The sequence below is a fragment of the Cornus florida genome, unplaced genomic scaffold, assembly GCF_030987335.1.
Source record: "Cornus florida cultivar Cherokee Brave unplaced genomic scaffold, ASM3098733v1 CherokeeBrave_3.0.0_Hap2_Chr05, whole genome shotgun sequence".
Lineage (NCBI taxonomy): Eukaryota > Viridiplantae > Streptophyta > Magnoliopsida > Cornales > Cornaceae > Cornus > Cornus florida.
The window spans coordinates 95717243-95861421 of record NW_026775575.1 but is presented as its reverse complement, the minus strand read 5'-3'; the positions used below and the strand labels follow the sequence as shown (position 1 = coordinate 95861421).

Here is a 144179-nt window from a genome sequence, read left to right as displayed (position 1 = left end):
TATACATATACACATACGGACATGGATGAGGTGGAGAAGATAGAGAGAATGGGTGGTGGAGATGATAGGCAGCACATCAGTGGAGAAGAGAGAAGAGGGGTGGTGGTGATGCCGTAATGGTGGGTGGCGTAAGGCTCAGTTTAGTAAGGTGGAAATGGGAGGAAAGGGAAGGGAAGGTGATTGAGGGTGATTAAAAAGTTGTGTTTGGGTGACATGGGTGGATGAAAAGAGAAGGAGAGGGAAGACTAAGGAGGGTTAAGTATTGCTTTGCACAGTAATTTACTTATCCTCCCAAAAATGGGAGGAAATGGAAGGAAAGGGAAGGCAATGGCACATGTGATACTTGTGATGCCAATTTTACCCACACAAAATCAAGGATTTAGTTAGCAAAACAAGAATTACAGACTTTGATTGGTTGATTTAGCAAAACAAAACCCATACATATAAGTTAGCCGTTACAGAGAGAAAGAAAAAGGGGGAAGCTTACAGCGGGTCAGCGACTGAAACTTGCATACGGCGAACCCAAACTGGAACAGCCGGTGATGGAAACGGCGAACCTGAACTAGAACAGCGGGCAATGGAAACTGAAAGATATGGGTTTTAATTTTTGGAACAATCTGAAACAATATGCCGATATGGGTTTTGAACCTTTGATTCTTGCAGACAGATAGATAAACATATGGGTTTGGAACTTGGATTCTTGTAGTTTTGTAGTTTGCACTTGTAGAAGAGAGAAAGAGAGTTACAGAGAGAGAACGAGAATAGAGATGGAGGCGGGGATGAATAGATTAGCCCTAAAAAATATTATATTTATATTACATACTTTTCTTCTTCTTCCTCTTCTTTTTTTTTTTTATTACAAATATTGCATACTTAAGTTTTGAAATTTTTATTTTAAAATATAAAAGGGTATAATAGTAAATTTACTGAAATACTTTCCTTTCCTTTCTTTCCCCAAACATGATTATTATCCTTCCCTTTCTTTTCCTTCCTTAATCAACCAAACACAATACCAAATTAAAATTATCCTTCCCTTCCCTTTCCTTTCCTTTCCCTCATATCTAATCTTATCATTCCCCTTCAAACCCACCCTACCAAACATAGCCTAAGTGAAAGAGAGCACAGAGATGAAAAAAAAAAAACAGAGAAAAAAAATTAATGGGGAAAGAGATGGGGCAAAGTGGTCATTTCATGATAGCAAATATTTTGATTTATTATAATAAAGGGTAAAGTGCATTAAACTCCCCTAAACTATCAACAAAAAGCACAAAACCCCCCTAAACTAAGTAATGCCCCCTAAACTTTGTAAAAAGTATAATTTAAGGACAAAATTCGAACTTCCGGTTTTTGGGATCACCAAAAATGTTAGATTACCATATTGTCCTTTAATAAAATGACATTGTTTGATTGTTTGAATAAATGTTGTTGCTGATGTGTCAAGTGCAATCTCAACAACCAATAGCATTGCACCACCACATCACCTTATCACAATTTCACCTAGTTTTTAAGCCAAACACCTCCTTATTTTAGCACTGGTCACCACCTCCGCCTCTTACCCCAAACAACTCAGATCACCACCTCCATCGGCCATGACTACCACCTCCTCTCTTTTTTCTTTTCACTTGTTGAAACACTAGGCCTAGCTTATTCCATCGCAACATAGCAACTGTAAGGTCGAAATCTACTCCTCTAATCCTGACTCTCATCCACCTACAGTGCGAAGTGACTTGGGCTCTCTGGCAACATTGCGTATAGGTGTGTGTGTGTGTGTACATATTTGGAGGTGAGAATATTAACCCCTGAACTCCATTAAATCTAGTAAGAAAACACCAAACACCACCCAAAAATCTGGCCACCAATCACCACCGGTGCTTGTTCTGCTGGTTTTCAGCCATTAAATCCGGCCACCAAACACACCCAAAAAAAAAAAAAAAAAAAAAACATTTATTTAAAAATCAAAATTAAAGCATGGAAACAGACCAAAAGAATATTTAATTGTGAGTACTTTAGTTGTTTGGGGAGAAGTTTTTGGATGTGGAGTCCACAGAGCAAGCGAGTGAAATATATACTTTTCTCTTCCCACCGCCATCCCACCCTACCACCACCATTTCTGCCTCCATCTTGCCCCACCACCACCATCTTTAGCTTTGTTCTAATTTGTAATGGGTTCCAATAACGAATCTGTTAGATTGCCAACTAGAGCAAGAGAGAGAAATAGACGATGATGATGGTTGGCTTTCACAACCAAGAGAGAGAAGATTGGGTTCCAGCAACCGAATCGCATAAGTGGTTTTATAACACATGGCTTTCTGTGTATAACTTTGATTTGTGATTGGGTTTGCAAAAGTCAGGTTTGTGATTGTTGACAGGGTTGCAAAGAATGAGATAAGAGAGATGCAATTTGGTAGAGATGAAAGCCAATGAGATTTAGGGTTAGTTAACAAAATTGGGGTTTAATTGATTTAATTCTAATATTTTAATAAGGGCAATATTGTCATTTTAAAATTATAGTGCATGTTTCACCGGAAAAATCAATCTGAATAGTGACGAATAGTGACATAGTGTGTTTTTTGCAAAAAATAAAATAGTTCGGGGGTTTATTGTGAAAATGAAAGTTCAGGGGGGTTTTTTTGGGAGAGAGAGTAAAGATCAAGGGGGTTTATTGCATTTTACCCTATACTAAATTAATAAGTAAGGGTAAATTAGTAATTGTACTCTTCTGTTGGTTAGAAATTAGCTTCCGGTGACCTTTAAGGAGGCATTTTGCTTGCTTTTGATAGTTATAGGGGGCAACTTGCTTCAAAAAATAATTTAAAGGGACATTATGCAACATAGGTATAATATAGGGAGTAGGGTATTTTGCTCTTTTGTCTATATAATATATATATTTTTTTTTTTCGGTAGTTAATAATTTTTTCTTATTTCTCATCAATAAATATCCAAATTTGGATACCTAATACCCTAAGAAGATATTATATGTCTCATGATCACCACTCTTGTCATACCCGTGCTAGGACCTACACGTTGAATATCTTCCCCACCCAGTTTATTTATGGCCATTAATTGACGGGGTATCACAAAATTAATAGATGCAAGTCTTCATATGGGTCGTTGTTGATGGTTTTTTTTTTTTTTTCAACACCATCCACTTTGAGCTGGGCAGAACTAGAAATTAAATTTAAAGGGGCACAGTATCAAAAATAAAAAAATAAAAAAATTAATAAATATGATAATAAATATAAATAGAAAAAAATTAGTTGTAAAATACATAGTAATATATAGTATAAGAAAGATAAATAGTTGACAAAAATTGAAAAAAAGAAAGAAAGATGAGAGAAACTTTGAAAGAGAAAAAAAAAAATTATAATTGGTTTCAAAAATGAAACTTTTTTAAAAGAAATTATACGAATTTAAAGACTAAAATAGAAAAGAAATAAAAACTCAAAACAGAATTTTAGAAAATAAAATTTTTAAATATTTAGTGTATATATATATATATATAATAGGTATGTCGCTGAGCATTAACTGGCTCTGTCTTGATTTTGAGAGGTAGAGAAAATATCATTGGGTCACAAGATCCCTGATAGCCTTCATATAGGTTGCACATGTAATGCCCCTAATTTTAAAAGGATAGTCTCGGTATTTAATTAATTGTTTAAGTGCATTTTACTTTCATTATTTCATTATTTGGCTATTTGTTTAATTATTTAATTGTTTAATTGAATTATTTGTTTTAATTTAAATTGTTTGCTTATGTGATAATTGAAGTAATTTTTTATTTGATTTTTTTTAAATAAGTATATTTGCTTACATGAAATTATTTGTTGATTAAATGTGTTTAGTTTTATTTTTATTTTTAAAAATGATTTTGACATGGATAGTAGTAATAGACCAATAATTAGGTCACATGAACTACTTGAATAGGGGTTGATTATGGGTACGGATAATTACCCATATATGGTTGGGTTTTTTTTTTTTTTTCCTAGTTGGGTACTCACACATACATGCCTCCACGGAGACTCGAACCCCTGACCTCTTTTTGAGAAGTAGGGGCTTGGTACCGCTAAGCCACGGCCTGTTGGTCATATATGGTTGGTTGTATATATACTTGAGTATATACGTATAAGAGAATAGAGTGTTATTATTATTAATTATTAATAATTAATATTAATAATAGTAATATTATGTTAGTAGGTTATATATATATATATAATTATAAATTATATGTATATATTTGGTTATCACGTATAGGACATTATGTATATGTAATTATATTTTATTTTTTTTATTTTTTTTCTTTATTATGTTTTTTCTTTAAGTTCACAGACTTGGAGTGAAAGAAGTATTAGGGTTTGTATAAACCTATATATATATAAGTTTAGTCTGTCGAGGGGTTAGAATCATTTTCACGTACGCATAGAGGCCGAAAATTATACAAAGTGGTTTAAGAGAAAATTGAGAGAACAAGTTAGGGTTTGGCCATAGATTGAAGCTTGTTCGTAGGTTGAACCAAGGGCAATAGAGGAGTTGAGAATAGTTAAGGTTTGCCGGAAAATCTTTGAAGACGACGTTGAGATTTTAATACGAAATCTCAAAGGCAAGTTTTTTCTTTTACTCCTTCCCTTAGACTTGTGTTCTGTGCATACTTAAATAATCTCTAGGATTTAATCGGACATTAAAACTGATCTTATATGCATATTAATTTAGAGTTTTAACTAAATTATATGTTGTTAACTGAAAATTGATGTATCGTATCAATTATTTCATATTATGTATTTTAAATTGTTGTTAATGATGCATACTGTATTTTTATGAGTTTCTGGGATAACTTGGGACATAGATTGAACCCCTAGGAACCTTATCAGACCATTACAGAGGGTTCTGCACATCGCTGGGGGCGAAAAAGATGAAGGATTTCAGTATACGGCTCTTTAGGAGAGAGAGAGCCGGCTCTAGAAGAGAGAAGGGAGAGCCGACTCCACAAAGGGTAGAGCAGGCTTTCCATGAGGGAGAGCCGGCTCCACAAAGGGGAGAGCTGACTCCCTCCTTAAGGGGGCAGCTCCCCTGCTGGCAATACACCTACGAGTGTATTTTTTTGGATTTTTAGAACTTCAGGGGCTAGAATGTGGTTCTGGACTTTAATGTGGGGTTTTTAAATGATTTATATTAACATGTTAAAATCCCGGAATTATTAATATATGCTATTATGCTAGAATATTGAACAACATGAAATTTAAATACTAATTTACATGCTGTCAATGTTTATGGAGGATTTAATTGTTTGTTGTTGTATTAGCAAGTTAAATGGATTAACATGGATATACTCTTAAATATTTCAATATAATGTGCTCAATTATTTATCTGATTTTCATTATATTATTCTCTGGACTTTAATTGATGAACTATTTTATTTTATTCTATTAATTTTATGGATTTTGTGGATTGTATGCACCGGTATAGGACGGTGGCATATTAGGGACAGATTAGTTCAAAACACTAAGTCCTACTTATTCTGGAATAAGGGAATGGATTAACTATAAAAGTTAAATCCTACTGATAATTGTGTCAGGTCAATGAACAGTTGAATGACATTACCTTAGTTTTGGATGGATTTATATATATATATATATATATGATTATGGTACCACGATATGAGCTTGAACCTCAGGATCGATGGTTAAGGAGTGTTTATGCATTGGGATGCATAGCTGGCTATGATGGTTAGTGGTGTACCCTGTTAGGTCTAGGTACTTATACCCACTTCAGGTGCGTTTTACATATTGCCTACTAGTAGGTTGAGATCGCCTTGTAGTCCAGTGAGAGTCCCTTAGTGTGGATATATATATTTATGGATTATTTAGTTATTGTTGAATTGTCTAGGATGTATCTGCGTATCGGGTCTTTGTTTGGATTGTACTATAGTAAAACTTGTTCGTGGGCCTGACCCACTATTATTTTTCAAGTGTTCGACAGTTTCAGGCTTAGAGCTTGTTCATGCTGAGCAGAGACAGTCACTCACTCCTCCGACTACGTAGGACTATTATTTATATTTTAGTTTTGATTTTCCGTTTTAGTTCAGTTATTTATTTTCCAGCTGGAATATTATCAGGGGTTCACTAGATGGATTCCTGAGTTGTATTAATATTTAAGGTTTTGGTATTATTGGGTTATTTATTTAGTAATTCAAGGTTCATTATTTAGATTCTTTTTAGCTTAATTATTTATTCTTTAATTCTTTTGTACTTGTGTTTGTTTATATACTTAGTTATTTGGTTTCCCTCGGATCTGTGCTTGGACTTGATCAACCGTGACTCTAGAATCGAAGGGTATCACAGCACATGATTAGGGATGGCAATGGGGTGGGTTGGGATGGGTTTCTCATTCCCCATCCCTGTCCCCATTTAAATTTGGCACCCCCAAAATCGCCGTATAACCGATTATTTTTTTTTATCCCTAATCCCTATAATCGCCCCCGCCCCCGCCCCCGCCCCATCCCCGCTTGCCCCGCCCCCGCCCTACCACTGCCCCGCCCCAATTAAATTTGAGGGTTTTTTTCGGATTCTTATTGCTACAAAATCAAATTGTGAAAGAGAATCAAAGTAAAAATTAGATGATCAAATCAAATTGTGAAAACAAAACCCAACTGTGAAAAGGTATAACTAATTACTTCAATGTATGTGTGTGTGTGTGACTAGGGTCTTAGCATTGATTGGAGATATGTGGCCGGAAAAGAAGAGAGAGAATGTGGTAAAGGACTGAAAGAGGTCGTATGATGGTGAGGGACTGAGAAGTGTAGATTCGCTTCATCACTCGGCTAAGGCTATGGAGATCTGTGGCCAGAGAAGAAGAAGAGAGAAAATCTGAAAATGGTGAAAGAATTCACTTCATCGCTCAGCTAAGGCAGTGGAGATCTGTGGCCAGAGAAGAAAAGAGATAAGATTTGATAATGGTGAAGGTCTGAAGGAGGCCATAGGACGTTCGCTTTGTTGTGTCACTTACAGCTTAGTTCTCACTTCTCAGGCTCTCGTCTCTCGGTTGTTGCTTTAGAAGATAGGAATTAGTAGGCTTTATTTAGAAGTGTATATATAATATAATATGATATATAATATGTTAAATTGGTAAGTACAATAATATGGCAGGGGCTAATAGGAGTAATTCTATATGTAATTTATATATGTAATCAGGGCGGGGGGCCCCGCCCCTGCCCCGGCCGATTTTTTTTTTTTTTTTCCCAACCCCCATTCCCACTCCATTTAAATAAACAATTCTCTACGTTTTAAACGGGGCCGGGGCTGGTTAGTTCCCCACCGGGTTAGGGTAAATTGCCATCCCTACACATAATTTATATTTATCGTGTTATGAAACAAGTCACAATAATTTCTCAAAGTATTAGAACGTGTCAATCATAAAATATGGAAATTAATGTAAGATAAGTGCCAAAATGCCTATCAAAACCATGAATGCTATGCCATTTTAAGCTATTTTGAACATAATCTTTTAAAAGTCAAATGTGGGATGTTGAGAAGTGTCTATAAAGTGTCATGTTTGACATGGTCACAAAATCTTCATAAGAGTGTTCGTTCCTAAGTCACACAATTCTTCTTAACAAGTGTTATTCTCACGCTCCAAGCGCACTCTCGCTTAAATTTTCATTACTTATGACTTAATTTTACCGTTCTCACGCTCCCGCTCTTGAATTTGCTCTCACTCTCACTCCCACTTTATATGACTGAGGTCCGTTCTACTTAATTCAAATAGTAAACAAAGAAAAACAGAAATATATATATATATATATGATTTAATTATGCTACTCTCACGCTCAGGCTCACGCTCTCGAATTCACTCTCGCTCCCACTTTATATGACTTACGTTCGTTCTAATTAATTCAAATAGCAAACAAAGAAAAACAGAAAATAAAAAATAAAATATATATATATATATATATATATATATATATATATATATATGGGTCAAGTGCAAAAAACACCCTTATACTATGTTTACAATGCATATTGCACCCCTCCCGTGCAAAAAAATCCCTAAACTATGACATTTGTGCAAATATGTCCTATTTATTCAAATTGGACTAAAATGCCCTTAGCAACACATTTTATTATATATATATATATATATATATATAATTGTGAAATGACTAAAAAGGGTTAGGCCATTCTTCTTCTTTATTAGCCGTCCATTGCCGTCGCCGGAATATGCAACTTTCCACCTCCACCATCAAAGCCCTCTGTTTTCTCTTATACTCCTCAAATTGGGTCTATGCTAGAGAACTCTGCAAAATCAGAGGATTAGTTCCTCAACACCCTTAATTGGAATTTGGGTTTAGGTGGTAAGGGAGGGGTGAAGCGAGGGCTTGACTTTTGGAAAGGAGGACTTGACTGTGATGAGTCGACGCGGCATCGGTGGGCAAGGAGAAGACGGGCTTGGCTGTGGGGAGGGATAACTAGTGAGGCGAAGCTCGGCTGTGATGGAGGTGGTTGTGAGCAAGAGAGAGCTTGGCGATGTGGCTTGGCCGTGATGGAGGCGACGACGAGCAAGAGATGGAGAACGTCAAGGAGAGCTCGGACGGTGAAGGAATAAATTGAACTCGCGGCGGTGAACTGCAGTCGGCTATGAATAGGACTTGGGCACGGTGATGGCGGCGTGCATGATATTAAGCCGTGGTACGTCGCATCCGTGTGATATTTCAAAGTTAAGGCAAGGGGACCAAAGCCCAGCTATAAACGTCGGATCCCTCTCCGCCCTCAACATAAAGAATCGTAAAATATAAGGCCGAAGAGGCAGTTTACTATTGTAGGTGAATGTGACCCAAGCCCGGTACCGGAGACCAATGCAGAGGTGAGTAAGAAGAAGATGGGACGCTGGTTCTGGTCAAAATCTACCAGTTCCTTAGTCGTCGCGTGTGATACCCCTCAGATCCGAGACACGAGTTGATCAGGCCCAGACCCAAACCCGAGGGAATATCAGACAATTAAATATTTTAAAGCAAACACAGAATATTAAATGAAATAAGAAATAGAATAACGCTAACAAAAATATCCATTATCAAATCCTCCAAATGGTAATGAATAAAGTGAATCCAAACATCCAAAACCTCCAAGAGTACAACTTGGGAATCCATCTAGTAGACCTAAATAAAAATGTCAACTGAACTAGAAAATAAAACTACGCTAGATCATAAAGAGAAGTCCTACGTAATCCGATGAATGAGAAACTGTCCTCAACCAGCACGATCAAGCTCTAAGGCTGGAACCGTCCTGTACCTGAAAAGAATAAAGGAGTGGGTCAAGCCTACGAACAAGTTCTAATCTAACTGCAATCCATACAGTAACCCGATACGCAGATACACCCTAGATATCTCACAATATCTATTTAGTCTATACATATATATATCCACACTAAGGGATATTCACTAGACTATAATAGAAGTCTCAACCTGAATAGAAGGTAACATGCGAAAACGCACCCGAAGGTGGGCCTGAGTACCTAGACCTAATAGGGTACATCTACCTACTATATCCAGTTACGCATACACTGCATATACACACCCTAACCAACGAGCCTGAGACTCAAGCTCATCTCGTGGTACCATAACCATATATCTAAAGTCCGTCCAAATCCAGAGTATGTCATTCAATTATTCATTGAGGTGACATACAAAACACAGTCCAGTTAGTCACTCAACTTATTCATTTGATATGATTAACACAATTTAGGAATCAATATTTTATAATCCATTCCTTTAATCCAATAGGTTAGGTCTTAGCGTTTTGAGGTAAACCATCCCTAGTATGCCACCGTCCCATACCGGTACATACAATCCTCTATATCCATATAAATTACAGAACCAAGATAACAGTTCAGCAACTTAAATCCAAATTCATAATCTAGTTACCAACTATAACTCAAGTAATTGCAGAATATGGTACAACATTTCAGCAAGTTCAATTAAAAACAAACTCCAGTTAATTGCAAAATAAGATTTAATATTTCAACAATTAAATTTCACAACCATTATCTAGTCCAAATCTGAAGTCCCGTTAATTGCAAAGTAGAGTGTGACATTACAGCAATTAAATCCAAAGTATAATCCAGTTTAAAGGAAACCAAGTAAACTACAGAATTATGAACAGTAGCTTAGCAACCAAAGTCTAAAACATGCATAGACCAAAACTAATAAATACCTGACCCTATCATGCATTTAAAACAATTTTATAAACATATTAGATCCCACTGGAATGCCCAAAAATAAGCTTAAGCAATTAAGTCTTCATCCATCCAATAACCGTATACAATGTGCATAAATTTTATACAGTTTATTCCATTAATTTAGAGGTAAACTTTAACCAATTAAAAGTCTTATTAACACCCAAAATTAACTTCTTAATCACTCTGGAGAGTCCCATAATTTTTCAAAACAGTTCAGACACTCAACAGCTTCAAAAAGTGCGTTAAAAACTCATTCAGGAAGCAATTTGAGAGGGAGCCTGCTCCAAAACTTTGGGAGCAGGCTCCAATCAGCCTGGAGCCGGCTCCAATAACCTTGGAGCTGGCTCTACATGTGTGAGAGCCGGCTCCCACTTCTATGGAGCTGGCTCTCACCTCCTCTGAGAGCCGTCTTCAACCGCTGCAACTTCTGCGACCTTCTGCTTCGTCTCTGGTCGCTCCCAACCTGTCTATTTGGTTTTAAACTGTTCCTAAGGGTCCTAACTATGTCCAGTATAATCCCCATGGTGTTTTTACAGCAGTTGAAATTAAATTCAAAAACCACAAGTTTTACAGACTAAGCATGCTTTAAGAATACAACTGAAATCAAACATGCCCAAACTATAATTTAACATATTTCAACACATATATATCATCAATATAGCATCTAATATACATGTAAAACTCTGCTAATGATTAATTAAACTCTAGAGACTATCTAGGTGCACAGAACACAAGCCAGAGGGAAGGTGGAAGAAAAGAACTTGCCTGTGATTTCAGTTTTGAAAACTCGGAGTCGTGTCCACTGTTCCGGTAACACTGAACTACTGTCTATCCTCCTCTTACTTCTGTTCTTCCCTTCTTCTAGGTCCGACCTTGAAGCCCTAGTCGAATCCCACACCAAACGTGCTCTATTCTCTCAAAACCTCACTCTGTAACTCTCTGTTTCTTTCACTACGTGAATAAGGGTTCTATGCTTGTGGTTCATAGAATTAAGTTTTTTGTTCTCAAACCCTTAATCGACATGTCCTATAATATTTTATAGGCTTCAATTAACCAAAACCCTATTCCAAGTCTAACTATAAGTCAGCCATGCTGAATCTTAAAACCCTAAGTTACGATAAACAAAATAAATAAACAGTGAACTAATTAAATAAATCAATGAAATAATTAAATTAATTAAAACCAGTTAAGGCAGCACAATTAAATAATTAAATAACTAAAAACACTTAAACAAGTAATTCCAATTAACAAAATTAAAAATAAATCAATCAAGTCAATTAAATCACCACAATAGAAAATAATTAAACAACTAATCCAATAAAATGACACATAATCAAATAAAATGAGATTAAATAATAAATGAAATAAAAATTAAATACCAGGAATATCCTTTTAAAATTAGGGGTATTACATTCTTCCCCCCTAACAAAAGGAATTCCGTTCTCGGAATTCGCTCTTACCTTCTTCCAATATTTCAGGAAACTGCGAGCGAATGACATCCTCCCGTTCCCTAGTGGACTCAGCCTCATTGTGATGACTCCACTGAACACGAACTAATGGAATAACCTTGTTATGAAGGATTTGATCCCGCCGGTCGACAATACGACACGGTGGCTCCAAATAAGTTGCATCCGGCTGCAACTCAATCTCCCCAACATCGATATGCTGATACCGATCCTCATCTCGCAGAAATTTTCGCAACATGGAAACATGGAATACGTTGTGTACGTGATCTAAATTATTCGGAAGTGCCAACCGATAAGCAACAGCTCCAACTCGATCCGTAATCAGAAATGAACCGACAAACCACGGATACAACTTCCCTTTCTTGTCAAAGCGCATGACTCCTTTCATTGGAAACACTTAGAGTAGAACCTGATCCCCAACCTGAAACTCCAAAGCACGAGTACGCCGATCAGCATAACTCTTCTGCCTACTCTAGGCAGTGCGCATGCGATCCCTAATAAGAGCTATCTTCTCATAAGTATCCTTGATGAACTCAGGACCCAAAAATCTGCTTTCGCCAACCTCCATCCAACAAACAGGCGATCGACACGGTCGGCCGTATAACGCCTCAAATGGTGCCATCCCAATAGACTTCTAGAAACTATTGTTATAAGTAAATTCCACAAGCGGTAAGTAATCCTCCCAGTGGCCCTTGAAATCAAGAACACAAGACCGAAGCATATCCTCCATAATCTGATTCACCCTCTCAATCTGTCCATCAGTCTGAGAATGATAAGCAGTACTAAGGTGTAATTTTGTACCCAAAGCCTGCTAAAAACTCTTCCAAAACCCTGACACAAAGCTCGAATCCCTGTCCAATATAATAGACAATGGAATTCCATGCAGCTTTACAATCTCAGAAACGTAAAGTCTCGCCAACTGCTTCGAAGTGAAGTCAGTGCGAATAGGCAAGAAATGAGCTGATTTCGTCAATCTGTCCATGATGACTCAAATGGAATTGTGATCCTTAAAGGAATTAGGCAATCCCTCCACCAAATCCATAGAAATGCTCTCCCATTTCCACTCTGGTATCGGTAGTGGCTGTAGAGCTCCTGGCGACCTCTGATGATCAATCTTGACCATCTGACAAGTACTACACTGAGACAAAAAGAGCAATGTCCCTCTTCATACCTGCCCACTAAAACTACCGCTTCATATCCTAATATATCTTGTCCCCTCCTAGATGAACAAAGAACTCAGAGTGAAGAGTCTCAGTCATCACATCCTTCATCAAATCATCAGCAGAAGGTACCACTAATCGTCCCTTGTAGCGCAAACCTCCATCAGCCCCAACATGGTAGAATAGAACCTCTCCGGAAGCTATCTCTGCAACTTTGTCAATGCACTGCTGATCCATTAGTTGTGCCTTCAAAACCTTGTGAATGATAGAAGGTGTAACTACCATGAAAGCATCTGACAATTCATCAACCTTCTTCAATGCATTCCACTCAGTAGGGAATAGAGCAGAAAGACTACCAACAGGTCAGCGACTGAGTGCTTCCGCCACCACATTCGCTTTGTATAGACAAGTGATAGTCTTTCACAAACTCCAACCATCTGCGCTATCTTATATTCAGCTCCCGCTAAGTGAACAAATATTGCAGACTCTTGTGATCGCTGAATAATCTGAAGGACTCACCCAACAAATAATGCCTCCAAATACGTAAGGCAAAGACCACAGCTGTCAACTCTAAATCATGTGTTGGATAATTAAGCTTATGAGGCTTAAGCTTCCGAGATCCATACGAAATCGGTCGCTCCTCCTGCATTAAAACACATCCAAGACCCTGCAAAGAAGCATATGTGTAGACAAGATACTCTATTTCGCTCTATGGGGTTGACAAAACCGGTGCAGAAGTCAACTTAGTCTTCAGCTCATCAAAAGCTTTTTGACAATGTTCATCCCACACGAACCGTACACCCTTCTTAGTCAGATAAGTGAGTGGTCCCGCTATCTTTGAGAACACCTGGATGAACCTCCTGTAATATCTTGCCAAACTGAGAAAACTCCGAATCTTTATAAGTGAAGTAGGTTGTCCCCACTACACCACTGCTGAAACCTTGGCTGGATCTACTGATATTCCCCTTTCTGACACCGCGTAACCTAGAAACTTCAACTCCTGCTGCCAAAATTCACATTTCTCGAACTTGGCATACAACTGGTGCTCACGAAGCATCTGCAAGACTATCTGAAGATGTCTAGCATGATTATCCTCTGACCTCAAGTAAATCAAAATGTCATCTATGAAGACAATGACAAATTGATCTAAGTAAGCCCTAAAGACTCTGTTCATTAAATCCATGAAAACCGCTAGTGCGTTAATCAACCCAAACGGCATCTGTAATACCCTTAATTTTAAAAGGATAGTCTCGGTATTTATTTATTTATTTTTATTGTATTTTTTTAGTTGTTTAATTGATTATTTGACTAATTATTTATGTGTTTAATTGAATTAAGTGTTACTTGATTAATTGGCTACTTATCTATGTGTTATTTGTATTTTGTCTAGGTGTTATTTGTATTATTTGTTTAATTAGATTGTGTGCTTAAATGATGTATTTGATTAATTGTAATTAATTGTAAATTAAATGATTAAATGTTTTATTTTATTTTATGGTTATAGTTATGGTTAGTGATAATGGGCTAACTAATTGGGTCCCATGAACTACTTGGATAGAAGGTTAGATGGGTATGGATAATTACCCATGGATAGTTGTATATGTATATATATAGATATATATGTATATACATATATATATAAAGGAAAGTAATTTATTAATATTATAGTAACTTTAGTATTAATAAATAATCTGATGTATATATTTTATATATTTATATAATAAGGATATACATATATTTTATACGTAACATGCTTTAAGTTACCTTTTTAATATTTTGGTAACTTTAGTATAAATAAATAATCTGATGTATATATTTTATTTATTTAATGAGGATACAGATAGATTATATACGTAACATATTTTAAGTTACTTTTTAATATTATGGTAACTTTAGTATAAATAAATAATCTGATGTATATATTTTATTTATTTAATGAGGATATAGATAGATTATATACGTAACATGTTTTAAGTTACCTTTTAATATTATGGTAACTTTAGTATTAATAAATAATCTAATGTATATATTTTATTTAATTAATAAGGATATACATAGATTATATACGTAACATATTTTAAGTTATCTTTTTAATATTTTTATTTTTTTATTTTTCTTTATTAAGTTGACTTGGATTGGAAAAAGGAATAGGGTTATTATTTAACCTATAAATACACAACTATAGGTTGAAAAAGGAGTGAAAATATATCATGTAATATATTCTAGAGAGAGAGAGTTAGAGAGAGAAGGAGAAAGAGGAAGGAATGAGGAGAAAACCCTTTAGAGAGAAGATCAAGGAAGAAGAAGTTTAACTTTCAGTCCGAAAGTTTAAGGCAAGTTCTTCTTCTATCTCTTTCCCTTTGATTCGTGTTTCTATACATGCCTAGGAAATTTCAGGATTTATTAAACACATAAAATTAAATAATTATGCATGTTTAATTGGATTGGAACATAGGTTTTATGAATTTGGTTCATATCTGTTCTTGTGTTATGAATTGATAAATGCATGATTTTGATTTGATTTTCGGTGTGAATTTTTACATGTTTAAATTATGTATATTTCATATCTGTGGAATGATGGAACGTAGAAACATGCCTAGGATTCCTGAATATTAAATAGGAACTAGGTTTGGGTTTAAATAAATTTAAATAGACTCAATCATAATGATGCTTGCTATTTAAATGTTTTAAACAAACGAATGAATTTAATCTTTTAATATGTTTTAACAATTGAGATTAAATGTGTAGGATGAATTGGATATGGAGAATGCTTATTTGACGGTATAATAAAATATCATCATATGTGTAAGATTCAGTTTATGTAAGATATATGATATAGGAAACTTAAATAAATAATAAGTCATTCCTATTTTGTGATAACTTGATATCATATTATCATAGTTATTTTTGGATTATTTGATGTATTTCCTTAATCGTTACATCAATTGTTGAATTGTGTAATTTAATGCACCGGTATGGGACGGTGGCATTCTAGGAATGGATTAACTTATCAGTTAAGTCCTACCTATTTTATATAAGAGAATGGATTAACTAAAATGTTAAGTCCTACTTATATTCAAGTCAGGTTAGCTAAACAAGTTGAATGACTTATGGATGATTAATTTATTATATAAGGGAATGGATTAACTAAAATGTTAAGTCCTACTTATATTCAAGTCAGGTCAGCTGAACAAGTTGAATGACTTATGGAGGATTAATTTATACCGGATAGGATGGTTACTAGATTATATATATATAAGTATGGTGCCATGATATGAGCTTGAGTCTCAGGATCAGTGGTTAGGGTGCGTATATCGCCAGGGATGTGTAACTAGATATAGTGTAGTTGTGTACCCTGGTAGGTCTAGGTATTCATACCCACTATATGTGCGTTTTGCATGTTGCCTACTATTCAGGTTGAGACAACCCTATAGTCTAGTGAGGTTCCTTTAGTGTGTGTATATATATATATACGGACTACTAGTTACTGTTGGATTGACTAGAATGTATACGTGTATCGGATCTCTGCTTGGACTGTAGTAGAGTAGAACTTGTTTGTGGGCCTGACCCACCATTATTTTTCAGGTGTTCGTCAGGAGTAGAGGTTGTTCATACTGAGCAGGGATCAGTCTACTTCATTCTTCCGATGCTACATAGGAGTTCCTTTATGATTCAGTTTCCTGATTTAGACAGTTATTGCTATCATTTGTTTAGTTTGGATTTTCTAGGGGTCCACACAGTATGGATTCCCGAGTTATATTTTGGAGGATCAGTTGTATCAGAAGAGTTTATTATTTAATGGAAATATATTCTGAGGTTTATTATTAGATTATCATTTTAGTTTCTTGTCAGCATTTTATTTATTCTTCTTTATTCTTTTGTACTCTGGGTTCGTTTATTATCAATTTATTTTGATATCCTCGGGTATTCGAGCGTGGGCCTGGCCAACCCGCATTCGGAAATCCGGGGGGTATCACAACATCACACGAAACTCATAAGATCCATATCTAATGAGAAACGCTGTCCTCGGAACATCCTGCTCCCGAACCCGAAGTTGATGATACCCAGACCGCAGATCAATCTTAGAGAAGTACGTAGCTCCTTTCAACTGATCAAAAAGATCATCAATCCTAGGTAACGGATACTTATTACGAATAGTAACCTTGTTCAATTCCCTGTAATCTATACACAGGCGGAGCGAACCATCCTTCTTCTTCACAAACAGAATTAGTGTTCCCCAGGGTGATGTACTCTTGCGTATAAAACCCCGATTGAGTAGCTACTGAATCTGATCCCTCAGCTCTCATATCTCTACTGGTGCCATTTTATACGATGCCCTAGCAATAGGCGAAGTGCCTGGAGCTAAGTCTATCATAAAGTCAATCTCTCGACTAGGCGACAACCCTGGAATATCCTGAAATACATCTGGGAAATCCTGTATAATTGGTAAGTTATCCAATGATACAGTAGTCCCCTCCTCCGTTTCCTCCTCCATATGAAACAAATAGGTGTTAGTGACCCCGCTAAAACGTGGCATAAAAACGACGTACATGTCCTGACCAGGTATGGTGAAAATAACTGACCTATCATAACAATCAACTTGGGCATGGTAATGCGATAACCAATCCATCCCAAGTATCACATCATAAGTGTGCATGTCAAGGACCAAAAGATTGGCTAGAAATCTGAGTCTACTAATATCTAGTGTCATAGGCCCATCACTCTCATAAAGAATGGTTATATTGCCTAACGGTATAGAAATACCATAAGGTCTACTACATACCCGAGTCGTCATCCCAAACAAAACAACAAAAGATCTAGCTACAAATGAGTATGTAGCACCCATATAAAATAAAACACGTCCAAGTAAACCATAAATAGGAAACTTACCCTCAACAGCCTGAGGTGCCTGCATATCCTGGGAGCATGGGGTTATACACCCTGCCATAATGTAACTACTGCGATGCCTGTCTTGAGGCTGCGGCGGTGCCGGTAAATCCGGATATGTCTGTCCCTGAATCCGTGGAACCTATGGAGCTGGTAAAGGCACTGGCGCCCTCTGCCCCTACTGCACATGCTGTCCCTATCCCTGTCTCTATCTTGTTTTAGGACACTGCCTGGAAGTATGACCAAACTCTCCACAAGTGTAGCAACTACCCTGGAAAATACCAAACGGCCTCCTCTGTCAGTTAGCCTGTGGCTAACCCTGTCCTACCTGTGGTCCCCCATTCTGCTATCGCTGAACAGGTGCCACATCTCTGTGAGCATCTGAACTACCCTTGTGCTTCTTCCAAGGTTGCTGTCCCTGAAACTTGCCCTTGTTATTTTGTCGATGTCCATTCCTATTCCCTTTCTCAGCTGACTGATTAGCAGAGTCTATGTTACCCCGCTTCTCACCCTTGGCCTGTCTGAAGTCCACAATTAACTGATATTGCTGTAGAGCAGCGTCTACCGCCTGAGCATAGGTAGTATAAGCTGGACTACCTGTAATAGCTCTCTTGATAGACCACATCAGTCCCTTGACGAAACTGTTGCGCTTCTTCTCTTCTGTATCCACTTCCTCATGTGCAAAGAGAGACAAGCGTGTGAACTGCTGCTCATACTCCGCTACTGTCATGTTCCCTTGTTGCAGATTAAGAAACTCAGTCTTCATGGCTACCCTGACTGCATAAGGGAAGTACTTCTCTTCAAAGCATGCACTAAACTCATCATAAGTCAATATCATCCTCTCTTCTATAGTGGTAACTGACTCTCACCATTACAGTGCATCCCCAACTAGCTTGAAGGTAGCAAGCATCTACTTCTGAACCTCCGTGCACTGAACCAAGTGAAGATGTCGCTAGATGTCTTGTTTCCACTGGTGAGCTGCTCTCGTATCGGTAGAGCCTGTGAACTCAGGTAGGCTCCCCTTTATGAAAGAACTCTTGGCCTTCTCCCAAGTATCAGTCTGAACAACCGGTGCTGCTAACAGTGTCGGTAACGGTGCCGGCTGTACCTGAGGCTGATTCTAAAGTGCAGCTGTTACCCCTGCTTCTATAGCTTGAGCAATGAGGTCATTGATGTGAGGAGGAAACTCTGGATCTCCTCCCTGATCCCGATTCTGCTGAACGTCCTCCTGCTATTCATGGAACTGACCATCATCCTGAAACTTTGGCAAATGCTGCTCTTCCTGACGCCGCAGGCGTTTCTATTGCCTACTTGACACTCTCCTCTGTCGACTGTTAATCTGTCATCTTCTAGTGTTAACCATTCTGTTAACAAAGTAAGACAGACATTAGTACGAGTTTAAACGAACCGTAAAGGAATACAATGAATCCTAAACTTAAGCTCTAATCAAGAGAAAACGCTACGCGGAAGTCTTAATATGAAACATCCTAGAGACACTTGAACCTGGAGTGCTCTGATACCAACTATGATACCCCTCAGATCCGAGATATGAGTTGATCAGGCTCAGGCCCAAACCCGAGGGAATATAAGACAATTAAGTATTTTAAAGCGAACACAGAATATTAAATGAAATAAGAAATAGAATAACGCTAAACAAAAATATCCATTATCAAATCCTCCAAATGGTAATGAATAAAGTGAATCCAAACATCCAAAACCTCCAAGAGTACAACTTGTGAATCCATCTAAGGGACCCCTAAATAAAAATGTCAACTGAACTGGAAAATAAAACTACGCTAGATCATAAAGAGAAGTCCTACGTAATCCGATGAATGAGAAACTGTCCTCAACCAGCACGATCAAGCTCTAAGGCTGGAATCGTCCTGTACCTGAAAAGAATAAAGGAGTGGGTCAGGCCCACGAATAAGTTCTAATCTAACTGCAATCCATACAGTGACCCGATACGCAGATACACCCTAGATATCTCACAATATCTATTTAGTCCATACATATATATATATCCAAACTAAGGGATATTCACTAGACTATAATAGAGGTCTCAACCTGAATAGAAGGCAACATGCGAAAATGCACCCGAAGGTGGGCATGAGTACCTAGACCTAACAGGGTACACCTACCTACTATATCCAGCTACGCATCCACTACATTTACGCACCCTAACCAACGAGCCTGAGACTCAAGCTCATCTCGTGGTACCATAACCAAATATCTAAAGTCCGTCCAAATCCAGAGTATGTCATTCAATTATTCATTGAGGTGACATACAAAACACAGTCCAGTTAGTCACTCAACTTATTTATTTGATATGACTTAACACAATTTAGGATTCAATATTTTACAATCCATTCCTTTAATCCGATAGGTTAGGTCTTAGCGTTTTGAGCTAAACCATCCCTAGTATGCCACCGTCCCAAACCGGTGCATACAATCCTCTATATCCATATAAATTACAGAACCAAGATAACAGTTTAGCAACTTAAATCCAAATTCATAATCCAGTTACCAACTATAACTCAAGTAATTGCAGAATGTGGTATAACATTTCAGCAAGTTCAATTAAAAACAAACTCCAGTTAATTACAAAATAAGATTTAATATTTCAACAATTAAATTTCACAACCATTATCCAGTCCAAATCCAAAGTCCCGTTAATTGCAAAGTAGAGTGTGACATTACAGCAATTAAATCCAAAGTATAATCCAGTTTAAAGGAAACCAAGTAAACTACAGAATTATGAACAGTAACTTAGCAACCAAAGTCCAAAACATGCATAGACCAAAACTAATAAATACCTGACCCTATCATGCATTTAAAACAGTTTTATAAACATATTAGATCCACTGGAATGCCCAAAAATAAGCTTAAGCAAATAAGTCTTCATTCATCCATTAACCGTATACAATGTGCATAAATTTTATACGGTTTATTCCATTAATTTAGAGGTAAACTTTAATCAATTAAAAGTCTTATTAACACCCAAAATTAACTTCTTAATCACTCTGGAGAGTCCCATAATTTTTTAAAATAATTCAGACACTCAACAGCTTCAAAAAGTGCGCTAAAAACTCATTCAGGAAGCAATTTAAGAGGGAGCCTGCTCCAAAACTTTGGGAGCAAGCTCCAATCAGCCTAGAGCTGGCTCCAATAACCTTGGAGCCGGCTCTACATGTGTGGGAGCCGGCTCCCACTTCTATAGAGCCGGCTCTCACCTCCTCTGAGAGTTGTCTTCAACCGCTGCAACTTCTGCGACCTTCTGCTTCGTCTCCGGTCGCTCCCAACCTGTCTATTTGGTTTTAAACTGTTCCTAAGGGTCCTAACTATGTCCAGTATAATCCCCATGGTGTGTTTACAACAGTTGAAATTAAATTCAAAAACCACAAGTTTTACAGACTAAGCATGCTTTAAGAATACAACTGAAATCAAACATGCCCAACCTATAATTTAACATATTTCAACACATATATATATCATCAATATAGCATCTAATATACATGTAAAACTCCGTTAATGATTAATTAAACTCTAGAGACTATCTAGGTGCACAGAACACAAGCCAGAGGGAAGGAGGAAGAAAAGAACTTGTCTGTGATTTCAGTTTTGAAATCTCGGCGTCGTGTCCACTGTTCTGGCAACACTGAACTACTGTATATCCTTCTCTTACTTCTTCTCTTCCCTTCTCTTAGGTCCGACCTTGAAGCCCTAGTCGAATCCCACACCGAACATGCTTTGTTCTCTCAAAACCTCACTATGTAACTCTCTGTTTCTTTCACTACGTGAATAGGGGTTCTATGCTTGTGGTTCACAAAATTAAGTTTTCTGTTCTCAGACCCTAAGTCGACATGTCATATAATATTTATAGGCATCAATTAACCAAAACCCTATTCCAAGTCTAACTATAAGTCGGCCATGCTGAATCCTAAAACCCTAAGTTACGATAAACAAAATAAATAAACAGTGAACTGATTAAATAAATTAATTAAAAACAGTTAAGGCAACCCAATTAAATAATTAAATAACTAAAAACACTTAAATGAGTAATTCCAATTAACAAAATTAAAAATAAATCAATCAAGTCAATTAAATCACCACAATAGAAAATAATTAAACAACTAATCCAATAAAATGACACATAATCAAATAAAATGCGATTAAATAATAAATGAAATAAAAATTAAATAACAGGAATATCCTTTTAAAATTAGGGGTATTACATCGTGTGCTGAAGCCGTGGTCATTTCCAACGAGTCTTCGGTGAAACAATGTCCTGAATCATCGAGGGCGGCAGGGGAAACGTCGCGGTCGACAGTGTTGGACTGCCAGACGATGGCACCAGAGCCGTGTCATTTGGTGAGTTCTAATTACTATTTTGGTTTGAGGTGTAGAGGGTTGATCCTAATTGGATGTCTGTAAATTTGGTGGTGATGATGAAGAAGAAAAGTGAAAATAAAATTGGGTGTAGTATAGATTGGGGTTTCATTTATCTCTCTACTCTCTCTAGTCTCTGTGTTAGGGATTCAAATGATTTAATTATGTGTGCATATCTTTCAACTTGTAATTCTCTATGTATATCTTTCACCACTTGTCGCCATAGCCGAGCATAAAGATCGATGTACTCGTTTTGCCCGGCGGTTGCTGTAATACCCCCACATTTTCCACGCATAAGTTGATCAGGATTATACACGAAAAATGAGAGGTATCAAAAACCATTGATAATATACAAGCATGGAATACAAAATGATAACAATAGAAGAACTTTAGACAGGAAAGGAAAACTAAATGATAAAACATCCATCCATCCTTTATTAAATACAACACTCCTTTATACAACTTGGAAATCCTTTATCAAGGATCCCTAGATAAAACTTAAAAGTTCAACGTCGGAAGTAAATAAAACTGGAATCAAAATGATACATAAAACTTCTACCCTGAACAAGACCGTAAGAGTAGATGAGTTCGGATGGTGGTCCCACATTACTAAGCCTCAACCTTGAAACGGGTACTGACCATGTCCTGAAATAACAACAATGGTGGGTCAACCCCACGAGCAAGTCCTCTCTACTATGACCCAAATCAGAGAATCAAATAAATTACTCATTACTATTCGGAGGTATACTATATCTGTATACACCCTAATGAAACTACACAATGTACAATATGACCTCAACCAGAATAGACGGTGATCACTTAGACTCACACGAGGTGGTTAAGTGTCTCCTTTCCCTACCTGGGATATCAACTATTAATACAAGGTGCACGGTACTGATAACACAGACTATAAGTCCTACACAGTGGTAACATATCTCAAGGTACTAATGAAGATACTGAGCATATCACTTAGGCAACACATGCCAATAATATTAAACCACATACCCCGACAGCCACACATCTGTCTATGGCAACGAATACATAAGGTATAAATGAGTCTCAACTTATTAGTCAGCTTATATGGTTCTATATGGCAACACATCTATATAATATAAATGCGACATAATTTATTAAGTAGTCCATTTACCACCTGAAATGCACACAGCATAATAATAATGATTTATATTTCATTAACAGCATAAATAATCCCATAATGTATAATGGACAATTTATATGAAGAAAATCATGCAATCATTTAATTTAACATTAATGATTAATACCATATAAAATAATAACACAATTAATATTTCAATATGTCATTAAATTAATTATATCCGTTAATAGCGATCCGTACTGTAAACGATACCATTAATGACTAGAAATATTAATCGGACATAATAATAATTAACGGGTAATAAAAATAATAATTTAATGTCCCGTTAAACCCGTAACTACCAACCCTAAGCCCAAAAATGCAAGTTGAAGGTTCTGGAAATTACAAAACAATCCCTAGGGGTATTCTGGACTTTTCCAGTAGCTGTATGGGTCTCACACGCGCCCTCACGTGCCTCCCAAAGCTTCCCACACGCGCCGCCACCTTCTTTACACGCGCCCCCACGTGCGTCTGGCATCAGCAACGCACGCGTTGATGCGTCCTGCTGACGTGGGCTTTCTGGTTCGTTGGTTGCATCAAGTTTCCGTGGGCGTGCTGCACTGGATTAATCTACTGATCCTAACTGATTTAGTGATCAACAACCCATCTATGGTGTACTGTACTACACCGAATTGATCCAGTGATCAACAACCCGTCTAACGGCCGCTGATCTGTACTCACACTAACCCCAATGCGCCGCATCACACCGGATTATTCCAGTTGTCTTCCCCACTGCCGGTGACCGGAATCTCGCCGAAAAATTCCAAAAAATTCCAGAAAATTCTAAAAACATTCCTGAAGCCTTAAATAATTATTTTTAGCCATATTTAATTACATAGGCTAATAAAATAATATCTACCACCTTAAATAATTAATATTTCACTAATTTAATAAACAAAAATAATAATTTATTAAAATCCTAGAATGCTCTTTATGCTCCAAAATAATCTAAATAAATTAAATAACTAATTTATGGATTCAAAGGGGAAAAGTAGATAATAACTTGCCTTATGGATTTGAAACAAATTCGCCGGTTACGGGTAGTCGGGTAAAATCACCTACACCAGCCCAAGCTTCTTTTTCTCTCTTTTCCTTTTACTCTTCTAAAATGGCTCACTGTTATTTTTTCTTTCTCTTCTACTTACGTGACTTGCTTCAAATTGTAGCTAGCTAACTAATATATACTAACTTATATAATATAAATATTACAAATATCTAAATTTACATTAACTATCAAAACCTCCCACCTAATTTAATTCAAGGCAATTAAATCTAAGTCAAATAATTGGCATAAAATTCTACCCTAGTAAATGAAATTCTATCCTAAGATTAAATTGACATCATGACATTGTTTTAATATTATTTTTATGGTTATTATTATTATACTACAAGACAAATGTAATACTTTAATTAATTAATATTAATTAATCTAAAACATAACCAATAAAATATATAAATTAACATTATAATAAAAAAAACATACAAATAATATTACATGCACAAATAAAGAATATTAATTTAATAATTTAGCATACATAATTAAAAGGTGAATAAATCTATACATTAAATAATTAACCTAATACAAAATTAATTTAAATAAACTCTTTAAAAATACGGGGTATTACAATTACCATTTTGAGGGTGGAAAGTAAGGTTTAGTAGGGATATTTTTGGAACAGTAAAAAGGTAAAATAGACATTATATTAATTGATGGGCGTTTTTTGCACACTTTTTTAAATAGGGGACAAAAGTGCTATAGAAATTTCCACCAAAAAATACAGGTCTATCTCTATCTCTATCTCTATCTCTCTTCCTATATATATATATATATATATTATGTAATCAATAATGTCCTCAAACAGTGTTGTACAGGTCTTTTGGATGGTCTAACAACACGACAATCTGATACACGGGATTGGCGGCGAATATCACTGTCCGCGATGTTAAAGAAGGTTGGTAACTGTCATTAATGTCTGTATTCACTCCATCATTTTTTTCAAGTCTTCGCATACAACTTCAATAAGTGCTAAATCAAAAGAGTTGTCATCTAGTGAGAAACAGATTGAAAAAACAGTTTGATTCTAAGAACCTTAAAATAAAATAATCCTAAGACTAAAATATTATAAAAATAAGAATAAATAGAATTGCTTAACCCTAATTTGCAAAACTTCTTAATTTGATTTATCTTATCCCCGCGGGTCATATACGTTCTAACTCTTGGGTCGTGACTTGGTCGTTGCATGCAAGTCAACGGCCACCAACAATTTGAAGAAATTACGCCATTCATAGGTGGTGTTAGTATTCAAAAGAAATGATTGATTGTTATACTCAATGTCTTCGGTCAAAAAAAAAAAGTACTCTCTTGGGTTATAAACAATTCCTTCGGGGGAAAGTGTTGAGTATCAATTAAGAGAAAAAAAATATATATATATATATAGTTATAGTCAATGTCATGCATACAATATATACTTCAAGAGTCAGACTCTTGGAAATAAAGGAACAAAAAAAAAAAAATACAGAATAAGATTACTCTGCACTAACAGTGAGTCCTATATTCTCTGTCAAACGTCTGCATCCCACCGATCAAGTCAAGTGATTCGAACCATTAATATACATACACCAAGATTATTCTGCATAATAATATACATAACCAAGATTATTACATGAACCATGTAATAATTTCTCCTGGGGAAAGGGAGGAAGAGAGTGTGTGGGTTAACCACAATTCTTATGGGAAGCATGAGTGAATCATCAAAGAATTATGGCTTTATCATATTTCTTTCTTTTTATTCTATGTTTTCCATGTTAACAATAACCTCCGATGCAGTAGAGTTGGACACTATAACTTCAACTCAATCTCTTTCAGATGGGCAAACCATGGTCACTCCAGACAGAACTTTTGAACTGGGATTTTTCACCCCCTCAGGTAGTACTTCCAGGAATCGATATTTGGGAATATGGTACAAGAAAATATCTCATGGGACTGTGGTTTGGGTTGCAAACAGAGATACTCCACTTACCGATACCTCAGGAGGAGGTGTCTTAAAGCTCACCGACCGAGGAATTCTCGTGCTTGTCAATAGTACAAACACAATCTTCTGGTCTTCTTCAAACTCATCATCATCAAATAACAACGCAGTGAACCCAGTTGCACAGCTTTTGGATTCGGGTAATCTTGTTGTCAAAGGTGCAAATGATGCTGCAAATGATGAGAATCTGCTATGGCAGAGTTTTGATTATCCGTTTGACACTTTGTTGCCAGGCATGAAGTTTGGAAAGAACCTAGTAACTGGAATTGATAGGCATATATGGTCATGGAAGTCCAGTGATGACCCTTCTAAAGGTGACTATTCTTTTGGACTTGATCTTCATGGATTTCCACAATTTTTCCTCCTGAAAGGTTTGGTTGAGCGGTATCGTGTTGGACCATGGAATGGTCTCCGCTTTAGTGGCGGAGTGGGTTTAAAACCAAACAGCATCTTCACGTACCATTTTGTTTTTGATCAGCAGGAGGTGTATTATGAATATGAGCTTGTTAATAGCTCAGTTCTCTCACGGCGGGTTTTCAATCAGAATGGAATTGTACAGCGCTTGATATGGAATTATAAAACGCAGGATTGGACAGTCTACGGGAATAATCCATCAGATGACTGCGATTTTTATGGGCGGTGTCAGGCGTATGGTAGCTGCAACATTGGCAACTTCCCAGTATGTAGGTGTCTTGATAAGTTTGTGCCAAGGTACCCAAAAGATTGGGACGCAGCAGATTGGTCAGGTGGGTGTGTTCGCAGAACACCCTTGAATTGCCACAATGGATCATCAAATGGATTTCTCAAGTATTCTGGTGTTAAATTGCCTGACACGCGGTATTCCTGGTTTAATAGGAGCATGTCCCTCAAGGAATGTGAGGTTGTATGCTTGAATAACTGTACTTGTATGGCTTATGCAAATATAGAAGTAACAGCAGGAGGAAGTGGCTGCTTGCTTTGGTTTGATGACCTGATTGATATTAGGGACCTCAGTGAAAAAGGGCAAGATATTTACATAAGAATGGCCTCCTCTGAGTTAGGTAAGATATATATTCCCTAACATGTAGTTGAGAGCTTTTACATTCTCTGTGGAAATAAAATGAAAGTTGCCCTCTTTTTAACAACTTTTCTAGCGGAGTTGTAGAAAGGAGGCATAATTTTTTATTTATTTTTTTATAAGTGAAAGGAGGCATAAATGAAGAGTTATAGGAAGCTCTAACAAAATTTCTTGCACTTCATACAGTACCTAGGCATGGATTATCTTATCAGTTTTGGGGTGAGTCCTAAACTGAAAAAAGAACATGCTTTACAGTATTTAAGATTAGTCAAATTGGAATGTCCGCTTCATGGTTGTGCCTTCTTTTACTGCTGTTTAGTTCATATTTTTCCTGCCTTAAATTATAGTTGCTTTACAGTACGGTAAATTTTAACTGTGAATTACCTATCAAAATTTTTTTTTTGACTGTGCAGATACACATAGAAGCACCCATTTAAATGGACGAGTGAGGATTATAATCATTCCTATATTACTTATAGCAGTGTTACTCATGGGCCTATTCCTGGTCTTGCATTTCTTGAAGAAGAGGAAACTGAAGAGAGAAGGTAGCATATCTAGAACACTTAAATTACTTTTCCTTCCTATTTAGCAAAGAAAACTTCAAATTCTTACCAAGGCAAATCCGACCCGAAGTTTTCTATTTTATGTCTTTCTCGTGTCTTGTCAGCATTAAATGTCAAGATTTTCAAATTTATTTCCTTTGCTACTTTATCTTGGATTCACTCTGTGCCTCCTGATATTAATGAGCCACTCTAGCCTTACAAAAAGGGCAGGTTGCTATAATCTGATGGCTCACGTACAGTGAAGAGAACCAAAATTAAGCTTTCTGAATGCTATTAACTTTGTGATTTTCATTTTCCGTATTCTTAGTGAAACTTATTGATAAAGTCATCCAACCAAAGTTATTAATTTTTTTATTTCTGGCAAATAATCTACTAAAATGTCTTTCAGATTGTGGGTCTCAATCCTAATCCTCTCTATTAGGAACCAATATGGTTTTTGTACGGGGAGTTACAGCAACACCACGATAGATGACATTTACGGAAGTAGGTAAATGATTAAAGAAACAAATAAATACTGCTAAAAGTACATCTAGGGTGTCTGTCGTAACTTAAGTTTGACATCATTTCACTTTATTTTCTGTTGATATAACAAAGGACAACAGTGGGGCATCTCTTGTTCTACCCACTGATGTTGCTTACTAGTTTCTTTTTATTTCTTCTTAATCAAATGATTTTCATGATGCCACTGAAATTAAGCGTGCCGCACCATACCATTCTGGAAATGGAGTTAGTGTGATCCATTAGGAAGAATAATTTAACGAATTTAGTTTGGGGTGTTATTGAATGGTTTATCCAATTTATGGATCCATGCCATATTCTCATACATGTTAGTTCAAGGAATGTGTACAACTTGGTTTATTCATATGAAGTTCATTTCTTACTCTGCAGGACTGATTAGACTCAGTCAAGATAGAGATTACGCCAGTGAAAACGAGAGGACATATTTAGAGTTGCCATTATTTGACTTTGAAACAATAGCAAATGCCACAAATAACTTTTTGATTGACAATAAGCTTGGAGAGGGCGGCTTTGGACCTGTCTACAAGGTAATGATATTCATATAAAGCTATGGAGCAATTAGGAAAAATAGATTTTTGCTAGCAACTCTGTTATGATACCATCTCTAGGCACCAAACCAGTATTTGCATAAATAATTTTCAGTCACTAATATCTCTGAAACTTTCTCAAACTTAAAATTCTTCAATCTGAATGATTTACAGTGTCAATAAGTACTATTCTTTTCAAGGATTCAATCTAGACTTTTCTGGTCAAAGGCCTGTGTATGCCTCTTTGGATGGTAAGAGTGTTGGCCCAGTGCACGAGGGCACATAGCATATTACTAAAAAAATTTGTCGAACTGCACAAATGATTTGCCTTGCTGGTCATAGACAAACAGTACTGCAAAGACACCACTTTGATCTCAAAGTTGGGGTGTTCCACATCTGTGACTCTGTACTACGAAGTACGAACTAATTGTCTTAATATACCTATTGGAGAAAATCTCCACGTAGAATAGCACACTGAGTGCCAGGGAAACAAAAAAGGGAAAATGGAATTCTCAGAATGATAATTTTCAGGGTGTGTTAGGAGAGGGACAAGAAATAGCTGTGAAGAGACTTTCAAAGATTTCAAGACAGGGACTCGATGAATTCAAGAATGAAGTTCTATGTATTTCCAAACTTCAGCACCGTAACCTCGTCAAGCTTCTAGGTTGTTGCATTCAAGATGACGAAAGGATGTTGATCTATGAATACTTACCCAACAAAAGCATGGATTACTTCATTTTCGGTTTGTATCACTTGAAAACTTGCTTTATTTAGTCTTTTGTAATTTTTGATAGTCTTCAATATCTAAACTTAGTCCTGCCAAGTTACTTTCATTATGCATTATCCAAATTCCCCACTTCTTGTGGAGTGATGTTTAGGAGGATGCTATTATCAAAAGCCTTGGGAGAAAGGTCAAGTGCCACATCCCTCCCAATTGAAGATGGGAAATGGGATACTCTGATTTCATTGTAACAAGTGCAGCTGCTTGAACTTGCTCCCAAGGATTATCCATAGATTTGAATTTATTAAAGTACTTTTCATTTAGCCTCATGAATCCTACTAAATAGCATCATGAATTAATTGGATGGAAAAATTGGGCAGATAAAAAACATAGCATGTTATTGGATTGGCCTAAGCGGTACAACATTATCAACGGGATTGCTCGGGGACTTAATTATCTTCATCAAGATTCCAGACTGAGAATTATCCACAGAGATCTCAAGGCTGGCAATATTTTACTGGATAACAATATGAACCCCAAAATTTCAGACTTTGGCATGGCTAGAAGTTTTGGAGGTGATGAAATGGAAGCAAATACAAATAGAGTGGTTGGAACACAGTAAGAACTTTAAATATGTTGAATATACTTATAAAAAAAATTAAAAAAAAAAAGAAATTTAAATATGTTGAATATGCTACTTGTGTTGCTCCGAAATTGATTTCTTTTTTATTGACTTCCTACAGTGGTTACATGTCACCTGAGTATGTAATGAATGGATTCTTCTCGGTAAAATCGGATGTCTATAGCTTTGGTGTATTGGTGCTTGAGATAGTTAGTGGGAGCAAAAACAGAGGATTTTCGCATCCAGACCATAACCTCAACCTCATAGGACATGTAAGTGTCAAGAGCTATTATGTATTATTTCAATGCTTTGATTCATCGGTCACTGACAAAAATGGGGTCGCAATTGTATAGGCATGGAAACTTTATAAAGAAGGCAAGCTTTTGGAACTGTTTGATGCATCGATATTGCATTCATTTGATCTTACTGAAGCATATAGGTCAATCCATATCGGTCTATTGTGCGTGCAAGAAAGTCCTGAAGACAGGCCAAACATGTCATCTGTGGTTCTGATGTTGGGTAGTGAGAGTGCATTGCCTCAACCAAAAGAGCCTGGGTTTTACAATGGAAGAAGGTTTCCTAGGGTAGATTCATCATCAAGCAAGCCTGAATCGTGTTCAGTCAATCAATTAACTGTAACAATTTTGGCTCCTCGCTAGAAGATGTTTCAGGTCAATATTTTGGTCCTCCACACCTGGGAAAAAAAATCCGTGCAAGGCTCTTTTTCAACAGAAAAAGAAAAAAGAAAAGGAAGAGGAATGGAAAATGAAGTTTTTGCCAATGTAGAATAATTGGCTGAGGCATATTTTGAGAAAAAGAGAACATCTTTAGTCCAAGAAGGCCTCCAGTAACTTGCAGTATTGCTGGGAGGACGAGTCATGTAATTAATATTTGTTAATTTTTGTGGCCAGTTCCAATATATATTGTCTCGACTTGAATTGTTATTTCATTTGTAATTGATAAGTTTGCTAGAAACCTTACAACTTGGTAATGTAGAACCATCCTATGGTTACTTTCGCAATTTAATTTTTATTTTTATCTAGCAAGAAACATCCTTATTTTAAATATTAGAAACCCTGTTGGCTGAAGACTTATTTCAGGTTGAAACTTTGGTTTCCTTGTTGCCTCTAAATCAATCGTCTTGGAGATAATAGGGCAGGGGTGGAGCCCGAATTTAAATTTAGGGGGGCACGGTGTCCAAAAAAAAAAAAATCAATTAGAAGGAAAATGATGTAGGACAGGACTGGCAAGGAAGTCAAAATAGTGATGGAAGCAAAATTGACTATGGGGTGTGGTAATAGTGTGATAAATATGTAGTATGGTAATGGTGCTAGAAATAATGTAGTAATAAATGAGAATAGCGTGTGGACTGTGTAGCAGTGTGATTTGTGTGCTATTTGTGTCTGGGTGTTGTAAGACTTGAGGGAGAATAAAAGTGAGGGTAGTAAGTGAGGTATGAAAAAAGAAAAAGAAAGGCAATATGTGTGTTTTATGTGTTGTGTAATAGTTGCGCAGAATATATGGGCCTATAACTATAAATGTGAGGGAAGAAAATGAGTGATGTCCTGGGTGTGTGAAGATATATATATATACACACACACACATCATATGTATGTGGTTGAAGATGCAAGAAATTTTCACTCTCAATTTAGAAAGAGTAATACTATACTTCAAAGATTTTCCAACCTCTTTTCCCTCTATTTTCAATCTATATATAGGTTGTCACAGATCTTTTAGAAGCTTCCCAACTAACTCCTTACACTGGGCCGTTCTTCTGGGCTCTTCTTGGTTATGGGCTCAATTCATTTTATCTGAAATCAGGCTTCCAACATGACCAGTGAAGACTTGGTCCAGAGCGGTTACTCTTGCCCAACCTGTTATTAGCAATCTGGATCATACCTGGCCCAGGTCATTTTTTGGTATCCTCATTCGCCCCCATAATCTCTCCCTAATTAATTAGGGTGAGATTATCGAAAGGACATAATCATGAAATGACGGCTCGAAGCGGTGACGTGGGGAAACGAATGGTCGGCTCAGAGATTCACGCTTTGAGATCTATTGCACCATTATTACCATAGCTTCTTGGACATTGAATCACTTTCACTTTAAAAACCCCAACTTCTCACTTTTTGCCTTTCTTCCACCTTTCTCACCTTCATCCTCCAACGTCATCTTCTTCGATTATCTCTATCACCTACCTGTATTCTCCGGCGAGTTTCCTGGGTTTTCTTCGACGAGTTTTTCCCTTTACGATTCAACTTTTGCTTTGTTATAGGGTACTTTTGCGAACTCCTTTTCCAAGGTTAGTTCCATTCTCTTGCTACTATCTTTAGAAGAAAGGAATTTTATACTTAAAAATTTCTTCCCCTTTTTTAATGGTTCCCTTTGATTTAGATGTTATCCGTTCAAGGAACAACATCCCAAACGATGTCTCCCTCAGGGTTAAAAGATCTGGTGAAGGTCTCCTTCCAGGGGAGGTTCTCTTCTCTGCTCTTCACTTGAACATAATTAGATTCCTTTTATACTCGTTCTTTTGTTATGTCTTCAATAAATTAGGGTTTTCTCCTCTTCAGGTTAACCCTAATTTCCTTAGGGTAATATCAGTCCTCTTGATTTTAAATTGTGATAGGGGTCTTGACTTAGATATCATTGACCTTCTCCTTTGCTATCGAGTTACCAAAATCAGAACCAACGAAATGTATTTTCACTTCTTTCCCATCGAGAAACGATCTATCTGTACGGACAACCTCTTATTTGAAAAGGGTTGGAGGCAAAACCTAATTGGGGTCAGTGGAAATTAGGGAACTCCACTCGCTCAGACCTTCCCTATCCCAACCACTTTTAAAGAGTGCTCTGTCCTTCAATATAAGAAATTTAAGAATCATCTCACCGACTGCCACTGTGAATCATTTCTTCCTCGTTTCTGTACTTTTCTTTGTAAATGCCTTCGAATAAATCATGGCGAATTGGTTTACAGCGTTTGCAGGCCAGGCTTGACATTCTGAAGGAGAGAGTTCTGAGTAACATCCCCTCAGTCACTGACCTGCTCACCCTCGACAATCTCTCTGACATATCCGTCATTGGATCCACCATGGAGAATATCCAAATTCCTTCTTTCAGCAGGAGGAGACGTTCTGCCCACACTCCTTCAACTGCACCAGCCATCACTGCGGCTACCTCACCCATCCTAGTTATGGCCCAAACTACCGAGCATCTGATCGTTGGGCCTTCTACATCAACCTCAGTTGAAGTTCAGCCTATCGTACCGAATAATGAACCTTCTGACATTTTGACTGAAACTTCCCCACATGGTGCTCAAAATGTTGGGGGTTCTTCTCACAGCGCTGAAAGATCTCCTCCCGCCCGAGCTGGCGTTTCAAAAAAAATCCTGGGAAAAAGACCCATGCCTGAGGGTGGTTCTGATCAAAGTGACCTCCATCCAGCCCGAAGGGCCCAGACTTCTTTTAGGGTCACCAATCATGTCCCCTCTCCTCAGCTATCCATTCCGAAGGGTGAGTCAGCCAGAACCTCCGGCTCTTTACCAACAGTGACCCCATGGCGTCCTTTGCTTAGTCGTGAGGATGGGTCAGTTATTGCCCCCATAGATTCTTTGTTCAAAGACCCGGTCACATCATTTACCTTCTACCACTACAAGAAATTTGGTTTTTAGGGACAGTCAAATCTATCCCTAAAAACCCCAAAACCGTCCCTAATGATCAAAATCGTCCGTCCCTAATTATTGCGTGCCAAAAAATCTTTAGGGACGGTAAAAAATGACCGTCCCCAAAAAACTCGACCTTTAGGGACGATACCTACTGTCCCAAATAATACTGTCCCTAACAGGTATTAGGAACTGTAGAAACGGTCACTAATCATTTATATAGTAGGGACAATTTTGGTGACTGTCCCCAATACATATAGTATTAGGTACATAATTCTTTTATTTATTTCTAAATTTGCGACAGCTAAAAACTGTCCCTAATACTCATTTGATTTTTTATTTTTATTATTATGCTTTTATTTTGGGCTCGGTTTGATTTGTGTGATTAAAATATTCTATGTTGCAAGTCCAAAAAAAAAAAAAAAAAAAAAGGGAGATTGTGTATGCAACTTTTCTGAATCAAATGGGACAAATCCTGAATAAAAAGAACACAATTAATATGTTCTATACCAATATCAAATTCAGAAAAAGAATTATCACAATAGCGTTATAAAATCTATAAAAACTTCAAGCTCTTAATTTCATAATGAAACTATAAAATCTCCAATTTTTTAAACAAAAACTACAAAATATTCGCTTGTAGCTTTAACATCAAATGGTTTCAACATCCTCATAGTCAGGCATCATTGCTCCAGCCGTTCCAAGTAGCTTCTTCCATGCATCTCCCATATGTTTGAATCCAAGAGAAGTGAGAGAAATTAGGAAAGTGAGCAAAAAAAATAGTGAAAAATAAGAAATAAGAAAGGCTAAATGTGATATCTTTATGTTATACACATGATTAAATAAAAGAGAATTATATTTTTTTTTCCTAAGCCAATTTTATTATTCATCAACAATACAAAATTTTTACTGAACCTCAGGTCATTCAGAATGAAAATTTGTGAGGGTAAATATGGTAAATACATTCACATAAACAAGTGGAAACCAAAAATTATATAGGAAAAAAAAAAATTCCTTTAGTTATCATTAGCAGGGTTGGCAAATGACCATATACTAAGATACATCCACCATCCATGCCTGTCCAAACTACATTTTAAGATTCAATCTATATTTGACAAAATTAAGCAGCAGATGCTAAATGTTGTTCTAGTGCACATGGGCTTTTAGATGAGAAGCGCTACTGCCAATTTTCATATAGGGAACTACTTGGTAGATGATAAAAGCTCAGGCTAACTAACACAAGTACACAGGCTTTTGTTTGAGAATAGCCACTTCATATAAAAAAAAATAATGACAAAGGTTTGATCTGCCACCAATCACTCTCTCAGTCGCAACAATAACATAGGTGGATCTTAGCACCAAGTAGTTGCCTTCTTTTAGTATTTAAACATTTTGCCATCACAAGAAAATGCAATTCAATGCAATGAAGAATACAGAGAAGCATCATCTTACATTAATTTTAAGATATAAAGTACTACCTAGTTTATGTCATGCCTAATGAATAATCCAATTTCTAGAAAACAATTTGGAACCAAGATCCCACATGTTACGGAAAAAAGTTCAAGAGATAGTTGAGGCATTAAAACTTACACCAGTTGCCAGATAGCATGAAAGGCTCGTTTAGCAATGTTGGCTACAGATGCAAGAAGCAAGAAGTATTGGGGAAACGCCGGAGTCAGCAACTCAACTCCAATGCTCAAACTGAACAGCACGAATGTCCAGAACCTAACTCTCTTTAAAGGAGATAACAGATAGTGATTAGTTAAAAAAGCTTTAGACATCACATTCTAGGGCACATACTCTGCCATGTCTTTCCATTCAATTCTTCTGCAGTTATCATTTTCACCATTCACATGGGTTCTTTCAAATATTTTCTGACATAACAAGATTATCGTCCAAACAGAACAACGAGTTGCTAGTGATTGCCAATTGCAACATGAGCAAGTAAACAGTAATACCATAATATGCGGCCCAGATTTTTGTGGGAATAGAAGCCATACCTTTAAATTGGTATCAAAAGCAGACGCTAGGCTGGCAGTATAGATGCACCTACTTAGCCGTCCGAGTCCATCCTTCAAGACCCAATTCAGGGCAGCAGCTGATGGAAGTGAACGGGAGTACCCAATTCCAATTGCTTGAAACAATGCCTAGCAATAGACCATTTTTTTACATCAGAAGGACTACTGAAAGGATAAAAAATAAAAAACACAAAGAGCATAACCCTAAAATCAATAAATTTATCTGCTTTTGTTTGTATGACTTGTACATTATGAGGGGAAAAATAAAAATAAAAATCAAACCTGATAGCCACATATGTACAGTGCAATTACATGTGATGAACAATTATACAATCAGCTTTCCAATTGAAATAATTATTTTGGCATGAGAATGACAATGCTTGCCCTTTGGCAATATACCTACAGAATCAACAATTCATCAAAAGAACAGAGAAGTGATGTTCACATAAAGTCCATACTATCAAACATTTGTGGAAAAGTATCTTCAAATTACACATAATCATTAACCTTTCACAAATTGTTAAGCCATCAAAAACACCAAAACTGTTATTTAACTCAAAAATGAGTACCCCACAAACACACACACTTACAGCACTGAAATTTAATCTCAATCATGAACAAAATATTACCTGAGTAGCAAGAACTTGAAGTGCAGAACTGAAGACTCTATGGAAGAATTTCCACTTCACATACTCCAGATAATTCCCACTAATTTCCCTCTGCAAAGAGATTGGCTGCCGCATTTATCCCTTCTGGTGGAAGTAATATATTTTGACGAGTAGTACACAACGGCTGCGGATGAATGGCAAAACTTTGAGCCCTGAAGCAAAGCTTAGTTCCCTGCTTAATAGCATTGTAGCATAGAAACTCTATAGCAATCCCACTTCCCTGCTCACACCCAAAGGTCCTAAGCCTTAACAATCCTTTACTTCTCTACTCCCCATTTTTATCCCGTCTCTCCCTCACATCTCTATAAACCTTCAGAAACCCTCACATTTCTCTTTCACGCTGATGTTTGCATAATGTACGATAATATGATTTGGCTACAAGTTTTTCCTTTTACTAATGCTACCATATTTTTTCTATGCTGCTAGTGTAGTCGGCTTCACTATCAGTACACTCAAAAGTCCTAGTAGTGGTTTTAAATCAGCACATACAAGTCATAGTACTACAGTAGCAACATGATAATCAGCAACAAGACTCATAATCTTACAAAGTACCACTACCAAAACTAAAGTGACAATGCAAATATGATTTCTACTACTACTGTAAAAGTAGGAGAATGAATTTCAACTCTGAAATCAGATTTTTTTTCTAATGGCTACAATTTTGCATGATATAGGTTTTTATATCTTTTTTATTTTTATATCTTTTGGATCGGATGGCAAGTGGCCAGCCCATTACACCTAACCTTGGCATTATCTACACAAAGTTGCATTATCATGTATGATAGGTACCAAGCAATTAATATAAAAAATGAACATGTATTTTCGAATAATAAACTGGAACATGTTCCACAAGATTTATTCAAGTTCAAAACTTATAAAAAAATAATAATAATAAAAAAAATATAAAAATAAAAATAAAAATAAAAATTTATTCAGGGTCAAAGTAATTTGACAATTATATGATGTTAGGAAAACCAATAATTACATTACTTTGTTGAACCCTAATAATTACAACTTTCAGCATCTATTTGAGCCAACAAAAGTCAAGCATTTCATAGTCCAAGATATTAAAAAATAAAAAATGCATGAATGGATGTACATTATAAGTCAAGAGATAAAACAATTCTACTATGTTCGGCAAATTGAAAAAAAAAATACAAAATTTTAATTAAACTTCTTGCAATCCCAAATGGCTCCTACAACCTCTTCTAGATCAAGGAAAATTTTTAATTAAACTTCTTGCAACGAAAATCTGAAACTATGTCTAAAGTCCCTCGTTATCTTTAACATCCCTGTGACTGTCTATAAAGCTCCCTAACCTCATCTAAATCTCTGACGCCCAACAAATGGCTCTTACAACCTCTTCTAGATTAAGGAAAAATGATGATGTTGACCTTGTGTGGACAATGAATTAGGATTTGTAAAAGATCGCGCCATTAGCAGGTATGGTAATTTGCAATAACTTTCAGATGTAGCAAAGGAATTATGCTAATTTTTTTTTTTTTTTTTTTTTTTTTTTTTTTTTTTGGGTAAATAAGGAATTATGTTATCTAGTTGAACTGTTAAGTCATCATGCTGGCAAATTTATACCAAGATGGAAACTCTCTGTTTCCCTCCTTTTCTCAATACCTTTCACCATATGCCACCCAATACATTCAACTAGCTGGAACTTTCTCAGGGAATATATCAATTGTATTTGTAAAATCAATTGTTTTCATTTTGGGGTTGAGAGTACATGAATATGGTGGGATGTTTACCATGCTTATGGTCCATCCAATAGGCTCAAACATGTGCAGGTGTCATCCTATTTGGAATTTGTGTATCATTCACCTTATATTGGACTTACCATCCATTCTTCTATAATGAATCCCTTAGGAAGTATGTTGAAATGGCAGTGTGTGAGAGAGTATTTGTCCATCCTGATAATTCTCTCTATGTAGAACTCTGTCAGCACTGAGTCTATGAGTAAGTAAAAGGCTAATGCCTGGTGTGGTCTCTATCAATCAAAGTTGCTGAAATAGAGAACTCACGTCCTCGGCTTTGCATCTTGGGGCTTCACCAAGTGACTGCACCTACTATTGATGATTTTTTTGAAATTGATATTATTACAACAAAACACATGCTCTAACTTTTAAAAATGAACACTTGTCTTATTATGTAACTTCAGAAAGTTTAATTCTGCTGTTGCCCTCGACCCCTTTTAGTAGATATAAGAAATCAACAATGCTAGAGTTGTTCTAAAATTTTCAGTTCTTGTACATCCAGAAGATTGTGTTTCAGGTTGGAAGAAACTAGAGCTGCCCTTAAAAGTAAAAGGAGCTTCTCAAGATTGGTTTGCTAAAATGCATGGACATTGACAGAGGACATGGACACAGACACAGACAAAAAAAAAAAAAAAAAACATGTAGACACTAGAGGACATAACCATAAAATATATAAATTTTTATATAGAAGTTATTTTATACTACAGTATGCAACTACAGAGCTATGATTGTTCCAGTATCATGGACAATTTCTATTGATTGGTAATAGATCTTCTCAATTATGGTGCTAACAATTATTTTAACAAAAGCAAATAAGTTTCTCTAATGACTTGACTCTTCCATAACCATTTTTATTATTAGATCTCCATTGCCCAGAACAAGGCACCTAAGTTTAAAATATTTTTAACAAGAACAGGATCACCAGAGACAAAACACTAAATCAAGTTGATGTCCACTTGGGTGAACGGCACCCCACTGACAATTTTAGCTTAAAATACAACATATTGAAGAGCACCAGAGACAAAACACTAAACCAAATTGACGATCACTTGGGTGAACAGCATTAATGATCAAATGGAGATTCCTAGAGAAGTGAAATTGCTATAATATCAGCTCTGAAGCCAGGTCAACTCAATCCAACAAAAGCCTAATCCAACTACATTATATTCGCTATTCACCAAAAGGCAAAGGCCAGTTATAACAGAGATGGTTGAGATATGAAATTAGAGAGAACTGTAAACAAAAATAAACTTTTAAGCTGATGTCAAAGAGAAGCACAAAAGGTTTCCAACAGTATATCTAGATAATATTGAAATTATAAAAGGGCAAGATTTGGTGCCAATTTTCATCTCAAGAACAAGAAGGGGAAATTAGGGTTTAAAGTACTTACAACTTACAGGAGCCCAACCCTTCAACCACCACTGTCCAAACCTCCGATACATCACCAATCGACCACTAGCGCACCACCCGCAACACCAATCGACCACAGCCGCCGTGCTCTTCCCTGAGTTACACCACCAAGCCCTGATGTCGTGGATAAGAGAAAAGAAAGGAATGACGATATGAAACCTAACCCAAATGTGCTATATTAGGGAAAAATAATAATAAATAAAATAAAAATAATTAAATTATTAAGGCACAATGTTTGTAATTGCCGGAAATAATTTCTATTTTACGGCGCTATTTTACGGTCACGTAGGCTGCGTCCGACGTCACTCGTTTGCTGTGGTGTACAATCAGCGACCGCGAGACGGTGGTCGAAACCCTAGATACGATCCCTTCGCCATCACTGGTGAGAGAGAATCGTCTGCCCCCTGAGGTGCCATGAGAGAGAGAGAGAGTTAGGGCATTGTAGATCTTCGACTTGAGAGAGAGCAGAGATATATATACTTAATAGTCAAAAACTACGTCATTTATGAAGGTAGCATTTACTATTAGCGAATCATGGACGGTAAATTTACCATCCCCAAAAGCATTTTCAATTTTTTTTTATTACAAAAAATTCACATTACCAGAAAATCACTTAGCACCATATTTCCCGCGAGCAGATTTATTTGGGAGAATTTTTTTGGGCTTTAGAGACGGACCTAGGAACTGTCCCCAAAAAGTAGTGTCTTTAGGGACAGTTTACCGTCCCAAAAGGCTATTTCTGATAATTTTTTTATTAAAACAAATATAATTTCACTAAATATGGCACTAAATTTTGGCGCCACTGGCTTATTTCATTTTTTTTTTTGTCTTTTAGGGACGGAAAGGCTAGGACTGTCCCCAAAAAGGGTCTTTTAGGGACGGAACTTTTAGGACTATCCCTAAAAGGGGTGTCTTTAGGGACAGTTTTTTTATTGTCCTTAAAGGACTATCACCAATACCCTTAATTCTTGTAGTGTACAAGGGCTTATGGACCCCCAAAGATATTGAGGTTCAAAACAAAATGACCTTCAATGAAATGTACCAACGCTTCCAACAGCTGCTGTTGAAGTAATTCTTCTTTTCCTTTTTTACTTTTTTTTTTCCCGTTCTGATTATTTGACATTTGTACTTATCATAACACCTTTGCCTTTGTGTAGACTCTATTTGGGATGTTCACTTTCCAGAAAAGTATTGAAACTTTAAACAAGAAGATCAAATCCTTCTCTGCTGGTCTTAAAAGATCTGTTGAATCAAAAAGGGTAACCGAAGCCAAAAACACATAGCTGCTGGTTAAGCTGAACGAATCAGAGAATGAGAGAAATGCTCTGAGGGCTGAGAGAAACGCTCTGAGGGCTGAGAGGAATGCTCTGAGGGCTGAGAGGGACGCTCTAAAGGCTGAGCGGGATTCCCTCCAAGACGAGGCTGACGTTCTAAAGACAGAAGAATGTCGCACAGACAGAAAATAATATACTGAGGGCAGAAAAGGGGGACCTTCAGCTCACTCTGATTACTGAACGGTTGACCCATTCTAATTCTGAAGAGAAGTTCTTAAATGAACGCTCCGCTCTGTTGAATGTCATAGGCAGAGTCGATGGTGGCATGAGAGCTCTCCATGCTCGTTTCACTAGGATATGGGCTCTTAGATATGCCGAGGGGTACAGAGACGGTTTTATTGACCGTTCTCCCCCTGAGGGCGAATCAAGCTCTTGTGCAGGTCCAGATGAGCTAGATGCCTCCCTGGGCATTAACCCGCCAAACACCTACCAAGACCCACTTTCTGATCCTGCTGAAAACATAATTGTTGAGTGTAATGAAATCGCAACTAAAGGGGTGATCCCATCTATTAGCCCTGCTCCTCTGAGTGTTCCTCATATCACCACTATTAGTCCAGCCACTGCTGCTACCACTGACGGAGCTCTGCCAACTGATGAGGTCATTCATCTTGACTCTCCCTCCATGGGCGATGAAACAGCGAATGATGGAGAGGAAAACAGTGAGCCAGCTGGTGATGATGGGGCAGGCAATGGATCCGGCATAAGAGAGGGTACTGCAGACTAGCGTTCTGCTGACTTTTGTAGTCATTTTCCCTTTTTATTTCAATGTCAACTCATGTACTTCAAAAACTATTTTGTGATGAATGAAATAACAATTCTGTTTTGCTAAGTTCTATTCTTCAACCTGAACTTGAACGAGTTGATAGTTTGATTTTTCTATTTGATTTCCATTTCACATAAGTGTTTGGTGTTCGGCTCGTGGTGCCATTTGTCACTTACTTGGCTAAGTGCTTCGCGCTCGGCTAGAATGCCACTTACCACTTTTTATTTCTACGCAAGTGTTTGGCGTTCGGCTCTTAGTGCCATTTGCCATTTACTTGGCTAAGTGCTTAGCGCTCGGCTGGAATGCCACTTGCCACTTTTTATTTCTATGTAATTATTTTGCGTTCGGCTCTTAGTGTCATTTGCCACTTACTTGGCTAAGTGCTTGGCGCTCGGCTAGAATTCCACTTGCCACTTGACTTCTATTTTATGCAAGTGTTTGGCGTTCGGCTCTTAGTGCCATTTGCCACTTACTTAACTAAGAGTTTAGCGCTCGTTTAAAATGTCACTTGCCATTTTTTATTTCTGCGTAAGTGTTTAGCGTTCGACTTTTAGTGCCATTTGCCACTTATTTGGCTAAGTGTTTGGCGCTAGGCTAGAATGCCACTTGCCACTTGACTTCTATTTTGTGCAAGTGTTTTGCGTTCAGCTCTTAGTGTCATTTGCCACTTACTTGACTAAGTGTTTAGCGCTCGGTTAGAATGCCACTTGCCACTTGACTTCTATTTCGTGCAAATGTTTGGCGTTCGGCTCTTAGTGCCATTTGACACTTACTTGGCTAAGTGCTTGGCACTCAGCTATAATGCCACTTGCCACTTTTTATTTCTGCACAAATGTTTGGCGTTCGGCTCTTAGTGCCATTTGACACTTACTTGGCTAAGTGCTTAGCGCTCAGCTATAATACCACTTGCCACTTTTTATTTCTACGCAAGTGTTTGGCGTTCGGCTCTTAGTGCCATTTGCCACTTACTTGGCTAAGTGCTTGGCGTTTGGCTAGAATGTCACTTGCCACTTTTTTTTTTTAAAAAAAAAAAGAAAAATGTTATTTGCTCAATTCAATTTTTGAAACCAACTGAATTCCTTTTATATATCCTCGCAAAGTCTACACATTTGTAAGAACATAACTCTGAATGAATACTGCTTAATTCAATCTTTTATTGGTAGTACCTTTTCAGAAACGTGGCATTCCACGGTTTGTTGACCAATCTTTCTGGCATAGTCTCTAACACGTATGCCCCTTTTCCTATGGCTTCTGCCACTCTGTATGGGCATTCCCATGGTGACATCATCTTTTTGATAATCCCCACCTTCTTTTTCAGAAACCAGGTCACCAAGTGCAAAGTCTCTATGCTTCCCCCTTTTGTTGTGGCTATTCACGAGTGTCTGCTGATAAGATGCGAACCTTATTGCCACTGCATCTCTTTTCTCTTCCAGCAGATCAAGGTTAAACTTCAACATGCTATCATTTTGCTCTTGATTCCACGCTAAACTTCGAATAATTAGAACTAAGTGCTCGACGGGTATTACTGCCTCAGTGTCGTACGCCATAGCCAATGGGCTTTCCCCGGTCGGTTGTTCTATAAGCCCATAAGACGTTCGGAAGCTCGTCCAACCATTTCTCTTTTTCATCTTCAAGCTTCTTCTTGATTCAAGCAAAGATTGTTCTGTTCGTGATCTCAGTTTGAAACTAAGTGCTCGTTCGGCGTAGGTTCTGGGCAGTTCCTAGGATACGTGGTCAATAACAGAGGAATTGAAGCTAGCCTAGCCCAAACAGAAGCTCTGATAAAAAATGCAGAACCAAGAATGATCAAAGAAGTGCAAGCACTCACAGGTCGAATAGCCGCACTGGGTAGATTCATTTCTAAGCTGTCAGATTGTTGTAAACTATTTTTCGATACAATAAGAGGCCATGGAAGGTAGGCCTGGGGGGATGAGCAACGACAGGCACTGACCAGCTTGAAAGAATATACGCAGAACCCTCTAGTCTTGTCTGCTCCCGAGCCAAATGAAAAGCTCTTTATGTACCTTGGTGTGTCCAGCATTGCAACGAGTGCCGTTCTGGTGCGATGTGAAGAAGGAAAGCAGTTCCCAGTGTTTTATGTTAGCAAAACAATGGCCGAACCAGAAAGAAGGTATTCAAAGGCCGAACGAGTGATCCTGTCATTAGTAAATGCAAAAAGTAAACTCAGGCATTATTTTAAATCCCATCCTATAGTCGTTCTGACCACCTTTCCTATAAGGATGATCCTGTATAAGCCAAACCTGTCAAGAAGAATGACAAAATGGGCCATAGAGTTGAGATTATTTGACATAATGTATGAACCCAGAACGGCCATCAAAGGACAAGCGGTGGTTGATTTCCTGCTGGAATTCGATGCAAAAGACATAGAAGAAAATCTTGGATGTTTTTCATGGAAGCTCTTTATTGATAGTTCTTCAAATCGAATGATGGCAAAAATTGGGATCAAACTGCAAACGCCAGAGGGCATCACGCTGAGTCAAACGGACAGACTTGAGTTCAGGGCAATCAATAATAAGGCTGAGTACGAAGCATTGCTAGCTGGGCTAAAGCTGGCTAAAGAGTTGAAGGTCAAAAGTGTGATACCCCCGGATTCCCGAATGCGGGTTGGCCAGACCCACGCCCGAATACCCGAGGATATCAAAACAAATTGATAATAAACGAACACAGAGTACAAAAGAATAAAGAAGAATAAATAAAATGCTGACAAGAAACTAAAATGATAATCTAATAATAAACCTCATTATATAAAATAGGTAGGACTTAACTTGATATAAAGTGTGAATCACCACTGTAATCCATCTAAACCATCTCGTGATCCATTTTATTCGTATGAACTAAAGTCCTACCAGTTCGAAATAGACAAGAATCAAGTTGACCTAATGTATCAGTCAACCAATATCCCATCCAGAATCTTGACCCTTGTGTAAAATCCGAAATCCCGCAACTAAATCTGTCAAATGCTCTCTCATTTCCACTTTAATATAGGAAATGGCTGCAAAGGATTTAGTGATCTTTGATGGTCCATCTCTATTATCTAATAAATATTAGAAGAATTAAAAGTTGTGAAACTTAGTCCGTGCATCCTCCATCCAATTTGTCTATAGAAAATACCGTTAATCCAATACCACCAGCTTTCGTCTGTACCCAACGTTTAAATTAGAGCGTCTTCAAAAGCGAATTCTGTAACTAAATTTATCCACCACTGATTGGTGATAAATTTGCCAATATTGAAAATCAATCAGTAATTCCATTTATCATTAGTCAACTATGACTTTAATTCAACAAAAGTTAACAAACTACGACCTTTCCATGCATACCATACACCTCATCTTTATAAAGGTGTTTGGTCTCACCATCTTGTCTTTGATACACCTTGTTTCTTTAAAACAAGTTAATGACAATCCAACTTCTTTGTCTAACTTCAAAAGAATATGAAATCTTTCCATCCTCTACATAAGTCATCAATTTCCTTGCAACAGCTAATTGTTGCAAATTGTGACTAAAAAAATAATTCCATATTATTTATGGAAATGAAGAGACTTAATTTCCTCCTCCATGTGCAACACCGGTAAATTCCTCTTAATGACACACCCTCTTGAATAAATTCTTGAATAAATTCTTGATTAAGAATTTACTGATGAATATTTATTCAGTCTCCTATCCTCACTCGATGTCATTCCAATAAGTACTTAATCCCATACTAAATTCTCCTTCTGACTTTGTAACAACTTCTGAAATTTTCAAGAAGATGTTCAGCAAATCCAGCACCTCTGATATATCATCATGGCATTACAGTGGTCTTTATTTACCACTACCTCATGCATACCGAAACATTAACAATCACCAATATCATGGCATTGTAATATGATACGAATCCATACCTAACGTAAAGTATATCAAACTAATCGTTCTAAATTGTTTGACTCGTAGTGATGATTTAATTATCCCATCCCAAAACACACCATAATGACACACGTCCAGGTCCAATAGATTGGCTAGATTTATGTGTATCTACCAAATCCTACGATCGTATGCTCACAAATCTAGCGTAAATAACACTATTACACCATGTTATTAAAACAATAATTGGCTGATCACACCCTTATGTCCCCAACTAAAGCACATACCAAATCCCAAGTAATTAACAAAAATAAATAAATAAAACACGTATGATAAATACAATAGAACAAAATATACTCCTACTTAGGACATCGTTCTTTCTAGAAAAGAAAGTTTCCTTTGAAATCAACCTTACTAGATTGTTTCAAAATTTCCTTTTATAGTTTCGTAAATAATTATTCAACATCGAAACATATCCTTTAAAACATCGCTTAAAAGCACAAATGTTTGCCTAAGCAAATACCAAGGGCTTAACCCTCATCCTCCTTATATGCGGAATATAAACTGTCTAACTTGACTTTATAAATCGAATTATAACGTCACAACATAATACTAATGCCTTTTTGTATGTGATTTAAAAATTATATATTTCGTTCTGATAAGAACACATCCGATCCCCAAACTCCTGAACAATACTTCTTATATACCTCTTTTGGAGATGATAAGAAAGCTTAATTATTTGTAGACTGATCAACCCCAATTCTACTAATAACATTCGCTATACTATTACCAATTCAGATCACCTCGCGCAATCATCACTTTTCAAGATTTAGTACCCTCTTTATTTGATACACATAAATCTCCTCTATTAGGATCCTCTTCGGCTCTTACTCCTTGCTTGTTTCCTTTTTGAGATCAACTGAAGTCGTGTTGGTCCCGATATGCGGTGACCTATCACGTACACCTAAATCCTTCCTTGGCTTATACTTTTAAAGTAACGCCAAACGAACCGAAACCGTCAATCCTTAACTCTGCCTTCTGGCAACGAAATCGATAACATACTCCTCTACTCCTTTGGGTCTTTATTGCTTTCGCCTTGAACCCATCCCTTTTCTAGTGCCAACCATTCTATGACTACAAAATATAATTGACATCAGCTCCTTCTAACAAACCGTAAATAAAGTACAACGAATCCTAATATGGGTTCTAAGTTTTAAGAGACGCAACGCGGAAGTCACATAACGAAAGACACTCCTAAGGACACTTGAACCTGGAGTGCTCTGATACTACCTGTGATACCCCCGGATTCCCGAATGCGGGTTGGCCAGACCCACGCCCAAATACCCGAGGATATCAAAACAAATTGATAATAAACGAATACAGAGTACAAAAGAATAAAGAAGAATAAATAAAATGCTGACAAAAAACTAAAATGATAATCTAATAATAAACCTCATAATATATTTCCATTAATTAATAAACTCTTCTGATACAACTGATCCTCCAAAATACAACTCGGGAATCCATACTATGTGGACCCCTAGAATATCCAAACTAAACAAATGACAGTATTCTAAAATAGGAAACTGAATCATAAAGGAACTCCTATGTAGCATCGGAAGAATGAAGTAGACTGATCCCCGCTCAGCACGAACAACCTCTATTCGTGACGAACACCTGAAAAATAATGGTGGGTCAGGCCCACAAACAAGTTCTACTCTACTACAGTCCAAGCAGAGATCCGATACACGTATACATCCTAGTCAATCCAACAGTAACTAGTAGTCCGTATATATATATATATATATATATATATATATATACACATTAAAGAAACCTCATTAGACTATAGGGTTGTCTCAACCTGAATAGTAAGCAACATGCAAAGCGCACATATAGTGGGCATGAGTACCTAGACCTACCAGGGTACACAACTACACTATATCTAGCTACACATCCCTGGCGATATACGCGCCCTAACCATTGATCCTGAGACTCAAGCTCATATCATGGCACCATATTTATATATATATATAATCTAGTAACCATCCTATCCAGTATAAATTAATCCTCCATAAGTCATTCAACTTGTTCAGCTGACCTGACTTGAATATAAATAGGACTTAACATTTTAGTTAATCCATTCCCTTATATAATAAATTAATCCTCCATAAGTCATTCAACTTGTTCAGCTGACCTGACTTAAATATAAGTAGGACTTAACATTTTAGTTAATCTATTCCCTTATATAAAATAGGTAGGACTTAACTGATAAGTTAATCCATCCCTAGAATGCCACCGTCCCATATCGGTGCATTAAATCACACAATTCAACAATTGATGTAACGATTAAGAAAATACATCAAACAATCCAGAAATAACTATGATAATATGATATCAAGTCATCACAAAATATGAATGACTTATTATTTATTTAAGTTTCCTACATCATATGTCCTACATAAACTGAATCTTATACATATGATGATATTTTATTATACCGTCAAATAAGCATTCTCCATATCCAATTCATCCTACACATTTAATCTCAATTGTTAAAACATATTAAAAGATTAAATTCATTTGTTTGTTTAAAACATTCAAATAGCAATCATCATTATGATTGAGTCTATTTAAATTTATTTAAACCCAAACCTAGTTCCTATTTAATGTTCAGGAATCCTAGGTATGTTTCTACGTTCCATCATTCCACAGATATGAAATATATATAATTTAAACATGTAAAAATTCAAACCGGAAATCAAATCAAAATCATGCATTTATCAATTCATAACACAAGAACAAATATGAACCAAATTCATAAAACCTATGTTCTAATCCAATTAAACATGCATAATTATTTAATTTTATATGTTTAATAAATCCTGAAATTTTCTAGGCATGTATAGAAACACGGATCAAAGGGAAAGGGATAGAAGAAGAACTTGCCTTAAACTTTCGGATTGAAAGTTAAACTTTTTCTTCCTTGATCTTCTCTCTAAAGGGTTTTCTCCTCATTTCTTCCTCTTTCTCCTTCTCTCTCTAACTCTCTCTCTTTAGAATATATTACGTGATATATTTTCACTCCTTTTTCAACCTATAGTTGTGTATTTATAGGCTAAATAATAACCCTATTCCTTTTCCCAATCCAAGTCAACTTAATAAAGAAAAATAAAAAAATGAAAATATTAAAAAGGTAACTTAAAATATGTACGTATATAATCTATATATATCCTTATTAATTAAATAAAATATATACATTAGATTATTTATTAATACTAAAGTTACCATAATATTAAAAGGTAACTTAAAACATAATACGTATATAATCTATCTATATCCTCATTAAATAAATAAAATATATACATCAGATTATTTATTTATACTAAAGTTACTATAATATTAAAAAGTAACTTAAAACATGTTACGTATATAATCTATCTGTATCCTCATTAAATAAATAAAATATATACATCAGATTATTTATTTATACTAAAATTACCATAATATTAAAAAGGTAACTTAAAACATGTTACATATAAAATATATGTATATCCTTATTATATAAATATATAAAATATATACATCAAATTATTTATTAATACTAAAGTTACTATAATATTAATAAATTACTTTCCCTTTTATATATATGTATATACATATATATCTATATATATAGATATACAACTATCCATGGGTAATTATCCATACCCATCCAACCTCATATCCAAGTAGTCCATGGGACACAATTAGTTAGCCCATTACCACTAACCATAACCATAAAATAAAATAAAATAAAACATTTAATCATTTAATTTATAATTAATTACAATTAGTCAAATACATCATTTAAGCGCACAATCTAATTAAATAAATAATACAAATAACACCTAGACAAAATACAAATAACACATAGATAAGTAGTCAATTAATCAAGTAACACTTAATTCAATTAAACACATAAACAATTAGTCAAATAATCAATTAAACAATTAAAAAAATACAATAAAAATAAATAAATAAATACCGAGACTATCCTTTTAAAATTACTATCCTTTTAAAATTAGGGGTATTACAAAAAGTCTAGTTGCTTTTAGCGATTCACAGTTGATCATTTGGCAGGTGACGGGGGAATATGGAACCAAAGACGAGACAATGAAGGCATACCACTCTACCGTTTTGCATGAAGCAATAGATTTTGATCAGATTAAAGTCATCCAATTGCCGAGGGAATACAATGAGGATGCCGATCAATTGGCTTGTACTGCATTAAGTTCTGGAGAAACATTGGCTAGGGTTATACCAGTTGATGTGTTATCTCAGCCATCCATCTTTGAAGAACCATCCGGTTTAGACCTTCGACAAGTTAATGTCATACCATATGAACCGAGCTGGATTAACCCAATCATGACTTTCATACGAGATGGTGTGTTGCCCGAGCAGAAAGATGAGGCAAGGAAAATCAGGTCAAATGCTACAAAGTTTGCTATTGTGCATAATCAGTTGTACAGACGGTCTTTCTCGGGTCCATACTTGAAATGTGTTACCCCCACAGAAGCTAGACAGATCTTGCGAGCCATCCATGAGGGTATGTGTAGTAATCATTTAGGAGGAAGATCTCTAGTGTATAAAGCGATGACACAAGGATATTTTTGGCCGAACATGTTGCGAAATGCTGAAGAATTCTCTAGAAGATGCGATAAGTGCCAAAGATTCGGACCATTGATCCACCAACCACCTGAAAACTTACACGTAATGGCCAAACCGTGGCCTTTCGCGCAATGGGGGATGGATGTGGTTAGCCCTCTGCCGACCGCGAGGTCACAGAACAAATATGTTCTGCTAGCGACAGATTATTTTATCAAATGGGTGGAGGCAGAGCCATATCCTAGTGTGACCTAAACTCAAGTAAGACGCTTCATCTAAAGTAATATTATTTGTCGCTTTGGCGTACCAAGGTCGATCATTATGGACAATGGGACTAATCTCGACAGCAAGCAAAAGAAAAGTTGCTAGAAGAGTATGGAATCAATCAAAAGTTGGCAACGGATAGCCATCTGCAAGCAAATGGTCAAGCTGATATCACAAATAGAACAATCTTTGCTTGTATCAAGAAGATACTTGAAGATGAAAAAGGTAAATGGTTGGACGAGCTTCCGAACGTCTTGTGGGCTTATAAAATAACCCTGAGACGGCCGACCAGGGAAAGCCCATTCGCTATGGAGTACGGCACTGAGGTAGTAATATTTATCGAGCACTTAGTTCCAACTGTTCGAAGTTTAGCATGGAATCAAGAGTAGAACGATAGTATGTTGAAGTTTAACCTTGATCTCCTAGAAGAGAAAAGAGATGCAGCGGCAATAAGGCTCACATCTTATCAGCAGACACTCATGAATAACCACAACAAAAAGGGTAAAGCATAGAGACTTTGCACCTGGCAACCTGGTCTGAAAAAGAAGGTGGGGATTGTAAAAAAGATGATGTCACCATGGGAAGGCCCATACAGAGTGGCAGAAGCCATAAGAAAAGGGGCATACGTGTTAGAGACTATGGCTGGAAGATTGGTCAACAAACCATGGAATGCCACGTCTCTGAAAAGGTACTACTAGTAAAAGATTGAATTATATTTTAAGCAGTATTCATTCAGAGTTATGTTCTTACAAATGTATAGCCTTTGCAAGGATATATAAAAGGAATTCAGTTGGTTTCAAAAATTGAATTAAGCAAAGAAAATTTTTCTTTTAAAAAAAAAAAAGAAGTGGCAAGTGGCATTCTAGCCAAGCGCCAAACACTTAGTCAAGTAAGTGGCAAATGGCACTAAGAGCCGAACGCAAAACACTTGCACAAAATAGAAGTAAAATGGCAAGTGGCATTCTAGCAGAGCGCAAACACTTAGTCAAGTGAATGGCAAATGGCACTGAGAGCTGAACGCAAAACACTTGCACAAAATAGAAGTAAAGTGGCAAGTGGCATTCTAGCCAAGCGCCAAACACTTCGCCAAGTAAGTGACAAGTGGCACTAAGAGCTAAATGCCAAATACTTGCACGAAGTAGAAGTCAAGTGGCAAGTGGCATTCTAGTCGAGCGCCAAACACTTAGTTAAGTAAGTGGCAAATGGCATTAAGAGCCGAACGCCAAACACTTGCATAAAATAGAAGTAAAGTGGCAAGTGGCATTCTAGCCGAGCTTCAAGCATTTAGCCAAGTAAGTGGCAAATGGCACTAAGAGCCGAACGCCAAACACTTGCGCATAAATAAAAAGTGGCAAGTGACATTCTAGCCGAATGCCAAGCACTTAGTCAAGTAAGTGGCAAATGACACTAAGAGCCGAACGCCAAACACTTGCACAAAATAGAAGTCAAGTGGCAAGTGGCATTCCAGCCGAGCGCCAAACACTTAGCCAAGTAAGTGGCAAATGGCACTAAAAGTCGAACGCCAAACACTTGCGCAGAAATAAAGAGTGACAAGTGACATTCTAGTCGAACGCCAAACACTTAAGCAAGTAAGTGGCAAATGGCACTTAGAGCCGAATGCCAAACACTTGTGCAGAAATAAAAAGTGGCAAGTGGCATTCCAGCTGAGCGCCAAGCACTTAGCCAAGTAAGTGGCAAATGACACTAAGAGCTGAACACCAAACACTTGCGCAGAAATAATAAGTGGTAAGTGGCATTCTAGCCGAACGCCAAACACTTAGCTAAGTAAGTGACAAATGGCACCACGAACTGAACGCCAAACACTTGTGGAATGGAAATCAAATAGAAAAATCAAACTATCAACTCGTTCAAGTTCAGGTTAAAGAATAGAGAATTAGTATAACAGAATTGTTATTTCATTCATCACAAAATAGTTTCTGAAGTACATGAGTTGACATTGAAATAAAAAGGGAAAATGACTATAAAAGTCAACAGAACGCTAGTCTGCAGTACCCTTTTCTATGCCGGATTCATTGCCTGCCCCATCATCACCAGCTGGTTCACCGTTTCCCTTTCCATCATTGGCTGTTTCATCGCCTATAGAAGGAGAGTCAAGATAAATGACCTCATCAGTTGGCAAAACTCTATCAGTGGCAGCAACAGTGGCCGGAGTAATGGTGGTGATAGGAGGAACACTCAAAGGAGCAGGGCGAATAGGTGGGATCACCCCTGAAGTTGCGATTTCATTACACTCAACAAATATGTTTTCAACAGGATCAGGAAGTGGGTCTTGGTAGGTGTTCGGTGGGTTAATGCCCAGGGAGGCATCTAGCTCATCTGGACCTGCACAAGAGCTTAATTCGTCCTCAGAGGGAGAACGGTCAATAAAACCGTCTCTGTACCCCTCGACATATCTAAGAACCCCTATCCTAGTGAAACGAGCATGGAGAGCTCTCATGCCACCATCGACTCTGCCTATGACGTTCAATAGAGCGGAGCGTTCATTTAAGAACTTCTCCTCAGAATTGGAATGGGTCAACATTCAGCAATTAAAGTGCGCTGAAGGTCCCCCTTTTCTACCCTCTGTACATTCCTTTCTGTCTGTGCGACATTCTTCTCTGTCTTCAGAACGTTAGCCTTGTCTTGGAGGGAATCCCTCTCAGCCTTTAGCACGCCTCTCTCAGCGCTTAGAGCGTTCCTCTTAGCCCTCAGAGCATCTATCTCCTTCTCTGATTCATTCAGCTTAACCAGCAGTTTTGTGTTTTTGGCCTCGGTTATCCTTTCTGAGTCAATAGATCTTTTAAGACCACCAGAGAGGGATTTGATCTTCTTGTTCAAAGTTTCAATACTCTTCTGGAAAGTGAACATCCCAAATAGAGTTTGCACAAAGGCAAAGGTGTTCTGATAAGTACAAATGTCAAATAATCAGAACGGGAAAAACAAAAAAGGAAGATCGAAGTTAAGCTTAATTACCCTTTTTCTCTTTAGAATAGCGATACGTGAGTTAGGGTTTCTTAGGGTTTCAGTGGAAGAAATCACGCCATAGAGGAGGGTCAACCCTCCTCTACAGTGGGGAAAGTTCCACCCACGGTTGTGTCCTCTCCTATTAAGCCTTCTTGGAGTTCCTTACTAGTGAACTCCACATCTGCAAACTTCACCCCCTTGACGTATTACAGTGAAAGCCGTAATAAAGAAGTTATTGATATTGAAGATGAAGATATAGCAGAAGAATTGGATTATTGGGAAAACTATATTGTATGCTACGTGTTGGGAAGTAAACCGTACTTTCCTTACTTCAAAGCTTTTGTTCAGAAACGTTGGAATAAGGATGCAATGGTGGAATCCATGAAAGATGGATTTTTCCAGGTCCGATTTCCTTCAGAGGAGGATCTATTACAGGTGTTATCGAGATTCCACACTTTTCAAGGTCGTGCTATTATAGTGAAAAAATGTCATAAGAGTATCCAACTTGAACGTGATATTCTATCTTCAGTGCCTATTTGGATAAAGGTGTACGATCTCCCTGTGCATGCTAGAAGTGGTATATCGGTGTCAAAGGTGGTCTCCAATATTGCAAAACCTCTATATATAGATGCTATTACTCTTAGTCGTGAGCAAGGATTGTATGTTCGCGTTTTAGCAGAAATGGAGATGGATTGAAATTTTCCCGAAACCATCCAAACTCGATTACATGGACTGAAATTCAAAGTCCAAATTGAGTATAAATGGAAACCCCAAGTGTGTAGTCTATGTAAGAAAATGTAACACTCAAATATGTGTCCATTAAATAAGATCAAAGTCACTAAATCGAAGAAACAGTGGGTGGTGAAGAAATCAGTGAAGGGAAAAGATGTGTGTGTTGATTAGAATTTGAGTTTGATTATTACTGATAAAATTTCAGAGGAGTTGGAGGAGGGTTTTACTATTCCAAGAAAATCAAGTGGCAAGAAAAAAGTTTCTCCAATGTATCAAAATCCGATTATTGCTAAGAATGCATTTCAGGTGCTTGATGAATGTAATACCCCGTAATTTGAAGGAAATTATTAAATGAGTTTTATTTGACTTATCAAAAAAAAAAAAAAAAATTAAATGAGTTTTATTTGATTAAATTGGATTAAATTAAATTAGATATATATATATTATTATTATTATTATTTTGTGCTTTTAATTATTTAACGTTATTTGGTTATTTATGTGCATTTAAATTATTTATTGTTAAGAATTATTTATATAATTTTTTTTAGAACTTTAAGTTAGTATTTATTGGTGGGTTGGAAACTACATTTAATAGTTTGATTTTGGTAAGTTTCGTATCTTTAAGGGAGATTGTGTAGCACTAGGTATTGTCAGCAAAAAAATAAAATAAAATAAAATAGCTTCTGAATTACTTTTGACTATCTTATGTTGGGGTTGGTAAAACAGAAGACAAATAGGCTGATATCTGCTCCTATAGTTAATGGATGGAGGACTTTAGTGTGTTGTACATAGCCGGCCTATTTCAAAAACTTCATGAGAAAGACTCCAAAGAATTTATTAGAGAGAGAATAAGTATTTATGAGGAGAGAGAGAGAGAGAGAGAGTTGGTATATATATATATATATGCTATGCTTACCTTGGTCTGGAAAGTGAGAAAGGAGAGAACCAGAGAGGACTGTAGGATTTGGAGAAGAAGTTTGGAGGAGGAGGCTGGAGGAAACTTGCAGATTGATTTAAATACGAAAATAAAAGGTAAGTCCAAGCTCTTCTCTTCCCCTTTGAATTTATAAAGTTTTCACCTCTGTGCGTATGCAATTTTTATGATCAAGAATCATGCTAGTTTAGGTGATTAATTATATTTTTATTTTTTATGATGAATTTTAGAATTAAAATGAGTTTAAGGTGTTTTAGAATTTTTATGGGACCAATTGTTGCATTTATGACTTTAAAATGGTTAAATAAGGCTTCTATAATTTTTAGGAATTTTATAGATTTTTCTGGAATTTTTTTAGATTTTTTTTTTTTTGTATTTTCCGGCCATTTTATGCATTCTACAACTTCCGGCGAAGTTTTCCGGCCACCGGCGGCGACAATTGGTAGAGAAGAAGGGGTTGTGATCCAGTGCGGTGCGGCTACATGAAAAACCATGTGCGCGCGGATCCAAACCATCAATCTTGATGACTTATAAGGCTTCGATAAGGTGCGGTGCATGCGCATGAATATACCCATGCAGCCGCAAGAAATGATCCGGTACGATGCGCAATACCAGAGTTGATATAGTAGCGAATCAGAATACGCCATGTGTCAAGAGCTTAGCTTTTAATCCGGTGTGGGCGCGCTCACAGTAGCGTTTGAGCCCAACCTATTATTTTGCCTGTTTTGTGACACGAAATTGAAACGGTCATAACTTAGTCATTTTAACTCCAAATTGGGTCATTCTTGAGTTGAAATTTAAGGACTTTTCGTTAGCTTTCCAATGGTATCAATTTTATCTTCAGATTCCTATCCTACTAGGAGATATTTCTATTTTAGTGAGATAGTGATGTGAAAATTAGTTAAATCGAGATGAATTATTTATGGAAAATATTTTATTATGTTAATGCTGGTATTTAAAATTAATTGGGTGATGTGTTGCTTGATAACTACTATTAAGTGTTAAGTAGTTTTATGATCTTTGTGATTATTATTTAATCATAAATGTAGCATTATTTTAATTAATGATATAAATCATTGTTAGTATTTTATTAAGTGATTTTAATCACTATGAGTATTCGGATATTTTTATAATGGAATATTTTTAAAATTTTAATTTTTTTTTTATACTAATCATGCCATAGTTTTTATATATTAAAATATAACGAATGTTATTTGAAATTTAATTAGCTTATAAGCCATTGATGATATTAATCATTAACATGTTTTATAATGTGTGCATCTTTTGGAAATTATTATGTCATTTAAATTACAATCATTATTACTTTTATATGCCTGTGTGGAACCACGTGAGCTGGCTAATAAGTTTAGACTCACTTTACCGGGACAGATTTTATGACTGTTGGGTATGTGGTTGGTTATTTATATGCATGTATGGAACCACGTGAGCTAGCTAATAAGTTTAGACTCACTTTATCAAGACAGATTTTATGGCTGTTAGGTACGTGGTTGATTATTATTGAGTTTCTTGCTATTATGTTTTTACACTTATCATTTGTGGAATTCATTGCACTTTTTATTGCATATCAGTGATTAATAATTTATATTTTAGTGGTGTATATTTCTATATTAATAGATATTATTACTGGTATGGTTTTTGATTTAAGATGATTATTTTATCGATTTTCTATTGGAATGTAGTAGAGAGGACTTGCTTGTGGGTCTAACCCACCTTTTGTTGAAATATTTCAGGCCCTCTTTAGTTTCATCCGCAAGGCTAAGGTTTTAGCTGTCCGTTGCATCTACCTTACATCTACTCTTACTATTTACTCCAGGGTAGGAGTTTTATCCATTTAGATATTAGACTTGTCTATTTCAGTTATGTAGTTGGTTTCGAATTTGGGGGTCTTCTTTATGAGATTCCCAAGTTGTATTTTTGAAACTTTTATTTTGTATCGGATGACTGTAATCCTATTATCACTTAGACTTCCCTTCTGCTTAATTTATCCATTCAGTTTCTATTTATGTTGTATTCTGTGCTTGTTTATTATCAATTATTTTTTATATCCCCGTATTTTTGGGTGTGGACTTGATCAACCCACGCGCGAAAATTTGGGGGTATCACAATGAAAGTGTTGAGAGTGAGGATTCTATAGTTCCTATGGATATTGTAGGGATTACAGAGTTTTTAGTTTCAAAATTAGATAAGGTAAAGGCTACTGATGGTATTTCTGACATAAAGGAAGATGACAATCAAGCTGAGGTTAACCAGCTAATGCTAGAAGCTGCTAAGAATGTTATGCAAGAAGTCCAGGCTGATGGAAAAAAGGTTGCTGATGCTGTTGCTGTGATAGTTCTTGTATCTCCTGAAGGGAGTGCTTCATCTAAGAATCAAGCTGAGGCTGATAAGATAATACAAGACGGTTCCGAGTCTAATATTCAAGTAATCCAGGTTGATGGAAAAAAAGGCTGAAGATGATACTGCTGTGATAGCTCCGGTATCTCCTGAAGGGAGTGTCTCATCTAAGAAACAAAAGAAAAAGAAGAAAAAAGAAATTGAAGTGGATTCAAGTGTTAGAATTACTAGAGGTATGGTTGCAGGTGGGTGCCTCCCACCAAATCCTATTGGTCAATGATTGGTTTATGGAATGTTAGGGGACTCAACAGGAAAGCTATGCAAAAAGAAGTTAAAGCTTGGTTAAGTAGTTCTTCAATATTTTTGTGTGGTTTGGTAGAAACTAGAGTTCAAAGTCACATGTTCCAAAGATTGATAGATAGCCTTAGAAGCAATTAGACATGGGAGAATAATTATTCAGCTGCTCCAGGAGGTCGTATTTGGTGTGGTTGGGATCCAATGAGGCTAAATGTTACTATGATTGAGAAATCTGCTCAAATGATGTTATTATAGGTAGAGATTACATGGACTGTTTCTAGATTGTTTGTTACTTTTGTTTATGCCAATAATACTGCTAGGGAAAGGACAGATCTTTGGAAGTCATTGATGGAGAGTCTTCCACTTATTAATGGTCCATAGATGCTGATTGGGGATTGGAATATTGTTAGATGTAACTCTGAGAAGCTGGGAGGTAGATACCATTCTCCAAGAGTTTTTGCTGAATTTAATCATACCATTGATTCTTTATGCTTAACTGATATTCCTGTGACAAATGGGACTTATACATGGTGTAACAATAGATTCTTAAATAGAAGAATTTTTGCTAGATTGGACAGAGGATTGATGAATGAGGAATGGGATCAGACTTATCCAAATGCTCAAATAGTTTTGACTCCACCTCTGACTTCTGATCATTGGGGATTAATCCTTCATTTACCAATGAAGATTACTGATGGTCCTAAACCATTTAGATTTTTGACAGTGTGGAACAAGGAAATTGCTGTTAAGGATATTATTTCTGATGTGTGGAATTTGAAGACCAGTGGGGAACCTATAAAGAAGATGCTTTACAAGTTGAAATTGGTTAAGCAGGCAGTTAAACAATGGAACAAGGATAAATTTGGTTATATTTTTGAACAGGTGATTGGTTGTAGGAAGTCTCTTACTCAAATTCAGTTTTTATTAAATAATGATCCTTTGAATGAAGCTTTTATCCAGCAAGAAGAAGAAGGTAGGAGGAAATTGGAGGCTGCTATTTCTAATAAGGCTTTAACTCTGGCTCAGAAATCTAGAATTCAATAGGTGAAAGATTAAGACAGATGCTCTAAATATTTTTTCTAGAAAATAATACAGCACCGACAAGGGAATAATATCACAGAAATTCATGAAGAAATGGAGGTTTTTACTGATCCAACTTTGATTAAGACTAAGTTTGTTGATTACTTTAAGTCTGCTTATGCAAACTCTCAGCCTGCATCTCAAATTCCTCAAGCTAAGTATATCAGGAAAAGATTTGTGACAAATGAAGTTGAAAGATTAGAGAAGGTTGTGTTAAGGGAGGAAATCAGAAGCACAGTTTTTGCTATGGGTCCGGATAGAGCTCCTGGTCCAGATGGATTTTCCACTAGGTTCTTTCAACAGTTTTGGGGTATTGTTGGAGAGGAATTCACTAATGCAATTCTTCAATTCTTTGATCATCCAGAACTGGGAAGAGGCATCAATAATACTTTTATTACCTTAATTAAGAAGAAAAATGATGCTTTAAAGGTTGGAGATTTCAGACCTATCTCTTTGTGCAATACCTTTTATAAGGTCACTACTTAAATTCTTTCTAATAGATTGGCAAAGGTCTTAGGAAGACTTGTGGGTAGAGAACAGACAGCTTTTATAGAAGAAAGGAGAATCCAGGATAATATAATTATGGCTCATGAGTTGATGAGAGGTTTTGGGGCAAAACATGCTAAACCTATGTTGGCTTGGAAGATTGATTTTAAAAAGGCTTACGATACAGTTCAATGGGATTTTATACTTTAGTTGATGCAGCTATATGGTCTCAGTTTGGTTTTTTATCATTGTGAATGGTTCACCTTATGGTTATTTTCAACCTGAGAGAGGGCTAAGACAAGGCTGTCCTTTATCTCTACTTCTTTTTACTCTTGTTTCAGAGAATTTCTCAGGTATTATGGAAGTTGAGGTTCAAAGTGGTAGAGTTATTCCAACTGAAGCTGCAGTCAAATCTGGTATACCTATTACGCATCAGTTTTTTGCTGATGATTTGTTGATAGTTGTTAGAGCTAATATGGCCGCAGTTCTCTCATTGAAAAAAACTCTGGTTGAGTTTGAAAAAGCTTCAGGTTTAGCAGTAAGTAAGGAGAAATCCAAGGTCTTCATTACTAATTCAGTTAGGAGGAAAACTGGTATCATTAGATCTCTTGGCTGCAAGGTGGGTAAACTTCCTTTTACTTACCTTGGTCTTCCTATATCAGATAAAATGGTTAGAAGCAGGGATTGCAACAGGCTAGTAGAGAAGGTTATTTCTCTTACAACTAGATGGAATGGTCTTCATCTTTCTATGGCTGGTAGAGTGGAATTGAGCAGGGCTGTAATTATTCCTTTGGTACACTATTGGACTTCTGTTTTTTCCTTTCCTGCTGTGATTATCAATATCATTGAAAGGAAAATGAGCAACTATATTTGGGAGCATGTTGAAGACAGGAAAAAGATACATGGTTTGCGCTGGAATAAACTTGGTGTTCCTAAAGAGGAAGGGGGTTTGGGTCTGAGAAGATTGAGGGACATTGACAAGGCTGCTAAGTGTAGTCTTACTTGGGATTTTTTGTTATCCAAAGATAGATTGTGGGTGGCTTGGTTTAAGGAAAATTACTTGAGACATTCTTCCTTTTGGAATGTAATTCCTAAGGAATCATTCTCTTCAATCTGGAAAAACATTGTGGCTGTTAGAGACATTATAAAAGAAAATTGTAGATATAGAATTGGTAATGGACAGCAGATTCAAGTGTTTTTGGATCCATGGTGTGAAGGTAAATTTTTAAGTGAACTATTTAACCGAAGGTTCCTAGATTCTCTTAGCAGAAATAAATAGAGTTTATTGAGTGATTTTATTGTTGATAGCCAATGGAATGTAGATCTGTTGCTTAATACTTCACAAGAATTGAGACATGTTTTTTATAATCATAGGATATTTGGGGGAGTTGATCAATTAAAATGGAAGTCCAATTTTTGTTTCAAAGCAGCTTGGGAGGTGTGTAGAAGTCAAAGACAGAATGTTTGCTGGTATAGTTTATGCTGGAGTGGGGGGCGTCCAAGATGGTCTACTTATTCTGTTTTGGTCTTGCAGGAAGGTATTTTAACTCATAAATTTCTGCAAAATAAAGGTTTCTCTATTGTATTTAGATGCTATTTATGTCTTAAGAGTGTGGAAACTCTGGATCATTTATTTTGCAGCTGTGACTTTACTTGGAAGGTTTGGAATGGTATTTCTGCCATAGTTGGATGGAATTTACAAAGGGTCTTGGATTTGTAGGACTTGGTAATGGTGTTTAATCAACGTTTTTCAGGAAAGAGTGACAAAATGGCTAGAATTTTGTTTACTGCGGTGTTATATTTCATATGGAGAGAAAGAAATGAGAGAATGCATAATGATATATGTAGAGATGCAATGGAATTAGCTAAGTGTATTATTTGGGACGTTCTTGATGTCATGTGGGTATGCTTTCAGGATATTTTGTAACTAATTTTGTTCTTAGCAGTGTTTTCTTTTCTACCTTTTTCTTAGGGTAGTTTATGATTTGTAAAGTGAGGGTATGCCTTTACTATATTTCCATGTACATTATTGTTTATAATTTTTTATAAAAATCCTTCATTCAGGAAAAAAAAGAAAAAGAAAAAAAAAAGAAACAAAAAAGTAAAAATGGAGAGGAAGAATTACTTCAACAGCAACTGCTCGGAAGCGTTGGTACATTTCATTGAAGGTTATTTTGTTTTGAACCTTAATGTCTTTGGGAGTCCAAAAGCCCTTGTAGAAGGCAAATGATATGATCAGGTCTTTGAACAAAGAATCTGTGAGGACAATAACTGGCCTATCCTCACGACTAAGCAAGGGAAGCCATGGGGTCACTGTAAGTGAAGAGCCGGAGGTTTTGGCTGACTCACCCTCCGGAATGGATAGCTGAGGAGAGGGGACATGATTGGTGACCCTGAAAGAAGTCCGGGCCCTTCGGGCTGGAGGGAGGTCACTTTGATCAGAACCACCCTTAGGCATGGGTCTTTTTCCCAGGCTTTTTTCTGAAATGCCAGCTCGGGCGGGAGGTGATCTTTTAGATCTGTGAGAAGAACCTCCAACATTCTGAGCACCATGTGGGGAAGTTTCAGTCAAAATGTCAAAGGGTTCATTATTTGGCACAATAGGCTGAACTTCAACTGAGGTTGATGTAGAGGGCCCAACGATCGGATGCTTGGTAGTTTGGGCCATAACCAGGACGGGTGAGGTGGGCGTAGTGATGGCTGGTGCAGTTGAAGGAGTGGGGGCTGAACACCTCAAAAGAAGGAATTTGGATATTCTCCATGGTGGATCCAAGGAAGGATATGTCGAAGAGATTGTCGGGGGTGAACAGGTCAGTGGCTGAGGGGATGTTACTCAGAACTCTCTCCTTCAGAATGTCAAGCCTGGCCTGCAAACGCTGTAAACCAAGTCGTCATGATTTATTCGAAGGTATTTACAAAGAAAAGTACAAAAACCAGGAAGACAGGATTCACAGTGGCAGTCAGTGGGATGATTCTTAAATTTCTTATATTGAAGGACATAGCACTCTCCAAAAGTGGTTGGGATAGGGACTGTCTGAGCGAGTGGAGTTCCCTAATTTCCACTAACCCCAATTAGGTTTTACCTCCAACCCTTTTCAAATGAGAGCTTGTCCGTACAGATAGATCACTTTTCGATAGGAAAGAAGTGAAAATACATTTCATTGGTTCCGATTTTGGTAACTCGATAGCAAAGGAGAAGGTCAATAATATCTAATTCAAGACCCCTATCACGATTTAAAATCAAAAGGACTGATATTACCCTTAGGAAATTAGGGTTAACCTGAAGAGGAGAAAACCCTAATTTATTGAAGACATAACAAAAGAACGGGTGTAAAGGGAATCTAATTATGTTCAAGTGAAGAGCAGAGAAGAGAACCTCCCCTGGAAGGAGACCTTCACTAGATCTCTCATCCAGATTCGTGGGGTAAACCCTGAGGGAGACATCGTTTGGGATGTTGTTCCTTGAACGGATATCATCCAAATCAAGGGGAGCCATTAAAAAAAGGGAAGAAATTTCCACTCTCAATTTAGAAAGAGTAATTCTACACTTCAAAGATTTTTCAACCCCTTTTCCCTTTATTTTCAATCTATTTATAGATTGTTATAGATCTTCTAGAAACTTCCTAACTAACTCCTTACACTGGGTTGTTCTTCTGGGCTCTTCTTGGTTATGGGCTCAATTCCTTTTATCTAAAATCAGGCTTCCAACATGATTTCTAGGTCCTAGGCTTGACCAGTGAAGACTTGGTCAAAAGCGGTTGCTCTTGCCCGACCCGCTATTAGCAATCTGAATCGTACCTGGCCAAGGTCATTTTTTGGTATCCTCAGTGGTAAAAGTGAAATGATGGCAGGTTTAAAAGTACGAGTCTGGACTCGGGAACACTATTGAAAGAAAGAAAATCGTTAAGGAATAACAGTACTAGAGGCCTGAGATTTAAAAGCAAAATTGGTGGCATTGCAGACAAAAAGGATGTTGGTGTAAAAGTTTGAAGAATTGAGTTTGGCGCCCAACTTTGGAAATTGAAGTGAAGGAAAAAACGCCTCATACATTTATTGTGTTGTCTGTTGTAACTCACTATAAAAGAATGTGAGTTTGGAGTAAAATGAATGGAACCCATCTTGAAAATGAAAAATTGAGTATTTTATAACTTTTGTTGAGTTGAGAGCTTTTGCAGTTCTGTCCATGTGAGATTGTATTGTTCTATCATTTCGCTTCCGTTACGTCAAATTTTTTTACCTTTTTAAAAATGGAAATTAAAGAAATTTAAAAAGTAAATGAAAAAAAAAAGGAAAAAGTTAAGAAAATTTTGAAAACTAATATTTTTAGGAGGGACATATTATATAAAATTTTATATATATGTAAAAATAATTTTAAAAATTTATATGTATTATATAGGGTGAGAGTAGGGGCATGCCCCTACCATAGGTAGTTGCTTTTGATCCTATTTATAGATGGTGGAACACCACGTGCTGAGTGAATGACCATTTAACGTGACACCTAAAGATTCGACCACGTGTCATATTCTCATTCTTCAAATGACATATTGCACCATTTAATCCTGGATCATGTAAATTTTTTTTTTCCCTTTTTTCATATTGGAGTATGACATGATACGCTCGGACACCATACTGTAACCGCGGGACATCTTCGCGTGATAGGTTGTTACTCTTTCATGATGCAGACATTATTTTCAGCAACCTTCTCAAAACACTTGCATGATAGGATATTACTCTTTCATGATGCAGACATTATTTTCAACAATCTTTTCAAGACACTTGCACGATATAATTTCTTTGTTTGTTAGATTGTCAAAGGGAACAAAGTCATCTTCAACGTTGCCATTCTCGTGCAAAAAGAGGGGTCCAGACGTGGACATGCCTTCATGTGCCAACCTAAGCGAGTTATCATTACAATGATGACGTGGTATAACGGATGGTAAAGTGTTTTTAGCCATCCATTGCACCACGTAATCGTTGTAACAATTGCGATGAATAATTTCTCATTTTTTGTAATACAAGTACGGGACCAATGTGGCATTTAGTGGGAGCATCCACCCCACTATTATTTATTTATTTATTTATTTGCATTATGTATTTATGAAAACGTCCCACTGAAATTATGAAAAACTCCAATTTATAAATATGTCCCTACTAAAATTATGAAAAAAATTCAAATTATAAATCTGCCCCAGAGATATTTTTGAATTTTATCTAACGACCTCTCTTTTTATATAATTTTTTCTATTAGAATTTTAAATTTGTCCCTCCTCAATTTTATCTTTTTTTAATTTTCATTTTGTATATATAGAATTTTAAATTTGTTAACTCTGTCTATTTTTCTAATTTGCTGCTTACAATTTAATCTTTCTTTCAATGGACCATCCATGTCCATCCCTAATCATCTCTGTTTCCCTGCACAACTCTCTTTCACCTATTTTTTTTCTTTAACGAAACATCAAAATCTCTAAGAAAGTACCCAAAAAAAAAAAAAATTATCCACTTCTCTTTTTGACTCTTTTTATTGTATATGACATGGAAATCATGAACAGTCTTATAAAAATGTGAATACCCATATTATAAAGTGTGCAATTTTACCCTCTTATTTATTTGGTTTAATCAAATTATGGAGTAAGTTTTGATTTGATATGCCTAAATGAAAATAGTCAAAGTTTTCAATACAAAAACGAATTCCATTTATTATTTTTTATTATTGTAAGTAAGGATATATTTTAGGTTTGTTGACTACTAAATAACTGCCTCCAACTTGCAAATTTTCTTCAATTTTGAAAAAAAATTTTACTAAATACTTATAAAAATTCATTAAGAACATGGGTAAATTCGACAAACAAAAATATTATGAATCAAAATTATGTTTTGTACTACAATCGATCAAAATACTTCATTGAGAACATGTGTAAATGTTATGTTTTAAAAAATTTATCTTTGAATTATTGCTGGGTCAAAGCATTATACTCAATTGAGACGATGAACCCGAAGATCAAAGGCCCGTACCGCCTCCTCCGTCCAAGCGATCCAAAACCCTAAACCCATTGACTCTTCCAAGAGAGAGCGAGCTGTTCTTGCTGCAACACTTCCTCATCCAAACGCACCTTCTTCTACTGCCAACGATGCATCATCACCTGGTTCTTTCCTTTCCTTTCCTTGTGCTTCTCTTTTTGAATTGATTGGTGCCATTTTATTTATTTTTTATTTTAGGCTGCTGAAGAAGAAGGATACTTTAAAATAAAATAAAAAATTTCGAATTCTCTGTTTATTGTTCTTGTGGACTCTGTACTTTTCAAGTAAATGAGATTGAGTTTGACTTGCTAATAAATTATGTAACAAATTCAAGTGATTATCCTTTTCTTCTTCCTGCCTTGTGTAATTTCAGGTTTGAATTCCCCTAATTAACTTTTGCCCTGTTAATTCACAATTTTCTTAACTTTCAATCACATTATCATCAATAATTTTGCAAATGACCTTTAAACTTGGTTTTCTGCCTTGACAATTAAAATGACCTTTGCAAATTGGTTCATCTAACCAAACAATTAGTTTAATAATATAGTCGTCTATGACTTACCTTTTCTGTCATGAATTACCAAACTTGGCTGAAGGTGATCTCCATAATTGTAAAGGTAAATTGGACATAGATTTGTGACCATTTTTTATATAAAAAAAAAAAATCTATCTATATATATATATCTATATATCTATATATATTGACCCTTAGATTTGAACTTGCGTTCTCACATAGGGAGTTCTAACTTTTACCACTCCAAGCAGCAATCAAGGTTTTATGGCAAGTCATGGTTTCGATTTTATGCTGTTGAAACAAACTTCACATAATTTCTCTCTTTTTACATTATTGTTTTTGTTTTCCCTTCTTTTTTTGGAATGAGATGGCACTGTTTTGTTTTTTGTTTTTTTTTTTTTTCCTCTCTGAAAACTATGTAAAAGACAATTGGAAATGTTAAAGAAAGCAATTTCTTGCATTTCGCTTCCATAAAATAACCACAGAAAAGAAATGAGAAAAAAACAAATAATATTGGCATTGAGAGGTGAATGTCACCAGTCTTATTCATAAATGCTCCCTTCTAGATGTGTCTTTCCATTGCTCAGTATTTCAAAGAATTAGTTGCAGAAGTCCATGATATCCCTACACCAAGTCAAGGTAATGAAGAAGTTGATATGTAGATGGTTTATGTGGGCATGTGTAAGAAATTCAAGTTCAAGGATGTCATAATGGCACACCACCTAGTCAATGAATTGATCATTTATACTCTGCTTGCGGCAGACTATCTTGTCTAGTTGTTTGGGATATATATTTAATTTAGTACTGTAAAGAGTGTGAAAGGAAGGCTTTGAAGAGGACTTTCTTGTTTGGTTTTCTTTTTTCTTGTTTGTTGTTTGTTGTCTGCCAAGTAAGTCAATAACTATCCTAGGGGTTTCCTGAATTAATATTGAACAGAAACCAAAGAAACACACACAAACAACATATGAGTAAATCATCAAAGAAATATGGGTTTTACCATAGTTTATTTCTTGTATTTTATGTTTTCCATGTTTACTGTAATCTCCGATGCAGTAGAATTAGACACCATAACTACAACTCAATCTCTTACAGATGGGCAAACCATGGTCACTTCAGACAGAGCATTTGAACTGGGATTTTTCAGCCCCTCAAGTAGTACTTCCAGGAATCGATACTTGGGGATATGGTACAAGAAAATATCTTATGGGACTATGGTATGGGTTGCCAACAGAGATACTCCACTTACTGATACCTCAGGAGGAGGTGTCTTAAAGCTCACTGATGGAGGAATTCTTGTCCTTGTCAATGTTACAAACAGCATCTTCTGGTCTTCTTCAAATTCATCATCAAATAACAACAAAGTGAACCCAGTTGCACAGCTTTTGAATTCGGGTAATCTTGTTGTCAAAGATGCAAATGATGAGACTTTCTTATGGCAGAGTTTTGATTATCCATGTGACACTTTGTTGCCGGGCATGAAGCTTGGAAAGAACCTAGTAATCGGAATTGATATGCATCTATGGTCATGGAAGTCCAGTGATGACCCTTCTAAAGGTGACTATTCTCATGGACTTGATCCTCGTGGATTTCCACAGTTATTCCTCCTGAAAGGTTCGGTTGAGCAATACCGTTCTGGACCACGGAATGGTCTCCGCTTTAGTGGCTCGGTGGGTTTGAAACCAAACAACATCTACACATATGAATTTTTTTTTAATCAGCAGGAGATGTATTATGAATATGAGCTTATTAATAGCTCAGTTCTCTCACGGCGGGTTTTGAACCAGAATGGAATTGTACAGCGCTTGACATGGAATTATAAAACACAGGATTGGACAGTTTATGTTAATACACCAGCAGATAACTGTGATTTTTATGGGCTGTGTCAGGCCTATGGTAGCTGCAGCATTGGTAATTCCCCGATGTGTGGGTGTCTTAATAAATTTGTGCCAGGTACCCAAAAGATTGGGACGCAGCAGATTGGTCAGGTGGGTGTGTTTGGAGAACACCCTTGGATTGCCACAATGAATCGTCAAATGGATTTCTCAAGTATTCTGGTGTTAAATTGCCTGACGCGCGGAATTCCTGGTTTAATAGGAGCATGACCCTCAAGGAATGCGAGACGGTATGCTTGAAAAACGGTTCTTGTATGGCTTATGCAAATTTAGACATAGGAGATGGAGGAAGTGGCTGCTTGCTCTGGTTCGAAGACCTGATTGATATTAGGGAGCTCACTGAAATTGGACAAGATATTTACATAAGAATGGCCTCCTCTGAGTTAGGTATGATATATATTCCCAAACATGTAGGTGAGTAGCTTTTAACTTGGATATACAAAGAAAGTTGCCAATCTTTTCAACAACTTTGCGTGCAGAGTTGTAGAAAGAAGGCATAAATCAAGAGGCATATAGAAGCTCTCACACACATTCTCTTGCATATGGTTTTAATTGTATTTTATTGATTTTTTTCTCAATATTTATATAGTGACTGAAATCATATAATGTAAGAAACTACTGGTCATAGTATCAAGCAAACACATTTATCAAAAAAAATATAGTATCAAGCAAACACTATGTTTCTTGTATGGCTTATGCTAATTTAGACATAAGAGATGGAGAAAGTGGCTGCTTGCTCTGGTTTGAAGACCTGATTGATATTAGGGAGCTCACTGAAATTGGACAAGATATTTACATAAGAATGGACTCCTTTGAGTTAGGTATGATATATATTCTCAAACATGTAGATGAGTAGCTTATACATTTTGTGTGGAAATAAAAAGAAAGTTGCCACCTTTTTAACAACTTTGCAACCTGAGTTGTAGAAATGAAGAGGCATATGAAGCACTCACAAATTCTCTTGCACTTCATACAGTACTTAGGCATGCCGCATGGATTATTTTATCAGTTTTGGGTGATGGAGGAGGTAATTTGCTCAAATTGACTGCTGATATTGAAATTTGAGTGATCACAAGGATTAGGACCGCTTGTGATGTGTGGTTCAAGGTGGATCTGTGGTAGGCCTAACATAATAAACAAGTGCCCCAAGGCCAGTGTTCAACAAAGTTGCCAAATGAAATTGTCCATAATGCTGAAAATTGAAGGACTTTCGAAATTGACAGTTTTTATTTTTAATTCAATTTGGGGTGTCCCCTAAACTGAAAAAAGAATATTAAGTTATTTACTATTAGTGTTCCTAAAACATAAAAAGAATATCAAGTTATTTAAGCTTAGTCCCATTGCAGCAAATTTGCTGCAATTACTCTTCCTAAAAATGCCTGATTCATGGTTGTGCCTTCTTTAACTGCTGTTTTAGTTCATAGTTTTCCTGCCTTAAATTATAGTTGCTTTACACGATGGTCAATTCTGACTGTGCAGAGACACATAGCAGCTCCCATGTAATTGGACGAGTGAGGATTCTAATAATTTCTATATCACTAGTAGCAGTGGTTATCGTATGCCCATTCCTGCTCTTGCATTTCTTGAGGTGGAGGAAGCTGAAGAGAGAAGGTAAGATATCTAGAAGACTTAAATTACTTCCCTTTCCTATTTAGAACTTCAAATTTTTACCGAGGCAAATCCGACCCTGTTTTTTTTATCAGACTCCAAGTTCCTATTTTATGTCTTGTCGGCATCAAATGTCAAGATTTCCAATTTTGTTTCCTTTGCCACTTTTTCTTGGTCTCATTCTGTACCTCCTCATTTTAATTGAGCCACTTTAGCTTTTACAAAAAGGGCTGGTTGTTATAATCTGTTGTGACATGTAAAGTGAAGTGTACCAAAATCAAGCTTTTCTGAATGCTATTAACTATTGGTAAAGTCAATCCAACCAAAGTCATTTTATTTTTTTATTTATTGGGAAATAATCTCTAAAATGGACCTATCAGATTGTGGGTCTTAATCATAATCCTTTCCCTTAGGTTTACATGAATTTTTCAAGATGAGGATTGAGACAGAGAAGTTGTTTGTCCTGAAGGGTGTGTAGTTGCCTGTCCTAAAAACATCTGCTGACCACCATATAATATTCTAATTTAAAAGTTTGAGCTAGTAGAGAGGGTATAAGTTGAATATTTAGAGCCTTCAACACGCCCCACGTGTGGCCTTCTTTTGGTCCAATAAGTGTTTCAATTTTAATTATCAGGGTAGAAGAGCTCACCAAGTAGAAAAGGAGTTTAAATCTCCTAAAATCTGGTAGAATATTATAGAAAGAACAATATGTACTATAATTAGAAAAAGAAAAAACTTCTAGGTGAAGATTCTTTTGTAAGACTTGGAGAAGATTGTGACGCTACCGCTAATGACATCTGTTTAAGCGGAAATCAATACGGCCCGGGAAGGCACTGTTTCCCAGCAAAGAAAGAAGAAGAAAAGCGATGAACCTTGACTGACACCGGTGTGGTGCCTGCCAAGAGCTCTCCGACGATCAAGTCAATCACCGGAGCTCTGAATTAATGGCAGTAATTTTTTATGTATGTATCGTCGCCTACCTGTTCAGTTGGTGAGAATTTGTACTTATAGCGGTACACTGGTAGAGCTGTTGCGATTTGTTGACGATTGAGGAGATTTCTACGTATTTTGAATTCGAACCGTTGTTATCTGCTAGTCGTATCTCATTTGATTTCAAACTGGTCAAATGCAGTCGGACTTCCTTATCTGGTCAGTCTGTTGAGTTGCCTTATCTCAGATCTGCTTATCAACATCAATGGTCATCATGAGAGTCTCAAAAAATAAACAAGTAGCTAACCTGCCCTCCTAGAAATTTACCATTTGGAACTAATGTGGTTTTTGCACTGGGAGTGACAGCTATACCGCTATAGATGACATTTACTGAAGTTGGCAAATGATTAAAGAAACAAATCGATACTGCTAAAAAGACATCTAGGGTGTCATTACTTAAGTTTGACATTATTTGACTTTCTTTTCTGTTGATATAACAAAGGACAACAGCTGGACATCTCAGCTCTTGTTCTACCCATTGATGTTGCTTACCAGAGTTTTTTTTTTTTTCGCTTCTCCTTCTTAAACAAATGATTATCATGATGCTGATGTATTTAAGAGTGTCATGCCATACCATTCTGGAAAGAGAGGGTGATCCATTAGGAAGAATAATTTTATGTTTCATTTGGGAGCATTGAATATGTGCCTTGTATTTGAAATTGAAGAAAATTTAGTTCAAAATTTAAACTGAATTTCCTCCAATTCCAATTCTAAGGTGCTGATTTGGTGCTCCCAAACATAGCATTAGGGGTTTTAATTTGGGATCTTATTAAATGGTTTATCCAACTTCTGGATCCATGCCATATTGCCATGTATGTTATTTCAAAGAATTTGTACAGCTTGAATTTTTATTCATATGAAGTTCATTTCCTACTCTGCAGGACTGGTTAAACTCAATGAAGATATAGAGTTGCCATTATTTGACTTTGAGACAATACCTAATGCCACAAGTAACTTTTCGATTGACAATAAGCTTGGAGAGGGTGGCTTTGGACCTGTCTACAAGGTAATGATCGTATATATATAAAGCTATGCAGCATCTAGGGATAAATAGTTTCTGCTACCGACTCTGTTATGGTACCATCTCTATGCACCAAACCAGTATATGCATAAATAGTTTTCAGTTTGTAGTTTTCCTCAAAAAAATTCTCAACTTAAAACTTTTCATTCTGAATGCTAGCCAGTGCTATTCTTTTCAAAGAAGTTCAATCTAATCTTTTTCCCAGTCGAAGTACTGTGTATGCCTCTTTGAATGGTAATGATTTAAAAAAGATGCTTTCTTGGGCATATAGCATATAACTAAAAGAGTGTGCCAAATTGCACAAATGATTTGCATTCTGGTCATACTAAAAATAGTACTGCAAAGACACCACTTTTTGTCACATTGTTTGGGGTGTTAATATGAAGCATGAACTAATTGTCTTAATATAACTATTCGAAATAATCTCCACATAGAATAGCACAGTGAACGTCGAGGGAAGAAAAAAGGGAAAATGGAACTCTCAGAATGATAATTTTCAGGGTGTGTTGGAAGAGGGACAAGAAATAGCTGTGAAGAGGCTTTCAAAGAATTCAAGACAAGGACTCGATGAGTTCAAGAATGAAGTTCTGTGTATTTCCAAGCTTCAGCACCGAAACCTTGTGAAGCTTCTAGGTTGTTGCATTCAAGATGAAGAAAGGATGTTGATCTATGAATACTTGCCCAACAAAAGCTTGGATTACTTCATTTTCGGTTCGTATCACTCGAAACCTTTATTTATTTAGGCTTTTGTAGTTTTTGATAGTCTTGATGTTCTAAACTCAGTCCCGACAAGTTACTTTCATTATGCATGCTCCAAATCCCCACTTCCTTAGTGATGTTTAGGAAGATGCTTTTATCAAAAGCCTTGGGAGAAAGATCAAGTGCCACATCCATCTCAGTTGAAGATGGAAAACAGGATAACTTCATTGTAACAAAGTGCAGCGGCTTGAACTTGCTCCCAAGGATTATCCATGGTTGTGAATTTATAGAAGTAGTTTTCATTTAACTTTATGAATCTAAACAGCATAATGAATAAAATGGATGGGAAAATTGGGCAAATAAAAAACAAAGCATGTTACTGGATTGGCCTAAGAGCTACAGCAATATCAAGGGGATTGCTCGGGGACTTCTCTATCTTCATCAAGATTCCAGACTGAGAATTGTCCATAGAGATCTCAAGGCTGGCAATATTTTACTAGATAACAACATGTACCCCAAAATTTCAGACTTCGGCATGGCTAGAAGTTTTGTAGGTGATGAAATGGAAGCAAATACAAATAGAGTGGTTGGAACATAGTAAGAACTTTAAATATGTTGAATTAGGTACTTCTATTGCTCAGAAATTGATCTCTTTTCTATTGATTTCCTGCAGCGGTTACATGTCCCCCGAGTATGTAATGAATGGATTATTCTCTGTAGAATCTGATGTCTATAGCTTTGGTGTATTGGTACTTGAGATAGTTAGTGGGAGCAAAAACAGAGGATTTTCTCATCCAGACCACAACCTTAACCTCCTAGGACATGTAAGTGTCCAGAGTTACTACGTAGTTTTTCAATGCATTGATACAAAAATTACTGACAAAATGACTGGCAATTGTCTAAGCATGGACACTTTATAAAGAAGGCAAGCTTTTGGAACTGATTGATGCATTGATAGTGCCCTCGTGTAATCTTACAGAAGCATTTAGATCAATCCATATCGGTTTATTGTGCGTGCAACAAAGTCTAGAGGACAGGCCAAGCATGTCATCTGTGGTGCTGATGATGGATAGTGATAATGCATTGCCTCAACCAAAAGAGCCTGGGTTTTACACTGGAAGAAAGTTTCCTGAAGTAGTTTCATCATCAAACAAGCCTGAATCATGTTCAATCAATCAATTAACCATAACAATTTTAACCCCTCGCTAGAAGACATTTCATGTCATAAATTTGGTTCCCATGGCTGGAAAAAAATTCTATGTGTAAGACTATTTCTACAGAAAAAGAAAGTGAAAGGAAAAACAAATAATTTCTGATGTAGAATATTTGGCTGATTGATGCATATTTTGTTAGAAGACAATTTTACAAGTCCAACATGAAGGCCTCCATTAACTTGAAGTATTGCTGGAAGGATGAGTCAGATTTTTTGTTAATTTTGGTGGCCAGCTTCTTGTCTTGATTTGAATTGTTTTGATTTTATTTCATTTGTAATTGTTTTTATTTTTCTAGAAACATAATCTATCTATGAATTTGTAGCCTGGCCATATGTATGGTATGGGACAGTAATATACCCTGTGACTTCATAACTTATTTCAATAAAATTACTCCTCGGAAAGAATGAAGGAACAAACTAGCTTCTTCAAATAACCAGTTTCTCTCAGATGAATTTCTTAATATTATGATCCAAGTACCACCATAATGATCTCTAATATATTGATTTGAGTCCAGGCCATTTAAAAAAACCCTAAATAGCTTTTTTTTTTTTTTTTTTTGATAAGTCTATGTATAAGACTATTTCTACAGAAAAAGAAGAGGGAAAGGAAAACAAATAATTTCTGATGTAGAATATTTTGATGCATATTTTGTTAGAAGAGAATTTTAAAAGTCCACCTTGAAGGCATGAGTCAGATTTTTTGTTAATTTTGGTGGCCAGCTCCATTATGTGTTGTCTTGATTTGAATTGTGTTGATTTTATTTCATTTGTATTTGTTTTTATTTTTCCAGAAACATAATCTATCTATGAATTTGTAGCCTAGCCATATGTATGATATAGGACAGTAATAATGTAATATACGTCAATAAAAATTACTCCTCGGAGAGAATGAAGGAACAAACTAGTTCCTTCAAATAACCAGTTTCTCTCGGATGAAAGACTTAACATTATGATCCAAGTACAACCATAATGATCTCTAATATATTGATTTGAGTCCAGGCCATTTCAAAACCCTAAATAGCTTGCCCTTCTACAAACCCAATTAGAGTCTTTAATTTGGGGTCTGTTGGTCTCAGATTTGTGAGAGAGGGATAATTGGTGCTCTGTGAACTCTAAATAGCTCGCTAGTATCAACACCGACGGCCACAAACTGTTTAATCCAGGGAGCGGTGGTGGGCGGGCCCAACTTGGCAACAAATCTTGCGACCCACGACAAGCTTGCCGGAAACTGATACGATTCTTTACTTCTCTCAATCATTTGTTTATATTTTTCTCTTATATGGTCTTTGCTCTGTTCTTTCACTGATTTTACACATTCGATACTCAGGGCACCATTGTTGTTCTTTGTGCATCTTGCTTATTCCATTGGGCATACTGATCATCCTATTGCATCTTGTGCATCTCATTTCTCTTATTTTTGCCTGGTCGAACGTGTGTATACAGGTTTTTGGAGTATAGAGCCATAGAGTAACATTAATATTGGTAATTTTACTTATTCTATTTTATTTTATTTTATTTTATTTTCCATATTTTATTTTTTTGGAATGTACTGATTTTTTTTTTTTCAAAAAATCTTATTTTACGTCCCTCTGATTCATTCATCCCTGTGCCGTAAAACTATCTCAAGTCATTTTGATGAATTCTTTTGCTAAAAAAACATAACAAATAAGTTAGAAGAAAAATTAAGTAGGATCATTGTTAGACCTATCATGTTACTTGTAGCGGAGTGTGGGCCCTAAAATAAAATAACACCACCACATTCATGTATCAAAAATGAGAATGCTCAGATGATGTGTGGAGTGACTACAAGTGTTAGGTAACTACTAATTAATGAAAGTGTGGGAGAAAAATTAGGGCACCCATTGATAAATTATGTTACAAATTAATTATTATTAATTTTATTTTATCTTGGTAAGAAACTCACACCCCAATTAACCTCTATGAGGTTCACACTAGGCTGCAGCCCGGTTTGGAGATTTTTTTCTTATTTTTCATGCCTGGTGTAATTTCAGGTCTAAATTCCCCTTATTAATTTTTGTCCTTTTAGTTCACAATTTTTTTCTTTCAATCGTATCATCGTCAATAAATATATATATTTTTTCTTTTCAAAATTTGCTATGTACGTGATAGATTATACTTTACTGGTTTCATCCACCGAAAAATTTGCAGTTGTAAAATACTAAAAATATTGATAGGCAAAAATGCATAAAACCCCCCTCAAGTATTAGGAATCAGCATTTTACTCCTCTGAACTACAAAATTGAGCAAGTCAATCCCTCAACTATCAGAAATGATAAGTTTCACCCCCTGTCCTTTCCGGCTCATTTCCGGTACCAGCATTGTACATTTACAAAAATGCCCATTATAATTAACATTTAAAAAAAAGCAAATAAAATTAAAATTGTGAAATACCATCAATACCCTCAAGCAATTATACGGATCGGTCTTCTCTGCTGGGAATTTAATCAAGGGAAAGGTGAAAAAAAACTCTGCAGCATATTTGAATCCACCAAATCCCCAACATTAGTTCTGGATGAATCGCAATCGCAATTACAATCGCCTACCAAATTGAAACCAACCAAATCGATTGAATCCAATTCTAGGGTTTCTTCATTCACGACTAACCCTTTAATTCGATTGCCGGGTACTGAAGATCGAATTGTCGTTTATTTCACCAGTTTGAGGGGAATTCGGAGGATGTACGAGGATTGCTGTGCTGTGAGGATGATATTGAGGGGATTTAGGGTTTTCATCGACGACTGCGACATTTCCACGGATTCAGCTTATAGGAAAGAGTTGCAGAGTGTTCTGGGTGAAAAGAAAGTGACTTTGCCACAAGTGTTCGTTCGAGGGAAGTACATTGGAGGTGATGATGTGATCAAACAGCTTCATGAGGTTGGTGAATTAGCCAAAATTCTCAGTGGGCTTCCGATTCAAGAACTTGGGTTTGTCTGCGAGGGCTATGGGGATGCCAAGTTCATTCCGTGCTCGAATTGTAGTGGAAGCAGAAAGGTTTACGACGAAGATGAAGACCAGTTGAAGAGATGCCTCGAGTGCAATGAGAACCGGTTGATCCGGTGTCCAACTTGCTGTTCTTCTTGATAATATATATATACATATATATACGTATAGATTATATATGATAATATAGATATATATAAAGTACACACACACACACACACACACATATATATATATTATACACCATTTGAACTTAACTAATTCAACTTTGATGAATTTTTTTTTTCTGCACTTGGAGAGGGGAGCAGTTGTAGTTGGAGAAGGAAGAAGAAATTTTGGACTCAATTTACAGACAAGGCTACAACGGTCATATTGCAAGGGTAGTTATGGAATTATATTAGAAAGTAAACTCACGCGCTCTATTTGTTGCCGGGTCAAACTGATCATTTCTGATAGTTGAGGGATTGACTTGCTTGATTTTGTAGTTCAGGGGGGTAAAATGCTGATTCCTAATACTTGAGGGGGGTTTTATGCTTTTTTGCCATATTGATATTGTGTTTTGAAATATATAATAGACAGCTTAAAAACTTGTAAAAAGTAATTTTCTTCGGACTCTTAATTCCAATTATAAGTCACCAACTACATGTTATCAACCAATAATTTGAGACTTATTAACCTCTACAAATTGTAGTGTAAGGTGGATGTGCTCTTTCCTTTATATTTTGTGGACCCTCCTGCAATGGATCCAAACTTTTGCGCATATTAATTTGTTGCCCATATGTGTGACACCCTGGATTTAGATGTTCCATTGGTTTATTTGCATTTTTTTTCACCACTCCAACAATCAACGATCTAGCTTTGAAAATCAAATCCGTGAACCGAACTGAGATGACATTGTTTTTTACAAGTTTAGTCAGTGATGGTTACCTGAAAACTATGTAAATGACAATTAGAAATGTTCAAGGAAGCAATTTCACATTTTGTTTCTATAAAATATTCACATAAAATAAATAATAATATACTCAAATGATATTAGCTTGTAGAACAGTAGAGGTGAATGTCACCGGTCTACACGTCTTCTAGATGATAATATATTCCAATGATATTGGCATTGATAGGCGAATGTCACTGATCCTAGTCCTTCTAGATGATAATATACTACTTGATTTATTTGACTTATCAAAAAATATATAAATACTAATTGTTTATTTACAGTACTAGTGATGGTTACCTGAAGAGAAGACTATGTAAACAACAATTGGAAATGTTAAAGAAAGCAATTCCTTACATTTTGTTTCCATAAATTATTCACAGAAAACAAAAGATAATATACTCAAAGATATTGGCATTGAGAGGTGAATGTCACAAGTCTTGGTAATGAAAGAAGTTGATATATGGATAGTTTATGTGGACATCCTTGACCTTGGATTTGTTACCCCAAATTTTCAACTGCCTGCGAAGCACTCCTTTTCCACTACTGTGGAAAGGATTAGCCATAGTGTATGTATATAGACACTCAGACCCTTATATATATATATATATATATATATATATATATATATATATTTCCTTGGCTAAAAACTCACACACACTTTTGTTCTTACGAGAACTTGAACTCTCAGAGTGGTTCGTTTAGAGATTAAAACCAAAACCAATCTGATCTCAATGGTTTTATAAAAATTGAAACTAATCCAAATCGATGAGGAATTTAAACCAAGCCAATCTAATTCGCAAAACCCATAGGTTTGGTTCTATGGATTAGGCTTTTTAAACGGTCAAATAGTTTATTTTTATTTTTATTTGTTTATTTATTTTTTTAAACCACAACCCAATAGATATTCTCCCTTTAGAAAAAGATTGTGTAAAATAAAGAGAATGGATTGTATACATGCATTACTAATGCATCAAGTGGTGTAATTAATACAAGTAAACCTAGAAGCAAGAATAAGCACAAAAGTAAAAAATAACTAAAAAAATATAGTTCAATCAACTTTCTATAACCATTAGTAGTCAGCCATGTTAAAACTTTGAGTATTATTATATATAATATATTTGTATGTATATCTTATATTAGTAATGGATTGGTTCGGTCTGGAGTGGTGTTTTGGAAATTAAATCTGTGAACCGAACTGATCTTACGGTTTACGTATTTCGAAAATAGCAGCTGAACCAAAGGACTGAAAAATCAATCTGAACGACACGGATTGGAGTGGATTCACAAATTCACGGATTAAATGAACACCCCTACTCACCTTCCACTTTAGGAGGTAACGGAGATACTAATTGCTCCTTTATACTCTGCAGATTACCATGCTGGCACACCACCTGGTGTGGGATTTATATTTAATATAGTACTGTAAAGAGTGTGAAAGGAAGACTTTGGAGAGGACTTTTTGATTTTGATTTTTTGATTTTTATTTATTTATTTATTTTTGTAGTCTGCCCAAGTCTTATAACTATCGTGTGGGTTTCCTGAATTAATATTGAATGAAAAACAGACAAACCCCATTATGGGAAGCATGAGTAAATCATCAAAGAATTATGCCTTTACTATTATTCTTTCCTTCTATTTTATGTTTTCCATGTTAACAATAATCTCCGATTCAGTAGAATTAGGCACCATAACTACAACACAATCTCTTACAGATGGGCAAACCATGGTCACTTCAGATGGAACATTTGAACTGGGGATTTTCAGCCCTTCAAGTAGTACTTCCAGGAATTGATACTTGGGAATATGGTACAAGAAAATATCTAATAGGACTGTGGTATGGGTTGCCAACAGAGATACTCCACTTACTGATGCCTCGGGACGAGGTGTCTTAAAGCTCAATGATGGAGGAATTCTCATGCTTGTCAATAGTACAAGCAGCATCTTCTGGTCTTTTTCAAATTCATCATCAAATAACAACACAGTGAACCCAATTGCACAGCTTTTGGATTCGGGTAATCTTGTTGTCAAAGATGAGAATGTCCTGTGGCAGAGTTTTGATTATCCAAGTGACACTTTGTTGCCGGGCATGAAGCTTGGAAAGAACCTAGTAACCGGAATTGATAGGCGTCTATGGTCATGGAAGTCCATTGATGACCCTTCTAAAGGTGACTATTCATTTGGAATTGATCTTCATGGATTTCCACAACTTGTTCTCCTGAAAGGTTCAGTTGAGCAATACCGTTCTGGACCATGGAATGGTCTCCGCTTTAGTGGCGTGGTGGGTTTAAGACCAAACAGCATCTTCACATACTATTTTGTTTTTGATCAGCAGGAGGTGTATTATGGATTTGAGCTTCTTAATGGCTCAGTTTTCTCACAGCGGGTTTTGAGCCAGAACGGAATTGTACAGCGCTTGACATGGAATTATAAAACACAGGATTGGATAGTTTCTGTTAATACTCCTGTGGATCGCTGTGATTTTTATGGGCTCTGTCATGCCTATGGTAGCTGCAATATTGATAACTCCTCAATCTGTGGGTGTCTCGATAAATTTATGCCAAGATACCCAAAAGATTGGAACACGGCGGATTGGTCAGGTGGGTGTGTTCGAAGAACGCCTTTGGATTGCCACAGTGCATCAGATGGATTTCTCAAGTATTCCGGTGTTAAATTGCCTGACACGCGGTATTCCTGGTTTAATAGGAGCATGTCCCTCAAGGAATGTGAGACGGTATGCTTGAAAAACTGTTCTTGCATGGCTTTGGCAAATATAGACATAAGAGGAGGAAGTGGCTGCTGCTCTGGTTTGATGATCTGATTGATATTAGGGAACTCCCTGAAACTGGGCAAGATATTTACATAAGAATGGCCTCCTCTGATTTAGGTATGTATAATATATTTTTCCTAACATGTAGATGAGTGAGTAGCTTTTACATTCTGGTGTGGAAATAAAAAAGAAGTTGCCATCCTTTCAACAACTATGCAAGTAGAGTTGTAGAAAGGAGGCATAGAGAAGCTCTCACAAATTTTTCTTGCACTTCATACAGTACTTAGGTATGGATTATCTTATTAGATCTGTATCTGATAAATGCAGCCTCAGAATTAGGTATGAACGTGCTCCTTAGCAAACATGAGTAATGGATTTAGTTTTTGTGTTTATACCTTTTCTTCAGATTTGCCTTCAGTTATTTCAGTTAACTATAGAAAAGTGCCTTCTTTTACTGCTGCTTTAGTGCATAGTTTTCTTGCCTTAAATTGTAGTTCCTTTAAACTAATGGTAAATGTTGACTGTGCAGAGACACATAGCAGCTCCAATGTAAAGGGACGAGTAAGGATTATAGTCATTCCTATATTACTTATAGTAGTGGTACTCCTAGGCCTATTCCTGCTCTTGCATTTCTTGAGGAGGAGGAAGCTGAAGAGAAAAGGTAACATATCTAGAAGTCTCAAATTACTTTTCTTTCCTAATTAGCAAATAAAACTTCGAATTCTTACCAAGGCGATCCAACCCAGCCCCATCTTTCGTTAGATTCCAAGTATCTATTTTATGTCTTGCCCGCATTGAATGTCAAGATTTTTAAATTTATCTCCTTTGCCACTTTATGTTGGTCTTATTCTGTACCTCCTCATGAAAATTGAGCCACTTTAGCTTTACAAAAAGGGCAAATGGTTATAATCTGGTGGTTCATGTATGAAGTGTACCAAAATCAAGCTTTCTGAATGCTATTAATTTTCTGATTTTCATTTTCAGTATTCTTAGTGATACATTTTTTTCCCCCCCTAGTTTTCTTAGTGATACAAATTGATAAAGTCATTTGACCAAAGTGATTTATTTTTATTTTTGCAAATAATCTACTAAAATGGACCTATCAGATTTTGGGTCTTAATCATAATCCTTTCTCTTAGGCTTACATTACTTTTTCAGGATGATGATAGTGAGAGAAGTTGTTTGTCATGAAGAGTGTGTATTTGCCCGTCTTGAGAACATCAATGGTCACCATGAGGGGCTCACAACAAATAAACAAGTAGCTAACCTGGCCGCCTAGAAATTTACATTTGGAACTGATATGGTTTTTGCACTAGGAGTGACAGCAATACCGCTATAGATGACATATGCTGAAGTAGGCAAATGATTAAAGAAACAAATCAATACTGCTAAAATACATCTAGGGTGTCATTACTTAAGTTATAACATTATTTCACTTTCTTTTCTGCTGATATAACAAAGGACAACAGCTCGACATCTCAACTCTTATTCTACCCACTGATGTTACTGACCAGTTTCTTTTTATTTCTTGTTAAACAAATAATTATCATGATGCCACTGTATTTAAGAGGGCCATGCCTTACCAATCTGGAAAGAGAGTCAGGATGATCCATTAGGAAGAATAATTTTAGAGATTTTAATTTGGTTTATCCAACTTTTGGATCCATGCCATATTGCCATATATTTTATTCAAGGAATATGTACAACTTGCTTTATTCATATGGAGTTCATTCCTAATCTGCAGGACCAATTAGACTCAATCAAGATGGAGATTACGCCAATGAAAGCGAGAGGAGAGATTTAGAGTTGCCATTATTTGACTTTGAAACAATAGCAAATGCCACAAATAACTTCTCGATTGACAATAAGCTTGGAGAGGGTGGCTTTGGACCTGTCTACAAGGTAATGATCAATACTTATATAAAGCTAGATATGCAGCATCTAGAATAATAATTCTACTACCAACTCTGTTATGGTACCATCTCTATGCACCAGACCAGTATTTGCATAAATAGTTTTCAGTATTTTCTGAAACATTCTCAACTTAAAACTCCTCCTTGTGAATGCTTCCCAATGTTAATCAGTGCTATTCTTTTCAAACATATTCAATCTAATCTTTTTCCCGCTCAAAGGACTGTTTGCCTCTTTGAATGGTAATATAACAAAAAAGGTGTGCCGAATTGCACAAATTATTTGCTTCTGGTTATACATAAAAAAGTACTGCAAAGACACCACTTTGGTCACCTGGTTTGGAGTGTTCCTCTACTGTGACTCTGCTGTTATGATATGAACTAATTGTCTTAATATACTTAATGGAGACAATCTCCACATAGACTAGCACACTGAATGCCAAGGGAAGAAAAAAGGGTAAACAAGCTTGCTTCTTTTGGAAGCAGATAATGGAACTCTCAGAATGATAATTTTCAGGGTTTGTTAGAAGTGGGACAAGAAATAGCTGTGAAGAGGCTTTCAAAGAATTCAAGACAAGGACTCGATGAGTTCAAGAATGAAGTTCTATGTATTTCCAAACTTCAGCACCGAAACCTCGTGAAGCTTCTAGGTTGTTGCGTTGCATTCAAGATGACGAAAGGATGTTGATCTATTAATACTTGCCCAACAAAAGCATTGATTGCTTCATCTTCGGTTTGTGTCACTCGAAACCTTGATCTATTTAACCTTTTGTAATTTTTGGTAGTCCTAATATTCTAAAATAGTCCTGTCAAGTTAATTTTATTGTGCGTGCTCCAAATTCCCCAATTCCTGAGTGATGTTTAGGAGGATGCTTTTATCAAAAGCCTTGGGAGAAAGGTCAAGTGCCACATCCCTCCTAGTTGAAGATGGAAAACAGGATACTCTAACTTCATCCTAACAAGTGCTGCTACGAACTTGCTCCCAAGGATTATCCATGGTTTTGAATTTATAAAAGCAGTTCTCATTTAGCTTCATGAATCTAACTAAACAGCAGCATGAATTAATTGGATTGAAAAATTGGGCAGATAAAAAGCAAAGCATGTTACTGATTGGCCTAAGCGATGCAACATTATTAACGGGGTTGCTCGGGGACTTAACTATCTTCATCAAGATTCTAGATTGAGAATTATCCACAGAGATCTCAAGGCCGGCAATATTTTACTAGATAACGATATGAATCCCAAAATTTCAGACTTCGGCATGGCTAGATGTTTAGGCGGTGATGAAATGGAAGCAAATACAAATAGAGTGGTTGGAACATAGTAAGAACTTTAAATATGTTGGATGTGCTACTTCTATTGCTCAGAAATTGATTTCTTTTTTGTTGACTTCCTGCAGCAGTTACATGTCCCCTGAGTATGTATTGAATGGATTCTTCTCGGTAAAACTTGATGTGTATAGCTTTGGTGTGTTGGTGCTTGAGAGAGATAGTGGGAGCAAAAACAAAGGATTTACTCATCCAGACCACAACCTCAACCTCCTAGGACATGTAAGTTTCAAGAGCTACTATGTAGTATTTCATGCATTGATTCAAGAATTACTAACAAAAATAAGTCGCAATTAGGCATGGACACTTTATAAAGAAGGCAAACCTTTGGAACTGATCGATGCATTGGTAATGCACTCGTGTAATCTTACTCAAGCATTTAGATCAATCCATATCGGTCTATTGTGCGTGCAACAAATTCTAGAGGACAGGCCAAACATGTCATCTGTGGTTATGATGTTGGGTAGTGAGATTGCATTGCCTCAACCGAAAGAGCCCGGGTTTTACATTGGAAGAAAGTTTACTGAAGTAGATTCATCATCAAGCAAGCCTGAATCGTGTTCATCCAATCAATTAACTGTAACGATTTTGGCCCCTCGCTAGAAAATGTTTCATGTCAATATTTTGGTCCTCCACAGTTCCACACCTGGCAAAAACTTCTGTATAAGCCTCTTTTTCAACAAAAAAAAAAAAAAAATTGTTATTTCTGATGTAGAATTATTGGCTGAGTCATATTTTGAGAAAAAAGAAAAACTTCTTTAGTCCAAGAAGAAGGCCTCCAGTAATTTGCAGTATTGGTGGAAGGGTGGGTCGTGTAATATTTGTTAATTTTGGCGGCCAGCTCCATTATGTGTTGTCTTCATTTTATTTCATTTGTAATTGCCAAGTTTACTAGAAACTTAACTAGCTGGTATTTTGATCTCCTTAAATTTGTAAGCCTAGTCATATATGTATAGTGTTACCCTATAGTATCATAAGTTATTTCAGTAAAAATTATTCCTCAGAAGGATAGCTTTTCTAAAATCACCGTGAAGATAACAATTAGTAGAAAGAAAGCTACTTGAACTAGCTGCATGCATAAATTCATATATAGTGAACATGATGACGCTTCTACGATGAGCCCAAAGAATTCAATTGCTGAAGTCAATTTGTCAACCCGTTCCCAATGCCTATAGTTAATTCTATTACTGTATGTATACGTAGGCTGGACTTGAAACAAAATGGACTTGAATTCTTTATCTTAAAACAAATAATAAATTCCTCCAGAATGTGGAAGTTTACAAATAAATTTAATTAGAAATGCATGAATAGCAGTCAAAGTTAGAACTCTTTAGAAAAATGTGAGTTCAAGAAATAAAATTATCGGTGTGTAATATATTATATTTTTTGTTTTCTCCCTTTTTCTCCACTTGAACTACCAATTCTCATCAATTCCATTGTTACAACCAGACCAAAGGACTAGAATATTGAGTGGGGGCAAAAGTGATTTTTTTTAATAATTTCAGGGCAATGTTAAAATTTCAAAAGTAATATAATTGAAAATAAAGAAAATTACAACTACTTTACTATGTTAAAATTTTAATTTAGAGCATCCATAAGAGCAGGTCCAATGGTCCATTTTTTAGCGATTCTGGGCCGGATTACACTATTGGACTCCTCCAATAGCATCGCCAAAATGTGGGCCCCACCCAATGGGTCGCGCCACTGTCGCGCAATGGGTCACTGAAAATTGCGACCCTCTTGGTGAGCCGCGGGCCTACCATGCGGGCCCGCATTAGTTTTGTTTTTATTTTTTTATTCTGGTGTAGAACAATGTTTTAGCCCAGAACACTGTTCATAAAGACATGTTTGCCTGAAGGAAAAAAAAAAAATGAAGAAGCAAAAAAATCAAATTTTTGGCTTCTTTTGGTCTATTTTTTTTCCCCTCAAAATAATTAAACCAAAGAGCTGTTAAGGCACTGTTTGCCTGACATAGACAGTGCCTTAAATGCTTTTTTGGGCAAAAAAAGTTTTAAAAATTAGAGAAAAGTGCTTTTTTTAAAAAAAAATTTACTTTTTTAAATATTTCTACTGACATATAGCCGTTTTAGGCACTGTTTGGCTGACAGTGCCTTAACGGCTATATTGGCACAAAAACCTATTTTCTGAATTTTTTTTTTTTAAAAATAATTATATATATATATATATATATATATATATATATATATATATATATTTAAAAAAAACCTTTCATTTTTCCTTTATAAATACATCAACCCCCTACTATTATTATTCACCTCATATCCAACCTACCTTCTCTAGTCTTCAACCTACAACTACAACCACTAAGTCATTTTCTCAATCTTTTAGTTATATTTTTTACTAAAGTTCAATTCCATGGATCCGACACCACCATATTACAACTACAACTCCCAATTCAACTAATCCAATGATAATTTTGATTCATTCTTATTTGTTAAAGAAGAATCTCAATTTGTCAGAGAAGAATCTCAATTTCCGTCTCATCAACCTTCTCAAGTTTCGCCTATTCCTATTGAAGTGCCACCATCCAGTAACTCCCAACCTCCTAAAAAGCAAAGGGTTATTCGGCCTCCTAATTGGTCCACGGTTAAAGATGAGGTTTTATGTTATGCATGGATGGCCATTAGCACTGATACGGTCATCGACTCAAACCAACAAAAGATAACGTTATGGATCTGAATTCATGAATGTTTTGAGTAACACGTTAGTGGTGCTGGTACACCTAAAAGAAATCATAACGCTTGTTTAAATTGTTGGTCCTTCATGCAACAAATGATTACCAAATTTTCTGGATGTATGGGCAGATCGAAAGTGTAGTGTTTTTGAATTTTGTCATTTTCCATTTTTGGGAATTTTCTTTTTCGAGGGGTATTTTCGTCTTTTCTCCATTTGCGAACCGAACACTGGGGAGTGTGCTGAATATGTCAAAAAGTTGTTTGGGACATTTCCTTGAGTTCAGGACTCTTGGAATTGTATTGGTTGTCATTTTTGACATTTTTCTATCTTTCGGGGCGGGAGGTCCTAGGTGGCACCCGCTACCAGGATTATTGTACACAAGAGTAGTGTTACGGGTCCATTCCATGTCGTGCATTATTTTATTGTGCATAATTATTTAATTAAATGATTTATGATGTGGTGGTAATGTAATTAGTGTATATATATATATATATATATATATATATATATATATATATATATTAAGAAAAATGATATTTTGTGGTGGGATCCACATTTTTACATTTTGTGGCCTTAAAGCCATTTTTGGCTTATCAAACTCTCATTTTCTCTTCTCTCCCTCGCGTTGAACTCTCTCTCTCTCTCTACAAAGTGATTTTCTCTCTCTAGAAATCAAAACTTCAAAGCTTGATCTCTCTTCCATCTTTGAGATTTTGATATTACCGCTTAAAGCAAAGTTGGAGGGCGCTTCAAGACCTTCGTTTTGATTGGAGCCAATCTCCGTTTGGCCACCTTTGGGGATTTCGCAATTCTAGGGCTTGGGGTGGAAATTGGGGCTTCTTGTGGAATTGCTCTCTAATTGAGGTAGGAGTTTTCTTAATGCATGAGTTTTGCAGCTTTATTTGAGTAAAATTTCTAATTTCATTGATTTATGCCTAAATTGCAAACTTGGTGATGAAACTAATGAATTGGAAAAGTTTTAAATTTCTTTTAATATGCGAAGTTGTATGTTCTTACATGTCAAGTTGCTTGTAAATGATTATTGTACACGTATAACATGAGATATTGTTGTATTAAATTTTCAAGGTATGCTATAATTCTTAGTTGCCTATCATTAATACCATGATGATATTATTCTTGATATTATGATGAAATTGAGACTTTGAGGTTGAAGGCCATTACATAGCATACCATGACATAAGGGAGGGATTTGGGAAATTTAAAAAGAAAAAGGTTATTTTTAGGAAGTGAAAATTTTCTTATAAGAGGAAAGAATTTTTTTAAAATGAACCGAATTTCGCAAGTCCGAGGCTAGCTTGACCTAGAGGGAGCGCGGCCCGGCATTGGGCGTGAAAAAGTTGATACTAGGCCTTGTAACGGTTGTCAGGCCTTGCCAGAATTGGAACCGGGGTTAATCTCGCCTCGGTAAAGTAAGCTAGCAGGTTTTTGAAAGATATGGGTTAAGCCGGTTCAGACCAAGTTGGAACGGGGTGCATTACGTTTCCTGTCATACACGACATTAGTAGTATTGTGTTATATACTTAGAATGTTACTTGATCTATTTTAGTGTTTTATGGACACCAATACATGATCCCTTTATCTTATATCCCTTTTCATGTTATGTGGCTCAAGGAGTCCAAAACTAACGCCTTAGGTGATTTCTACTGAGCTTTATGCTCACCCCTTATCTTAAGATTTTCAGGGCATGGAAAAGAAATGGTGGAAGGAAATCCACCACAAGCTTGATGGACTAGAAGTTATTATGTTGTCTTTTGTTTATGGGATCCCATTCTTGTTTTGTAAAATAACGCTTTGGAAAAGTAAATGTTTTGTGTAAAGTAAAGCCATGTTTTGTATCTATAGTGTTGACAGTACCTTGATGTAGTTGGGACTATGTCTATGATATGCATTGAATAGGAAAATGATGTATAATTTGGGAAGTTGATTAATGCATATATCTATGGAATGCTATTTATGTTGCCATGAATTCGGGATTGGTTATCTATTAGGTTCGGCTTTTAACAAGTTCAGGTTTTCTTACATTTTCAGTTATAACTAGTAGCACTTCAGGGGCTGGCTGTAACGACCCGAACCCATGGGTCCGAACCGTTAGCCGGGTCCTCACCCGAACCCGAGGTTACCTAAGTCAATACTATTAAGTCCAGTGTTAATCCATCATTAAACGTCTTATAAGTGATCCATTAAAACTTCAAACAACCGTCCAAGAGTTGTGGTTATCTGTGCCGAAAAGAGGAAACAAGGTGAGCAATCAGCAGCAAACCGGTCGACCGAAATGGAGCTTCGGTCGGCCGGAATAGCTCTTGTACTGGTAGACCGAAGTGGCTATTTCGGTCGGCCGATTGTCGCCTGAAAAGTAACAAAAGTCTCTGGATGGTTTGGTCGACCGAAGTGTTCATTTCAGCCTACCGAAATAGTTATGCGAGTTAGAAATTCAGCAGAAAACACCATACACCTAGGAGTAAATAAAAATCTACAATGGAGTTCTAAGACTGAGTAGGTCCATCCCATACATATGCAAAATTGATGAATACAATCTATATCAACACATTTATACATGATCATTTACAATCTTTAGCAAAAACACAAAGTTTACAAAACATACATTTCCAAAAACTTCATTTAGAGTTTTACAAAAAGGCCTAGGCTCCTCATATGAAATACAACATTAACAAAAGTTCCCATCTGGTCTATAATTGTGGTGGGTTATCGTCCGCCACTTCTTTTTCCAAACCTGAAAAATGTTAAAATAATGGGGTGAGCATAAGCTCAGCAGGAAATATCTAAGACATACTTCTTATAACCCCATGAATCCGTACAAAGAATAGATAAGGAGTGAGCGGAATCATGCCATAGGGGAAAGACATATTCTCAACCATAACAACAAATACATAATAATTGTCAATCGACCACAATTTTACCACAAATGTCATGAAATGCAATGTCAGACAAATGTCGCCCCCCATTTCTGAAATATATCCGTTTCAACTTCCAAACCGTTAGTGTAATCCGACCCAAGGCACCTCTAAGGCGTCGCATCCAGCTTAGTTAGTTCAACCACACTCCCTTCTAGATTACACTAACATCACGGACCATTAGGCATCTCTTAGGCATCCGGTTTTCCTAAACGCTCTTAAAAATATTTTCCCAAAAATTAATTTCCTTTGTTTTTTAAAACACTTTTCCCTTTCTATTCCCAATAAATGCAAGAATGCTCCATATTTCAAATTATCAACTCAACAATAAAATTTTCACACATACTATCCAACATAAATTTCTAAAACACATAACTCATGCTTTCAATCAACATCAATTTAACATGGTAAGCATTTAAGACATGAATTTAACTTCACATCGGTATATATCATCACTACACAACAATAAATAAGTAGTCATGTGTTCCATATCCAACATTTAAACAATCTTTGCAAAAGATTATACAGATTGAGCATGCTTGACATCAAATTAAACAAGAAAACTCACAAAAGTACAAGAATTTATACATTAGAACACCCCTACCTCAATAATTGAGAAAAGTCCCAAATTTCCCAACTCCAAGCCCTAATTTCAAACTCCCTAGGGTGCACCAAAACTGAAATTGCTTACACCCACTTGTAGATCTCACCGTACTCTCCTTTTTACCGCAAACGGCATCCAAAAATTCCAAGGGATGAAGAAGCAATTGAAACTTGAAATTTGCAAAGAAAAGAAAAAGAAAGGAGGAGTAAAAGAGAGAGACAACCGGGAGATAGAGAGAGAATGAGGCCCCCATGGCCTCTTGGCCACTAAAATCAAATAAGTGGTGGGTCCACCACTTTTAAAATATCCTCCCTTCTTGATTTTCTTTTCTTTTTAAATTCACCACCATACACACATATATGCATACAACTATATAAATCACATAAGTCACAATAAATAAAAATGAGCAAAATGCAATTGGACCCAACCAAAATCCTTGTACACAACAATTCCGGTAGCGGGTCCCACACAAAATCGTCCGTTGCTAAAAACGAAAAAAATGCTGAAATGACAACCCTTGCATTTTCATGAGCCCTGAACTCAATGGAATGCCCCAAACAACTCTCTAACACTCTCAGCACACCCCACGGTGTGCGGCACGCAAAACGTGAAAAGACGAAAATGCCATTGTCAAAAACAGAAAATCCCTAAAATGTAAACTGAAGAAAATTAGAAACATTACATTGGCAGCCGGTTAACATGGAGCTTTAGCCGACTGATAGTGTAGTTTTGGGTATTCCAGAGAGTTGAGTCTCTAGAAGTGTTGTTTTGGCCGGCCGACGAACCTCGTCAGCCGACCGAACCTTCTCTTTCGGTCGGCCGAACCCAAACTTCCAGTCGGCAGAGAGGCTATTCTTTGAAAGTCCCGAGAGCATGCACTTTTGTGCATCGTTTAAGCCGGTGGACCAATTAGGTCAGCATACCGAACCTAGTGAATAAGCCGGCCGATAGAAGGCTGCCAGCATGTCGATAAATTTGGTTCTCCATGGTTGGGAAAAAAATTTATGTGTATATGACTATTTCTTCTTTTTTTTTTTTTTTTTTTTTGATAAGTCTATGTAGAAGACTATTTCTACAGAAAAAGAAGAGGGAAAGGAAAAACAAATAATTTCTGATGTAGAATATTTAGCTGATTGATGCATATTTTGTTAGAAAAGAATTTTACAAGTCCAACATGAAGGCCTCCATTAACTTGCAGTATTGCTGGAAGGATGAGTCAGATTTTTTGTTAATTTTGGTGGCCAGCTCCATTATGTGTTGTCTTGATTTGAATTGTTTTGATTTTATTTCATTTGTATTTGTTTTTATTTTTCCAGAAAAATCATCTATCTATGAATTTGTAGCCTAGCCATATGTATGGTATAGGACAGTAATATACCTGTGACTTCATAACTTATTTCAATAAAAATTACTCCTCAGAAAGAATGAAGGAACAAACTAGCTCCTTCAAATAACCAGTTTCTCTCGGATGAAAGACTTAATATTATGATCCAAGTACAACCATAATGATCTCTAATATATTGATTTGAGTCCAGGCCATTTCAAAACCCTAAATAGCTAGCTCTTCTACAAACCCAATTAGAGTCTTTAACAGATTCGAATTTGGGGTCTAATCGGTGCTCTGTGAACCCTAAATAGCTCGCCAGTATCAACACCGACGGCCACCAACTGTTTTATCCAGGGAGCAGTGGTGGGCAGGCCCAACTTGGCGACAAATATTGCGACCGGCGACAACTGATACGATTATTTATTTCTCTCTATCCTTTGTTTATATTTTTCTCTTATATCGTCTTTGCTCTGTCCTTTCACTAATTTTACACATTCGATACTGATCATCCTATTGCTTCCTGTGCATCTCATTTCTCTAATTTTTGCCTGGTGGACAATTTTAGGTATTGTGTATAGGGTCGAACGTCTATACAGGTTTTTGAAGTAGAGAGCCGTAGTGTAACATTAATATTGGTAATTTTACTTATCCTATTTTATTTTATTTTCCTTTTTTAATTTTTTTTTGGAAGGTAGAGAATTTTTTTACGTAGAATCATTGTTAAACCTGTCATGTTACATGTAAAATAACACCACCACATTCATGTATAAAAAATGAGAATGCTCAGATGATGTGGGGACTGACCACAGGTGTTTAGGTAACTACTAATTAGTAATTAATGAAAATGTGGGAGAAAAATTAGGGCACTCATTGATAAATTATGTTACAAATTAATTATTATTATTTTTATTTCATCTAGACAAATAAAACTCACCCCGAATTAACCTCTATGGGGTTCGCACTAGACTAGAGCCTAGTTTGGAGATGTTTTTTCTTATTTTTCACGCCTGGTGTAATTTCAAGTCTAAATTTTCCTTATTAATTTTTGTCCTTTTAGTTCACAATTTTCTTCTTTCAATGGTATCATCGTCAATTAATATATATATATATATATATATTTTTTTTTTGCTTTTCAAAATTTGTTATGTATGTGATAGATTATACTTTCCTGTTTTCATCCACTGAAAAGTTTGTAGTTGTAAAATACTAAAAATATTAATGTTGTGTTTTGAAGTATATAATAGACAGCTTAAAAACTTGTATAAAGTAATTTTCTTTGGACTTTTAATTCCATTTATAAGTCACCAACTACGTGTTATCAAACAATAATTTGAGACTTATTAACCATTACAAATTAAAGTGTAAGAGTATCTCCAATGCTAAAAGTTATTTTTAGCTGCTAAATCTATATTTTGACAGGTACTACAGTGTTAAAATGTTAAAATGTTACATTTTAACAATTCTGCTCCAATGGTGCATTTAATGCAAAATGTTATTTTTTGACACAATCACCAATCTTTTTTTTTTAATTATCATTCCCACCATTCATATTTGTATAAGTAATATTAATATTTAGGCACAATCCAAGTCAAGTTGTAGACATCATAGGAAAACTAAAATTAAACCTAATTAAAAAGAAACAAAAATCTTAAATATCTGGTCAAAAAATGACCAATATATATATATATATATATATATATATATATGTATAAATTTATATATTTGATTATATTGTTACATAATTTTTTTATATATAAATTTTTTTTTTCTTTTTCAATATATTATTGTTATATTTGAGGGAAATTTTGAGATTTTTAAAATTTGAGAGGCCAAATGAAAGGCTATTGGAGGAGATTTTTTTACCCATATCTCAAATTATGAGTTTGAGAACTCAAAATGAGAGAGCATCGGAGATTTTCCTTTATATTTTGTGGACCTCCTGGAATGGATCCAAACTTCTAGGCATATTAATTTGTTGCCCATATGTGTGACACCCTGGATCTAGATGTTTTATTGGTTTATTTGCATTTTTTTCACCACTACAACAATTAACGATCTAGCTTTGGAAATCAAATCCGTGAACCGAACTAATCTTCACAAAATTTCTCTCTTTATTTATTTATTGGAATGAAATTGTTTTTTACAAGTTTAGTCAGTGATGGTTACCTGAAAACTATGTAAACTACAATTAGAAATGTTCAAGGAAGCAATTTCTTACATTTTGTTTCTATAAAATATTCACATAAAATAAATGATAATATACTCAAATGATATTAGCTTCTATAGGTGAATGTCACATGTCTATACGTCTTCTAGATGATAATATACTCTAGCGATATTTGGCATTGATAGGAATGTCACTGATCCTAGTCATATATGCCTTCTAGATGATAATATACTACTAGATTTATTTACGGTACTAGTGATGGTTACCTGAAGACTCTGTAAACAACAATTGGAAATGTTAAAGAAAGCAATTTCTTAAATTTTTTTTCTATAAAATATTCACGGAAAACCAAAGATAATATACTCAAATATATTGGCATTGAGAGGTGAATGTCACAAGTCTCGGTGTATATGCCTTCTAGATGCAACCCTCCATTGCTGACTATTTCGAAGAATTAGTTGCAGAAGGCCAAGATATCCCTACCCAAAGTTAAGGTAATGAGGAAGTTCATTTATGGATAGTTTATGTGGACATCCTTGACCTTGGATTTGTTACCCCCAAATTTTCAACTGCATGCAAAGCACTCCTTTTCTATTACTGTGGAAAGGATTAGCCATAGTGTATGTATATAGACACTCAGACCCTTATATATATATATATATATATATATATTTTTTTTTCTTGGCTAAAAACTCACATGCACTTTTGTTCTTACGAGAACTTAAACTCTTACCTTTAGAAATGTGCACCGATCAGAGTGGTTCGTTTAGAGATTAAAACCAAAACCAATCTGATCTCAATGGTTTTATAAAAATTGAAACTAATCCAAATCGATGAGGAAATTAAACCAAGCCGATCTAATTTGCAAAACCCATAGGTTTGGTTATATGGATTAGGCTTTTTAAACAGTCTAATAAATTTTTTTTTTTTTTTTAGATTGTATAAAATAAAGAGAATGGATTGTATACACGCATTACTAATGCGTCAAGAGGTGTAATTAATACAAGTAAACTTAGAAGCAAGAATAAGCACAAAAGTAAAAAATAACAAAAAAATATAGTTCAATCAACTTTCTATAACCATTAGATGTCATTGGTGTTGAAACTTTGAGTATTATTATGTTTAATATATTTGTATATATATTATATTAGTAATGGATTGGTTCAGTTCGGAATAATGTTTTGAAAATCAAAACACCAATGAATTTTTAAACGGAACACGAATCGAATTAAATTCACAAATTTACGAATTAAATGAACACCCCTGCTCAACGTGGGACGACCAATTGAAAGGTCAATTATGAGTCACAACGAACTTTTAATTAATACTCAAGGTTGAGTAACGGTAAAGACCAAAAGAAGGGAAATGGAGGTCTTGGCCTCTTAGGATGGACTCCATAACTAGTGAAATGAATAAGATGACTATTGAAGAGGTTTGCTAACAACAGTGGTCTTTACTTATTTTGTTTTACGGGCCTGACTTCTTTTTATTATTATTTTTTTGTTTTTCGTGCCAGTCTTTTATTTTTTTTATTGTTTTTGCCTATTCCCCTCTCTCTCTCTCTCTCTCTCTCTCTCTCTCAACCCAAAAAAACTTCTCTACAAAAAGTTAAAAACCCATTTACCATCACCTTCAAGGCTTCACCCAATAACCCCTCCCTCACCAGCCAAACCCAAATTCCAGAGAGAGTGTTTTTGGGTCTGCAAATAGGAAGAAGGGGAAGATGAACCTACACGAACACCATCTTCATCATCTTCTTCAACGTGAAGAACAAAAAAATAAAGCAAACCCATTTACCATCACCTTCACCCAATCACCCCTCACCACCCAAACCCAATTCCAGAGAGAGTGTTTTTGGGTCTGCAAATAGGAAGACGGGGAAGATGAACCTACACGAACCCATACCCAAAACCAGCCATCAATGGAATGAAGATGGGCTCGGCTGTGGAGAGCTCGGCCTTGATGACTCGGCGGCGAGCTCGTCCAGTGGAATCGGCAGCTGGCCAGCAAGGGAGTGCTCGGTGGTGATAGGAGCGGCGGCCGCCGATCACAGCCGCGAACACAGCCATCATCCGGCGAGTAAGGGAATGCTCAACAACGGCATCTTTGGGTATTGCAGGGATCGGTTTTTGCAGAGAAGTTTTTTTTGGGTTTCTTGGAGAGAGAGAGAGAAAGGCAAAAACAATAAATAAATAAATAAAGACTGGCACGAAAAACAAAAAAAAAATAATAAAAAGAAGTCAGGCCCGAAAAACAAAATACTACTTCCCTCTGAAAAAATAGTGTCATATTTCGGAAATAGTGTCAGTCTAATGTGTAAGAGTCACGTCATATTTTGGGAACAATGTCAGTTTAATATGTGAGAGTCACGATTTTTTAAGAGTGACATTTTTTATGGAATGGAGGGAATAAATAAAAAGTAATACGAGTCAGTAGCCAATGGGATACTGACACGTCCAGCGTGACTGACAGTAACAGTTGCCTAACAATTTTTTTTAAAATCTAACAAACCAACATATATTCAAGAAAAAGAAGAACTAGAGTCAGGAATGAGAGCATTTAACAATCACTGGAGCCATATATTCCGATCCGAATCACCACACTCAGCTTCTAGAGCTTTCTTACTCAATAAATGAGCAACACCATTCAAACGCATCACTCCCTAAGAAGGAGATTAATATCATTGAAAACAACTAACTGATCCGATTCATAGGCCTTCAAACGCATCACCGATTGGCAATCACCTTCAATAACCACATTATGGTAGCCCCAAGATTTCAGAAACAGTAAAGCATATTGTAAAATCAAACTCTCTGCCAGAGATGGACCACCAACATGAGCCAGAAAAACCAAAGCCCCCTTAAGCGGCTGGCCGAAATGGTTCCGGAGGATCAACCCACCCCCACAACACTGGCGAGATCGATTAAAAGAAGCATCAAAATTAAGCTTCAGAAAATTATCACGAGGAACAGACCACGGGGCCGGCAACACAGGAGAGAAAATGAGCAAATTTACATGACTAACTAAATTGCTCCTTTATACTCTGCAGATTCCCATGCTGGCACACCACCTGGTGTGGGATTTATATTTAATTTAGTACTGTAAAGAGTGTGAAAGGAAAACTTTGGTGAGGACTTTTTGATTTTTTTTTTTGGTCGTCTGCCCAAGTCTTGTAACTATCGTATGGGTTTCCTGAATTAATATTGAATGAAAAACAGACAAACCCCATTATGGGAAGCATGAGTAAATCATCAAAGAATTATGGCTTTACTATAATTTTTTCCTTCTATTTTATGTTTTCCATGTTAACAATAATCTCCGATGCTGTAGAATTCGGCACCATAACTACAACACAATCTCTTACAGATGGGCAAACCATGGTCACTTCAGATGGAACATTTGAACTGGGATTTTTCAGCCCCTCAAGTAGTAGTTCCAGGAATCGATACTTGGGAATATGGTACAAGAAAATATCTAATAGGACTCTGGTATGGGTTGCCAACAGAGATACTCCACTTACTGATACCTCGGGAGGAGGTGTCTTAAAGCTCACTGATGGAGGAATTCTCATGCTTGTCAATAGTACAAGCAGCATCTTCTGGTCTTCTTCAAATTCATCATCAAATAACAACACAGTGAACCCAATTGCACAGCTTTTGGATTCGGGTAATCTTCTTGCCAAAGATGCAAATGATGAGAATTTCCTGTGGCAGAGTTTTGATTATCCGAGTGACACTCTGTTGCCGGGCATGAAGTTTGGAAAGAACCTAGTAACTGGAATTGATAGGCGTCTATGGTCATGGAAGTCCATTGATGACCCTTCTAAAGGTGACTATTCATTTGGAATTGATCTTCATGGATTTCCACAACTTGTCCTCCTGAAAGGTTCAGTTGAGCAATACCGTTCTGGACCATGGAATGGTCTCCGCTTTAGTGGCGTGGTGGGTTTAAGACCAAACAGCATCTTCACATACTATTTTGTTTTTGATCAGCAGGAGGTGTATTATGGATTTGAGCTTCCTAATAGCTCAGTTGTCTCACAGTGGGTTTTGAGCCAGAATGGAATACTACAGCGCCTGACATAGAATTATAAAACACAGGAATGGGTAGTTTACGGGTACCAGCAAATAATTGTGATTTTTATGGGTTGTGTCAGGCCTATGGTAGCTGCAGCATTGGTAACTCCCCATTATGTGGGTGTCTTGATAAATTTATGCCAAAATACCCAAAAGATTGGGACACAGCAGATTGGTCTGGTGGGTGTGTTCAAAGAACTCCATTGGATTGCCACAATGGATCATCAAATGGATTTCTCAAGTATTCCGGTGTTAAATTGCCTGACACATGGTATTCCTGGTTTAATCGGAGCATGACCCTCAAGGAGTGTGAGACGGTATGTTTGAAAAACTGTACTTGTATGGCTTATGCAAATATACACGTAACAGCAGGAGGAAGTGGCTGTTTCCTCTGGTTTGACGACCTAATTGATATCAGGGAAGTCCCTGAAGTTGGGCAAGATATTTACATAATAATGGCCTCCTCTGAGTTAGGTATGTGTGATATATATCCCCTAACATGTAGATAAGTGACTAGCTTTTACATTCTGGTGTGGAAATAAAAAAGAAGTTGCCATCCTTTCAACAACTTTGCAAGCAGAGTTGTAGAAAGGAGGCATAAATCGAGAGGCATAGAGAAGCTCTCACAAATTTTTCTTGCACTTCATACAGTACTTAGGTATGGATTATCTTATTTGATCTGTATCTGATAATTGCAGCCTCAGAATTAGGTATGAACGTGCTCGTTAGCAAATTAGATTATTGAAAAACATGAGTAATGGATTTAGTTTTTATGTTTATACCTTTTCTTCAGATTTTCCTTCAGTTATTTCAATTAACTATAGAAAAGTGCCTTCTTTTATTGCTGCTTTAGTGCATAGTTTTCCTGCCTTAAATTGTAGTTCTTTTAAACTAATGGTAAATGTTGACTGTGCAGAGACACATAGCAGCTCCAATGTAAAGGGAAGAGTGAGGATTATAGTCATTCCTATATTACTTATAGCAGTGGTACTCCTAGGCCTATTCCTGCTCTTGCATTTCTTGAGGAGGAAGCTGAAGAGAGAAGGTAACATATCTAGAAGACTCAATTTACTTTTCTTTCCTAATCAACAAATAAAACTTCGAATTCTTACCAAGGCGATCCAACCCAACCCCATCTTTAGTTATATTCCAAGTATCTATTTTATGTCTTGCTCGCATTGAATGTCAAGATTTTTAGATTTATTTCCTTTGCCACATTATGTTGGTCTTATTCTACACCTCCTCATGTTAATTGAGCCACTTCAGCTTTACCAAAAGGGCAGGTGGTTATAATCTGGTGGTTCATGTATGAAGTGTACCAAAATCAAGCTTCCTGAATGCTATTAATTTTGTGATTTTCATTTCAGTATTCTTAGTGATACAATTTTTTTCCCCCTAGTTTTCTTAGTGAAACAAATTAATAAAGTGATTCGACCTAAGTGATTTATTATTATTTTTATTTTTGCAAATAATCTACTAAAATGGACCTATCAGATTTTGGGTCTTAATCATAATCCTTTCTCTTAGGCTTACATTACTTTTTCAGGATGATGATAGTGAGAGAAGTTGTTTGTCATAAAGAGTGTGTATTTGCCCGTCTTGAGAACATTAATGGTCACCATGAGGTGTAAACTATAATTATTCGTGTTAAGTCATTAATCACAAATAAAGATGAATCCCATAATCTTAGAACTTCATTATTTTCACATAGTCTATAATGCATAAATAAATATAGTTAGATATAAATATCTCGATCTATGATTGCAAATATCGTAAAGATCAAGTCCAACATCGAGATCCTTTCTGCCACGAACTAATCTGCAACTTTGATCAACAGGCAAAGGTGGAAACTGGTTTCTCTCTCTTGGCCTTTTGCACACATAAAACTTTTACGTATTGTATCATTAATTGTACATAATTAATGGAATATATGCACTTTTTTATAAAGGCAGAGAGGTGACCAGTTTTCCTTTTAATAATATAATTCTACTTTCCATCAAAGTAAGGAATAAGAAAGGAAAACACTTCTCCAATAATTAATTACCAAAAAGGTAATTATAAATTGACCAAAAATAAATAATATTAATTGATATCTATTTACTTAGCCACTAAGTAATATGTCACATGTCCAAATCATGCGGGTCACAATTAAATAAATAATCTTACATTCTCCCTCTTGGCACATATGATAATTTCTGTAGTGGTTTAGTAAAATAGTCATTAATGTGCACCATATATCAGATTAACTCATTAAATTGGTCATCATAAATACCATGGTAAATAAATTACCAATGCGAGTCATGGCGGTTATATATCCTTAAATGACACAGTCCCTTCCATGTACCACAACACTAGTAATTTATTCAACATAGTCTATAAATGAGAAGTATCAATAATGATCTAACAATAATGTCTTTTCCAAGATTATTCCTATTACCACTTATTAAACCAATACGTACATGTACATTAATTAATAGGAAATATCATAAACACATTTAATTAACGCAAAATGTCAAATATATATAAGCAATCCACAATTAAAAAATAATCATCATTGACTACATTTAAGACCCATTCTTTCAACATATTCCATAAATGTCTTGGATGGTAGTCCATTCATTAATGGATTGTAATCATAAGTTGTGTGCTTATAATTACAATAGACATTCGTTGTTTCTAAATATCTTCTTTAATGATAAAGTATTTCAACTTTAGAATACCTATTATTTTTCATACAAGAAGATCAACAATTGCAGCATAAATTTTCAGCAATCTAAAAATGGTACCCATAACTCCAAGTCCTAAAATAAATTCTGCAACCATAAATTATAACCTCAAAGCATACTACAAATTAAAATTTCATAATAGACAAAGTAATCATAAATTACTTTGCACTTTTTCGTAATATTGTTCCTCCAACCAAATCTTCTAGAACTCTTTTAATATATGCTTTATGAGATAATTCTAAAAACAAATCAATGTGATCTATAATGAAATATTTCTATTCCTATCACATAGGATGCCTCATCCATATATTTCATTTCAAAATTCTTAGAGATAACTTTTAGTTTCATATAATAAATTAAGATCACTACTAACAAATAAAATATCATCAATATATAGAATCAGAAATATAAACTTCCTCCCACTAACCTTCTAGTATATATACTGATCAACAGTGTTTTTCTTAAAACCAAAAAAAATAATGGTATCATTAAACTTAATATACCATTGTTAGGAAGCTTGTTTAAATCCATATATTGACATCTTAAGTTTACAGACCATGAATTCTTTACCCTTTAATATGACGCCTTCAGGTTGTTCCATATGGACTTTCTCTTATAAACTCCCATTCATAAAAGTTGTATTCACATTCATTTAATGTAACTCTAAATCATAATAAGTTACTAATGCCATGATATTTTAAAAGATTTCTTCTTAGATACTAGAGAGAATGTTTCTTTATAATCTCTTCATTCATGACACTAATCCATTTAGTAAAATCATTACTGTTAATGGCTTGTGAATATGTAACCGGATCCGTATATATCTCACTATATATCAAAAACAAATTCTTGCAGATATATCACATAGTCATCCGGAATAGCAGATCTCCTTTCTCTTTTAGATCGTCTTAATGTTATTCCTTATAATTCTTCTACAATCTATTTATTGGTGACAATCTCATTATAGAGTTGTTGATCATTCAATTATTTTTCATTATTATACGGTTCAACAACTGAAGGAACAATTATTTCCTTAGAAGTTATGGGTAAAGACATTTATACCCTAACTTCTGGAATGATCAAATTCTTATTTTTATCACTCCCACTGATTTCACCATTCTTAATGAATCTGTCATTACCGGTTTCAATAATTATCGTACTATGTTTAGGATAGTAAAACTTGTACCCTTTAGATTACTTAACATCCATAACATTATGGGTAACGAGGAATTACTTAACATACTCCTAACCAATTCCATAAGAGTACGATTACGCCTTACAGCTACACGCTTCTGCTGTGGCATGTATAACAAAGTGTATTAAGCACAAATGCCATATATTTCAAGGAGTTTAACAAACGGTTAGAGTATTAACCCGTTTCATCATATTTTCCATAATATTCTCCACCTCTATATGACCTTATGATTTTCACTTTTCTATCTAATTGTTTTTCAACCTCATTTATGTATACTTTAAGAGTTCAAGAGTACCCACTGATTGAGTTTTTTCATACAACAAATAGATATATCCATAATGTGAAAAATCAACTATAAAGGCGATAAAATACTTTTCTCCTCCAAAAAATGGAACATCGGAAGGTCTACAAATAATAATTTCAAGAAGTTATGTACTTATTGTGACTCATTTCTTTGTGCGTTTAGTTTGTCTACCCTTAATATAATCTACACACATATCAAAATCAGTAAAGTTTAGATTCAGAAGAATCACATCCTTTACTAATTTTCCTAACCTTTCACTAGATATTGACCTAGTCTTTTATGCCAAAGATAAATTTTCTATTAATTGAGTTATGCTTAATTCTAACATTATGATATAAGATCAAAAGGATTTTAATAAATAAACCATCAAATTTGAATTTACAGAAATCATCAACAATAATACCATAACACACAAATTATAATTTTTTAAATAAATATCATTACCAAATTTAAATGAAAAACATTAACATAAAGTTTTTGAAATAAAATCAAATTATGAGAAATTGAATAAATATAAAAATTTTAAAATAATTTAAATAAAATCCATTGTCTAACATTAAACATAGTGTCACAATGGTTTCAACAAAACTTTTTCCCAATTATCATAAATAAGAAATTCTTATTTGAATTTGTGGTTTAGGCCATAAAAAATTCTTGCATCTATTAGAAATATAAATATTAATACTTAAGTCAACCTATCATGTATTAAAAAGAATTTCAACAAGTAATTTGCAATATACAAAAACCAAAAGCGTACTTTTCTTTTTCGAATCATTCTTTATATGTCATATATTCTTTCTAAAAGTGTTAAATACATTAATGATATTTTTTTCATTATTACATTCATTTCTTTTAGGAAATTGACCTAAATCTTTTTAATTTTGGGTGTTGCTCACTTAATGCCCTTTTAGGCTTATTCCCAAATTTCTTTCTAATTTCTTGAGTCATGAGATGAACTTAATGATTACTTGCTACTTAAGCCTTGTCTCCTCCTAAATTAACATAATAGTCAATTCATTCACTACCACTTGTCTTAATAGTGTTAATTCGAAATGACCCATACTGAATAAACAAGAAACTGAGAATAAATTGAATAAGAAAATTCTCATTCATAATCATCCATAAGGTTCTCAATTCTACAGTAACATTAGTCATCTAAAAATACGATCATACATGGTACGAGTACCAACAAAAAATGTATAGTAGTTATATCAATTAATAATTTTAGTTTTAGATATTTATCTACAATACGAAAACATTCTTATAATCAAATATTCCTTAGCATTATCACTATGGGGAACAATTATTCGCATAACCATAATACTTAATCTGTTCGATCTCTCCTAAGCTTTATGGAAAATCTTTTCTTCCTCACTGTTTTTTTCAGTAATAATAGTAGGTTTCTTAATTTAAAATGTTAAATCAAGATTTAACACATCTAAATTTTAAACCCAACTTACTCATTCCAGTATGAGAAGTTAGTCCTATCAAGAATCATAACAGATGTAGCATGCGAATTAAGGGATATAATAAAACAAACATGATAAGATAAAATACTCACAACAATAATGCTTTAAGTTAACAACATGTATGTATAACTTAAAAATATAAATACAATGTATAACTATAGTACCCCTTTGGGTGGCAACTATAAAATAATAATGATACTTATATGTATTTATATGTATATCTTTATTGGTGATGCATTTTTTTAATTAAACAGATAAGTTACATTTGGATATCCTATATCTACCCAATTAAAAAATACATACAATCCTTTAATATTCATTTAATCACTTGAAAATTAATTCCCTTTGAGGAATTATTTCTCATAATTAAATAAACTCAATATTCATGAATATCATAAAAAATAATAAGTATCATAATTCATGAAATATTGTAATTATGTTTACTACTAAAATTAATATTCATCAACCATTATGGTTAGGCCACTTTGATAGCTACCAACCTTTACATAATATGAATATTAAATTAGATAGTAATTAATTTATGATTAATTATGTCTAATACAAAAATTAATATTCATCAATCATTATGATTGGGCCACTTTGGTAGCTACCAATCTTCACATAATATGAATATTAAATTAGACAGAGATTAATTCATCATTAAGTTATATTTACTATTAAAATTAATATTCATCGACCATTATGGTTAGGCCACTTTGATAGCTACTAGTCCTCACATAATATAAATATTAAATTAGGTAGTAACTAATTAATTATTATTTACCCATTTAATATTATACACACATACTCATACTGATCGATTCAAATTTAGGTAAGTTCGATCCCAGAAACTTAATAGTCCAAAAAATTAATTAAAAAATATCCTTTTACTTTATATACATAATAAAATACGTTATTTTTATTTTCAGACTTGAAGTTCATAATTGAATCAATTTAAAATTGATTCTCCAAATGTATGTATGTATGGGTACAAAACGATAATTTATTTACAATTAGATTAAAATTTTAAATTCACACATATAAATAAATACATATACTTTATGTATTTAATTATTTATTATTTTTTAGATAATTAAAAATAAAGTCTTTCATACTTTATACAATTCAAATCATGCACGATGACCAATAATCCATTATGCATGAAATCAGTAATACTTTATACAATTCAAATCATGCACGAAGACCAATAATCCATTATGCATGAAATCAGTAATACAAATTGCATTGTTTGTCTATCTATAAACATTCTGCATCTTGCTTGAAGTATAATACAAACTGACGATTCACAATATGTACTCAAATTTATCATAATCCGTGAATAGCCCAGGAGACTAATAAATAAATAAATAAACACATACAGTGTATATGTAATTCGAAAAGAAAAATTAATTATATAGTTATTTAATTTTACATTATTTTTTATACATATATTATTTATGCAAACTTTAGTGAAAAATAAAGAGTTCCTAAACTATTAGTTCTGATACCACATGTAAACTATAATTATTCGTGTTAAGCCATTAATTACAAAGAAACATGAATCCCATAATCTTAGAACTTCATTATTTTCATATAATCTATAACGCATAAATAAATATAGTTAGATATAAATACCTCGATTTGTGATTGCAAATATCGTAGAGATCAAGTCCAACATCGAGATTCTTTCTGCCACGAACTAATCTGCAACTCTGATCAACAGGTAAAGGTAGAAACTGGTTTCCCTCTCTTGGCCTTTTGCACACATAAAACTTTTACGTGTTGTATCATTAATTGTACATAATTGATGGAATATATGCACTTTTTTATAAAGGCAGAGAGAGGACCAGTTTTCCTCTTAGTAATATAATTCTACTTTCCATCAAAGTAAGGAATAAGAAAGGAAAACACTTCTCCAATAAGTAATTACCAAAAAGGTAATTATAAGTTGACCAAAAATAAATAATATTAATTGATATCTATTTACTTAGCCACCAAGTAATATGTCACATGTCCAAATCATGTGGGCTACAATTAAATAAATAATCTTACATGAGGGGCTCACAACAAATAAACAAGTAGCTAACCTGACCTCCTAGATATGGTTTTTGCACTAGGAGTGACAGCAATACCACTATAGATGACATTAACTGAATTAGGCAAATGATTAAAAAAACAAATCAATACTGCTAAAAATACATCTAGGATGTCATTACTTAAGTTTAACATTATTTCACTTTCTTTTCTGTTGATATAACAAAAGACAACAGTTGGACATCTCAACTCTTATTCTACCCACTGATGTTGCTGACCAGTTTCTTTTTATTTGTTGTTAAACAAATAATTATCATGATGCCACTGTATTTAAGAGTGCCATGCCTTACCAATCTGGAAAGAGAGTCAGGATGATCCATTAGGAAGAATAATTTTAGAGATTTTAATTTTTGGTCTTATTCAATGGTTTTTCCAACTTCTGGATCCATGGCATATTGCCATATATGTTATTCTAGGAATATGTACAACTTGCTTTATTCATATGAAGTTCATTTCCTAATCTGCAGGACCAATTAGACTCAATCAAGATAGAGATTACGCCAATGAAAGCGAGAGGAGAGATTTAGAGTTGCCATTATTTGACTTTGAGACAATAGCAAATGCCACAAATAACTTCTCGATTGACAATCAGCTTGGAGAGGGCGGCTTTGGACCTGTCTACAAGGTAATGATCAATACTTATATAAAGCTATATTTGCAGCATCTAGAATAATAATTCTGCTACCGTGTTATGGTACCATCTCTATGCACCAAACTAGTATTTGCATAAATAGTTTTCAGTATTCTCTGAAACATTCTCTACTTAAAACTCCTCATTCTGAATGCTTAGCAATGTTAATCAGTGCGATTCTTTTCAAACATATTCAATCTAATCTTTTTCCCGCTCAAAGGACTGTGTTCGCCTCTTTGAATGGTAATATAAAAAAAAAAGGTGTGCCGAATTGCACAAATTATTTGCTTCTGGTTATACATAAAATAGTATTGCAAAGACACCACTTTGGCCACCGGGTTTGGAGTGTTCCTCTTTTGTGACTCTGCTGTTATGATATGAACTAGTTGTCTTAATATACTTAATGGAGACAATCTCCACGTAGACTAGCATACTGAATGCCAAGGGAAGAAAAAAGGGAAAACAAGCTTGCTTCTTTTGGAAGCAGATAATGGAACTCTCAGAATGATAATTTTCAGGGTTTGTTAGAAGTGGGACAAGAAATAGCTGTGAAGAGGCTTTCAAAGAATTCAAGGCAAGGACTCGAAGAGTTCAAGAATGAAGTTCTATGCATTTCCAAACTTCAGCACCGAAACCTTGTGAAGCTTCTAGGTTGTTGCATTAAAGATGATGAAAGGATGTTGATCTATGAATACTTGCCTAACAAAAGCATGGATTCTTTCATTTTCGGTTTGTCACTATTTATTTAGCCTTTTGTAATTTTTGAGTCTTAATATTCTAAACTTCGACCTGTCAAATTACTTTCATTATGCATTCTCCAAATTCCCCACTTCCTATGGTGTGGTGTTTAGGAGGATGCTCTTATCAAAAAGCCTTGGGAAAAAGGTCAAGTGCAACGTCCATCCCAGTTGAAGATCGGAAATTGGATACTCTTGACTTCATTGTAACTAGTGCAGCTGCTTGAACTTTCTCCCAAGGATTAACCGTGGTTGTTTATTTATAAAAGTAGTTTTCATTTAGGTTTGTCAATCCAACTAAACTGCAACATGGATTAAATGGATTGAAAAATTGGGCAGATAAAAAACAAAGCATGTTATTGGATTGGCCCAAGCACTACAACATTATAAATGGAATTGCTCGGAGCCTTAACTATCGTCATCAAGATTCCAGACTCAGAATTATCCATAGAGATCTCAAGGCGGGCAATATTTTACTGGATAACAATATGACCCCCAAAATTTCAGACTTTGGCATGGCTAGAAGTTTTGGAGGTGATGAAATGGAAGCAAATACAACAAGAGTGGTTGGAACGTAGTAAGAACTTTAAAATATGTTGAATATGCTACTTCTATTGCTCATAAATTGATTTTTTTTTTTTTTTTTTTGGACTTTCTGCAGTGGCTACATGTCCTTGAGTATGCTATTGATGGACTCTTCTCGGTAAAATCTGATGTCTATAGTTTTTGGTGTATTGGTGCTTGAGATAGTTAGTGGGAGAAAAAACAGAGGATTTTCTCATCCAGACCACAGCCTTAACCTCCTAGGACATGTAAGTGTCTCAAGCTATTATGTAGTATTTCAATGCGCTAATACAACATTACTGACAAAATGAGTGGCAATTGTCTAGGCAAGGACACTTTATAAAGAAGACAAGCCTTTGGAACTTATTGACGAAGCCATAGTGCACTCTTGTGATCTTACTGAAGTATTTAGATCAATCCATATTGGTCTATTGTGCGTGCAACAAAGTCTATAGGACAGGCCAAGCATGTCATCTGTGGTTATGATGTTGGGTAGTGAGATTGCATTGCCTCAACCAAAAGAGCCAGGATTTTTCTCCGGAAGAACGTTTCCTGAAATAAATTCATCATCAAACAAGCCTGAATCATGTTCAGTCAATCAAGTAACTGTAACATTTTTGGCCCCTCGCTAGAAGATGTTTCATGTTAATATTTTGGTCCTCCACACCTGGAAAAAATTCTGTGTAAGACTCTTTTTCAACAGAAAAAAAAAAAATGAAGAAACGATAATGAAATTATTGGTGATGTATATGTTAGGAAACGTGCAAGTTTTAAAAACTTTTCGAGGGATTTTGATTCATAGATCTTGATTCATCACATAGAGACAAGTTTTATGCAAAAATAAAAATATGATGTATCATTCAATTAACAGATTGAATACTTACATCAAAGGTCTGAGTAAACCTTTAAAACTTTCCTCTAAAGTGAATGTTCTCACTTATTGTAGATCCCTTAGCAAGATGCCTTCTTCTTGGATCTCCATCTTCTTGGTAATTGTTTTGCCTTTAGGAATCACTCATAAGCCTCCATGAATGACCTTGGAAAACTAGGCTTGTGGGAGCCTCCATTAGATGAGAACATAAACCCTAATTTTCTAGAGAGAGAAAATAAATTCCTTTTTCCTTCTCATTAAAAATCACCCCCTAAAATATACATAGACCATGTATATTTATAGGCAACATAAAAATAAAGAAAAGGAAACAACAAATCCTTCTCCATCTCTAATTCATATGTCTCAAATCTAATATGATTCCAATATCAAGTTGGGCTATGAGTGAGAATCCATTGGGCCTATTATTTTATTGGCTACAATGAATTAATAATTGGCCCGGTCCATGGACCCAATTCAATTAATTCATAAATTAATTTCTACTCCACTAAAAGAAATTAATTGAACTCCAATTAAATAATAAATAACCTCTAAGTCAATATTGCACTTCGACCCCTCTATGCATAATTAGTTATCGGATAAATATAGCCATCAATCCGACTACTTAATCAATATATTTATTTTGGTACCTTTGATTATTTCTGGCTCGATCACAATAAAACATTTGTTTGACAAAAATAATAATTTAAATAAATAAATATATAATAAATCATTTTGTCTAAAAACACACGAAGGCCTTCGAATTTACTTTGTGATCAACCATAATCAATACAAAATAAATACAAGTAGCAATGATGCAAATATTGAAAATATAACCCTCTAACTATTAATTACATAACTACCCAAAGTGTCGGTCTAAGGATCCCGAAGAATCCGCCGAACAAATCAAAGTAATTATTAATTAATAAAAGAGTCTATACTTTTCTCATGCTTAAGAGTCAAATGCCATGACGGTGATAGGGAGCAATTGCATACGACGACTCTCGCAATATATCTCAACCTAACGCGGATCCAGTTCAAGTCTTAATTAATTATGAGTCCATCCATAATTACCGACTATGAACAATTTATAATTACTATTTATATATCATGCATTGATTGCCATCACATACATATATATAAATATTTCTTGTAATTACATGGACACTATCAATTTCATAGTGAATCGAAACATAATACATTGAATTCACCAATTATATAAATCATAAATATTTCAGATATGTCAGGAACATATGTCACTATAATCCAGATAGGAATTTGCTATGCCAGGGCATTTAAATCCCAACAGCTCCCACTTGCCCTCATAGCCAATTCAAATTGCACCTAACTCCAATGTTATCCAGATGATGATCAAAATTATTGATCAATGACACCTTTGATAATGGATCAACAAAGTTGTGTTCCAATGCAATGTTCTAACTACAAGTGCATTTTCTTGCCGGACAATATCATGTAGAACATGATACTTCCTCTCAGTGTATCTTGTTCCTCTATGAAACCTTGGGTCATTGGTTTGGACTACTTCTGCACTATTATCACAACATAGCTCAATAGGCAGGCTAGTATACTCCACAACCTCTAAATCAGTGAGATCAAACTAATAGGCTTCCGTTGCCGCCTTTAAGGTTGCAATATATTCCACCTACAGGTTTGAGTCAGCAGTTGAAATCTGCTTAACAATCTACCAACTGATCTCCCTTCCATTAAGTGAACATACACTAAGTCATGAACCTCATAGTATCTACTTCTGATTGAAAATCAGAACTAGCATACCTGACTAGGACCATATCATCACATCCATAAATGAATATGATATCATTGGTTCTCCTTAGGTACTTAATGATATTTTTCATAATAGACCAGTTGTCAAGTCCAGTATTGGACTGATTTCTACTGACTATCCCTACTATGTAGCGGATATCCTGTTTGGTATAGACCATGGCATATATGAGACTCTCATATGCCGAAACATATTGTTCCAGTCTCATTTGCTCAATCTCCTCTGCTAGTCTTGAAAAACTACTTACTAGAGAGAGCGATCCATATTAATAAAGCAAGAACTCATTCTTTGAGTTATGCATACCAAACCTGGTCAAAACTTTATCAATGTAGGATTATTAAGATAAGCCTATTTTCCTTTTAACCTGATCTTGCAAAAGCTTGATCCTAGGAATATAGCTTACATCTTGAAAATCCTTCATTTAAAAGTAATTGAACAACTACCTTTTAATTGATGACAAAACTTCCACGTCATTATAAATGAGTAGGATGTCATCAATATATATAGAATTAGAAAAATAATGACATTCCCTTGTACACTCATGATTTATTCACTAAGAAATCTTCTGGTATCTTTTTGTAGATTAACTTGCCTTCCATAGGAATCACCCTACTAGAAAGTTCTACAAGATCCCAGAAGTTATTAGAATACATAGATTCCAACTCTGATTTCATAGTAACTCACCAAAACGATCTGTATCCATATCGGTTCACGCTTCCGTGTAGCTTACTGGGTCCAACTCATGTTTAACAGGGATGTCCATAATGGTCTCACCTAAAAACATGATTCTATCGGATTGGATGATTATCCTCCCACTACATCAATGTACCGATGCAGAAATCGATGATGCTAACGCATTAATAGGGAATTCATATATTATTCTCAATCTCTATAATAAGTGTGTTCACATGTGGTACATCTGGTACTCATACCATATTCTCTAACATTATGCTACTAGGTATGTAATTCATAATATGATCCTCCTATGGATAAACAGTGAGTGTAAACAATCAACTTTTATCATTGAGATCATAAAATAATCCATCCTAGTGACTTTTAAAGTAGCTATCAAATCTATCATGCGTATGATCTGTTTCCAACTTACTTGTCCATATCAAGCGCACATGTGCAAGACTACCCCATGTGCGCATGTGATTCAAACTAAGATTTAGTCAAAAACACAGCTCAACGATATCCTTGAGACAGACTAAGATGGAATGCAGTTCATAATACGCATCGATATCATTAATGATAAACTCTTAAATGAAAGAGATAATGTGGCATAACTGATCATAGATCTAACCATGTTAAGTGGAATTTTGTTATTCCTATTTGACACCTAAATGCATTTAGCGTCAATTGCGGAAAACTGGTACATAATACCCTTATTGACCATATAGTCTTTGCACTATCCCAAGAAATACTTATATCCTCGATCAGATCGAAGTGTCTTGATAAGTTTACCTAATATGTGCTCCACATCAGTCTTAACCTCTCGGAATATACCAAAAGTATAAGACTTGTGTCGCAACAGGTAAATTTATCCAAAACGTGAGTAATCTTGTTTGGATGTTCATAAGACCACACGTGTCAGTCTGTACCGACTCCAATTGTCCTTTATGTCTATTTCATCTGGTTGATTAAGCCCTAAGAGTTATCTATCCTTCAAAACAGGGTTCACAAGTTTGGTTTAGGCTCCCCTGCCTCACTAGGTAATTAACCTTCTTTGACCAATCTTTGAATCTTATTTTGATTGATAACAACCCAAAAAATAGACATTAAAAATACAATGAGTCAAGAATAACAATTTTTCTCTTAACATTCAATCTAGAAGATGCAACATTAGTTTCTACATCCTGCAAATCTTAAGAGTTTGTGATTATAGTATATTAACCATCTTTCAACGCACCAGAAGCAATCGCATATCTATTCAATTTTATAAAACCAATTTTACAAATAACAACACAGTTTTTATAAACCAAAAATGAAATAAGAATGAGATTGCGTTCCACTTCTGTGCATAAAGATAGTTCTCTAATACTAATATCCTCATACTCTCTAATTTCAGATGTAATACTCCCACTGACTTAACTACAACCTTGGCATCAGGTCAAAAGATAAATATATATCCATATCATTAAGGCTTCTGGATTCCTGAAATCCTTACAATAAATTGCAAACATGTTTAGTGGCTCCAGAATCTATCCATCAGGAATTAATAGACACAACCACATAACATGGCTCAATGATTAAATATATATTTTCCTATGCCACGTCATTGCTTAAACAGTTCGTCATTTAGTGTTTTAGTTAGCGACAAAAGAAACAGTTTTCTTCGCCCTCAACATACACTGCCTTATTCCCTTTAACCTTTTTGTATACCCATGTTTTGTGCTAGTCTAGTCCTATTATCATCCTTCTTCTTTGCTTTGCCCGTCCACTTGGGCCTAGAAGAAGATAGTATAGACTAGGTTAGATTGATAGGAACGCTCATACTCTTGATTATCCCTTCATCTGTTACCAATTCTATAAGAATATCAGCGAGTGTGAACTCAAACTGATTCCTTATTTAGTTCACTCTAACAGAGTCGAACGAGTTTGGTAACAAGGCAATAATCATGTCAACTTGAAACTTACCACCCAAGTCAGCCTTATTGATCTCCAGCTAATTTTTAAATAATAAACAATCATTTTTCAAAATTCGATTTCATACTGGAGTTCCTTAGGCTATCTTGATACTATTCAAGTCTGACATAGTACTTTGGCATACTCTCTATCTAATCTCACCAAAACATCTTATTAAAATTTTAACATGATGCTTGAAGAAAATAAAATAATGTAAATGTTAGCTTTGGAGCGTATTCGAGGTAAACTCTAGAATATTGCACCAAGTCATCTCATTTGCCTTATTTCACTTATTCAAAGCATTAATGTTCTCTTGGGTATGTTAAAGTAAAAGGATTAGGTTTAGAAGTAGTAAATACATTTGTACCCTTACATTGTGAATAAAATACCTAAGTTCCTTTCTCAGTCAATATTAATGAGATCCAGTTACATTGAATATGTAAGCAAGCAGATAAACTGGATTAGACATAATTAATCTGAATATAAATGCATTCATAGAATATGCAAGGTGAATTATTAATACTGTCATGCATATTTAAAATTAAAATGAGCTTGTTAACCACATAATACAATAAATCTCAATCGAACAAGAGATCATTATTATTATTGGTGAACAATCCCTTTTAATTAATGCGGGTCCCTCAACTCTGTAGCATAATAAATCAACCAATCAATATGTCAATAACTAATCCTGTTGGAGGAGTTCATTATTACTATTATTGAGATTCATTTGCTATTAGGTGAGCACTTCCATTAAAATAATAATATGTGGGTCCCTTAACCACTGCATGAAAAATCGAATAACCAATATGCCAATAATTTATTCGGTTGGCGAAGCTCATTATTGCTATTGGCAGGCAAATCCCATCATTTCCATATCTCTTAAGACAATGCCTTGTCTATCTATATGAAATGATTTCCGATTATGTTTAGCCTTTCTAAAATCACCTAGTATAAACCACTCCGTTGGGGAGCTAACACTATTGATTTTAGACTGAGTGTATAACGTTATTAATGCTCTAATGAAAAATAAAACATTAAATATCTTGTCATTATAATCTAGACTCTTTAAATCATGCGTAGGGCCTTATTTTTAAAGATCTAATTACAATGAACATTTAATATTATTATTTTTATGAGATAACCATTCTTGTAATATTAAGACTCTTCAAATCATACGTGGGGCCTTATTTTTGAAGATCTAATTACAATGGTTTTAATAACGAAGGCCATGGGGTAATGTATAAAAATCCCCGCTCCCACTCAATTTTTAATCATTCATAATTAGGGTTTTCATTTTATTCAAATACATGATATGATGCATACAAAACGTCTTGATTTTAATCCAATTAAATTTAGAAAATATTTGGACTTTAAATGATTCACTAATATTTAATTTGAGGCACACTTCAAAAATAATTTACAAAAATAATTTTTCGTTTCCCAGTAAGTGCCCTCTAATTAATTAGTAATCAAATCCAATTAATTTTCATAATTTAACTAATATAAATCAAGCCATTTAAATAAATATCATGGATCCAATGCATGAATAATAATTAATTAACAATTATATATTCCATGCATTTCATACATCGCATAAATAAATAAATGACAGATAAAGCAAATAAAATGGCCAATGGAATTAGCTTTTAACATTTAATTGCTCTAATAACTGCATGATGGTCTTCCATCAGCAGGAAAACACCCGCAGGAGGTTGATACGCGCTAGGAGAAGCAAAACGAGGCTTGAAATGCACCTGGAAGGTCATTCACGCGCTCCCACGCGCCTCTGGAAAGTCCCAGCGCGTGCCACGCGCTCCCACGCGCTGGAAAGATGATTCAGTGCACGCCACGCGCTGCCATGCGCCGGCACGCGCGTGGGGAAGGTTCCTTTGTCCGGCGCGTGTTCCTCACGCGCCGGATGGTTGACTTTGTCTGGCGCGTGTATCTCACGCGCCAGAATGCTAACCTTGTCAGCGCGTGTACTTCACGCGCTTTTCCATTGGCTGTCCTCTTCAGTACACCATGGGTGCTGCTACACTGGATTATACGTCCATCTTCCGACGCTGTCCCTCGCCGCCGGCATTGCTCCGGTCGCCGGAAAATCGCCGAAAATTCCAGAAAAATTAATAAAAATTTCCAGAAATTAAATTTAGGCCCTTAAAATTTCAGAAAAATTCCAGAAAATTTCTAAAAAATCCCAGAAAATTCCTGAAGCCTAACTTAACCCTCTTGGACTTTATTGAAGCTTCATAGCATCCTTTGATGAATATTACATGGCTTTAAAAATATTTACAACTTGAAATACAATGGGAAAAATAAATTACATCATTAAACTTTCAAACAGCTAAATCAAAGCCTTAATTACATTCATCCAAAGATAAAATTACATTAATTTAACCTTGATTCATCACATAGAGACAAGTTTTATGCAAAAATAAAAATATGATGTATCATTCAATTAACAGATTGAATACTTACATCAAAGGTCTGAGTAAACCTTTAAAACTTTCCTCTAAAGTGAATGTTCTCACTTATTGTAGATCCCTTAGCAAGATGCCTTCTTCTTGGATCTCCATCTTCTTGGTAATGGTTTTGCCTTTAGGAATCACTCATAAGCCTCCATGAATGACCTTGGAAAACTAGGCTTGTGGGAGCCTCCATTAGATGAGAACATAAACCCTAATTTTCTAGAGAGAGAAAATAAATTCCTTTTTCCTTCTCATTAAAAATCACCCCCTAAAATATACATAGACCATGTATATTTATAGGCAACATAAAAATAAAGAAAAGGAAACAACAAATCCTTCTCCATCTCTAATTCATATGTCTCAAATCTAATATGATTCCAATATCAAGTTGGGCTATGAGTGAGAATCCATTGGGCCTATTATTTTATTGGCTACAATGAATTAATAATTGGCCCGGTCCATGGACCCAATTCAATTAATTCATAAATTAATTTCTACTCCACTAAAAGAAATTAATTGAACTCCAATTAAATAATAAATAACCTCTAAGTCAATATTGCACTTCGACCCCTCTATGCATAATTAGTTATCGGATAAATATAGCCATCAATCCGACTACTTAATCAATATATTTATTTTGGTACCTTTGATTATTTCTGGCTCGATCACAATAAAACATTTGTTTGACAAAAATAATAATTTAAATAAATAAATATATAATAAATCATTTTGTCTAAAAACACACGAAGGCCTTCGAATTTACTTTGTGATCAACCATAATCAATACAAAATAAATACAAGTAGCAATGATGCAAATATTGAAAATATAACCCTCTAACTATTAATTACATAACTACCCAAAGTGTCGGTCTAAGGATCCCGAAGAATCCGCCGAACAAATCAAAGTAATTATTAATTAATAAAAGAGTCTATACTTTTCTCATGCTTAAGAGTCAAATGCCATGACGGTGATAGGGAGCAATTGCATACGACGGCTCTCGCAATATATCTTAACCTAACGCGGATCCAGTTCAAGTCTTAATTAATTATGAGTCCATCCATAATTACCGACTATGAACAATTTATAATTACTATTTATATATCATGCATTGATTGCCATCACATACATATATATAAATATTTCTTGTAATTACATGGACACTATCAATTTCATAGTGAATCGAAACATAATACATTGAATTCACCAATTATATAAATCATAAATATTTCAGATATGTCAGGAACATATGTCACTATAATCCAGATAGGAATTTGCTATGCCAGGGCATATAAATCCCAACAGTATAATATTTGGTTGAGGTGTATTTTGAGGAAAGAGAATTTCAGAAGTCCAACAAGAAGGACCCCGGTAACTTGCAGTGTTGCTGGAGAGATTAGTCATGTAATTTTTTTTTTAATTTTGGTGGCTATCTCTGTTATGAATTGTCTTGATTTGAATTGTTTTATTTTGATTTTATTTCATTTGTAGCCTAGTCTACCTATAGTATAGGACATTAATACCCTGTAGTCTTGTAAGTTATTTCAATAAAAATTTCTCTTATTCATATATATATATATATATATATATATCGTCTTTACTCTATCCTATCACTGATATTACACATTCAATTCTCATATCACCATTTTTGTTCTGTGTGCATCTTGCTTATTCCATTGCATGCTGATCCTTGGGCATACTATTGCATCTTGTGCATCTTATTTATCTTATTGTTGTCTAGTCGACAGTTTTAGGTTTTGTGTATAAAGTAATATACTGGATTTTGAAGTTTACAGACATAGAGGTAGCACTAATATTAGTAGTATTTTGTCTAGTACTATTTTTTTTTTTTTATTAATTTACCCCGTTATTTATTTTACTCATCCTATCTTATTTTATTTTTATTTTACTTCTGACAGTCACTCTCCCATTGCCGATACCCAAAATGTGAACGGAGGTGGGTAAGTGTTCAGTTGTCCATCTAGGTTGAATCATTTTGATGAATTCTCACTCAGATAGAAATATCACAAAACCTATATGATAAAAACGTAACAAGTAGGCTAAACAGAAAACTTTATAGGAGGGATATTTGATCTACTATATTGTATGGAAAGGAGTGTTGAGCCCTAAAATAGAAACAAAGACCACACCTTCATGTAACAAAAATAAGAACGTTAAGATGGATGTGTAGAGTGACTAGAAAAAATATAACAATGTAATATAAAAACTGGGGTGACATTTATCGGTTAAAATATAGATAAAGTAGGCTTAGATGGAAATATAACAGTGTAATATAAAAACGGGTGACATTTATCGGTTAAAATATAGATAAAGTAGGCTTAGATGACAAATTCCACTTTATTTGATCAAGTTGTAATTTTATTTTTATTTTGGGTCTTGATCATGGAGCTAAATAACATATTGGACTTTTCTAATCAGTTAAATATCAGATTGGATTGCTTTGGTTCTGCATATTGACTTTCCTAAAGAGCCCAATAGTTTTGTGTAAAATAAATAAATATAATTTGTATAAGTTCATTAGTAATGCATCAAGAGGTGTAATTAATACAAGTAAAGTTCAAAGGAACATAATAAGCACAAAAGTAAATAACTAAATAATAACAAAGAATATACTTCAATCAATGTGATTAATACTAATAATAATAATATTTGTATGTATTGTATAAGTAATTAATTGATTTGGTTAAATTGGTTGGAATTGGAATTTTGGAGACTCAAATTGGTGAATCGAAATTTATAGTTTATGTATTTTTTTTAACTCCAAATGAATTAATGGACTAAAAAACAAATCAAAGTGCGCAGATCTCGATCGAATCAAATTCACAAATTAAACTCCAACCTACTTTCAAGATAGAGATGTTACTAGTCGATAACTTTAAAAGATAGTCAGGACCAATAGTATAATCAAATCACTTACAACTTTTTAAAGCATTAAAATATGAGCGGTGCTACACGGCCCAACTGTATTGCACCCGATATCTACCGACTCATCAACGTGGCTATCCACGTTGCTATCTTCTCTCTGACTCATCCATAGTCCTCGCTGCCATCTTTCCTCAACCAAAATCGCCGCCATCATCTCCCTCCTTATACCGCCACCACTTCTCAACCACAATCGCCGCCGCCGCCATCACTTCTCCTCTACCACAGTGGTCGCCGCCATCTCTCTCCACACAGTATCACCCCTTGGGTTCCATAACCACCACATCTATTCTCCCTTTATTTCTTCTGTGTTTTCTATACATACATATAATTATATACACAGGCCCATACACATATATATCCAACTGAAATCATATACTGCCCAAACGGAGACGATGGATTCTTTGGATTGCTTTGATTACCACTTGCTGGGTTTGGCTTCAGCTTCAGCGAGAACTTGAGCCAGATCATGAAGGCACTGTTGGCGAATGCGAAGATCTCTAAGGATGCGAAGGAGACGGTGCAAGAGTGCGAGTCGGAGTGCATCAGCTTCATCACCGGCGAGGCCTCCGACGATTTGCTTTTTGCTTTCAGCCCATTTGTTTCCTCAATTTGAACATCAATTTCGACAAGAAGCTAACCCAATTTCTTCTCCAATAACCCAATTTCAAACTCTTTCTCTCTTCCCCTTCTCAATCTCACTCTTCTCCCTCACAACTTCCCTCATTCTCTCTCTAGTTTCTAGAATCTCCCCTCACTCTTTGCTCTTTCTCTCACAAACCCATTTCTCTCCTCCGCAATCACTTCAACTTGTTGATTGACATGCACAGAAACAAATTCAGAAACCAAGTTCCTCTCCAACTCCGGTCCCTTTTCCATTTCAGACTGTGTTATCTCTGATTCCAAAGACCATTTTTCCTGAAGGAGTGAGTTGTAACGACCCTCACCCTGGCCAAACACAATATTGTCCGCTTTTGGCTCACCCAGACCAGAGACTTCCCAGGGGGTCACCCATCCTGGTACTACTCCAAGTTAAGCACGCTTAACTACAGAGTTCTGATGGGTTCACGGCCATCACGGCTTTAAAACGCGTTGTATCATAGAAGGATATTGAATCTACATATAGCACTTGCCCCATCCACACCCAGACGATGTGGGATTGTGCACCTGTAGCTCGCCCAGTGTGGTAGCCTACTGGTGCCCCCTGCACACGCTCACACACACCCGCCCACAAGGTCGCCACATGAGTCTAGTTGTTTGCGGCTCTTAGTGGTCTCCTTGAGAAGAATACTGTTTGGGGTGGTTTGGTGGAATTAGCGGCGGTTGTGGTTGGGGGGCGGTAAGAGGAGGAAGAGAGAGAACAAAGAAAGGACAAATGAGAGAGAAGAATTGGACAAAGCTCTGGCCTCTGGAATCAACCCGTGTCGTCCTTTTGGCGCAATCCTCGGCATGAAGCTCTGGCCTCTAGGATCAACCCGTGTCGTCCTTTTGGCGCAATCCTCAGCGTAAAGCTTGGACTGATCTGGAGTACTGTGAAGGCAGAGAGATGAGAGGCGCCGCAGGAGAGAGAAGGGAGAAAGATGAGAGGATTGAAAAAGATGAGAGAGAGTAAAGTTGTCTGCCTAGCTGTACCAATCAACATTTGATAAGTGGTTGTCGATTAAAGTCGAGTGAACAGTAATCAAGTCATTTAGCATTTCTCTTAAAGTATCTCTCTAAAATAGTTCACTTTAAAATATCAAATTATTTAGGTCAAACTATTGAGTCACTATGATGATTGGTCTCAGACCCCTGCTATTTCTCAAAACTAGTGGAGTAGTAGTATCCAAGAATAGAATCTCAAATGGGTGTGTGTAACGGGTGGGCGCTTGCCCATTTACCCAAAAGCTCGAACTGTTGGGTAGTGCTGCATACCCACCCATTTATACCCATGTCACTTCCCATCCAGATCCGATGTGGGACAAGTTTCCCCTTGTAACATTCTCCCCCACCCGAACTCGCAACGCCCTCGTTGCGGTCGGGCCACCCTGCCTACTCGGGGTGGCACACCCGGAAGCCTTCCGGGCTGGGCGCTTGGCGTGGCACCGGATCAAGGATTAGGTCTGGCTCTGATACCAACTGTAACGGGTGGGCGCTTGCCCATTTACCCAAAAGGTCGAACTGTTGGGTAGTGCTGCATACCAACCTATTTATACCCATATCACTTTTCATCCGGATCCAATGTGGGACAAGTTTCCCCTTGTAACAGTGTGGGACCACAATTGAAAGGTCCTTAATTAGTGTTTTTTATCAGTACTCTGGAAAAGGATGCCAAGGCCTGGCTGGCTGGCTGTTACCCTGACTAGCGTTAGTGAAATGACTTAACTGACCATTGAACTAAGCAAATTTACATAACTAGTTTAAGGGTGAAGTCTAGAAAACACCCCCTCTAATTTGTTTTGGTGCGAATTACACCCTCTAATTTGTTTTGTGCATATAAATTTACACTAAATGCTACTAGTACAATGTTGCAACTAACTGCCCCCGGCCAGACTTCTGATAGAGAATGTGTTAAAATCCAAAATTGCCCTTTCATATTCCATAATTGCCCCTCACCATATTCACGGCCCTCAGCTGTGTGTTGGGAAATAACTCACCACCGACCTCCTTGCTCAATATGAGCACATTGTTGTGACTCCATTTTCTGATCAGTTCCTCATTGCCGGTATCGGTCCTCCCCTATTTCCTTGAAGAGAGAACGGCGATGGAGAGTTTGGAGCAAAGACAGCAGGTAAACCCAATTTGATTTCTCTCTAAGCCAATACCCTAAATCTTAGTGAGAGAAGAGTGAAAATTTCAGAGATAGATAAGGAAGAAAGAATTAAATTCAAATTCAAACCCAAATCTTAGAGAGAGAGGCGGCGGTGCTAGCGACTGTTAGAGTCGCGATTCCGGCGGCGGCAGCCAATGAACGGCGGTGATGCGTGGCAAGAAGCGGCGCCGGAGCGGCTGTTCAAAGTCCTCGACGTTTTCGAAACGGTTAGGGATTTGAGTTCTTAACGAACGGTTAGGGACTGACTACGTTCCAGACCCTTGTTTGTTGGTCTACCTCTTTTTTCTTTTCTTTTCTTTTCTTTTGTATTCTATTTTTTTCTTCTTCTTTGTACCTTGATTTGTTGATATGATGTTGGTATTTGGGTGTTTGATGAATTGATGTTATAAATTGGGTTGGACTCTGTTGAGAGAGGGAGAAGAGAAAGAGAGGTGAGTTTGTTTGGGGTCAATTATGCCTACTGCTAGGAAGGTTTATGGGCTTTACCGAGAGGGCACTAACTGGTATGTTCTCTCTCTAAAGTTTCTTTAATGCTCTTTGATTCAATTTTATATCATATTATATATTAATTTCATGTCTTAGTATGTTTATTGAATTTTATTAATTAACTTACCACGATGAGCAACTGTGAAGATGGTGTTGAAGGTGCTGTCCACCGGTGGGTCTCTGATAACAGGGGTGGTCTCTGTTTTGTCCGCCTTTGATGAAGATGGTGGTGTGTGGATTATCCGCACGCGACCCCTAAATTAATTGCACATTTTCCATGCTGGCACAACATCTGCTTTGGGAGTATATTTACTTTAGTCGTGTAAAAAGTGGGAAAGGAAGACTTTGAGGACTTCTGATTTCGATTTGCTCTTGTTTGCCCTCGGCCAACCCAAAAACTATCTATGGCTTTCTGAATTAATATCGAATAAAAAACAGAGAAACACCCCCATGATGTGAAACATGAGTGAATCATCAAAGAATTATGGCTGTACCATAATTCTTTTCTTATATTCTATTTTTTCCATGTTGACGGTAATCTTTGATGCAGTAGAATTAGACACCATAACTACAACTCAATCTCTTACTGATGGGCAGACCATGGTCTCTTCAAATAGAACATTTGAACTGGGATTTTTCAGCCCCTCAGGTAGTAGTTCTGGGAATCGATACTTGGGAATATGGTACAAGAAAATATCTGATGGGACTGTGGTATGGGTTGCCAACGGAGATTCTCCACTTACTGATACATCAGGAGGAGGTGTCTTAAAGCTCAGTAATGGAGGAATTCTCGTGCTTGTCAATAGTGCAAGCAACATCTTCTGGTCTTCTTCAAATTCATCATCAAATAACAACAAAGTGAACCCAGTTGCACAGCTTTTGGATTCGGGTAATCTTGTTGTCAGAGATTCAAATGATGAGAATTTCCTATGGCAGAGTTTTGATTATCCATGTGACACTTTGTTGCCAGGCATGAAGCTTGGAAAGAACCTAGTAACCGGAATTGATCGGCGTCTATGGTCAGGGAAGTCCAGTGATGACCCTTCTAAGGGTGAGTATTCTCATGGACTTGATCTTCGTGGGTTCCCAGAATTAGTTCTCCGGAAAGGTTCAGTTGAGCAATACCGTTCTGGTCCATGGAATGGTGTCTCCTCTAGTGGGTCAGTGGGTTTAAAACCAAATAGCATCTACACATACCATTTTGTTATTAATCAGCAGGAGGTGTATTATGAATATATGCTTATTAATAGCTCAGTTTTCTCATGGTCGGTTTTGAATCAGAATGGAATTATACAACGCTTCATATGGAATTATAAAACACAGGATTGGACAGTTTACGGGAATACACCAGCAGATAACTGTGATTTTTATGTGCTGTGTCAGGCCTATGGTAGCTGCAGCATTGGTAACTCCCCAGTCTGTGGGTGTCTTGATAAATTTATACCAAGATACCCAAAAGATTGGGACACAGCAGATTGGTCAGGTGGGTGTGTTCGAAGAACGCCCTTGGATTGCCACAATGGATCATCAAATGGATTTCTCAAGTATTCCGGTGTTAAATTGCCTGGCACGCGGTATTCCTGGTTTAATAGGAGCATGACACTAAAGGAATGCGAGACGGTATGCTTGAGAAACTGTTCTTGTATGGCTTATGCCAATTTAGACATAAGAGGAGGAGGAAGTGGCTGCTTGCTCTGGTTTGATGACCTGATTGATATTAGGGAAATCCCTGAAAGTGGGCAAGATATTTACATAAGAATGGCCTCCTCTGAGTTAGGTATGTATGATATATATCCCCAAACACATAGATAAGTTAGTCGCTTTTACATTCTGGTGTGGAAATAAAAGAAAGTTGCCATCTTTTTAACAGAAAGGAGGCATGTAGAAGCTCTCACAAATGCAAAATTAGTTTTAGAAGGGCTTTAAACAATATTGTTACCAAAGAAATTTGAAAGTATTTTAATTGTGAAAGTACACCTAAGCTAACATGTTTTTTTACTAATAGCAATTTTATGACAGGTCTACCAATAAAAGTGCTTTTTTTCATTCTAACAGAAATGTCAAATGAGCCCTTAGTTTTTATGTTCACCTTTCTTTTCTTTCTCTGCCAACTTTTCTTCCAATTCAGTTACAACCGGGGGATGAGCACTTGGCCTTTTTACCACCATTAAGTCCGTAAAGGCACCTAGTTACTTTCCTTATCAGTGCAAGAAAAATTATTTAGTTTTGGGGCAAAGAAGCAGCGAATATGCTCAAATTGACTGCTGATGATGAAATTGAGCGGTCACAATATTAGGACTACCTATGATGCAAGGTTCAAGGTTGAGCTGCGCTAGGCGAAAAACAATAAACAAGTGCCACTAGGTTTGTGGTCAACAAAGTTGCCAAATGAAATTGTCCATGATGCTGAAACTTGAAGGACTTCTGAAATTGGCAGTTTTGATGTCAACTCCATTTGGGGTGAGTCCTAAACCAAAAATAATAATATTAAGTTATTTTAGACAGGTGTTTCCTAAACCAGAAAATGATATCAATTGATTTAAGATTAGGTCGAATTGCAGCAAATTTGCTGCAATTACTCTTCTTAAAATGCCTGCTTCATGGTTGGCCTTCAGGATGAATTACACCAGTGAAAAAAAGACTCCTAAAGGCAATCATTTACCGAAAAGTGTCTTCTTTTACTTCTGCTTTATTTCTTAGTTTCCCTGCCTTAAATTATAGTTGCTTTACATTGTGGTAAATTTTGACTGTGCAGAGAGTCCAGAGACGCATAGCAGCGCCCATGTAAAGGGACGATTGAAGATTATAGTCCTTCCTATATTACTTACAGCATTGGTACTCCTAGGCCTATTCCTTCTCTTGTATTTCTTAAGGAGGAGGAAGCTGAAGAGAGAAGGTAAGATATCTAGAAGACTCAAAGTACTTCCCTTTCCTATTTCACAAAGAAAACTACAAGTTCTTACCGAGGCAAATCCAACCCCATTTTTTAGTAGAGTCCAAGTTTCTATTTTATGTCTGTCTCATGTCTTGTTGGCATCATATGTCAAGATTTTCAAATTTATTTCCTCTACCACTTTATCTTGGTCTCATTCTGTACCTCTTCATTTTAATTGAGCCACTTTAGCTTTACAAACAAGGGCAGGTTGTTATATTCTGATGTTTCATGTACTGTGAAGTGTACCAAAAGCAAGCTTTTTGAATGCTATTAACTTTTGATAAAGTCATCCAACCATTTTTTTTTTGGCAAATAATCTCTAAAATGGACCTATCAGATTGTGCATCTTAATCATAATCCTTTCCCTTGGGTTTACATGACTTTTTCAGGATGAGTGTAGAGACACAGAAGTTGTCTGTTATGTTGCTTGTCCTGAAAACATCTGTTGACCACCATCTAAGTTTGAGTTGTTAGAGATGGTATAAGTTGAATATTTAGATCCTACATCACGCCCCATGGGTGGCCTTATTTTGGTCCAACACATGTTTCAATTTTAATTATCAAGGTAGAAGAGCTCTCCAACTAGAGAAGGAGATTAAATCTACCAAAATCTGCTATAGTATTATAGAAGATACAATATGTACTATTAGAGAAGGACAAAACTTCTAGGTGAAGATTCTTTTGTAAGACCTAGAGAAGATTGTGGTGCTAGTGAGTAGTGACATCAATGGTCATCATGAGAGTCTCATAACAAATAAACAAGTAGCTAATCCGGCCTCCTAGAAATTTACCATTTGGAACCAATATGGTTTTTGCACTGGGAGTGACAGCAATGCCGCTATAGATGACATCTACTGAAGTAGGCAAATGATTAAAGAAACAACTCAATGCTGCTAAAAAGATATCTAAGGGTGTCATTACTTAATGTTGGCATTAGTTCACTTTCTTTTCTGCTAATATAAACAAAGGAGAACAGCTTTGACATCTCAATTCTTGTTCTATCCACTGGTGTTGTGTCATGTCCAGGTTTTTTGGACATGATAACATAAAATAAGCTCTTATAACATTAATGATAAACCATTTCAATATTCCAACTTTTCAAATTAAAACAAACATAACAACTGAAAAAAAACATCGTCTTAAACTTTAGTTTCAAGAGCAATATTATAATTTTTTTTATTTTTATTTATTTATTTATTTTGCCTTGAAAATGGTTAGTGGTTAGCTGGGAGAGGGGGGAATCGAACCTAGGATCAGTAGGGTGGGGGGCACTAAAAGCCTGGCCCTTTATCACTCGGGCAACACCACCACGCCTAGAGCAATATTATAACATACCTGTACTCACAAATAACTAAGTCTAAGTAACATTGAATTAAAATATTAGTAATAATAATAATACGAATACTCCAAACACAATTCAAATTTGAGTTACAACGTCAAATCTCAATCCACAGAACAATCCCCAACATGAATATTGCACACGTCAGCAAATTCCTGGTCATTCTCCAGCGGACCGCTAACACCCAACTAACTTCCAGAAAATGGTTATAAATGTACGAGCGCACACATGCAATTCACTTTCAAGAACATATAACATACACAAATATTAAAGAAACAGAATTATTTTAAGTTTGATCCCATCTATTTGGACATATAAACTGAGAGAAAATCTCCTACCTTGTGTTGAATAACTCCACAAGAAAAGAGTACGCTCTAGAAGCCTTACTCTTCACAAACCAACCTACTCCACTCCATATGTAAAATGAGTTTTCTTTCTTTTTGTTATTCCCTCAAATGATTAGCAATCTACCCATCCGGATTCTAATTTATAGGTGAATGCAGAAAATATAAAGTCGTGTAATTAATGTATAAGGAATATATAGAATCATGTAACTATTGTAACTTCTGGACCATCAAGTATCAAGATGTCCGGGTCATCAAGCATCAAGCTACTTAAGAGGTGAGTCTTATAATTTTGTATGACTCTGCATATTATTTTATTTTATTCGAAATAAAAGCTCATTTAACCATGTATCACACCAAAGGTCACATTCATAAAGTCATTGACCCTTTATTTGTTTTTTTATTTAATTTTTAATGATAATAATGTATTTTAACTTTAATATTTCAAAATTACGGGTTCTCACATGTTGCTTTCAGCTAACCAGGTTCTTTTTCTTTCTTCTTATACAAATGATTATCATGATGCAGTTGTATTTAAGAGTGTCATGCCATACTATTCTGGAAAGAGAGTCAGGGTGATCCCTTAGCGAAGGACCCCTTATTTTCTGTTAATATGACAAAGGACCCCTTATTTCACATTCATTAAGTCATAGACCCTTTATTTTATTTTTTCTATTTTAACGATAATAATATATTTCAAAATTTCGGGTTCTCACATGTTGCTTAAAAGTTTCTTTTTCTTTTTTCCTTAAACAAATGATTATCATGCCGCCGCTGTATTTGAGAGTCTCATGCCATACCATTCTGGAAAGAGAGTCAGGGTGATCCATTAGCATGCCAGACGGTTATTTGAGTGATGACAGTTATCTAGTTTCATCTATAACATTTTTTATTTTTCAGGTATGGAAACTAAGAATGAAGACATCGAGTTTCCATTTTTTGATCTGGACGCTATTGCAAATGCCACTAAGAACTTCTCTTCCACAAATATGATCGGAGAGGGTGGTTTTGGTCCTGTTTACAAGGTTAAATAAGTAATCTTTGGTTCAATATCTAATCAAAAAGTGAACCCCATGATTTTAACATTGCTATTCAAAAACTTGTAGGGTAAGCTAAAAACGGGACAAGAAATAGCAGTCAAGAGGCTTTCAAATAATTCTAGACAAGGTCTACAAGAGTTCAAAAATGAAGTTATGTTGATATCCAAACTTCATCACCGGAATCTTGTTAGGCTATTGGGTTGTTGCGTTGAAGGAGAAGAGAGGATGCTAATATATGAGTACATGCCGAACAAAAGCTTGGACTATTTTATTTTTGGTCTAGTTCTCTTAACCATTTATCTTATTATACCAATTTCATAGTGCGGTTTATGCAGCAGAGTCCTCTGCCCTATTTTTCCCTATTTTTAAAATGATAACTGATGTAAAGCTTATATGGATGGAAATGTCATGCAGATCAGAAATAGAAAACTAGAAATTCCATGGCAAAAGCGATTTGAAATTGCTATGGGAATATCAAGGGGACTTCTCTACCTTCACCAGGACTCAAGATTAAGAATCATTCATAGGGATCTCAAAGCCAGCAACATTTTACTAGATGATGAACTAAGCCCCAAAATTTCCGACTTTGGGATAGCAAGAAGTTTTGGGAGAGATCAAATTGAAGACAAAACAAAGCGAGTAATCGGAACATGGTAAGTTTTGCAAACAAATGTCAGATAGTACTTGTTCAAGATTTTCAAATGCTTAAATTTCATAATTTTATGCAATGGTTGCATGTTGCCGGAGTATGCCATTGATGGGAAATATTCAGTAAAATCTGATGTATTTAGTTTAGGTGTGCTTTTACTGGAGATAGTGAGTGGCGAGAAGAATAGGAAATTTCATCATCCTGATCACTATCATTCGCTTTTGGGACATTTATGGTGGTGAAATGTACTCTATTTTGTCTTATTTTTCTCTCTAACTTCCTTTGCGAATTACTAAATTTGAGGATTGTGATTGTTATAGGCTTGGTTGCTATGGAATGATCACAGAGCCCTGGAACTAGTGGATTCATGTTTGAAAAATTCATACATTGAATCTCAAGTACAAAGATGTATTCAAGTGGGACTACTGTGTGTTCAAAAACTGCCAAAAGACAGACCTTCCATGTCATCAGTAGTTTTCATGTTGTGTAATGAGGGAGTGGCATTGCCTGAACCCAAACAGCCTGGTTTCTTTGTTGATAGAAGTTCCATGGATGCAGAGACATCAACAGGTGAGAGCAGTCATACTGGAAATTCCTTGACAATAACAATAATGGAAGCCAGATAGAAGTAGCACCTTTTTCATACTGTTGTAGTGATGGAGTTTATGCATATCAAGAAAAAATGAAGAAGATTGTAATGTATATTCATGGATTGTTTTATTTTTTAAATCAATTTTCTTGATAAGTTAGCTTTGACTGCTATTCACCCATTGTAAAGAATTGGACAATGAGAAGTGGTTGGGGTTAACATATCCTCACATTATGTTGACTATTCTTTTTCTTTCTTTCTTTTCCCTAGGTCACATTATATTGACTATTCAACTGTAGAAATTTTTTAATTTGTTTTAGTGTTAAGAATTAAAGTCAACTTTTGTGTCTAGAAGATGAACCTACCTTTCTGAAATTCTGATGGAATTAACCTTAGGCAGGAATTTTCTGAAAAATTGACTGCAGGTTTCAATTTAATTGTGAGAATCAAATCACTTGCTCAAATGAATGTCCTTGAGTCTTTCTGGATTATGCATAGAAGAATGTAAAAATCATATCAGAGACTACACAACGTAATGCCAGCGAAGTGTTACAAGTAGAACTTGTCCCACATCAGATTTGGATGGGGGTTGAAGTATGTATTAATGGGTGGGTATGTAGTACTATCCAATAGTTTGAGTTTTTGGATAAATAGGCAAGCGCTCACTTATTATAGTTATCAAAGTCAGACCTAGTCTTTAATCCGGTGTCACGCCAAGCGTCAGGCCCAGAGGGTGTCCGGGTTTGTCCCCGTGTAGGCAAGGTGGTCTGACCGCAACTAGGGCGTTGCGCGGGTTCGAGTGGGGGAGAATGTTATAAGTAGAACTTGTCCCACATCGAATTTGGATGGAGGTTAACGTATGTATAAATGGGTGAGTATGCAGCACTACCCAATAGTGCGAGCTTTTGGGTATATAGGCAAGCGCCCACCCTTACAGAAGGCATACATACATTAAGCATTTATTAGAAGTATTTTGACATAAGCATATGCTTCACAAGTATATTTTCATGCTAGATTTCTGAGATACAGACTTTCACCTTGAAGTTCCTTTTCCCATGTAATATGCAATATTCATATCTATGCCATTAAGCAAACAATATATATATAATTTCTGAGATACAGATTCTCACCTTGAAGTTCCTTTTCCCATGTATATGCAATATTCATATCTATGCCATTAAGCAATATATATATATAATGAGTACTTATCACATGGTGTTCACCCCCCTAAATAACCCTAATGGAGTATGCTTTGTTGAATGATAAGTGCTGCATTTAGTTTATGGGATGCAAATGAACCCCAACAACTTGTCATTGTCCAATTCTTTACATGATTTTTAGCTCTTCAAAAACTATATCATGATCAGTATTTATCATGAAAAGTACTTATACTTCTGACACGGTTCAATTTGGTTGGTTCAATTTGCCTCCATTGATTTTATTTAAAAAAAAAAAAAAAATTGTTTATTTATTTGTAGACAACATGATCACACAGAATATGAGTGAAGGGAACTTTACCCTCATTGTATCATCAAAATTAAACTTAGAAGGTTCAACTCCCTTTTTTCAATAAAGAAAATGACCAGCATTACCCCCATCTTTCATCTTTTCAGAGGATTTTCACCTATTCATTTTTCTTTTTTCCTCATCCTTCGTCTCTGAACAGCAACAATTCTTCCTAAACATTTCCTTCTGACCATAGTCCTTAGCAGGAAAGTAGCAACAGGTAGGTTTGGACTCTTTGCAGAACTCGGTATGGTTCAGTAATCCATCATATTGGGTAATCACCCAAGCCAGTGCCAATTACAGAAACCGGGATTCCCAGACTGAAAGAGCGAGAAACATTATGCCTTTGAGATTGATGCATTTTGCCAGTTTTTGCATATGCCATTTCAGGAGGAGGCGACGTGATCTTAATTCATTCGGACTCACAATGCATTAGCAAATCTAAATTTAGATTACTGGCATAATCTGTCATTGCAGCTAACAACTTTTGCTTCAGAATGTGTCTCATGTCTACTTTTGCTTCAGAATGTGTCTCATGTCTACTTTCTTATATGGTGCTTCTTCAGCTACTAGAAGAGTGAAGTGAATATGTTGATCACATCTAGTCATCTACTAACTAGTCTCAGGATAACTGGCAATCTCAAACCAGTAGAAAGCTAGTATGGTGAATTGCCACTTCTAAGGGACATTCTAGAGAGAAATCCAACTGCCATAATCATGGATTATAATTCAAGAAATGTACCCACTATTGTATGAATATATAGAAAGGAAGTAATTTATGTCAACTGATACAAGGCAAAATAATAATAATAATAATAATAATATATTGACAAGCTATAAAATGAAATTATTATATCGATTTTTATTATCAAATGGCTTCTAAACACAAAAATGGATGATTTCTGACTAATATCCACCTCCACTTTAAGTTGTGACCAGGAGATACACAAGGCCCTTCAGATATTCCACTATTTCAGATCCTCCAAGCTTTGAACTTCCGTAAACTCTGTCAACGAACGTAATTGGAACCTACAGGCATGGTAATTTAAAATAAAAAATAAAAAAAATAAAAAAAAGGAGAAAATTAGGCTATAAAGAAAAAGTTTGAGGCAGCAATTATTCAGTGTAGGAAGAAAATAAACTTGAATGTAACTAAATTTCATTTACATCTCAAAAGCTAACTAGTGCATATGTAGCCAAAATTTTGCACAGAAAATCTACGATTTATAAATCGAACCATGCTTCAGGTAGTATCACGGTAACTACTTAACATGCAGTATCTCATTCTGCATTTCATGGGTCATCACCGTAGGAGGACAAAAGAATTTTTTTATTATTACTATTACTTCAAATGAAGGCACAAATAAAGCTCAAAATCCATTATGGTTATAGACCAACACCCTTTCAACCTCCAAAAATTTTCAAAGATGAGACACTATTCAGACACCGCATCCCCTTCAGTCACTATAATTGATGAAACCCAGACGATCCATTGACTTCCTTGACATAATCTAACACTGCATACACCGCTAAGCATTGGCTTGAGTTCTATTTCCTCCATTTGAGTTCTATTTCCTCCATCTCCCAAGTGTGGGTGGAGGGTTTTGAGTTCCAATAGGGCATCATAACTGTATGTGTTGTAGTTGTCCACATAATAATAAGAAGAATAAAGCATTGTACTCTTCCCATGAACGCTTTGAAAAACAACAGCCATCATAGAGCATCAATAGCCTGTTTGATTAAATATAAAATTCATACAACAATCATCCAGGGCTATCTTGGGGTCACTTTTGCAATACTGACATTGAGCAAAATCGAAAATGAAGCTTTAAGATGTGCATGATTATACACGTAAGGAGTAGAAACAAATATTACACAAATTAAAGAATTTTGGTCAAGTTTGCTAATTGTCTTCATGATTGATCCATATGGCCACTGAGCCATAAAAGGATTGTTAAGGATTTATTTTATTACTGAGGATAAGTATTTGTCCTTTTCTCAGTTTATTAGTTTAAGTATTATTATGTTTGTATTGTACTTTTTAATTATTATTATTATTATTATTTTACGATTGAATACACAGCAAGTTCCTCTCCTCTTATTCACTATTCGCTACTGTTAGAATAAATCTTGACAGGGTATCAGCGCTAGGTTCGATTGTGGGAATCATATCACACCTGTTAATCGCCTCTGTTCGTCACTCCATCACTGTCGCATCTCAGCAATCGTAAAACCTAACTGGCGATTGCAATATTGCAGCGTTCAACTCCAATAGCATCGACTCCCTCAATCTCTTCTCATTATTGCAGTTTGATTTTTTCTGAACTCAGCAAACACTAATTGATATCACCTACAACTTAGCACCAGCAGTCAGATCGCATTGCAGCAGACTTCGCTTATCGATGTCGCCCAACTGAAACTCTAAATTTGTAATTGCAGCTTTGGTTCTGGTTTGTGAATCACAGCTGTCGCGTTGTTCTCTTCTGCGCACATATACTGAAGCTGAGTATCGTGCGATGGTTGCTTGGTTATATGGGTGTTCCTCTTCCTATTCCTACTCCCATGTATTGTGATAAGAGTGCCATTCAGATTGCAAACAACTCTGTCTTTCATGGGCACACAAAGCATATCAAGATTGATTGTCATTTTGTGCGCCAACACCTGCAACTTGGCACTATCTCGCTGCTGTTTGGTTCATCTACTTCTAGGAAAACTCTCAATGCTTCTTACTGTTGCATCGTGAGCTTGAGGGGGGTGTTAGAGTAGGATTTATTTCATTATTGAGGGGTAGTATTGTCCTTTTCTCAGTTTATTAGTTTAGGTTTTATTATATTATTATGTATTGTATTGTGCTTAACTTTATTTTTTTTCTTTTTACGATTGAATAGACAGCAAGTTCCTCTCCTCTTATTCATTGTTCGCTACTATTTGCATAAATCTTGACAATATCAAGTAAAAGGGTACGGTGAAAATAAGCAAGTTGCATCCACAACTTGGCTGAAAACAGCTGTTACAGCCCTCTGTAGCTCACAAATCAATTTGAAAGTGTTATAACTACCTACACACTTTAACCACCAAGTTGCATGCTCGTGTTCAGATTACCACCAGAAAAAGCAAGGAAAAAAGAGGGAATTTATGAGGGAAAAAAAAAAAAACTCCAGAAGTCAAATTCACATAAAAAAATAATAAAAAAAAAAGTTCATTATAGCTCACAAAAAAATAATAAAAAAAGTTGATTATAGCTCACAAGTCATCAATCATGACCATGAACACATAAAATAAAAAATGTAACAATACCTCCTCAATTTGGTACCCTTTCCTTGAAGCCCTAACTATCATCTCCATCTGAAAAACATACCCCTTACTAACGCAAGAGCTTATGACATCTTCAAGCACAGATTTCTTATAAAGTCTTCAAACAAGCAACAAAAAAGTTCAATTTCTAAAAAGTTAAAAATGAGATGAATAAGCAGTTTAATATCATAATATATTTATCTCACCGGAAAGAGCCAGTTAAATCTGATACACCAGGCCAAAGAAGTGTGTGTGCAAGGACATTGGCTCCTCTACTCGTCAATTTGCGCATAAGATTCCACCCATGCACGCCACCGCCTTTGACATATCGGGTTCCAGTAACTATACTTGCACCAGTCTCCATCTGCTTCCTACAAAAATTGTTAAAGAAACAGGGCTAAGAAGAAATTGGAACAACTACGCTTATGAAAAGTATAACATGACTCCAGGCCTCTGATTCCACTTTCTTACTTGATGAAGCTTGGCAGGTATTTTGGCTGTGAAACAAGAACCAAAAAGAGTAAATGAATTAGATCTTGAATAAGATAGCAAAAAAAGACAAATCTTTGTAGTAAATAACTGGCACAAGCAGATCTGACAAAATGTGAATAGGCCCACAAAATGCATATCCCAAAGGAAAGCCCTATAAAAACAAATGGAAAACACTAATTAACAAGTCGCCTAAAATGCTCCTAATTGACAGGCCTCTCGACTACTTTGTTATATCTCCAACCTTTTCTTATTCCGAACATTTTCTTTTATTTCTGAATGTTAAATATCATGGTATAGGTTACTTTGTTGGCATTAAAAAAACATGTTAGAGCAAAATTCCATAATAGTTTAAATAAATCTATCACTTAATTGAAAGAGTTATAAATTTTTTTCATGATAGATAGTAAACTTCAGAAGAGTTTTACACAATAAAATAACTTACGGGGTGAAAAAAACAAGACCACAATTCCATTTCCTGGACAGAAGACTTGTTTATTGCCAAGAGTTTTCCTCCTAACTACATCATTTAAAAACTCCAAAAATATCCTCAAGATTGTTCCAAAATAATCATTTACATAACACGTAACATACTTACAATGTGCAACACCAAGAGCTTAATTCTAATTATCTGCTCTACTATCAAAATGGAAGGTTGAAGATTCAAGTGCCAATAAGGGGTCATTGTGGGTGTGTACGTGTGTCTTACCTGCCAAAAAAAAAAACTTACATGGTGTGATAGATCAGCATCCATGATTACAACAAAATTGCCTGACACATGCTTTAGACCATGAATGTAAGCAGTACCTGCAATTCAAATCCGAATAAGGGATAGTTTATTGCATTTATCTATATATATATATATTAAAAAAAAATATCAGAAAAATATACATACATACCTAACCCAAGCTTCTTAGGTCTAGCTCTCAACAGCTGTATATAAAAAATATAATAAATAAATAAGCCAATAAGTAGGGGTAATTAACAAGCTAAGAATAAGCAAAAACATTAAACTTAACGAATGAGTGAATTATCCGTTACAACACTTACAATGCGATCTTCACCATAAACCTGCTGCAACTGCTTGACCACATCTTGAGTTCCATCAGGACTTCCATCGTCCACAATTATTATTTCAAAATCAACTTCCCTAACCAGGCAATAAGGAAGTTATAACCCTGACATCTCTTATGCATAAAAAGGTTTATAATCCAATTCTAATGCCGATTGAATGAAATATATTATCAAAAAAACTTTAAAGAAAAAGTTACATGCAAAATTGTACAGTAATTACATCATTTATCAAAGGAGATCTAGATGTAAAAGTATGCCAAACCAAGACTAAGCAGGTTGGGAATATTTAAACAGGACGGAGGGACAGAGGACTTGCATTCAGGAGTGTGCATAGGTGTCATCTGGGCAAAAATAGATTCTTCATAGTACCGATGCATATTCGAGTTATCAGATGCTAATATACCACTCTATTCGGAAATGGAAATAATGTCTTGAAAATTCCAAAATACCACTAACCCAAAGCCACATATACAGGGAACAAAGAACATTATCACAAATTCACCAGCAAGTAGTTCCGCATTGTTTTCACAAGGATGCATATGTCCACTTCTTGCATATTTTGTAATCAAATGTGGTCCTGACACTCCAGAAACGTAATCTTTAGTTATTCCCTAGAGCAATTATGATCTGGAAGTCCATCCGGGGCAAGTGTTCTCCAGTCCCTCATACCACTCGGGAAATTGCAATAACAACATACGGCCCAATATTTTTAGCTATTATCAATGAAGGTAATATAATATATTTTCTAAAAATCGATTGAGTTACTAACATAATCAATCTGAAGTTTGGAGTATATGAGGCATTACAAGACTAAACGAATTCGAAAAACTGCCTAAGCAGCAAAAAACATCCATTCATCTTAATTATATTTATTTTTTTACTTTGTGCGATTCATTGTATGTCAAACCAGAATTCTCTATTTGGAACTAATGTATCGAATTGAAAAAAAAAAATTTAAACTTTAAAATTGTTTTCAATATAAAAGGGGACAAGGTATGGCCTTCATTGATCTCTTCATTTTATGTCCTTTTATGTGTTTTGTTGTGCATTCAATATATATTCTAGTTATTTATCACTGTCGCAAAAAATTATCTTAATTTGAAATCCTAAAAGCAAAAACCAGCATCACATCAGACATTAACAGACTGTCAAGAACATTACAACATCATCAACCAAACGATTAAGATTAATACAAATATATATACATATATATATGAGCTAAAAGAGTGTGTACGGGAGGTGCTTGAAGACGAGAAAGACGATGAGAGCAATGTTGAGGCGCTCGTTGTAAGTGGGGACGATTATACTGTACTTGTTCTTCTGCTTATGATCCTCCATTATCAATCAAAAAACCCTAAAAAGCCAATTGATGATGAGAAAGAATTCATAGATGGGTGAGACCCAATTGATTGCCTTCTTCGTGAGATCAGCCTATATGTTGATCTCTGCGTAGGTCAACAGACCGCAGACGGCAGACGCAACTCGGGCCGATCTATTTGTTTTCGAATATCGACCCGAGTGTAAATGGATCAGGTTGAAAAAAGAGCTCGGACTAGAGGACGAGGGTGTTTAAAATGATTAGGGGTGGCAAATTCCCGACGGGACCTTTTATGTAAATGGGGGTGGGAGTAAATTTTAAAAATCCGTCGGGGGCGGGGCTGGGCGGGTTATGTAAATGGGGGTGGGGGTAAATTTTAAAAACCCGTCGGGGGCGGGGATGGAGTAAACCCGCCCAGCCCCGCCCCGTTTAAGTTACTAATATACTCTTATATTTAATAATTTATTACTAAATTAGATTTATTATATATATGAAAATAAGAAAAATTATGTCTTTTAAAAAAAATAATATATGTTAATGGGGGCCAAGGATGGGGATAAGAGGTCGGGGGCGGGTATGGAGGTGGTGGTGAAATTTTAAGCTGGGATGGTGGCTGGGATAGGAATTGAAAAATGAATGTGAATGGGGAATGTGATCCCCGCCCCGCCCCATTGCCATCCCTAAAAATAATACTTGCGTGGTGTCAATGAAAGAACATGCCAAACAACTACCTCTATTTAGGCTGGGCTTGCCCAAGTCAACCTCAATCCAAAATGGGATTAGGTTATATTAACCCGAATTCACAAAATGAATTATGAACATAACTAGGCCGAATATTTTAGACGGATCAATCGGATCACAGATATATATATTTTTTTTTCACAAATATGCAAAATAAAATAAAATAAGATAATTTCAAATTTTTGTAAATTTTTGGAAAGTTCATGGTTATCAAATTAAATTTCTAAAAATATGCAAAATAAAATAAAATAAAATAATTTCAAATTTTTGTAAATTTTTGGAAAGTTCATGGTTATCAAATTAAATTTCTAAATTTTTATTTTATTTTATTTTTAAAAAAGCAAGTACTATTAAATGGAACCCACTGTGGGACACTTTTGCTGACCAGAAGAGTTGGTGGTACCAATACTTAATTATCTAAAAAAAATACAGAATTTCGGTAAATAAGTAATTACTACCTTTGTCCTAAAAAGAATATTCTATTTGGAATTTTGAGTCACGATTTTTTAAACAGGACATATTTTTATGGGACTGATGAAATATTTACATATTCAAGTTTATTGCATGGGACCCACAATTTAAGATTTCTATAATCATCAAAATGAAAATGAAACTCAACCTTACCCGTCTTCATGAAGTTTCAAATCACCTGCAAATAACACCAAAAATGAATGACAAATTGAAGAATTCAAATGAGCCATAAACATTTATGTCACTCAAAGCTGGTTATTGTTACTTGTTCACAAATTGCTCGCATTAAGTTTTCAAACCATAATTAATGTTCTTTGGAAAATGAACTTGTAAAAAATAAGAGCAGAATTGCAGAAAATGCGATCTACACTCTTTATTAATAATGCTTCTTCTGCTATAGGTTAAATTTTTGTGGTTCAGTTCGCCGGGCGTCAAGAGCATGTCGGCGCTAGGGTTCTTGTAGAAGAGAGAAAAAGAGAAAGGAGAGAGAAGGGAGACAAAAAAATATATATTTTTAAGTTTTTTTTTTATTATTATTTTGGGTTTTGGGTTAGGTTGGTTCGGGTTGAACCCAAGCCCAGCCCGAACATGCTTGGATTTTAAGAAAATTCAACCCAATTTGAGCCCAATTTATGGGCTAAGTTTGGGTTGGGCTGGGTTAGCCCGCCCAAATTACACCCCTACCTGTATATATTTAATTTTTTAGTACTGCTATTTAATTCAACAAATAAAAACCTACTAATTCACCGAGTTTATGTGACTGCCTATGTGTCAAATATAATGAGACCCATTTTAAAATATAAGGTAATTAACTATTTGAAAAGTTGTAGTCAATTTTTTTAGGTTTCATCTCATCTTTGTTGGTTATTAAAATTTCAACCACAATGTATATCAAATTGTATATGTGTTATATATATATATATATATATATATATATCACATTGCATCTCGATCTCTAACGCATATATACTTAAAAAATTGCATCTCCTATATATAATTAAATAAGCATTTGTTCATTGATATAATTGTAAGACCCCAATACAAAAATTAATTTCATTAGCATGATTTAATTTTTGATTAAACATGATTTGTATGTGAATATTTTACATGGCACTTAGATTTGTTTGCACATATTTGAGATATTATTCATGAGTGTGGTATTCAAGTTTATTAAATTGTGATCGTGGGGAGTTATCATGAAGTTTATTTGTAGTGGTGCCATATATATATATATATATTATAATTAGTATAATAATGTATTTCTATATATAAAGAAGTTCCCAGCACCACCAACCCATATGTCATACCTATTCTTATGGAAAATAATGTAGATTACAAAGTTATATAATAAGGACATGGTACAAAGGTACATAGGTGGCTGGGTGAGGTGTGTGGGTAAGTGTATGTGTTGGTTAGGTACTAGCAAAACAATTTTTATATGGGTTCAATTGAGAAGCTTCTTTAGAAGTCTTGCTGACCACTTTTACCATATATATATTAATCCAATATTAGCAGGAATTGTTGTTGCCAGCACAAAGCATAAGCACACTACACGTATGTATATAAATCAACACATATACAAAATGTCATGTAAAAAGCTTATTTGACCGCCTCAAGCAGGTAATTTAATTGTGTTCATGGATAGAAAGAAAAGAAAGAAAATAAAGAAATGGGCTGCCAGCACATGAGTTTATAAGTTGCCAGCACAGCACCTACAACTACATCTATATCTATATGGATAGGTATGTGTGTCGAAAATAGAATTTTTCCAAAAGTTTCCTTTAGAAGCTCCTAAAATTCGGACTGCCTCACATGATTTAACTACTGAAGTTTGAACAACAAAGGAAGGGAAAAACAGAGGGCAATCAAAAGAAAAAGATTAAGAAAAGAAAAGCAAAGCGAAGTTAAATAGGAATCTAGTGGAGCGACTGTGCTGGTAAGGAAGTTCGTTATTCTTTATTTAGATTTCAATTCAATTAATTGTTTTTAGCATAGATTTCATTTTTCCATTCTTACTAATTTAATTTAATTGCTTGGTGGGAATGAATAAAATTATAATTCCATTCGAATTATTTAGTTGGAATTGAATCTATACATGTATGATTGGGACGTTACCTACAGACTTGAGATTTAGTATAAGAATGATGGTTATGGGTTTTTGGTTTTAGAAAATAAATATAACTTGGTTATAATGTTGTATAGGCAAGGAGAAGGAGAAGGGAGGTACAACCATACGGAAGAACAATTAAATAATTTGAAAAGTAGTCAAGGTAAGTATACTCACTAGAAGTTTATACTTGGATATGTTTAATTGAAGTATTGAAACGGTTTATTTGAATTGAAGATGAATATATATATAACTTGATTATATTATATAAGGTTCATACTCTGACCTAAAGGAGAGTAATATATTATATAATGTCCATACTCTGGCCTGGAAGGAGAGTACTATATTAAATAAGGTCCATACTCTGGCCAAGAAGGAGAGTAATAAATTTAAATAAAGTCCATACTCTGGCCTAGAAGGAGAGTACTATATTATATAAGGTCCATACTCTGACCTAGAAGGAAAGTACTATATTTTAATGCCTGCAATATGTTAATGAAGTTTAATTGAAATTATCAGATAATATATTTTTATATTACTCTGATGTGGTAGTGTTGTATTCATTGGGCTTTAAGCTCATTCCTTCCATAATTTTATTTTTTTCAGGTATCAGGTTAGGTTGCTACTGCCAAGTCTAGAATCTTGTGTGTGAATGGGGGAAAGAACAATGGAACATCTTTTGTTTAAGATGTAAATATTGTAGTATAATTTAATAGTGAATTTGTCATTAACGATTTAGTTTGTCAGAATTTGCATAACGGGCCTATAATTTGTTTTTAAATTGTAAACTGTTAAACATGTACTCTGATGTAGGATGATGTTATATTGAATGAAGTTAATGCAGATGGTTTGATGCATTCCAAGTTGTTCAATTTATTAAATAGTGTAAATTGGGTTGAGGTGTGTCAACTTTTGGTATCAGAGCCTAGGTTTTTTAGGTTCTGGAGGTAATAAAAGTCTAGACTGGCAGTGGCAGTAAGAAGTGTGTAGTAGAGTTGACTTGATTTTATACTAACAGATATATGTGGTGATTATGTATCATATATATGTTGTTATATTTGAGATTCATTGCAGATAAAAAGTAATGGAAAGGGAAATTGGTTATCATGGAACTGAGGGTGAAACCACTTATGTTCCTGTTGAGGCTGAAGTGGAACAACCTATTCAGGGTCGATGAGAAGAGAACAGGAGTACTTAACTAGTATGCAGAAAATGGAGAAGGCTATAACAGACTTAGCAGAACAAAACAAACAATTTATGGCAAGTCAAATGATGATACAAGAAAGGCTAGAACGACAACAAAAATGAAATAAAGGCTCAGATTATGAGAGGTTTATCAAGTTAACACCCCCAAATTTTCAGGTACTACCAAACCAGAAGAAGTAGAGGGGTGGGTAAGAAGAATGGAATCGATATTTGCAATGATGGGTACAGCAGAAGACCAGAGGGTAAACTTAGCTATATTTATGTTCAAAAATGAAGCTAGTTATTGGTGGGATCCGACAATACATTTATTACTCACTCCATGAGAGAAAGAGGTGATATTGTGGAATCCATTTGTTAAAGCTTTTTATAAGAAATATTTTCCTCCAATTTACAGAAAAGAGAAGGAACGGGAGTTTATTCTCCTAAAATAAGATAGAATGTTTGTAGCTGATTATGAAGTTAAGTTTACAGCTTTATCGAGGTTTGCACCCAAGTTTGTACAGAATGAAGAAGATAAATGTACAAAATTCCAGGATGGTTTAGAGGCGGCTATTAAGTCTAGAGTTTCAGTGTTTGAGGAAACAGATTACAACAGACTTGCGAATAAAACCATGATTGCCGAAAGGGATGTGAAAGAATTGCAAGTAAGAAGGGAACAATACAAAAGAAATAGATCTGAGCCATCACAATCAATAGGAGGTGAAGGAATTTCAGTCAGAAAAGTTAAAGGTCACGATATGGAAGGGGAAGGGGTAGTGAATCTCAAGGGCAGACATTAAGTATTGGAAGAGGTTAAGGGCTTTCCGAACAACAATCGGCACAACAAGGTAGCTTTGGAAGACATGGTACTGGCAAGGGGTGTTTTCAGTATGGAAAGGAAGGCCATCAGAAGAAGGATTATCCTGTGTTGAAAGCAGAAGAATGTTATCATTGCCATCAGCCGGGTCATCGGAAGAGAAACTGCCCTATGATGACAAGAGTGACCTCAGTATGTAGTGTTGCTGGTTCTAGTAGAGGTTTTGTACAGGGGAGTTCGTCAAGAGGAGGTAAGGGGGTGCTATAAGTGATTCACAAGCTCAGGGAAGAGTGTTTGCTATGACACTTCAGGATGCTCAAGCAACACCAGAATTGGTGACAGGTATACTTTCTATTTTGGATAGAAATGTTAATGTGCTTATTGATCCTGGCTCAACACATTCATTTGTTGTATCATCTATTGCTATGCATTTGGGTAGACCACTTTTATCATTAGATAGGAAATTGTTTATTTCTACACCAATGAGGGAAGTGGTAATGGTTACAAATGAATATTGGGATTGTGTTTTACAATTGGGAGATAAACAGTTAAAGGTGAATTTGATACCGTTGGGTATACCAGATTTTGATATCATTTTGGGTATGAGTTGGTTGTCTGCGTATCATGTTTCAATAGATTGTTTTCGGAAAGAAGTTGTATTTCAGATACCAGGGAGCCAAAATTTAGATTTACCGGAGAAAGAAATGTTATTCCAAATTGTCTCATCTCAGCTATACAAACCAGAAAGTTGTTGAAGAAAGGGTGTCCGGGTTATTTGGCTTATGTGGTTAATACTAAAAATAAAGATGTGACACTTGAAAATGTACTAGTGGTAAGAGAATTCACAGATGTGTTTCCAGAAGAATTACTGGGGTTGCCAGTGGACAGAGAGGTAGATTTTACCATTGAGTTGGTACCGGGAACAACTCAAATTTCTATTGCTCCGTATCGAATGGCACCGACAGAATTGAAAGAATTGAAAGTATAATTACAAGATCTACTGGATAAGGGTTTCATTCGACCCAGTATTTCCCCATGGGGTGCACCGGTGTTATTTGTTATGAAGAAGGATGGTATTATGCAGTTGTGTACTGATTACAGACAATTAAATAAAGTAACCGTCAGAAACAAGTATCCATTACCACGAATTGATGATCTGTTTGATCAGTTGCAAGGGGCAAGGGTGTTTTCTAAGATTGACTTGAGGTCAAGATATCACGAGTTGAAGGTAAATGATAGGGATATTATGAGTTTTTGGTAATGCCTTTTGGGTTAACCAGTGTTCCAACGGTGTTTATGGATTTAATGAATCGAGTATTTCATCCATATGTTGACTCTTTTATTATTGTCTTCGTTGATGATATTTTGATATTTTCTCGGAGTGCGGATGAACATGAACAACATTTAAGAATTGTGCTACAGATTTTACGGGAGAAACAACTTTTTGCTAAATTTAGCAAATGTGAGTTTTGGCTTAATAAAGTTGTATTTTTTAGGCATGTGGTATCTGGGGATGGTATTTATGTTGACCCATTAAAAGTGGAAGCAATGATGAAATGGGAAAGGCCTACTAATGTGACAAAAGTCAGAAGTTTTCTGGGATTAGCAGGTTATTACATGAGGTTCATCCAAGGGTTTTCTTGTATTGCCTTGCCATTAACAAAGTTGACCCGGAAAGAAGTAAAGTTTGTATGGAGTGAGGAATGCCAAAGAAGTTTTGAAGAATTGAAGAAAAATTCACATCAGCCCTAGTGTTAACTATTCTGTGTGGTGGCGAAGGATTTGTGATTTATACTGATGGTTCACATCAGGGTCTGTGATGTGTTTTGATGCAGAACGGCAAGGTAATTGCTTATGCCTCTAGACAATTGAAGAATCATGAATTGAATTATCCCACACATGACTTGGAGTTAGCTGTTATTGTTTTTGCCTTGAAATTATGGAGGCATTATCTGTATGGTGAGATTTGTGAAATATTCACTGATCATCAAAGTTTAAAGTATTTGTTTACATAGAAGGACTTAAATTTGAGACAACGGCGTTGGATGAAGTTAATCAACGATTATAATTGTAATATTCACCATCATCTTGGAAAAGCCAATGTAGTAGCAGATGCGTTGAGTAGGAAGTCTTCAGGGAGACTATCTTGTGTATAGTGTGCACGTGTGGCAAATATTATGGAATTAAGACTGATATGAGTTGAATTGATAGTTACTAATAACGGAGCATTCTTTGCACATGTTACTGTGAGATCTTTGTTGCTGGATCGAATTAAAGAGTAACAAATTCATGATGTATTCCTGGATAAAAAACGAAGAGAAGCTCAAGAAGGTATGTAAACTGAATTTACAGTTAGGGATGATGGGACTTTGTATTTTAATAGTCAAATTTGTGTTCCAAATGATATTTCTTTGAAGAAAGATATTTTAGATGAAGCTCACAGTTTTATATATGCAATGCATCCTGGGAGTACTAAAATGTACAGGGATTTGAAGGAATATTACTGGTGGAATAATATGAAGCGTGAAATTGCAGAATTTGTAGTAAAATGTTTAGTATGTCAATGTGATACCCCTCAATTCTGGAGCCACGGGTGATCAAGTCCGATCACATATCTGAGGGATACCAGACAATTAATATGTAAACAAGCAAGAATACAAAAGAATTAAAAATAAAATAATAAGCTAAAAAGAATTCTAAATACAAAAATCCTCCAAAAACATTATAGATTTATATAATTTAATCTTCCAATCCATAAAACTCGGGAATCCATCCAATGGACCCCTAATAATACCAAATGAACAATAAATTACAGAACCAAAATCCAAAACTAAAATAAGAAAGGAAATCCTATGTAGTCGGAAGAGTGAGTAACTGTATCTGCTTCATCACGATCAAGCTCTAAGCTTGGTACTGAAGAACACCTAAAAAATAAGAGTGGGTCAGGCCTACATGCAAGTTCCATCCTACTACAATCCATACATAAACCTGATACGCAGATACATCCTAGATAGCTCAGTAATAACTAAAATAGTCCATATAGATATAGATACACGCTATAGGACGATCACTAGCCTATAGTGTAGTTCAGCCTAAATAGAAGGTAACATGTAACTCACACATTACGGTGTGCATGTGCCCTAGACCTATCAGGGAACATCAGCAATATCTAGTGACTCATTCCTTGTGATATACACACCTTAACCATGATCTTGAGACTCAAACTCATATCACAGTACCATAAATATATATATAAATTCTTCCTAATACAGAAAAATAAAACAAACATCCGATATGTCGTTCAACTGTTTTAGTTGACAGGACATGCATCCATGTAGAATTTAACT

At 35.7% G+C, this 144179-nt stretch overlaps 8 protein-coding genes and 2 pseudogenes across 21 annotated transcripts; 8 read left to right on the top strand and 2 right to left on the bottom strand.

The window, feature by feature from the left end:
• The first annotated feature begins 26078 nt into the window (after positions 1–26078).
• Positions 26079–31064, top strand: LOC132307767 (G-type lectin S-receptor-like serine/threonine-protein kinase At4g27290). The gene is made up of 6 exons (XM_059805619.1): positions 26079–27345; positions 28814–28971; positions 29503–29713; positions 30073–30310; positions 30436–30586; positions 30668–31064. Exons 1-6 carry the CDS (start codon positions 26079–26081, stop codon positions 30971–30973), a joined length of 2331 nt encoding a protein of 776 aa, XP_059661602.1. The 3' UTR covers positions 30974–31064.
• Positions 31065–34522: 3458 nt separating this feature from the next.
• On the bottom strand, positions 34523–40300 carry LOC132307772 (protein root UVB sensitive 4-like). 7 transcript variants are annotated; one of them, XM_059805632.1, is made up of 4 exons: positions 36623–40297; positions 35976–36122; positions 35566–35708; positions 34523–34697 (listed from the first exon to the last, which is right to left on the bottom strand). In XM_059805632.1, exons 1-4 carry the CDS (start codon positions 36734–36736, stop codon positions 34652–34654), a joined length of 450 nt encoding a protein of 149 aa, XP_059661615.1. In that variant the 5' UTR covers positions 36737–40297; the 3' UTR covers positions 34523–34651. The 7 variants fall into 7 exon arrangements, 2 of the variants coding, with proteins under 2 accessions (XP_059661615.1, XP_059661614.1); XR_009482319.1 differs by adding an exon at positions 36276–36392 and having other exon boundaries at positions 34523–36122; positions 36623–40300; XR_009482317.1 differs by having other exon boundaries at positions 34523–36122; positions 36276–39948; positions 40101–40300.
• Positions 40301–58366: 18066 nt separating this feature from the next.
• LOC132309779 (uncharacterized) lies at positions 58367–59029 on the top strand. The gene has a single exon (XM_059808058.1). It carries the CDS (start codon positions 58367–58369, stop codon positions 59027–59029), a length of 663 nt encoding a protein of 220 aa, XP_059664041.1.
• Positions 59030–59119: 90 nt separating this feature from the next.
• LOC132309778 (uncharacterized) lies at positions 59120–61271 on the top strand. The gene is made up of 4 exons (XM_059808057.1): positions 59120–59441; positions 59893–60768; positions 61086–61089; positions 61193–61271. Exons 1-4 carry the CDS (start codon positions 59120–59122, stop codon positions 61269–61271), a joined length of 1281 nt encoding a protein of 426 aa, XP_059664040.1.
• A 4127-nt stretch (positions 61272–65398) lies between these two features.
• On the top strand, positions 65399–74574 carry LOC132307770 (G-type lectin S-receptor-like serine/threonine-protein kinase At4g27290; annotated as a pseudogene).
• Positions 74575–76203: 1629 nt separating this feature from the next.
• LOC132309777 (uncharacterized protein At5g39865-like) lies at positions 76204–76608 on the top strand. Its single transcript, XM_059808056.1, has one exon. The coding sequence runs from the start codon at positions 76204–76206 to the stop codon at positions 76606–76608; it is 405 nt and encodes a 134-aa protein (XP_059664039.1).
• A 1-nt stretch (position 76609) lies between these two features.
• On the top strand, positions 76610–107637 carry LOC132309776 (uncharacterized; annotated as a pseudogene).
• Positions 107638–120216: 12579 nt separating this feature from the next.
• Positions 120217–128082, top strand: LOC132307768 (G-type lectin S-receptor-like serine/threonine-protein kinase At4g27290). Of its 8 annotated transcripts, none has more exons than XM_059805623.1 (7): positions 120225–120951; positions 121082–122711; positions 123690–123830; positions 126453–126577; positions 126659–126869; positions 127007–127245; positions 127562–128082. In XM_059805623.1, exons 2-6 carry the CDS (start codon positions 121397–121399, stop codon positions 127015–127017), a joined length of 1803 nt encoding a protein of 600 aa, XP_059661606.1. In that variant the 5' UTR covers positions 120225–120951; positions 121082–121396; the 3' UTR covers positions 127018–127245; positions 127562–128082. The 8 variants fall into 8 exon arrangements, with proteins under 8 accessions (XP_059661612.1, XP_059661610.1, XP_059661606.1 ...); XM_059805624.1 differs by having other exon boundaries at positions 121071–122711; XM_059805628.1 differs by having other exon boundaries at positions 120225–121823; positions 121905–122711.
• Positions 127058–127867, top strand: LOC132309775 (cysteine-rich receptor-like protein kinase 8). The gene is made up of 3 exons (XM_059808055.1): positions 127058–127245; positions 127384–127408; positions 127562–127867. The coding sequence occupies exons 1-3, from the start codon at positions 127058–127060 to the stop codon at positions 127865–127867; spliced, it is 519 nt and encodes a 172-aa protein (XP_059664038.1).
• Positions 128083–130058: 1976 nt separating the features above from the next.
• LOC132307771 (dolichol-phosphate mannosyltransferase subunit 1) lies at positions 130059–135732 on the bottom strand. The gene is made up of 8 exons (XM_059805630.1): positions 135428–135732; positions 134170–134269; positions 134019–134052; positions 133850–133926; positions 133102–133127; positions 132837–133001; positions 132634–132748; positions 130059–130365 (listed from the first exon to the last, which is right to left on the bottom strand). The coding sequence occupies exons 1-8, from the start codon at positions 135529–135531 to the stop codon at positions 130261–130263; spliced, it is 726 nt and encodes a 241-aa protein (XP_059661613.1). The 5' UTR covers positions 135532–135732; the 3' UTR covers positions 130059–130260.
• Positions 135733–144179: the final 8447 nt, after the last annotated feature.

Bases quoted from the DNA above. Each gene is read 5' to 3' on its own strand.
- LOC132307768 (XM_059805623.1), top strand. From the start codon at position 121,397: ATGAGTGAATCATCAAAGAATTATGGCTGTACCATAATTCTTTTCTTA. The intron at 122,712-123,689 runs GTATGTATGATA...TTGACTGTGCAG, and splicing joins AATGGCCTCCTCTGAGTTAG to AGAGTCCAGAGACGCATAGC. The intron at 123,831-126,452 runs GTAAGATATCTA...TTTATTTTTCAG, and splicing joins GAGGAAGCTGAAGAGAGAAG to GTATGGAAACTAAGAATGAA.
- LOC132307767 (XM_059805619.1), top strand. From the start codon at position 26,079: ATGTTAACAATAACCTCCGATGCAGTAGAGTTGGACACTATAACTTCA. The intron at 30,311-30,435 runs GTAAGAACTTTA...GACTTCCTACAG, and splicing joins AATAGAGTGGTTGGAACACA to TGGTTACATGTCACCTGAGT. The intron at 30,587-30,667 runs GTAAGTGTCAAG...GCAATTGTATAG, and splicing joins ACCTCAACCTCATAGGACAT to GCATGGAAACTTTATAAAGA.
- LOC132309778 (XM_059808057.1), top strand. From the start codon at position 59,120: ATGGAGGTTTTTACTGATCCAACTTTGATTAAGACTAAGTTTGTTGAT. The intron at 59,442-59,892 runs GCATCAATAATA...CTCTTGTTTCAG, and splicing joins TCATCCAGAACTGGGAAGAG to AGAATTTCTCAGGTATTATG.
- LOC132307771 (XM_059805630.1), bottom strand. From the start codon at position 135,531: ATGGAGGATCATAAGCAGAAGAACAAGTACAGTATAATCGTCCCCACT. The intron at 134,270-135,427 runs GTACACACTCTT...TTGCCTGGTTAG, and splicing joins CTCGTCTTCAAGCACCTCCC to GGAAGTTGATTTTGAAATAA. The intron at 133,927-134,018 runs GTATGTATGTAT...TTTGAATTGCAG, and splicing joins ACCTAAGAAGCTTGGGTTAG to GTACTGCTTACATTCATGGT.
- LOC132309779 (XM_059808058.1), top strand. From the start codon at position 58,367: ATGCTGATTGGGGATTGGAATATTGTTAGATGTAACTCTGAGAAGCTG.
- LOC132309777 (XM_059808056.1), top strand. From the start codon at position 76,204: ATGTACGAGGATTGCTGTGCTGTGAGGATGATATTGAGGGGATTTAGG.
- LOC132307772 (XM_059805631.1), bottom strand. From the start codon at position 36,736: ATGCGGCAGCCAATCTCTTTGCAGAGGGAAATTAGTGGGAATTATCTG. The intron at 36,123-36,622 runs GTAATATTTTGT...GTCTATTGCTAG, and splicing joins TTCAAGTTCTTGCTACTCAG to GCATTGTTTCAAGCAATTGG.
- LOC132309775 (XM_059808055.1), top strand. From the start codon at position 127,058: ATGGGAATATCAAGGGGACTTCTCTACCTTCACCAGGACTCAAGATTA. The intron at 127,246-127,383 runs GTAAGTTTTGCA...TGATGTATTTAG, and splicing joins AAGCGAGTAATCGGAACATG to TTTAGGTGTGCTTTTACTGG. The intron at 127,409-127,561 runs GTGAGTGGCGAG...TGATTGTTATAG, and splicing joins GTGTGCTTTTACTGGAGATA to GCTTGGTTGCTATGGAATGA.